This window comes from Indicator indicator, chromosome 6 (genome assembly GCF_027791375.1).
Source record: "Indicator indicator isolate 239-I01 chromosome 6, UM_Iind_1.1, whole genome shotgun sequence".
NCBI lineage: Eukaryota > Metazoa > Chordata > Aves > Piciformes > Indicatoridae > Indicator > Indicator indicator.
The window spans coordinates 29,141,297-29,280,417 of NC_072015.1; the positions used below are offsets into that span (position 1 = coordinate 29,141,297).

Genomic DNA, 139,121 nt, shown 5'->3' on the forward strand with positions numbered 1-139,121 from the left:
GAGGAAAAGGACTTGGAAGTGTTGATGAGTGAAGCTGGACACGAGCAGCCAGTGTGAGCTTGCAACCCAGAAGGTCAATGGCAGCCTGGGCTGCATCAAAAGCAGTGTGACCAGCAGATCCAGAGAGGTTATTCTGCCACTTTACTCTGCTCTGGTGAGACCTCACCTGGAGTGCTGCACCCAGCTCTGGAGTCCTCAGTGTAGGAAGGGCATGGACCTGATGGAGTGGGTCCAGAGGAGGGCCACAAAAAGTGATCAGGGGGTTGGAACACCTCTGCTACGAGGACAGGCTAAGGGAGCTGGGGTTGTTCAGCCTGGAGAAGAGGAGGCTCTGGGGAGACCTAATAGCAGCCCTCCAGTACCTGAAAGGGACTACAAAAAGGATGGAGAGAGACTGTTTACAAAGGCCTGCAGTGACAGGACAAGGTGCAATGGCTTCAAACTACAGAAGAGCAAATTTAGATTGAGTATTAGGAACAAGTTCTTTACTATGAGGGTGGTAGAACACTGGAACAGGTTGCCCAGGGAGATGGTTAGGGTCCCATCTCTGGAGATATTCAAGGTGAGGTTTGACAGGGCTCTGGGCAACCTGATATAGGATGCCCCTGCTCAGTGCAGGGGGCTTGGACTTGTTGACCTTTGGAGGTCCCTTCCAACCCAGACCATTCTATGATTCCATGATTCAAGAGCTCCACTGGATTACTTGATCCTTTAGGGTAAGGAAAAGTAATTTTTAAATATTTTTTAAAGGCTTTTTTTTTTTTTGCAGAGAAAATGTCTGATGTTATGGAAGAAAGGGGAAAATATACTTGATTGTCAAGATGAACTATGGTGTTTTTAAGCTTGCCTAACTGTAATTAAAAATTATGGGCTTGTGAACTTTTTTATCTTGTTTACTTACATACAAACAATCCCCCATTTGTTTAAAAAAAAACCCTAATCTGAGATTTGTTTATACCCACTGAAAGCACAAACACCAATGCAGCAACATCAGACCATCCAACAACAATCATGGTTGCTTAATTTGACAGGGTCAAGCTAAAAAATCCCTTGGGCTTGCTTAATAAATAATCAGTCTAAAAGGGGTCGGTAACACTTACCCTGGACTCATCCCAAACTTCAATTTTTCAGAAGCCTTCCAGGCTGGTGAGACATCCTGCATGAAAAACTGACTCTTCTTGGACAAGAATAAGCAACATGGCCTCCTTAATATGAAGAAGTAAATTCTCTGGGTCTCATTTCTGGAACTGTCACCAAACCATTGTATAACTCAGTCAGCAGCACAGAAGGCATTTTTTCAATTAAAGGAGGTTTTCTTCTATCAAAAAATGTGACTTTTGTAAACATAGAGATTTGTGGGGTTTAAGAAATTCCAACTGATTTCTTCTTTTATTTTATGGGGTTGTTTGCTGTTTGGGGGTTTGTTTTGGTTTGGTTTTGGTTTTTGTTTTAATTGAATAAAAAAAGCTTTTCTATTTGCTACTTTAAAATCATGAGAAAACTCCCAGTCCTCTCTCTCCTATCTTCATTTAAGTTCTGCTTTCCACTGGAAAGAAAAAAGCCGTTATGAGAGATAAAAAATATAGTCAATATTTTTAGCTTTCTATACTCAGCTCTGGAAAACCGATTAGGGAATAAAGATGTCAACAAAAAATGTTTAAAAGGCAACCTAAATGAGGCAAATTTGAATAGATAAAGTACTGAACCTAAATCTGGCTCATTTCACATATCAGACATACAATACCCCAGAGCAGAAACAGTCAAACAACAACCCTGGACTCAGCTGTAAGATCCATTTCACCTGTAAGTCCCTGCTGTCCCAGGCTCACGGTTTTCTGCATCCTTCATATCCCATCCCAAGGAATTCGCCCCTTGGGATACCACCTAATACTTAGCCAGTCCATCCTAATGCTCCTGGCATTGGTGTAGGCATTGTCCCCTCATGCTAAAAACTGACTGGATTTAGCAGTTGGTATTTTATATCTCTAGATGCCACTCAGAAGAACCCAGACAATTTTGAGAAGTGGGCCTATGTGAATCTCATGAAGTTCAGCAAAGCCAAATGCAAAATCCCGCACCTGGATCGGGGCAACCTGGGGTATTGATACAGGCTGGAGGATGAAGGGACTGAGATCAGCACTAGGGGACAGACTTGAGAGTGCTGGTAGATTAAAAGCCAGCAATGTCTACTTGCAGCCCAGAAGCCCACTGTATCCTGGGCTGCATCAAAAGTAGCATGAGCAGCAGGTGGACAGAGGCAGTCCTGCCCTTCTACTGAGTGAGATCTCCACCTGCGCCTGAGTTCATCTCTGGCGTCCTCAGCACAGGAGAGACACGGACCTGTTGGAGTGGGGTTAGAGGATCATAAAAATTATATGAGAGCTGGAACCCCTTTGCTGTGAGGATAGGCTGAAAGAGTATGGTTGTTCAGCCAGGAGAAGAGAAGACTCCAGAAAGACCTTCTTGTGGCCTTTCAGCACTTGAAGGAGTCTATAGAAAACATAGAGACAGGCTTTTTAGAAGGGTCTGTTGTGACAGAACAAGGAGTGATGGTTTTAAACTAACAGAGGGAGATTTAGACTAGGTAAAAGGAAGAAATGTTTTACATTGAGGGTGGTGAAACCCTGGCCCAGGTTGTCCAGAGAAGTGGTAGGAGCTCTGTCCTTGGAAGTATTCCAGGTCAGGTTGGACAGGTCTCTGGGCAACCTGATCTAGTTGCAGATGTCCCTGCTGACTGCAGGGGTGTTGGACTAAATGACCCTTTCAACCCAAACCACTCTGTGATTCTAGTATTCTTTTAGTGGAGTAGAGACCTAAAAGTAGACGTAATAGGTCTACACATGGAAGTGGGGTTTCTTTAACATCACTATGCATCCAAATAATTGCACTAGGCTTCCAGTGCTTGCCTTCCTGTCCCTACACTCATGTCCCCTCAACCACTCAGACTAAGCAAAGTACAGAGTTGCTGTTTTTCAGTCTCAGGCCCCCTTCTTTCCCATATGCTTTGTGTTTGGGTTAGGCAACAGGCTAACACTTTAGAGACTGCTTATTAGCATCCATGTGGATGTAATTTAACTGTCTTTTATTCCAGTCATGCTTTTATTTGAAATTTTAAAAGATAGTGGTACAATACTAACTGGAAACAAAGAAGAAAAAAAATCATGCATGATTCCTTTCAGAAAAGACATGCTATACTATGAAATGGTGGGCCACTGTGCAAAATAAATCAGGCTGTTCAAGAATACAAATTAAAAGGAGAACTAATAAATAAATACAAGTATCAGTATCCATAGAAGCATAGAATGGTTTAGGTCAGAAGGGACCTTAGAGATCATCTACTCCAAGCTCCATGCCATGGATAAGGATGCCTCTCAACTAGACTTGCTGGTCCAAGCCTCATCCAACATGGCCTTAAATATCCCCAGAGTGGAGGCATCCACAACCTCCCTGGGCAGTCTATTCCAGAGTCTCACCACCCTTGTACTGAAGAACTTCTTCCTAAGATCCAGCCTAAACCTACTCCCTCAGCTTAAAACCATTCCCTCTTGTTCTATCACTGGATAGGACATGAGGAAATGTGCTGTGTAGAAAACACAGAGAAAGTTTAGATTCCATTGTGTTATTGCATGTGTTTGTGTTCTTGAATAATCTGATATATACAGTCATGAAATCATAGAATTTGGTTTGAATGGACCTTTGAGATGATCAAGTCCAACCATTATCTAACTCTACCAAGTCTGGTGTTAAACCATGTCCCTCAGCATTACATCTCTGTGTCTTTTAAACACCTCCAGGGATGAGGATTCAACCACCTCCCTGAGGAGCCTGTTCTAGTGTATGGTAATCCAATATATAGAGGCTGGTCCATACCTGTGTCTGGAAGACATGCCTCTGCGTTAACAACCCCACTAGGTGGAAGGAACTGGTGAATCCATGCTGCTGTTCAAGCTGTAGGTAAGTGGCACTTAAGCACTGAATTAAATTAAATGACATTAAAACATGCTCTTAATAACCTTAATGACTTAATAACCTCAAACATTATCAGACACATGGAGGATACTGTTTATTTTCATATGTGCACTTCATAGGTCAGGCAGCTAAATTAATTTGGACCAAGGTCTTTGTTAAGACCCTTCTTTGTTAAGACCCTTCTTTGTTAAGTGTAAGGACCATGATTTTTATGTTGAATGAAGCAAGATCCCATATTCACACAGTTTATTTCTGAGGAAATCTCACATATTTGTAAGCATTACTGGTTCCTTTCTGGAAGCTCCTAACGTTATGCATAACTTCATCAGTTTCTGGCATAACCATTTTTGACATCACACATATTTGAGCATGCAGCACACACACATGGAGCCTTTGCAGAGCCCAGCATCAGCTGCATTCTCATGGAAGGATGGATTTGCCTTTAATTACAGGGCTTTTGGGCTGCAGGGAGAACAGTGTGCTACGTGATGGTGGAAGGAGCAAAGCTATGTCTACCTGCATGGGACAAGTAGTTCCACCTAGGAACCCTTCTAGGGTATCCCTGGGACCAGGACTAACTTGTTCTTATGGTAGGACTGGGAAGTTCAGTACAGTGTTCCCAAAGATGGGATCTGTAATTTAAAATATAGGTGTTGAAAGAACAAGATGGATTTTCTGCTTTTGGATGTTTGTTCCCATCTGGGAGAGCAGCTGCTTCATGTGGCCAGCACAAGCTCCTCTGTGGCCACTTGCCGAGCAGAGAAGTATCTGCCCAAAATATCACTGAATCATAAATGCTTTGGGTCAGAAGGGACATTTAGAGGTCAACTAGTCCAACCCCCCTGCAGTTATCAGGGACATCTTCAACTAGATCAGCTTGCTCAGAACCTACTCCAATCTGACCTGGAATGGTTTCACCTCTCTGTGCAACAGAGACTAAGAGGGGATCTTCTCAACAGATCAATATCTAAAGGGTGGAGGTCAAGAGGGTGAGGCCAAACTCTTTTCAGTGGTGTCCAGCAGGATACAAGGGCCAACAGACACAAACTGGAGCACAGGAGACTCTATCTGAACATGAAGAAAAGCTTCTTTCCTGTGAGGTTGCTAGAGCACTGGGACAGGCGGCCCAGAGAGGTTGTGGAGTCTCCTCTAAAGAGATTCCAAACCCACATAGACATTGTGAGTCTGAGCAACCTGGTGTGGGTCACTCTGCTTTAGCAGAGGGGTTGAATTAGATGATCCCCAGAGGTCCCTTCCAATCCAAAGCATTCTGTGACTCTGTGATTATGGTGTAACATGAAGTGATGTGATTTCCAGAGGAGAAGCAGATGTCCATCCACTGTGCTACTCAATCACTGATGATCAGTACATCAGGCAGTCAATCCGCATCAGCAGGAGTAAGAGAGTAGGGTAATTACAAAGTGTTTTTCCCTGACAGATCATAAAGTTACTATCCCAGATGGGAAAATATATCTTCTGCTCACCAGAAAATAGAAGTGAACAGAATCGTGAATGGTTTCCATCTGAGAAGCAACAATGTCTTGTAGATAAAAGAGTGCTGTGCATCTCAGAAAGCTGGGTAAAAAAGACCTGACTGGAAGCCCTGGAATAGATCACGTAGATTACTTTTTTAAATACTCACTAATTTTGGAGGCATCAGTTTGTTTAATGAATGTTTTTTTAAAGATGCATAGTTCTGTTGTACACCAAAAGTGTGGTCAAGTCCTGGAAGAGGCTGCTCAGAGAAACTGTAGAGTCAGCATCCCTGAAGGGATTTAAAAGCCATGTAGATGTGGTGCTGAGAGATGTGGTTTAGAGGTGGACATGGCAGTGCAGAGTTAAAGGTTGGACTTGATGGTCTGAAAGGTTTTTTCCAACCAAAATAATTCTATGATTCTAAGGACTCTGATCACCTCAGGCCTCCTCAATAGGTTGACAGAGGGCATTTTCTGAGAAGCAAGTTGAACTTAAAAAAAAATAGTGAAAAATTAATCATTTCTTTCTGAAGTCTTTGAAAAACATTTCACCATATGGTAGGGAGTCGACTAAACAGCTCAGAAAATTACAAGCCAGTGAAAAGAACAGATTACCATGGTGAATATTATGCAAACTTAATGACTTCAATTCAGGAGAAGTATTTGCTGAAGTTCAACAGATCCTCTAGCTTCAGTTTCTGAATGTATGTGATGAGGCTTGAGTTGAAATTATAATAAAATCTTATGTAGGCTCATGCTCATTGAATGCAGATACAGCCTGCAAGAATTCCTTACAATGCCAGGGCCTTTCCAAACAGATGGTTTATTTTAGTTTTACAAAACCAAGCTGTTTAATCTTGTGACACCATCTACAGTTTAGACATGAAAGGATTTGGCATCAATACATATATATGTGTGCATGTATGTGTGTATGTATATGTATACATATATGCAAACACATATATGAACAGACACATAGTTAAGACACAGCTTAAGTATTTTAACACTAATATTCATCTGCAGAAGAGAAATGTCAACATGAGAATGTAATGTAGTCGGTGTGGTAAACTGTACTCTATTCTGTTTAGTGTTTCTTCAGCTGCAACTGTTCACCAAGGGTTCTCCAGCAGCAGATAAATATTTCTTCAACAAAAGCTTATGAATTTTTTCTTGCTAGTGTAGCCCTCTAAGTGTTAACTGTCGCCATAGCTCAGGGGTGTTACTTCCCTATATCATTATAATAAAATATTTTTTGCCTGTGAGTGGTTTGAATTGTGTCTGCTCTGTCCAAGTGTCTTAGCCTGCTTAGTTAAACCATGATTTCTCCAACTTCAAGTGATTGAGCTATTAATTAAAAGCATTCTGGTACAAAAGAGGTCTGGCACAACCAAAAGTTCCTTGGTGTTACCATCACAGAGCAAAAAAAGCCCCTGAGCTCTTAGAACATAAAGTCAAGGTATGAAAAGAGTGGAGGCACAAAAGCAGAGGACCAAGAACGGCTCCTTCAACTCTTAAAGTCTGTGTGGCATTGCAGCAACACAGGAAAAATTCCTTGGAACTTAGAGTACAGAAATGAGCCTCCACTCCTACTCTTATCATTCATAGCTTCTTGGAGGCAAGATGCAAATCAGGTCTTAAAACTTAGGGCTTGGAAAATCATAGAATCACAGGATCATAGAATCAATAAGGTTGGAAAACATCTTTGAGATTGTCAAATCCAACCATTAATCTAACACTGCCACGTTCACCACTAAACCATATCCCTCAGCACCATATCTACGTGGTCTTTGAACACTTCCAGGGATGGTGATTCCACCACTTTTCTGGACAGCCTGTTCCAATGCTTAACCACTCTTTCATGGAAGAAATTTTCCTAACATCTAGCCTAAACCATCCTTGGTGCAAATTGAGGTCATTTCTTCTCATCCCATCACTTGTTACTACGGAGAAGAGACTGACTCCCACCTTTCTACAACTTCCTTTCAGGTAACTGTGAAGAGCAAGAAGGTCAGACTCCTGTTTTCCAGACTAAGCAAGCCCAGTTCCCTCACCTGCTCCTCATAAGACTTTTGTTCTAGACCCTTCAACAGCTTTGCTGCTCTTCTCTGACATGCTCCAGTACCTCAGTGTCCTTTGTGTAGTGAGGGCCCCAAAACTAAATGCAAGGTATGGCCTCAACAAGGCTGAAGACGGTGAGAAAGTCACTGCCCTAGTCCTGCTCATCAGGACTATTGCTGATACAGGCCACGATGCTGTTGATCTTCTTGGCCACCTGGGCACACACTGGCACATATTCAGCCTGCTGCCAACCAACTTCCCCAGGTCCTTTTCTGCTGGGCAGCTTTCCAGCCACTCTTCCTCTATGATCACTCAGAACCATTTCAGGCCCAAACCAGCAAAGAAACATAAAAGTAAGTTAAAGAAACCCAGCTGTTCACTTAACATAAAGGATTAAAATGCTTACATTGTTTTATTCAATGTTTTTACAGACAATTTTTCCTTCCTTGTCAGACATGACAGATTTTAAACAAAGCTCATCACAACTCATGCTCTGTCCTGAACCACTGCCACTTCTCCTCCTACAGAAATGAATGGTTTTAGCTTCTGAATACCCAGCCAAATACCAATACAGCAAATATTGAGGACAGGACCTCCTTTCTGTTGCAAACAAACACCCCAAGTATATTTTTCTGCAGTTCCACTGTATTAGGCACGATCAAAAATTTCTGCGACAGCCTCAGGGAACATCTCCTCCTATCCTTTTAGTGGGAATGAACCTCCTTCTCTACTTGCAAATTATTTTAGAAGCATTTAATTTGTGGTAATTTAAATTTTTCAAGAGTGCAGCTTTCAAAGAGACATTCTGAAAAGTTTTGCAAGAAATAAGTATGCCTCTGAGATTTATGATGCAGCCAGGGCCCACAGAAATTAAATGAGATAACCAGCATAATGCTGGTTCATGGCTGAGCTAGTGCTGGAACTTGAGAGTCTTGCTTCTCAGTTCTCTGATCTTAGATTGTATGGATTTGAAAAGATAGACATCTTGGGCTCCCAGAGGAAAGGGCTGCAGACGAAATAAATCACTGTCAGAAGTGGGTGAGATTCTACTGAAGTCCTGCCAGGGGTGAGTTGAGCAATTCATCTTCAAAGGACTTCATTGCACCTTATCTCCAGGAAGATATTAATGATATTAATGGCACCTTTACGCAATGTAAGTTTCAACATGCAAATTGTCTTTGTTAAGACATTTCTTTTCGTTGTTTGCACTTGCTTTCAGGCCCAACCATAAAGGATTTGTCACTAGCCCTACAACCTATCCCACTTCTGTTGAAACCAGAGCTGAAACTCCCACTGACTGCAGCAAAAAACTACTGAACTGTCTAAACCTGGAGAAAAACTCCAGCAACATGCTTGAAAATGGAAAAAGCACATGAAGTGCTAAATGTTTCATCATCATCAGATCTGGTTAAAAATAGGTTAATTGCTGTCCTTTATTTAAGGACTGCCCTGCACTTCTCTGTCCTTGGGATACAAGTTATCTCACCTATCATGCCATAAAGTATACCCAGTGCTTACATCTAGGGTGTTTTAACCAGTGAATAAGGAATACAGAGATCTCCAGACCAAAGTTCTGTACTGTGAAGATTCCCAAAACCAAGTATAAGCAAATAAAAGACAGTTTGGGGAGCTCATAAATAGCTACAGGCTCAGGTTAGACTGGAACAAGATAAGTAATAACAGTTTGGTAATGGTCTACCATAAAAGCATGTGAGCAATTAAACAGCACTTCTCTCATGTTCTTGATTTCCCAGTCTTGGTGTTCAAGGGAGAAGTCTGCGAGTGGTGGAGCATGTTGAAGAGGGCTCTTTACACCCAGTCTTCTTTACAGCTCTTCTCTGGGCTGAGAGAGTTGGGGTTGTTCAGTTTGGAGAAGAGTAGCCTCTGAGGAGACCTTATTGTGGCCTTCCAGTATCTGAAGGGGGCCTACAAGAAAGCTGGGGAGGGACTTTTTAGGGTGTCAGGTGGTGATAGGACTAGGGGGAATGGATCCAAGCTAGAGGAGGGAAGATTTAGATTAGGCATTAGGGAGAAGTTCTTAACCTTAAGGGTGGTGAGACACTGGAACAAGTTGCCCAGGGAGGTGGTAGAAGCCCCATGCCTGGAGGTTTTTAAGGCCAGGCTGGATGTGGCTGCTTGGGCCTCTGTGCCCACCATAGAAAACTGAAAATCCATGATGCATATCTGGTATGAAGTGAAGAATTTGTGTGAGCTTCACCCCTTCCTTTTCCTTACAAGCAGCTCCACTCACCGCAGGCATCTTGATCCCACTTGACATACAACAATCATAGAATCATAGAGCAGTTTGGTTTGAAAGGAATCTTTAAAGTTCATCTAGTCAAACCACTCTGCACTGAGCACGGACTTCTGCAACTGAGGCAGATGTTCAGAGCCTTGTCCAGATTGACCTGAAATGGTTCCCGAGGTGGGACTTCCCCCACCTCTCTGGGCAACCTGGATCAGTCTTTCACCACTCACAGTGCAAAAAAAGTCTTCCTTCTCTCTAGTCTAAATCTCCCTCTTTTAGTTTAAAGCTATTACCCTTTGTCGTGTCACAATAGGCCCTGATAAAAAGTCTGTCCTCATCTTTTCTATAGGCTCCTTTAAGTACTGAAAAACCACAAGAAGGTTTCCTTAGAGCCTTTTCCCAGCTGAACAACCCCAACTCTCTCAACCTATCCTCACAGCAGAGGAGTTCCAGCCCCCAGATCATTTTTGTGGTGTACTCTGGTCCATATCTGGCTCCTACAGGTCCATGTCTGTCTTGTGTTCTTCACATGATGGGAAGGGAAACTACCTCTATGTTTGACACAAGTTAAATAAAACTTTAACTAGAACAAGTGATTAAAATAGAGGAGAGGAGGTATAAGGTATCTTCTGGACACTAAGACCACAAGACTGCTCAAGTGCTGCTGTCTGTAATATACAATGATTCAAAAGGGTGCAGAGCAGCTCTCTGATACTCTGGGAGGTTAGCCTCACTATCTATTTTCTAGATCCTAAATAGCACCAGCCCCACAAAACACAGAGATGCCTTACACCACCCCAGCTGTTGTACTCCTAGTTCTGGTACCAAGTACAGATATAAGAGAGGAAATAAATGAACCAGAATTCATCTGCTTGGTGTCTTTCCTTTCCTTCTTTCTTTCTTTTTGTTTTTATTTCCTACAGCTGTAATTCATCCACTGCTCCAAGAAACTCAAAGCTTCTCTCCAAGAGGCTGCTGGTAATATTTTCTCAGCAGATAAGCAGTTTTCCCTACAGAACCTGGCAGCTTTTGAGTAGCCTAGAGAACACCTTACAGCTGCAGACGGAATTGCCTGTGAAGATTGCAGTTTAATTCAGACACTGGCTGGCTGGCTGTGCACGGACTTGAAGAGCATGTGCTTGGATAATGCACTATGTAGAGGTTGCAAAGACTTTATGAATATAGAAAAGAGATATCTTTTATACATACATGCATACTGTACAGGTACATACATCACCTACACAAATGTATGTATATAACCTGCATTTTTACATTGGTAAATAGATGGAAATGATGGAAGGAATTTGAACCTTACTGCAGTTGATTGGAAATATCCTGAGATGAGGCATATACAAGCTGCCCTGTATAGATCATGGAGTTTCCCACCTTGAAGATATTCAAAAGCCACCTGGACATGTTTTGGGGGAACTGGCTTTGGGTGGGTCTGCTTGAGCAGGAGGACTGGATCGGATGACTTCCATAAGTGTCAACAATTCTGTGTTATTCTTTATTTAAAACCATACTAATGTCATTCTCCCCACGAGTGAACTAAGAGTTACAGTTCATACTGTACATGCATTGCTTTGGTCCATGAAGTTATTCTACTTTTTCCCCACTGTTTGGAAAACTGAGGCTCTGAGAAACGAAGTGATTTGCATTGAGTTTTCTTATTGAGCCAGAGAAGAGACTTGCCCCTAAACTCCATTCCACCTCAGAACTAGAAATGAATTCCTTTAGACTTCTTATTGATTTATTTTTTCCCTCCTCCTTATTTTCAAACTATGTGGGAAAATAATGGAATTTTGGAGCCAATTTTGCCTATCATTGTTTGAAAGTGCATGGAAGTGATATCCTCCTGCTGAAGAATGCTGGTTTGTCAGCTCTGGGAAGGTGCTTTGACAGAACACACTTGTGCTTAAACATAGAAGTGGTTTTGAGAGCAAGGACTCTGAGTCTAAAATTCAGTGACTCTTTTGAACAAGACTAATCTTTGCAATGAACAAGTCAAAAAACCCTACATATGCTTGAGAGATCTACAGCTCCAAGACTATACACGCAATTTGAGATCAAGATTGAAAGTGGCTGCTGTAATACCATTCCGAGATATAACCAACCTTAGCATGAGAACAAGAATGGACTTGAGCTGGCCGAAGGGCTACTACAAAAGCCTGGGGGAACTCTGAGACAGGGTCATGCTTTCAGCTTCTGTTTGGCCATTTGTGTGTCTAAGATGTGTTACAAAAGACCCACCACCAAACACAAACACTGAAAAAGAATGAAAATTTCCCATATTCTCCCTCAAGGTCCACCCAGTCCAGCTGACCACTCAGGTAAGCTATGGGCGGAAGAGCAGAAGAGCTTCCTCCTTTGCTTTCTGAGAAGCATCTTTTTCTTCAACAGGGCTTCCTGGAATAGGTTCAGTTTACCACTCTTTGTCCCCTGCTGCAGAAGCTTGCCAAGTGGAAAGGAGACCATAGGTAGTGCTTTACAAGGTATGAAAATCTCATCCTTTTTACTTCTTTAGGAGAATAATTTCACATTACTCATACCCAAAATTAATTAGTCTTGAAAGTTAAGGCTGATATTTGTTTTTGGAAGGGTGGGAAGTGGCTTGTTTCTTAAAACTGAGATGCTAAGATGGGAACAAGAAAGCTGGGGAGGGAGTTTTTCTAACGGCTTTTAGTGATAGGATGAGAGGGAATAGATTGAAGCTTGAGGAGGGCAGATTTAAACTGAAGATGAGGAAGAAATTTTTTACAATGGGAGTGATGAGACACTGGAACAGGCTGCCCAGAGAGGTTGTGGATGTCCCCTCCCTGGAGGTGTTCATCACCAGGTTGGACGAGGCCTTGAACAACCTGGTCTAGGGGAAGGTGTCCCTGCCCATGGCAGCAGGGTTGGAACCAGATGATCTTGTAGGTCCCTTCCAACCCAAACCATTCTATGAATCTATGAATCTATTTCCCCAAGGATGTTATTAACTCAGAGAAGAATTGGCCCTGAAGGGCCAAAAGAAGAAACTAAAGAAACTAAGACAGTAGCTCCCAGGTGCGTTAGCTGCTACTTGAGGCTCTCACACAAGCTTGGCAGGTCATGCTCACCCATTTTCCAGTTTGGAAATGAAACCTGCTTCTTTGGATAGTTTATTAAACATTTCCAGAACTTCCATTTTCTCTGAGAAATTACTCAAAATCAAAAAAGTTTCATTTCACTGAGGAAATACAAGCAGCAATTAACAACCTTGTACATGCTTTTAAATTTTTCTAGGAGTATTCTTTGTCTTCAGAGATGGAAAAAGTCATTACTCCAACTGGGTGCACAGCACCACAGAGCAAGAAAATGTATGAAGGGCATTTTTGGATCACATTTTCAGTCTGCTGGCTTGGCTGTGTGGAGTGGTTTGAGTCATGACATCACCATAGCATGAAACAACATTTATGAAGGCATCCTTGTGGTATTTGAGTGTCATGAATGAATGAAGTCAACAGCTGCAGTGAAGGCTAGGGTGGCTGCTCATATGCTGGATGATTCTAAACACCTTTGCCCTCTGTTTGTCCTGCTTCCAGATGAATGCTGTCAGTATACAACAAGCTTACTCTTCCAGTTGATGTTTCCTGCAGCCTCATCCAGGGCCTAATCTGGCCCTCTCTAGTCACCAACAAGACCCCCAACAAGCTCACTGGGATTTGGACCCTGGAACTCTGATTGCAGCAACAACACCATGAAATCCTCTGTGCTCATAGTAAAGTAAGTCTACACAGAGAAGTTCCTCTTTGGCTCTAAGCAATCAAATCATAAGCACATTTTAAATACCAGAAACAAGTGGAGGAACAAGGAGAGAATTTATTTTATGGAAAGCCATTTGCTTTGTTTGAGTTCTTTACATCCCTCTTTGATTTCTTTGTCTGGGAGGGCCCAAGTTCCACAGGGTCTACTCTTTGTGTTGTTTTACACCTTTATTCCCACCTACTTTACAAATTCCTCTAGGAAAACTGAAAAAGTAACTTCAGATTACAGCCACTACATTTTTATTCTGTTTTTGAGAAACCAGCAAGTTTAGTCTAGCAGATGCACTCTGTGTGTGTGCCTGCATGTCTCTGCCTGTAGCTGAAAAACACAGAGAGAAAAGAACCTATCTGGAAAATGGCCACAAGAACTTCATTTTTATCATGGAGTCATAGAATGATTTGGGTTGGAAGGGACCTTTAGAGGTCATCTAGTCTAATGCCCCTGAAGTGAGCAGGGATATCTTCAACTAGAGCAGGTTGCGTTTTACTACGTTTGGTCTGTATTTTCTATGTTTATTACCAGGTAGCAGACTTCCAACATGTGTATTGTGCCTTAGATGACTAAAATAACTTCATTTGCAAAATGTACTTCTCAAACTTGTTATCCACCCAAACAAGGAATATGTTAGAAGAAGAAAGAGCAATAAAGGATAGACCTCTGTGGCAACCTGCACTATCTCACAGACACAGTTTGCAAGGGAGCACTACCACAGGTACATGCTTGAGAAACTAAACCCAGATTCAGCACCCCATAAAATAATCATAAAATTCAATTGGCTTTGTTAAGGATCTGCCAGGGGAAGGTGAAATATTCTACTCAAATTAGGACCTGAATGTCAAGAATATTTTGCTAAAGGCTCTCTCTGTTATTTTTTAAAAGAAAGAATAAGACTAAAACCCAGCAGCTTAAACACCTTATTATAAAATATAAAAATGGCAGAGGTAGGGACTGATAAACCCTGCTATACCCCATAAACTACAGCATTTTCAGCCCAAATTGAAGGGAGAAGCAAACCAATTGCCACAGTTTAACTTCTCCCTCAAAGAGCTGAAGCCAAAAGAAGAAGTCCAGTAGTGCACATCTCTGTGTATCAGACAGACTCCAGGCCTTGCCTTGTGGATTCCAACTCAACCAGAACTCAAAATCTTCACTTATTTTGATGACTTTGTCATGGACAATTCACAAATGGAAATCTGACCTTTGATTCTTTGTGAGTTAGTCATTCCACTCCTTTGCAACAAATCTTTAGGTCACTCTCCTTTGACTTATTCAAGAGCACATATCGTCTTTTTCAAAACACAATGTAGCCATTAGCAAATCATCGTTGTGGCATTGCCAAAGCATTACTGAGTCAAAGAGCACTGCCCCATCCCATTCTTCTCCAGAGCATAAGGTGTCCCACACACTTGCTGCCTCCATTCTTTCCCACCCTCTCCCTCTTTTATGTATCTTTCACCACTAGATTGGCACTGGCAGCCAGCCAACCCGCCGGCACTTCAGCTAGACAACTGCAATGCTGATATGCCTGGATCTTTGAAGTGTCACACAACAAGTCCAACAAGTTCATTTTCTTCCTATTTTAATACTTTTTATAGAGAGCTCCAGCCACAAAATGCATTTCCCATCAGCCAAAAGGCTCCTTGCTGTGCATACTTCTGCTGATGACTTCCTTTTCGAAAGGTTTTAACCCCAAATAATATTTTTGAGACTATAGCTGAGAGGTGCCCTTATAAATTGTTTTCCATTACACCTAAATTAGGTATATCCCCTGCCTTAGAAGCTCAAGTTCAAAAAGTCATGGTTGGGTTGGTTAATATAGTTTTTAATGAGCACTGATGTGACATGCTGCTTAGATCAAAGTGCAGAGAGCTGTTAGTTGTCACTGCTTCCCATTACAGCCCATTCTGAACTGGGGCACAGTAATGAAACAAGTAGGACTGGGCATATAACAGTTGCAACTGATGATCTTAAAGATCTCTTCCAACCCCAAAGATTCTGTGATTCTATACCTTGTTAAAAGAAAAAAACTTGATTGCGCATCATTCTGAAAAACAAAACAAAACAAACAAACAAACCAACCAACCCCAAAAACATACCCTTAAAACAACTCAGAATTTAAAAGACAAGGAAAACTCAAAATCTGTGTTTGTTTTGGAAGGTACTCCTGTGTCTGAACCCACTGGATATTGATTTAATCCTGAAGCTGTGCTGATAGTAAATCACAAGTAGATCCTCATTTACCAAGTTGGCCAATGGAACAATAGAGTCACTGCCCTTTTCTCTTAGGAAAAGCTGTTAATGATGCTGGCATGGGGGGTGGGGGGTGTAGTCACTTCCCAAAGGAAGAAACAGTGACATTCTGGGAGCATTGACTTTTAGGATAAATTACTTTATGCAGACTATCCTCTGTCACCACTTTTTGCAGATAATTTATTTGCTCAACCTGTCTATGGTTGTGTCTAGAAAAAAAAAGCCTCTCCTTTTGGATGTTGCCCCTTCTAAACAATTTTAAACTAAAAGAGGGGAGATTAAGGCTAGAGAGAAGGAAGAATTTTTTCACACTGAAAGTGGTGGAATACACAGTTTGCTCAGAAAGGTGATAGATGCCCCATCCCTGAAAACATTCCAGGTCAGGTTGCAGATGTCCTTGATCAGTGCAGGGAGGTAGAACTAGATGATCTTTGAAGGTCCCTTTCAACCCAAAAGTACCTTCTGAACATGCTCCTTTTGATGCAGCTCAGGATACAGTTGGCTTTCTGGGCTGTGAATGTACATTGTTGGCTCGTGTCCTGCTTTACACCCACCAGTGCCTTCTCCACAGGGCTGCTCTCAATCCTTTCATCCCATGGCCTGTATTGGCACTGGGGATTGTCCTGACACATGTGCAAGTCCTGACATTTTTCCCTCAGTTAGTCATGGAAACAGTCAAGTGGATGCAGAAGGCTTCTCAATTTGTTGAAATGCTCTGTGTCTAGGGCAGGAATCACTTCCCTTCACACCCGCTTCTGTGGCAACCACAGGACTGGGTTGAAGATGAGCAAGCAATGTTGGTTAAGGCTATTTTTTCAGCCTTAACCAGCATTACTTGCTCATGTGCAGGGACACCTCTTTCTTGAGGGATGTTGCTTTTCTCTGCACATCTCCCTCCAGGTCACTGAGAGGATACATAACCACTAAAGGCTTGGACAGGCCGCCACCAAGTGCCCTGGAAACCACCGTTTCCGGCTTTAAAATCATTCTCTTGTGAAGGCACAAGCATAACCCTAAGAATCCAGGGTGCTGGAACTCTAATTCTGACTCACCACTTGTTTCTATCTCAGTTTCCTCCCTATATAAGTAAGGAAGATTAAATTTATTCTTCTTTCTCGAGGGAGTTGGAAGGAATCATCATTGTTTATATTTCTTATCAAGCATGCAGCGTGTAAACACTTCAGCTCAGTTAAGCTGTTAAAAACTCAGTGCTGCTGATTTTCTAAAAATTTCCCCCAATTTGATACACATTCTTTGCCATGAGGCCCTACAGCTGAGCCCACGAGTCCAAACAGAAACTAGAAAACATGACAGCATCATCCAAGGACATTACAAACAAAAGCTTTGTGCTTAAACTCAGGCACACGAGTCACTCACATGTACAATATTAAGTTCATGCATGTTTGCATGACCAGGCCCTACTAAAAAGCGAAACTAATCAGCAACAGATATGAGGAAAAATGTGCAGGAGAGCAGCTCCAAAGAAGGCAAAATTGACATTTTTAGCTTTTTAAATGTCTGATTTACATGGAAAGCCACAACCACAGAAAGGTTCTTTTTCAAGGCAAGGCCACACATCAACCTTCTTCCTCTCCAGATTATAGGTGCAGTGGTGAGGACTCATTTTGCACCCATTGGGATGTGGGATTCAGGCATCAGGAGCCACTCTCCCTGAAGCTGAGAACTGACCATCTCCACATGCTTTCCCACGCCTCCTCCAGCCCCCCACAGGCACACAGAATCACAGAATCATGGAACCATAGAATGTTTTGGGTTGGAAGGTACTTTTAAAGGTCAGCTAGCCCAACCTCCCTGCAGTGAGCAGGGACATCTTCAACTAGATCAGGTTGCTCAGAGCCCCCTCCTGTGCTTCTAAGCCCCTGAATCAGAAAACAGTGATTTTAAGTCAGATCTCTGTAAACAACTAAATCATTATGTTTTGGATGTGCTTGCACAGTCATTTCTACCGAATCTCTTCTACCCACTGTAGGGATTTGAGACAACTAAGCCACATGAATGTGACTCCGAACCCAATGGGTCGGATGCTCAGATGAAAGGTGGGAAACCTGCAGTTAAGTTGGTTTTAAGTTATAGAATCATAGGCTGGTTTCGGTTGAAAGGGACCTTTAAAGGTTATCTAGTTCACAACTCCCCTTCAGTGAGCGGGGACATCTTCAACTAGATCAGGTTACTCAGAACACCAAGCAACCTGACTTGGAATGTCTCCAGGGATGGGGCTTTCTACCACCTCTCTGGGAGACCTGTCCCAGTGTTTTACCACCCTCAGCGTAGAAAATTAGTCCCTTCTCTCTAGTCTAAATCTCCGTCTTTTAGTTTAAAGCCATCAACCGCTGTCCCGTCACAGCAGCGCCCCACCCACCGCCGGGCCGCACGGAACGCGGGGGGCTGCCCAGCTGCCCCTTCACAGTTCGGTCCTCGCCGTCTCCCGCCCCCTCCAACCCCGCCGAGGGTCCCGCCAGGCCCCGGGCGCCCCTTCCACCGCCGTGGGAGCGGTGTCCTGCGGGGGCCACCCCCTCCTCCCCGCCCTGGGACGAGTCCCCACCTCCCGACCCCTCCTCCTCCTCCTGCTTCAAGGAGAAATATGAAGCGGAGCCGCCGCTGCGCTCCGCGGAGACAGCGAGGGACAGAGCGTCGGCGGCGGAGCGGACACTCTCGGGGAGTGACGGAACCGGAGCGGGGTGGAGTGCGAGCCAGGAGCTCCGAGGAGCGGGAACAGGCCCCCGGAGGGTGCCCATCGGTCCCCGGACCCCGCCAGCCGCCTGCTCCCCAGCGCCGGGCCGTGGGCTGCCCGCGGCGGCGCTGAGGCGCGGGCGGCGCGGCGGGAAGTGGCGGCGGCGGCGGCGGCCGCGGCCGGAGCAAAGGAGCCGGGGAAGGAGCCTTGTGAGGGGGAGAAATGTCCGCCCCGTACAGCAGCCTCATGAAATTCCTGTTCCCAGCCCTGCTGTTGCATGGTGAGTGCGGGGAAGGGGCAGGGTGGGCTGCCCCGGGGTGTTCCTAGCTCGCCGGGTGACTTGTGAGGGCAACTTATCGCCGGGTGACTTGTGAGGGCAGCCCATGGCCGGGTGACTTGTGAGGGCAGCTCATCGCCGCGGTCGTGAGGAGAGGGGTGCGGGCGGGTGCGGTGCGTCCCGACTGCTCGCGCTTGGGGGTTACGGCAGAGGGAAGGTGTGCGTGGATGCCGGAGCGGACAGACCTTGTTCTCTCTGCCTGAGCCCCTTCGTTAGCTGCACCCCTTTACAAAACCCCTGCTCACCGTGTGGAGTGCGGCGTGGAGTGGGTGAAGTCAGGCAGAAAGTGCCCAACTCCAAAGTTTGCGTCGGCAGCTTTATGTTCGTAGAATCATAGAGTACCAGGTTGGAAGGGACCTCAGGGATCATCTGGTCCAGCTTTCCTTGGGAAAGATGATCCAGCGCCCTGTCCAACTGAATCTTGAAGTGTCTAGTGTTCTATTCCGCTCCAACCTTTCTTGGAAGAGGTCTAGATATGATGGCCCATCACCCTGTCCAGCCGAATCTTAAACTGTCTTGCACTCTTGTAGCTACTTGGATGGAGTAGTCAGTTTGGGCGCCTCACACAAAGATGCTTTACTCACCTCTGGGTGAAGGGATGGCCTTACCAAACTCCAGGGAGCTTGGCCGAGGTCCTGCAGGACCCACAGTTCCCCTGTGGGCAAAGAGGAGGATTTTGCCGTGGAGGTGTTACTGGGAAGAGTCAGCGGCAATGCGTACCAGCACCAGGTGCTGTACCCAACTCAAAATGTCCTGCTGCAGAGCGCGGAGGACCTCGGTGTTACACGCAGTCCTGCTTTGAAACGCTCTCAGCTTAGCCCTGGATTGACGCTTCTCTGAAAGTGCAAAGTAGGCAGAATTTAAGTGGGGGGAAAAAACAGCAGATTTAAACTTAAACTTACAAGTTCGGCTTGTAAATCTATATTTAGACACTTAAACAGATAACCTATCTTTTCAGAAAGCCAATGTTCTTCAAGAGCAACTTCTGAAAAAGGAGGGGTTTTAATGATCTGCTTAGGTATGTCCAACATTTGGCAGCCAGATTTGAAAGCTCTGGATGAGAGATATAGTTCTGAAAGGGTGACTCAACCTACTCCCTTACAGCATTGTTTCGGAAGAGGGTTCCTAATTCTGAAGTGCTTTGTAGCATCCAGCCCACTTCAGTGAAGTTTCTTAGGACCCAGTCTTGGTTGTAAAAAGAGGAATTTTTCTTCACAATGCAAGGGACCTGCGTGGCTTCAGTGTGAGATCTGTGCTGGGATTTCGGAGCTTCTCCTGGGGTTGGTTTTGTGCGGCAGGGATTGGCTCTCTCTCTGTTTGTACAAGTTCTAAGCACACAGAGGGTATTTAATTAATAAAGAGCACGGGCTTCTGATTGGGTATTTAATCAATAATAAAGAGCATGGACTTCTGATTGTGTACTTTGTTTTGAGTAAAGAAGGAGCAGGAGACCCCATTTCCCAGCAGGGGGGTTCGTACCCTTCTCACAAGCTTAGCTATGAGATCCGGAGAGTGCCGGAATGTGTTTAACTGAGCCAGACCTGCCAGGACGCCAGAGGTGTTCTTTAAAGCTCTATGATCTGAGATGTGAAAGTCGAAATGGGAGGTTTGAAGTTAGAGGGTAAAGAGAGAAGGTGTAATTACAGGGTTGGAGTCCCCGGCTCATCTGCTTGGAATTACAGAGCAGAGCTGAACCCTGGCTGGAGCAGGAAACAGATCAGGGCCAGGGATCAGATCAAAACAGCAGCTGCCAAAAGAGGGTGAAGGACGAAAGTCATCTATTTGTTCCATCTGCAGCTATATATCACTGAATAACATAAAGCTAAGTTGTTGCAGAAAGATGTAACTCAGTGCCTTGCATGTAGAGAGTCGTAGAGGTGCACAAATTGGATCTGAGCTGCAAGTGCTGGGAAACTACTGCCCTCTTACAAACTTTAAAGTGAGATCAGGGGCATATCATGCACTGAAACGTAGCCTGAATGTAGTTACTCTCTTAGCTTTAACTTGGCTTAGAGCTCTTCCTTCTGTGCCATGGAGTCAATAGGAACATCCTTTGGTCAGCAGCTGGCCCAGATTGGTGATTTGTAAAAATCTGCAATCCCATGGGATTGCAGTGTTAAGCCTCTTTACAGCACATCATGTTTTCTTTTTATATTTCTATTGCATGCAGCAATTAAAGGGTTAAAAGTGAGGGAGTGTGGGTGGGTGGTTGAGGATTTTTGGGCTTAAAGGTTTAAAACACAAGTTAAAATGCCCTGTAAGGCAAAAGCTTCTTCTTTCACTGCATTAAGAAATGCCTGCTTTAAGATAACTCAATTGAAGTTTGGCTGAAAACTTGTCTTCATTTATCAAAATTAAACCTGTTAAAAAAAAAAAAAAAGAAGAGGAAAGAAAAACCAAAACCCAAACCAACAAAAACTGAAAGGTTTGCAGCTGGAAGTTGTCCATTATCACTGTTTTCTTTGCTTAGACAAAAAAACCACAGAAGTTTCAGATGTCAAATGCTAAGATCATTCAGCTCCAGAAAACCTCGTTAATAAAAGCTGCGTTCAAGTGGATTCAAAACAGATCTGGCTAATTTCTTCTGCTGATATAAACTTTAAATACAGATACTAAGAAGAAGCTTTAGCTTATTTTCTGATTGTGTAATGAGTTAGAAACTCTATAACAATTTGTTGAACAGCAAATAGGACTAATAAAGGTGAGGAAGACAGGACTGGGCTTTTCAGAGCAAAACAGTTTATGCTTTTAAAAGTTGTCTGGCAATATTGCTTGAATTAGTTACTCAGAAGTGATTTCTTTCAAAACTTCTCCAGGAAAATAAGAAGTAAATGTATCAGGGGATAGAAATACTCAGATTCATAAAATGGACAAATATTGTGTTCCATGCGCAAGGAGTGAGTGATCTGTTCCCTCAGTAAGTGATCTGACCCCTCACTGATCTGCTCCCTCAGCCCCCTCTTTCCCTCTTTATTGTCCTCAGGAAGACAACAAAAAGGGAAAGAGGGGTCTGATGGAGAGTGGGATTACATGTAGTGAGCTGGTTCAGTGTTGTCTTTACTCAGACACAAGTCCTGTCACCACTGGGGGCAGTTCCACCTGAATCAGTCCTGGTGCCGAAGTGTGGGTGGAGGACAGGGCAGAGGTCTGCAAACTGTGGCAGATGTCTCTGACAGTTGACAGTAAGCAGATGTTTCCTTCAGAGAGGGCAAGATCAAACTACCATTGACATTGAACTGAACTTATAGCCCAGTGTTGCACCAAGTGGCAGAGTTCCTGCTGCCCTGAAGGGAGATGAGTTTTAACCCTTTGGATCTTCATAAAACATAGAATCATAGAATGTTTTGGGATGAAAGGGAACTTTAAAGGTCAATCCCCTTGCAGTGAGGAGGGACATCTGCAATGAAATCAGGTTGCTCAGAGCCCTGTCCAACATCACCTTGAATGTTTTCAGGGATGGGGCATCTACCACCTCTCTGGGCAACCTGTACCTGTATTCCACCACCCTCAGTGTGAAAAATGTCTTCCTTCTCTCTAGTCTAAATCTCCCTGTTTTAGTTTAAAATCATCACCCCTTGTCCTGTCACAACAGGTCCTCCTAAAAAGTCTGTTCCCATCTTACCCATTGGTTCAGTACTGAAAGGCCACAATAAAGTCTTGCTGGAGCCTTCTCCAAGCTGAGCTACCCAAACTCTCTCAAACCCTTCTTCATAGCAGAGGGGTTCCAGCCTTCACATCATTTTTGTGGTCTCCTCTAGACCTGCTCCAACAGGTCCATGTCTTTGCCTGTGCTGAGAACCCCAAAGCTAGACCCAGCAGGTCAGTCTCATCAGAGCTGAGGTCTCACCAGTCCCCTCACTTGACCTGCTGGCCACACTCCATAAAGAAGCCCATGCTCTGGGCAGTAGCATTTCACTTCACATGGGTAGCAGCAGTCATCCTGAACTTCAACTTAGCAGATGTTATTGGCTGTGTAACTGCTTGGCACATGGTTCTCTGACCTCCTCAAGGATGAGGCATTGAGTAAGGACCAAGCTGTAGGATAACAGAGAATCTCAATACTGGACCAAACTCCTTGGAGAAGCTTCTTTTTAGCTGCCCCATGTAAGCATACTTTAGATCTCTCTTCAGGATGTTCTCTCTTTTGAAAGCTGGACCTGGAAAGGTTGTGTGCACAAGTAAGGCAACAGATCCATGTGAAAGGAAATCATTGTCCTGTCTGCTTCCAGGGCCATAAAACCAGCTTTCCTTTCCCAACCTTTTTGTTTGTAGTAGCTAATTTAGGTCCCAATCCTGCAAGGACTCTTTGAAGTTTCAAGTGCAGGGAAAACATTGGTAAACACAGCCTGTGGCTTGGTAACAGGACATTATATTCTCCATGGCAATTACGTAAGCTCGAGCTGTAGCTCAAAGCTTGTCATGGGCATTATCTCACACTATCCCACATCAAGAAAGAGGGCAATCCAAACATCTATTTATTTAATTGTGCAGGGCGACTGCCCAGATAAGGAGAGCTATAAACTTAAGCCAGCCAATTATTCTTTATCTGCTGCAAGGTTTTTCAAGTTTCGGGCACGTTCTGACTTGCAAAGAGTTTGCAGCAGAAATAAAGCACAAATGTTAAAAGTGTTTCCATCAAACCATATTTTGAGCTTGTGCAATCAGTCAAGGTTAGGGTTTTTTTTTTCATCATAAAATTGTACACTTCTGTGCTTTTTGTTATATAAATGAAAGAAAAATTGATGTAGTTCCTGCTGAGCAACCTTAGTCTAAATCCAGGTTGGAATCCTACTTTTAGGTAGCATTTATTCTCCCATTTGGCAAAAGGTGATCTCTGGAGAGCAGCTGTGTGGAGAAAGACCTGGGACTCCTGGTGTAAAAGTTTATCATGAGCCATCAGTGTGCCCTTGTGTCCAAGAAGGACAATAGTATCCTGGGGTGCTTTGAGAGATTGAGGCCAGCAGGTCGAGGGAGGTTCTTCTTCCCCTCTGCTTTGCCCTAGTGAGGCTACATTTGGACTGCTGTGTCCATTCTGGGATCCCAAGTTCGAGAGAGACAAGGAACTGCTGGAGAGAGTCCAGTGGAGGCTACAAAGATGACAAGGTGACTGGAGCATCCCTCTGATCCCTGTTCCAGGGCTTGGCAATTCTTTTGGGGGAGAAATGTTCCATAATATGCAACCTAAACCTTCTCTGGCACAACTTGAGGCCTTTCCTTCTTGTCCTATCCCTTGTTAGTTGGAAAAAGAGACTAACCTGGCTACAACATCCTTTCAGTTAATTGTAGAGAGCAAGAAAGTCTCCCCTCACACCCCCCCCTTTTCTTCAGGGCAAACAACCCCAGTTCCCTCAGCCTCTCCTCACAAGACCTGTGCTCTAGACCCTTTACCAGCTTCATTGCTCTTCTTTGGACACTCCTCAGCAGCTCCATGTCTTGTAGTGAGGGATCCAGAACCCAACACAGTGCTCAAGGTGTGGCCTCACCAGTGCTGAGTCCAGGGGATGATCCCTGTCCTACTCCTGCTGGTCACACTATTGCTGATCTAAGCTAGGCTGCTGCTGGCTTTTTGGCCACCTGGTCATGCTGCTGGCTGATATTCAGCCAGCTTGCAGGTTTTATTCTAGCATCCCGTGTGGGTTTTTTTTGTTTGTTTGTTTATGGGTTGTTTGGGTTGTCTTTTTTTTTGTTTTTTTTTTGTTTTTTTTTTTTGTAGCAATGTTGGCAGAGAGCTTTGCCACAGCCACTTTTGAAACACTGTTGAGTACCTGGCTGCCAACAGATTGTCCTTTCAAGATTTGTATTTTACTTGCAGCTATGTGCAGAAATCTTTGAAGCACTTGAAAGTAACCTATCTTAACAATTATTTATATCTTGAAGGGTTGTTCCCACATCAGATACAGGGTTATAGGTGAACCTGAGAGCCTCAGGTCCTTTGTTTGTAGTGGCAGCTGTGCTGACCTCCACTTGCCCACCCAGATGGATGTTGCATGTGCTCCTGTAAAGTGTGATCTGTAGGACGTGGGCTGGGATCCCCAGCCAGATGTAGCACCTCTTATTCTATTTTCAATTAGTTCAGTGCTAAAGCTGTGATCTATACTGTTAGGGCTTGGTCATGAAAGAGAAGTTGGGTATCAACTCATCAGAAAATGAATTTGGTTTGCTTTGTTTTTCTAGCTGGCATTTCAGATGGAATTTTCCTTTTCCTTTTGAACTTGCTCCTTTGCATAATGAGCCACCATGGGGTGGGTGATACAATCCTATGACCTTTGGTTGTAATGTAACGAATGTGAACATCAACCAGAAGCTTTACAGAATTGTTGCTATGAGTCTCATGTGAAGACTGGGTCTTGTTTGGAGTCTGTCACACTTTTGAGTAATAGCATGGTGGATTTTTTTTTTTTTTTGTCTTTGCAAGGGGGGTCAGATTCCTTCATAACAGAAAAATTCAAAAGTCAGTCAGAGAGAGTCTAAGATACTCTCTGTTGAGTCCAATATGCTTAGACAGGGTGTCTCAGAGGTATTGAAACATTCCATCTGTTTTTGCTGTAGAGAACAGCAGACTTGGATCTCCTTGAATGAAAGTAGTGGCTCCAACTATGCTGCAACTGTATCTAGGCTCCAAAGTGGACTTTTGCAGAGCCAGGAAGTTCTTTTCCCAGCTTCACGAGAGCACATTTTAACCTTGAGCCTTTCAGTGATGTCTCAGTTAACATGGTCAAGTAGACTTTTTTAAATCAGAATCATAGAATCATTTTGGTTGGAAGAGAACTTTAAGATCACCAAGTCCAAACTCAATGACATCATCCCTGCAGGAGGGAACATACAGAATGATAGAGATTAGAAGGGATCTCTGGAGAACATCTAGCCCAACCCCACTGCCAGAGCAGGTTCACATAGAGCAGGTTGCTCAGGACACCATTGAGGTGCGTTTTGAATGACTCCAGAGACAGAAACTCCACCATCTCCCTGGGCACCTAGTTGTGCACTGCCAAAGGTGGAGCAGGGGGACACTGTGCTGGTTCTGAACACCTAGTGGAATCCAAAAAAGGAAGGAAAAGCACAGGAAGATTGTGTTCAGTTTACAGCCCTGTGTGGGAAGCATATCACTGGTCTTGGTCTTTGATCTTCAGATGGGACAAGGGGAAGTTATGGCTCCTTTTTATGGTAGGCATATGTACAGCCATATGTTAGTAAACACAAAGGCATTGAGATGATTACTTGGTAAGGAAGAAGCCTGTGCTAAATTATTTCATTGCCTCAGCAACACAAATGTAGGTGAAGTTCCCATCATTGCTGTTTAATTTTACACCATATTCTTGTGTTACGTGACGCTGCACGTCAGTGTTTACAGCCCTTCCTCCGTATCTGCAGCCTTCAGTATATGCTCATGCCTGCCTGCCTTGATTACCTAAACTTGGTTTTGCCCTCATTTGCCATAGCTGGGTGGGCAGAGTCACAAAGAAAAAGGATTGTTTAGGTTCGAAAAGACCTTTGAGATCGTTGAGTCCAACCAAGGAGAGATTTCTTTCCTTTGATGGTGACAGAGCACTGGAGCAGGCTACCTGGAAAGGTTGTGGAGTCTCCTTCACTGGAGAGATTCCAAACCTGACTGGACAGGATCCTGTGCAACCTACGTTAGGTGGCTGTGCTTTAGCAGAGGGGTTAGACTACATGATCTCCAGAGATCCCTTCCAACTCCTACCATTCTGGGGTTATATTAACCCTGCACTGCCAAGCCCACCATTAAATGACGTCCCCAAGCACTACATCTACATGTCTGTTCAATCCCTTCATTGATGGTGATTCCACCACTGCCCTGATCAGTCTGTTCCCAGCCTTGACAACCCTTTTGGTGAAGACATTTTTCCCTGATGTCCAACCTAAACTTCTTTTGATCTGTACCTCTTCACAGATACAGACCTCTGAGGCCATCAATTCCAATCTTTCTTCCATCCAGTGATGACAGTTCATAGTTTTCAAGCTGCTAACAAACTACACCCATGTGACAGGGAGAACTGGGACTCAGTTGCTGTTGAGCTATATCAAAGAGAAGACACTCTATAATACCACATCAAGTTTGACTCCTTCTTAAAACCCTCATCTTTTCATTATTTCCTTCAGGGAATAATTGGGAATGTATCATGTGGTTACTGCATTTTCTCCTTTGATATCTGCACATACAAGATGGTATCCTCCCACTGAGGAATTTTTGCTTGGAGAAATGCAATGCCCAAGTATGTTTAAATGAATAAATCTTTCATTTTTTTTAAGTGCATCTGTATTCATGAATCATATGACATGAGCTGGGCAAAATACAATTGCTTGAAAGCCAGTGGTATGATAAACATGCCTTGGAATTAGTCACTTGAACCATTTCAAAGCCTCATCCTGATGGCAGATTTCAAACTCTTAACAACTTCAAAAAGAGATGGAAATTTTCAAAGGCTTTTTCAGTGTGAGATAATTTGTTTGAAGGAGGCATCCCAGCAGAGTTGTTTCTGTTGACAGTTAGTAGTGATGGCTACAGCTTCTACTGGGTTACCTTGCAGGAGGTGTCACTTCTGACCCAAAAGCTGCTCTTAGCCCATGGATAGGAGCATTCACTGTTTCAAAACGAGGTGCTGAAGTAGTGTGGGCTGTTTAGTGTGTGGAGAAGGGTGTCAGAAGACAAGCTCTCAGTTCCTAACTATGACACGTAGAATCCTAGAAAGATTTGGGTTGGAAGGACCTTTAAAGGTCATCTAGTCCAACCCCCCCTGCAGTGAGCAGCGACATCTTTCAACTAGATCAGGTAGCTAAGATTTGTGATGACAAAAATCAAACCACTGGTAAGGTTGTCTGTGCCTGGCTGAACTTGTTCTCTTGGTGGTGTGAAGGCCCTGTGATATCTGCTCCATACTCACAATGGTTCAGATAAACTAAAAAAGCTCAAGTTTTTGAGAATGTCAAGTGCTGATCCAAGTGATGTGGGCTGCAGACACAGCCCAGAGCTGTACACAAAGCAGTTGACCCTATCCTGCCTCTCTAAAAACAGTGCATCACCCTACCATGGCCCTAACATTTCTGGCTGCAGAACAGGAGTTGTTTGGATCTAAGTCTAGCCAACAATGTAGAAATACCTGAAAAGTCTTAATGTGCAGAAAGGGAGAAGTATTGACCCTTTGAAAGTCAGGTTCCTTTAAGGGCATCTCAGACAACATGCTCAAATATCAAAGCTTCTCTACTGTTTATTACCCTTTAGAAAGTGAGCCTGTAAATTCTCACCCACACTGAAGAGTTTTTTTGTAACCTGCAACAAAGCTACCAGATTTTCCAGTAAAGACTCTGAGGTTGTTTTTCATGGATCTCAGTATCTGTAGATCATTCAGTGCTCAGCACTCTTTACATTCCCTCTTTTATTTTAAAAGCATCACCTCTTGTCCTGTCACAACAGGCCCTGCTAAGATGATTGTGCCCATCTTTCTTAGAGGCCCCCTTTAAGTACTGAAATGCCATGAGAAGGTTTCCCAGGATGCTGCACTAAGCATCTCAGCACAGTGTAGGGTTGTAACATGCATTGGTGAACCCCAGCAGCCTGGTTCTTGAGCAGGTCAGCCAAAAGCACACCAGAAAAGGTGAAGGTGAATCCCGGACTCCGCTCCTGGAAGCACATGTTAGTGAGACATCCCTCTCCTGAGACAGCCACCCTGACTTCCCAGTCACACCGTCAGCCCTCTACCCCACCACATATTAACTTTCCAGCCTGCTGCTTCTTAAATTCCTTCTGGTAAAGTAATACCATTTCCAGCCCATTATGTAAGGTTCGTGTTTGTCACCTCCTAACCTCTAGATGTATTTTTTTTCCTTTGATCTATGTTTTCCAGCATATCTTGAGAACAGGCTGTGCCTAAAAGGGTGAAGACACGTTCCTTCTGAAGCTACATCTTCATTTTGTCCAACTAATACCATGTAGAGAGAGCACTGGTGATGGGGGGTTGGATGTATACCGTACTAGAAGCCAAAATTACAGAGTGATGGAGATAAAAGTAGCTTTGGATGTTCCTCTTCGCTTTTAAAATAAAAATAGCCAAATCTCCCTTTAATTGAGCACCTCAGTCATCACAGAGGCTTCCTGTGTGCAGAGTCTCTGCTTTGAGTATCTGTTTTCCCTTGGATTTAAGGAGTAGTCTCTATTTGCAAGTTTATTATAGAAGCATTCAAATTAGAGGTGAGCTGAAACCTCAAAGGTTATGCCCAGATCTGGATGCAGCTTTCTTAAGGTTTCAAGGTCCGTGTTTTTGATTGTCCTGACCAGAGATTACAGAGGTGTCTGTAAAATTCAGGTTCAGAGCCACAGCTCCTGGGTACGGAAATGCCACACTTTGGTTCAAGCCCTTTTCCTGAGTGTATTTCATAGACTACCAGACTGGTTTGGGTTGGGAGGGACATTTAAAGGTCATTTAGTTCAACTCACATGTAGTCAGCTGGGACATAGGCAACTAGAGCAAGTTGCTCAGAGCCCCAAACAACCTGACCTGGAATGGTTCCAGGGATGAGGCTTCTACCAGGTTCTCTGGGGAACCTGGGCCAGGGTTTCACCACCCTCAGCATAAAACACTACTTACTTCTGTCCAGTGTGAATCTTCCTCTTTTAGTTTAAAACTATCACCCCTTGTCCTGTCTCAACAGGCCCTGCTAAAAAGTCTTCCTGTCTTTTTTGCAGGTCCCTTTAAGTACTGAAAGGCCACAAGAAGGTCTCACTGGAGCCTTCTTGTGTCCAGGCTGAACAACCTCAGCTCTCTCTGCCTGTTCTCATAGAGAAGGGTTCCAGCCCTCAGATCATTTTTACGGTCTCCTGTGGACCTGCTTCAGCAGGCCCATGTCTTTCATGTGCCAAGGACTCCAGAGCTGGACCCAGCACTGCAAGTGGGGTCTCACCAGAGTGGAGTAGAGGGGCAGAATCCCCCCTCATATTTTGTGAAGCAAATTTATTTAGTGGATATTGGTGGGATGACAGAGTGGAAGAGGTTCTCATATTTATTCCCTCACTACAAGAAAGTCATTGAGGTGCTGAAGCAGGTCTGGAGAAGGGCAACAAAGCTGGAGAAAGGTCTACAAAACAGGTCTTACGGGGAGCAGCTGAGGGATCTGAGGTTGTTTAGCCTGGAGACAAGGGGGCTGTAGTGAGGTGGGGGTCTTTTCTCCCTAGTAACAAGTAATAAGACAAGAGTAAATAGCCTCAAGTTGCACCAGGGGGGGTTTAGGTTTGGTATTAGAAGAAACTTCTTCGCTCAAAGGGTTCTCAAACACTGCAACAGGCTTCCCAGGGAGGTGGTTGAATCCCCATCCCTGGAGGTGTTTGAAAGATGCAGAGATGTGGTGCTAAGGGACATGGTTTAGCACTAGACTGAGAAAGATGATGGTTGGAATTGATATCTTAAAGGTCTTTTCCAACCAAAATGATTCTATGACTGTTTTTTTCAGGTGAGAAAAGAAAATGTAGGCTGGACTTTCCCAGACACATAACAACACAAACAAGTGTCATTCAATACAAGATGTTCATAACCTTCTTTATCGTGTTGAAGCCCTTCTTACGAAGCAGAGTCTCATGATAATTTAACCTTTGCCTTTTACAGGGCTGGGAGAAGGTTCTGCCCTTCTTCACCCAGACAGCAGGTCCCACCCTCGGTCCTTGGAGAAGAGTGCATGGAGGGCTTTCAAGGAGTCACAGTGTCACCATATGCTGAAACACCTTCACAATGGAGCCCGCATCACTGTGCAGATGCCTCCCAATATTGAGGGTCACTGGGTCTCTACTGGGTAAGGAAAGAGAAAACAAGATGCTCAAGTAATCTCTGTGGAAGAGAAGAGGGGAATGAAGAATAGGTATGATTCTAAAGGACATTGGTTTAGCACCAAACTTGGTGGAGTTAGATACTGTTTACAAAGGCCTGTAGTGATAGGATGAGGGGCATTGGTTTCAAAGTAGAGAAGAGTAGATTTAGATTGGATGCTAGGAACAGGTTCTTTACCATGAGGGTAGTGGAACACTGGAACAGCTTGCCCAGGGAGGTGGTTGAGGCCCCTTCCCTGGAGATATTCAAGGTGAGGCTTGACAGGGCTCTGGGCAGCCTGATCTAGTTGAAGATGCCCCTGCTGACTGCAGAGGGGGTTGGACTACGTGACCTTTGGAGGTCCCTTCCAACCCAGACCATTCTGTGATTCTATGATCAAAAATGGTTCTATGATTCTGTGAAGCAGAGAGGTAAGAATGAATATTCCCCACCTTGAACAGTACTGGAAATAGTTTTCTTTAATATGGTGATGCTCTAAATTCAAGGTGCTTTCTATATGTCTGCATAAAAGGAGAAGGAGCAGCAGTATGTACATTAAGAAAGCATGCTGTAAAGCTGTCTTGATGAATCAATTTATAGCCTGGATTTTAAACAGCATGCTGTGAAATATCTTTAAATCTCTCTCTGAATAGGAAGGATCCCAACAAGTTGCCAAAATGGATGCTTATCCAAACAGAACCTTGTCCTGTCTTTGACTCCACGCATCAGACTCATTGAATAGGTCCTTGTTTTTACAGCCTGTGTCTAGCACAGGTTTTATTAGCAAAAAGAAAGAAATGAAGAAGCAGTATTTCTGACCCTCTCTCTACACGATGAGTTGTAATTCAGAGAGTATTCATGCCCTCTTTGTCTCAGCAGGCAGTACTCACAGGCTTATTAAAAGTGACTTGGAGCAGGAAACACTTCAGGGGGCTGTTTAACAGAAGGGAGAGTATTTACCTTAAGCAGTATATATATGACAAAGGGGACAAGTTTGAAGGCTTTCTATAGGAAGTGGAATTTAACTGCCATTTACATCTTCAGAAAAAATAACAACAAAACAACCACCACCAACAACAAAAAACCCCAAACAACGAAACCCCCCAAAAACCAAAACAAAACCAAAAAAGAAACAAAACCAAAACAACAACTAAGTTTTGTACACTATAGGTTGGGGACTGATCTGGTGGAGAGAGCTGAAAGGGAAAATGACCTGGGGGTCCTAGCTGATGGAAGGTTGACCATGAGCCAGCAATGTGCTCTTGTGGCCAAGAAGGCCAATGGCATCCTGGGGTGTATTAGAAGGGTTGTGGTCAATAGGTTGAGAGAGGTTCTCCTCCTCCTCTACTCTGCCCTGGTGAGGACACAGCTGGAGTATTGTATCCAGTTCTGGGCACCTCAGTTCAAGAAGAACCTTAGGGAACTGTTTGAGAGAGTCCAGCGCAGAGCCACAAGGATGATAAAGGGAGTGGAACATCTCCCTTGTGAGGAAAGGCTGAGGGAGCTGGGGCTCTTTGGCTTGGAGAAGAGGAGACTAAAAGGTGACCTGAAAGTGCTGAGAGGATGGAGCCAGGCTCTGCTCAGTGATGCCCAATGACAGAACAAGGGGCAATAGGTGGAAGTTGAGGCATAGAAAGTTTCATGGAAACATGAGGAAACATTTTTTCACTGTGAGGGTCATGGAACACTGGAACAGGCTGCCCAGGGGAGTTGTGGAGTCTCCCTCTCTGGAGATATTCAAGACCTGCTTGGATGTGTTCCTGTGTGACCTGCTGTAGGTGATCCTGCTCTGGCAGGGAGGTTGGACTAGATGATCTCCAGAGGCCTCTTCCAGCCCCTAACATTCTGTGATTCTGTAAAAAACCAAACAAAACCCACAAAAAATACTCCAAAATCTAAATATTGCATGGTCCAAATTCACACCAGGTAGAATTTTGGCATTAACTGCCACCCCTGTTGAAAATCTGATCGGAAGAGCTGAGGGCATTAGGAAGAATTCTTTCCCTGAATGAGTAATCAAGCACTGGAATAGGCTTCCCAGGGAGGTGGTGGAGTCACCATCCCTGGATGTGTTCAAAGGTCATTTAGATGTGACTCTTAGTGATGGTTTAGTGGTGAACTTGGTAGAGGAGGGATAATGGTTGGACATGATGATCTCAAGGGTCTTTTCCAACCTGAATGATTCTATGATTCTGTGACACAGGCCAGAGCTGGTGGAGCTCCACTGAGAAGCTTCTACAGCAGCACAAAAGTCAGTTTGTACTTTTCTCTGGATGTTTGGCATTTCACTTTCTAGTGATATCATCTCTTTTGCTAAATATGCCACACAAAAGGGAAGACTGGATGTTTAATAAGCTGCTGCTTTTTTTTTTTTTTTCTGAGAGGAATTGAGTCACATGGTGGTCCCTATACAAAAAGATAAAGCAAAACATGGCTCAAAACTGTATAAGCCTACAAAGATAAAGCCCTTAGATATGATCACCATGAAGCAATATACTAATCCCTGCATAGCAGCAGAAGAAATCATTGGTTAACTGGCAGCCTACAGATGCCTGGTTCCCATTTGCTCCTGTCCATGCTAGAGGGATATTAGTACCCAAGTGTCTCTGTTGGACCTGTGGGGGCTTCACAGAATCACAGAATCATCTGGGCTGGAAGGGACCTCGAAAGATAATCTAGTCTGAGCTCCCTGCACTGAGCAGAGACACCCTCAACTCGATCAGGTCACCCAGAGCCCTGTCAAGCCTCACCTCATGTATCTCCAGGGATGGGGCCTCAATCACCTCTCTGGGCAACCTGTTCCAGTGCTCTGCCACCCTCATTGTATAGAACTTTTTCCTAACATCCAATCTAAATCTACTCTTTTCTAATTTCAGACCACTTCCCCTCATCCGGTCACTGCAGGCCTTTGTAAACAGACCCTCTGCAGCCTTCTTGCAGGCCCCCTTTCAGGTACTGCAAGGTGGCAGTTAGGTGTCCCTGGACCCTCCTCTTCTCCAGGCTGAACAACCCCAGCTCCCTCAGTCTGCCTTCACAGCAGAGGTGCTCCAACCCCCTGATCATTTTTGTGGCCTTCCTCTGGACCAGTTCCATCAGGTCCCTGTCCAGAGCTGGACACAGTACTCCAGGTGAGGTCTCCCCAGAGCAGAGTAAAGTGGCAGCATCACCTCTCTGGATCTGCTGGCAACGCTGCTTTTAATGCAGCCCAGGCTGCCATTGGCCTTCTGTGCTGCAAGCTCACACTGCTGCTCATGTCCAGCTTCTTGTCCATCAGCACCCCTGAGGCCTTTTCCTCAGGGCTGCTTTCTGTCCCCTCCTCCCCCAGCCTGTATTGAGAGTGCTATTCTGACCTCACGGCTCGGTCTCGTCACCTGTGGCATACTTGAAATGAGTAAAAAGGCTAAAAAGTCCTTCCTGTCTCTTTCTGTTTTCCCACAGCTGTGAAGTCAGAGCAGGCCCAGAGTTCATCACCAGATCTTACAGGTTCTACCACAACAACACATTTAAGGCCTATCAGTTTTATTATGGTGGCAATCGCTGCACCAACCCCATCTACACCTTAGTCATCCGTGGCAAGATACGGCTCCGCCAGGCGTCCTGGATCATCCGAGGGGGCACCGAGGCCGACTACCAGCTACGCAGCATCCAGATCATCTGCCACAACGAAGCAATAGCCAAGACATTAAGTGAGCTGGTGAACCATACCTGTCCTGGATTTGTACCAGAGGACAGTCCCTGGGAGCAGGACGTGAGCTACGATTTGCTGAGAGAAGATAATGGCTGCGAATGCACCAAAGCTCTCAATTTTGCCATGCACGAACTCCAGCTGATCCGTGTGGAGAAACAGTACCTGCACCACAACTTAGACCACCTGGTGGAGGAGCTGTTTCTTGGAGACATTCACACTGATGCTACTCAGAGGAGGTACTATCGACCCTCGAGTTACCAACCTCCTCTTCAAAATGCCAAAGTAAGTGTGTGTCTGTCTGATCTCTGTATAAGATACCAGTGAGAAATCCCACGTTAGTTATAGGGTCACAGGATGTTAGGGGTTGGAAGGGACCTCTGGAGATCCTTGAGTCCAACCCCCCTGCCAGAGCAGGACCATAGAATCTAGCGCAGGTCACACAGGAATGCACCCAGATAGGTCTTGAAAGTCTCCAGAGAAGGAGACTTCACAACCTCTCTGGACAGCCTGTTCCAGTGCTCTGTGACCCTCACAGTGAAGAAGTTCCTCCTCAAGTTGAGGTGGAACCTCCTGTGCTGTAGTTTCTATACATTGCCCCTTGTCCTATCAGAGGGTGCAACTGAGAAGAATCTGTCCCCTCCTTCTTGACACCCAGCCCTCAGATATTTGTAAACGTTTATTAAATCCCCTCTCAGTCTTCTGGTCTCCAGACTAAACAGCCCCAGGGCTCTCAGGCTCTCCTCATAGGACAGTGCTCCAGTCCCTCAATCATCCTTGCAGTCCTCTGTTGGACTTTCTCCAGCAGATCCCTGTCCCTCCTGAACTGGAGAGCCCAAAACTGGATGCAATACTCCAGGTGTGGTCTCACCAGGGCAGAGTAGAGGGGCAGGAGAACCTCCCTCGATCTGCTGGACACACTCCTCTTAAGGCACCCCAGGATACCATTGACCCTCTTGACCAGAAGGGCATATTGCTGACCCATGCAGAACTTGTCACCCACTAGGACTCCCAGGTCCTTCTCCACAGGGCTGCTCTCTAGCAGATCACCTCCTAAGCTGTACTGGTGCAGTTTATTATTTCTTTCCACATGCAGGACTCTGCACTTACCCTTGTTGAACCTAATTAGGTTCCTCTCTGCCCAGCTCTCCAGTCTGTCCAAAAACCCCAAAAAATTAATCTTTGCATCAGCTGCCATGAAAGAGTCCTTTGGTTGTAGCTAGCCATGAAGTTCTCTATACCAACAGGTTCTGAACTTGTCCATCTGTCCTAGTGTTTGCCAAATGTAGGAAGAATAGTAGCAGAGACACTTTTTTTTTCTTCTTCTTCAAAGTCCAAGCAAACATGCCACTGAAAGGTTACAACCCTTCTTCTTTGAACTCTTTTCCTTTTCTAATTGTTGCTCCACAGGGACCCAGCTGAAAATGAGTTGAAATGCTAAATTGAGTTTAAAACTACAAGTCACAGCCTCCTCTGGAAACTGGACACCTTGAATAAATAGAAACCTTAAATCAACTTGTTTTTTTAAGGTTCCTACAGTCATACCAGGAGGTTGGGGAGGCCAGGAAATTGCCTCTGAAGTGAATCAGGTGTATTGTGTGGAATCTTTCATTTCAGGCTTTCTTCATTTCCTTTTTTTTGTTTGTTTTTGTTTCAAACTTATAAAGGCCTGCCTAAAATAAGCTAAGAGGGTTCACATTTTGAGTTAAATTTATAGTTCAGCCTCTATATATAAGAAAGTTCCACCCAACTCAAGAGTTTACACAGCCTGTAAGTTGGATGTGGTAGTCACATTCATTACTTCTGTGGTTGAGATGAATGGTAATTAAAAGCAAATGATTGCTGGCTATGTTAGGAATGCCAAAGCCACATGATCAGGACTTTAAACAAATAGAATTGGACCTTCTCCAGATCCCTGCAGTGATTTTCACCACAGGATGGTAAATCAAAAGGGTTGTCCAAAAAAAAAGAAAACCAGACAGCTTTATGCTGAGCTACAAATCTGAATGAACTCACAGATTACTGTATCTCAAGTGTTCATATAAAATCAGGGATCTTTTAAATGTATTTCATAAGTCATCTCTTAAGGCCTTATGAATTCTCTTAGATAAGAGCATACCTCAAACAAATTCCTCCTGTGAAATAAATACATGGAAGTTCCTGGGTGGAGCTGATGAACAGGTCACTGAAGAGGTTGATCCTAGCATTCCTCTAGATATTGAGAGCAATGTGCTCTTGTGGCCAATGGTATCCTGGGGTGTATAAGAAGGGCTGTGCTTAGTAGGTCAAGAGAGGTTCTCCTCCCCCTCTACTCTGCCCTGGTGAGGCCACATCTCAAATATTGTGTCCAGTTCTGGACCTCTCAGTTCAAGAAGGACCTCAGGGAACTGCTTGGGAGAGTCCAGTGTAGAGCTATAAGGATGCTGAAGGGAGTGGAACATCTCCCTTATGAGGAAAGGCTGAGGGAGCTGGGGCTCTTTAGCTTGGAGGAGACTAAAGGGTGACCTCATTCATGTTGATAAATATGTAAAGGGTGAGTGCCAAGAGGATGGAGCCAGGCTCTGCTCAGTGATTCCCAATGACAGGACAAGGGGCAATGGGTGGAAGTTGAAGCATAGGAAGTTCCATGGAAACATGAGGAAAAAATTCTTCACTGTGAGGGTGACAGAGTACTGGAACAGGCTGCCCAGGAGGGTTGTGGAGTCTCCTTCTCTGGAGACTTTCAAAACCCACCTGGATGCATTCCTGTGTGGCCTGCCCTAGGTGATCCTGCTTTTGACAGGGGTGATACCCATTGGTACTTGCTGATGAACATCTTAGATGTCTATTGATGTTGTGAGTTTATCAAGATGTTCGAGTTGTTGCATGTGGAGCTTCTTTAGCCAGCATGAGGGAGCATATGGGTGGTAAGGGCTGGATGAGGGAACTGCTTGACCATCATCGTGCACATTATGCAAGATGTCTCCTATTAGGACAACACCAAGGAGCTGGGTACTTGGTCATAAAATCCCACCTTAATTACTAATGCCTCGTAGCATGATAGAAGGCTTGAAGGAAGCATTCATTCACGCTGCAGGAGGCCAGAACATGTTTTTGGAGATATCTGCTCCAAAAATGACAGGAAATGTGTACCACAGCAATACTGGGAGGCTTATTTCACATGTGACTGCATCAGCAATAGAACTTTGTAAACAAAGAACTCTTTGTGCTCTTTTATCATCTGAGAGAGTAAGGGGAAATATCAGAGCAGGGCTGTGATGACCAGTCCTTCCAGTTAGAGCTTTATTTAGGAATGAGGCTGGAGTGGTCTGGGACAGCACAAGAACCCTAAACTGTCTGGAACATCAAAAGAAGCCTAAGCTGTGCTAGAATAGCCTTTCTTCTGCTTTTGCCATGCTCTGACATTTGCTGGCCATGCACTTCCGGTAAAACATTTTTCCCTTGAAAACACAATTCCAATGGATTGGTTCTCTGTAGCAAGTTGGGAGCTGACCTCCAACAGGACCTGGCATTTGCAGCTGATCCACATTCCACGTATGGAGACTGGTGGTTGGGCTCTCCTTTAGCCAGGAGGTCAAAGAACAAAGTGCACAAAGACCTCTACTACAAGAGGGAAGACAGAGACTAGAGAGAAGGCAGACATTTTGTTATGATGAAGATAGTCAAACATTGCCATAGGTTGCCCAGAGAAGTGGTAGATGCCCCATGCCTGGAAACATTCCAAGTCTGGTTGGACAGGGATCCGAGCAACTTGATCTAGTTCAAAAACTGTGTAGACATGGCACTTCAGGACATTGTTTAATGGCCATGGTGGTGTTAGGTCAATAGTTGGACTCAATGATTTTAGAGGTCTTTTTAAACTGCAACAATTCTATGATTCTATATTCCTGCTTAGTGTGGGGGTTGGACTAGATGACCTTCAAAGGTCTCTTCCAACCCAAACCAGTCTGTGATTCTATGAAAGATTTGTGTGCTCTTTGTAACTCAGTGACTCTTGAGTTACAGTGCTCTGTACTTGAGGAGGTCCCAGGGAAACATGAGCATAAGTTAATACGTAGATGAGAAAATCTGCAAAACTTTACCTCAACCAAAAAGTGTGATTTTGGAGAACAGAACCCCTTTGCCAGAGCAGTGCCACTAGACTTCTAGATGAAACCTACACTAGAAGGGTTTCTTTTGTACGTTATTACTTGCAAATAACTCTTGGTTAGGGAAATGGTGAGGGGCAGTGAAGAAAGAATATTCAAAGAATGTTCAAATAGGTTAATTCCGAGTTTATGAACAACAGTGCAGTGATACCCTCCAGAGATAAGCAAACAACTTCTAGCTAATGCTGGTCCTTGCTATTCCTCAGCAGCACTGTTGGCTGTGGCTTCTTTGAAGATGCTTAGTGCCTACATTAGGGCTAGACACGGGCTGAAGCACGAGGCTGCTTCTCATCTCTGTGTGAGCCTTCAAGAGCTCAGAGTTACTTTTAAAACCCCCTTTGATGATTTAGCTACCACTGTCTGTTCTACCACTGCACCAACAGCCTGTCCAAACACAAATAAAGTACCAGATATCAAAATCATAGAACAGAATCATGGAATCATAGAATGGTCTGAGCTGGAAGGGATCTCCAAAGGTCATCTAGTCCAAACCCCTCTGCATTAAGCAGGGACATCTCCAACTAGATCAGGTTGCCCAGAGCCCTGTCAAGCCCCACTTTGCATATCTCCAGGGATGGGGCCCCAACCACCTCCCTGGACAACCTGTTCCAGTGCTGAACCACCCTCATAGTAAAGAACATATTCCTAACATTCAATCTAAATCTGCTCTTTTCGAGTTTGAAGCCAAAATCAATGATTTAGCCTAGCAAAATCCTTCAGATCAACTCAACAAACCCATCTAAATTAGTAACACCTTCCTTGGTTTGGACATATAACCACAGTTGCTTTATCTTCTGTAAGAGGGAAAAACTTGCTGATAATACTGCTCCATGGTTCAGAAGGATGGATTAGTTTTTAAAGCTGTAAGAAACACATATGGCAGCTTTATTTTGGAATATTCTCTTCCTGAAGATGGGCATTCAAGCAGTCCCTTCAGGTTTTCTAGGATATTTTTCTTGTTGATCCTTCCCAAAATATTCATAGATTCATAGAATGTTTTAGGTTGAAAGGAAACTCAAAGATCATCTAGTTCCAACCTCTCTGTCATGGGCAGGAAGACCCTCCACCAGACCAGGTTGTTCAAGGCCTCATCCAACCTGGCCTTGAACACCACCAGGGAGGGGGCATCCACCACCCCCATAAATTATAGAGTCACAGACTGGTAGGGATTGGAAAGGATCTCTGGAGATCATCCAGTCCAACCCACATGCTAAAACAGGGTCACCCACAGCAGGTTTCCCAGGATCACAATGTTGAGGTGGGTTTGGAATGTCTCCAGAGAAGGTGACTCCACAACCTCTCTGGGCAGCCTGCTTCAGGGTTCTGTCATCCTTGAAGGAAATAAGTTTTTCCCCATGCCTTGTTAGTATCACTTCAATGGGACAGATGGCATGCAGCCACCTTCATCTGAGCAAAGGGGCAGTGTTCTCCTTGTTCTTGACTTTTGCCCAGACTGGAGTCGTTTATGTGAAAGAAGAGCAAGCAGAAGACTTCAGCATTTCATGTTGGTTGTGTTTTTCACACACGTGTATTTCAGTTTCATGCAAGGTTGTGCAACAGAAGGACATCGTAGATCAGACAGTTGTGTAATGGTGGTGCCTTCAGATTCTTTCACTATCTTTCCTTTCATGGGAGCAGTTAATAAAAACCATTCCTCAGTATCTTAAAATATACTGTATGTGTTTGCAGATAAATCTGAGCATATCTCCACCCTCCTTCCTGATTGCAGCTTCTCTGTTCCCCACCAAAAGCAATCCCAAACTGACAACCCTGCAAAAGAGTTACCACTCTCTCCAGCATTTCACTTGCTTCAGGATTTTTTAATTAAAGCTTTAAATCTTTGTTATTCTTCACCCCCCTTGGCAGGCTGAGTTACAGCCGTGTCAGCCGTGCTCGTCAACTCCCCAGAGCCAGCTGAAGGCACGTCAGCCAGCTCGGCTTCGTATGATGAGCTCATGGAAAGCCTGCAAATTATCACTTTTGTGGTGGAGAGAGATTGTGGCCATTTGTTAAAGTGTTGTCCTGCTCTAAAGTTATCTGCAGTGGTGGAGGAGTGGAGCTTGGTGCTACATTGAACAAGTCATAAAGTGTCCTTTCGGTGGCTTCGGCTCCTTGGCAAAGTGGGCAATATGATGAGTCTAGTTGGAGGCCTGGATCTAATGGAGGCCCTCAGGGGTCAGTACTGGGACCAGTGCTGTCCTATATATTCATCAGTGACCTGGATGAGGGCACAGAGAACACTGTCATCAAGTTTGCTGATGACACAAAACTGGGTGGAGTTGCTGACACACCAGAGGGCTGTGCTGTCATTCAGTGAGACTTGGACAGGCTGGAGAGTCGGGCAGGGAGAAATTAAATGAAACCAAACAAAACCAAGTGTAGAGTCTTGCATCTGGGAAAGAACAACTCCATGGATCAGTATTGCAGACTGATCTGCTAGAGAGCAGTGAAGGAGAAAAGGAACTGGAGGTCCGAGTGGATGGAAGGTTGACCATGAGCCAGCAATGTGCTCTTGTGGCCAAGAAGGCCAATGGCATCCTGGGGAGTATTAGAAGGGCTGTGGTCAGTAGGTCGAGAGAGGTTCTCCTCCCCCACTACTCTGCCCTGGTGAGGCCACATCTCAGACATTGTGTCCAGTTCTGGGTCCCTCAGTTCAAGAAGGACCTCAGGGAACTGTTTGAGAGAATCCAATGTAGAGCTGCAAGGATGCTGAGGGGAGTGGAACATCTCCTTTATGAGGAAAGGCTGAGGGAGCTGGGGCTCTTTAGCTTGGAGGAGACTAAAGGGTGACCTCATTCATGTTGATAAATATGTAAAGGGTGAGTGCCAAGAGGATGGAGCCAGGCTCTGCTCAGTGATTCCCAATGACAGGACAAGGGGCAATGGGTGGAAGTTGAAGCACAGGAAGTTCCATGGAAACATGAGGTGGAATTTTTTCACTGTGAAGGTGATGGAACACTGGAACAGGCTGCCCAGGGGAGTTGTGGAGTCTCCCTCTCTGGAGATATTCAAAATCTGCCTGGATGTGTTCCTGTGTGACTTGCTCTAAGTGATCCTGCTCTGGCAGAGGGGTTGGACTGGACGATCTTTCAAGGTCCCTTCCAACCCCTAACACTCTGTGAAAGCCATCCAGCATTTTTTGTTGAGTTGGAAGCATTTCCCTGAACTGATGCTCAAGGGTTGGTTTCCATCTAGGATCACCCAATTACTAACACTAAAACTTGGCCTCTGGTTTTCTTGGGTAGTGAGATTGAAAGCAGCCTGATTAAACGTGTCTCCTTCCATTCCCATTTGGCCATGCCCATGACACAAGGCATTCAGGTGGGTGTGAGAGATCACTGCTAAGCATGGCTTTTCTTTCTCTTCTTCTTGAAATCTTGGAACATTTCCAGAGAAGAGCAACAAGACTGAGAGGTTTGGAGAGTAGAGGAGTGGCTGTGGGAACTGGAAGTTTAGTTTGGAGAAGAGAAGCTGAAGGGAGATCTTATTGCTTTCTACAACTACCTGAAAGGAGGTGAGAGTGAGGCTGGTGTTGGTCTCTTCTTCCTAGTTACCAGCGATAGGACAAGAGGAACTGGACTTAAGTTGTGCCAGGGGAGGTTTAGGTTGGATATTAGGAAAAAATTCTTTCCTGAAAGAGTGGTGAGGTGTTGGAACAGGCTGTCCAGGGAGGTGGTGGAGACACCATCCCTGGAGATGTTCAAGAAGTGTGTAGATGTGGTGTTTCAGGATATAGTTTAGTGGTCATGGTAGTTGAGTTACTGTTGGACTTGATGATCTTAAAGGTCTTTTCCAACCTTGATGATTCTGATTCTTCGGTGATTTCCCTCATGGTAATGTGTGCATTCACATGGCAGGGCTTTCCTATCTCAACTTTTATGACTGTAGAACTCTGCAAAACCCTGGACCACTGGTTAGGTCTGTACTGCACACATAGTTCAAGCCTGAACCCATGCTTGAGAAAATCCAGTGCCTGGTCCCTCACCACACATCTGCCTGCAATGGGGATGTGCAACATGTGTGCAACATGCCAGACCCAGCCACTGCTACATGGCCCATCCCATGACATTGCATAAACAATGGGGTGCATCAAGAAAGGTGTGTTCAGGTCGAGGAAGGTTCTTCTTCCCCTCTACTCTGCCCTGGTGAGACCACACCTGGAGTATTGTGTCCAGATTTGGGCTGTCCAATTCAAGAGAGACAGGGATCTGGAAGAGAGAGTCCAACGGATAGCCACAAGGATGATTAGGGGACTTGAGCATCTCCCCTGTGAAGAGACACTGAGAGACCTGGGGCTGTTTAGTCTGGAGAAGACTGAGAGAGGATCTGACCAGTGTCTATAAATATCTGAGAGGTGGGTGTCAAGTGGATGAGGCCAAGCTCTTTTCAGTGGTGCACAGTAATAAGAGAAGGAACAATGGCTTCAAGCTTGAACATAGAAGATTTCACCTCAACATGAGGAGAAACTTCATTACAGTGAGGGTGACAGAGCACTGGAACAGGCTGCCCAGAGAGGTTGTGGAGTCTCCTTCTCTGGAAACTTTCAAAACCCACCTGGATGCATTCCTGTGTGGCCTGCCCCAGATGATCCTGCTTTGGCAGGGGGGTTGGACCTGATGATCTCTGGAGGTCCCTTCCAGCCTCTAACATTCTGTGATTCTGTAATGTCAGACAAGCTGGCCATAGGATCCATATGAAAATGGAAGCCCTTGTTATAAGAGAAACCTGACCTTGGAGTCAAGGTCAGGTTGGAGAGAGCTCTGAGCAACCTGATCTAGTTGGAGATGTCTCTGCTGACTGCAGGCGGGTTGGGCTAGATGTTCTTTAAAGATCCCCTCCAACCCAAACCATTCTATGTGATTCTATATGGAGATATCACATAATTCTATATAATTTCCAAAACACTTTGGGAAATTGCTGTGCAATTTTAAAGACCCTGCAGGTGCAAAACAATCTAATTAGAAAACTAATTGGGTTCACCACTTCTCAGAATTGTCTACTTCTTTTCCTTAGCCCGGGTGAGCTCTGAACTGCAGTGGTCCCACATCTGCCCCAACACCAGGATTTCTGTAACAGGAGCTGTCGTAGTTTTGCATAATTTAGATTTACTACACACCACAACGTTCTATGCCTTTGTCTTCTTAATGTGTCTGGTCTGCTAAATACCAGCTATTTGCAACTATAAAAGGGGACAGAGAGAGCCTGTCAGAAAACTATCAATACCCCAAAATCCTCTGTATTTTTTCCCTCATTTTGTGAAAAGAAACATTTGCTTTTCAGAGAAAAAAATGGAATACCAGAAAATAAAATTTTGCTTTCTGTCTCGTTTGTTGCAGACTGTATCACAGAATCACAGAATGGTGGGGGTTGGAAGGCACCTCTGGAGATCATCTAGTCCAACCCCCATCCTAAATCAGGGTCACCCGGAGCAGGTTGCCCAGGATCACAATGTCCAGGCAGGTTTGGAACCTCTCCAGAGAAGGAGACTCCACAACCTCTCTGGGCAGCCTGTTCCAGTGCCTTGGCACCCTTACAGCAAAGAAGTTTTTCCTCCTGTTCAGATGGAACCTGCTTGGCTTATGCCCATTGGAAGGTGGAAGTTTCTGTATTCCAATTTGTGCCCATTGCCCCTTGTCCTGTCACTGGGCACCACTGAAAAGAGTCTGACCCTATCCTCTTGACACCCACCCTTTAGATATTTACAAGCCTAAATACCTTCTAGCAAGACCCCAAGCATTAAACCCACGGCATTGTACTCCTCAGATAATCAGAGGAGATGTTCATCCTGTCCACTGCTGCTTTTATTGCTCTTCAGTTTATGTCATGCCCAAATGAGGTTTTTATTAGAGTATTTAATAGCGTTTGGATTCAAATGTCCTTTGCCTCCATCCCCTGTTTTCTTTGAATGTCTGTTTCCAGAAAATAATCTTTCCCTGAGACAAATGGAAAGGGAGTGATTTGCAAAGCCTCAGCTTCAGTAATTAAGAGCCAAAAGAATCCAACCTAAAAAAAGGCAAGAGCAAAAGATAAAGTCCTTGTTAAACATAAATAATCATAGAATGGGTTGGGTTGGAAGGGACCTTCAAGATCAGCTAGTTCCAAGCCTCATTTTTACTCCATTATTTGTTTATTACTCCATGATTAAAGCAAATTGCCTCATAACAAAACTAAATCTTCCCCTTGGATAAAAATTGTACCTAGGGAGTTTACACAGGACCACAGAGGTCACAGAGCCAGATGAACTACAGACAGCTCAAAAATCTCTATGTGAAGTTTTGCAGTGACTTAACCTGGATCTTCCTTTAGTTTGCCCAAGGAGTCATAGACTCATAGAATGTCTGGGGTTGGAAGTCATCTGCACTGAGCAGGGACATCTGCAACTAGAGCAGGTTGCTCAGAGCCCCAGACAACCTGACCTGGAATGTTTCACAGAATCACAGAATGTTAGGGGTTGGAAGGGATCTCGTCTAGTCCAATCCCCCTGCCAGAGCAGGACCACCCAGCACCACATCTACTCAGCTTTTAAATCCCTCCAGGGATGGGGACTCCACCACTGCCCTTGCAGCATGTTGCAGGGCTTGACAGCCTTTTGGGGGAAGAAATTTTTCCTTATGTCCAATTTAAACCTCCCTGGCACAACTTGAGGCACTTTGCTCTTGCCCTAATAGTTGAAAGGAATCCTGATAGACACCAGCATCTAAACCATTGAACTGCAAAGTTCATTTCAGAGAAATGCAGATGAGGGAATCATCTCTTAGCTGCTGGCCTGATGTGCAGTCTTATGCCTACAAAACCTGGATAGAGTCATGTTGTAAAGTTCTGGAACGGGGAACTGTTCAGGGAAGTGGTGGAGTCCCCATCCCTAGAAGGATTGAAAAGCTGTGTAGATGTGGTGCTGAGGGACATGGTTGAGTGGTGACCTGGCAGTGCTGGGTTCACAGCTGGACTGAATGGATCCCAAAGCCCACTTCCAACCCTGACAATTCTGTGATTCCAATCAAAACGATTCTATGATTCTACATTTCAGGTGCTTGGGAGGGGGAGGGCCTGCAAGAAGACATGAAAGAGCTAAGGAACAGCACAACATATCCCTTACAACACAACATAACATACCCCTTAAAACACAACATATCCCTTACAACGTGGAGCCGGTGTCACTTCAGCATGGAGCAGCCAGCCTGATTCATTGTCCTGTCACAGCTAGTGCCTAACAGGGGTTCCTCTCTGCTTCATTCCAGAACCACGACCGCACGTGCATCGCCTGCAGGATCATCTACAGGTCAGACGAGCACCACCCTCCCATCTTGCCCCCCAAGGCAGACCTGACCATCGGGCTGCACGGCGAGTGGGTGAGCCAGCGCTGCGAGGTGCGGCCAGAGGTGCTCTTCCTCACCCGCCACTTCATCTTCCACGACAACAACAACACCTGGGAGGGTCACTACTACCACTACTCCGACCCCATCTGCAAGCACCCCACCTTCACCATCTACGCCAAGGGGCGCTACAGCCGGGGAGTGCACTCGGCCAAAGTGATGGGCGGCACCGAGTTTGTCTTCAAAGGTAGAGTGCTTCACAGCCCTGGGGCAGGGATGGAGGGGCCACGCAGTTATGGACCAGAGCAGGGCTCACTCCTCGTGATTTGACAGCTGATGACTTTCTTCTGTCCTTTCCTGGAGTTAGACATTTGGTGGGAAGATTACAGGGGTTGCGTGAATGCTCAGCAAAGCTGTACAGCTGTACTATATTGCACACCACCAAAGCAATCAATGCTGCATCCAGTTCTGGTGCCCCCATCATAAGAAGGGCACTGAGCTGTTGGAGCGAGTCCAGAGGAGGGCCACAAAGATGACCTAAGGGCTGGAGTACGTCTGCTATGAGGACAGGCTGAGGGAGCTGGGATTGTTTGATCTAGGGAAGACAAGACTCTGGGGGGGACCTTGCAGCTGCCTTCCAATACCTGAAAGGAGCCTACAGGAAGACTGGAGAGGGACTTTTCATAACAGTGTCTAGCAAAAGGACAAGGGGGAATGGTTTTAAGCTGAGAGAAAGCAGTGTTAGACTGGATCTTAGGAAGAAGTTCTTCAGTATGAGGGTCGTGAGAGTCTGGAACAGGCTGCTCAGGGGGATTCCTCCTCCCTGGATGGGGTTCAAGGTCAGATTGGACCAGGCCTTGAGCAGCTGAGTCTAGTCGTGAGGCATCCCTGCCCATGACAGGGAGGTTAGAATAGATGATCTCCAAGGCTCCTTCCAACCTAAGCCATTCTATGAATACTTATTTGAGTCAGGGATCTTTAACAGCACAAGAAAACAAGAGATCACATCACTAAGGCTTGGAGTCCAGTGGACAGACTTCAAGCATCTAAGCAAAGTGTCTAAGATCTGTATCCTAGGGCTCCTTCAGCAGGGAGACAAAAGCATCTTCAGAAGGCATTTCAGGGTCATAAATGGTATAAATAATTTTCTGGTGGAGACAGGTAAAGCAGTGTGGTGGCTTGACCCAGGCTGGACTGAGCTGCCCACCAAAGCCACCTTGTCACGTCCCTCCTCAGCTGGACAGAGATGAGAAAATACAAGGCAGGCTCCTGGGTGGAGACAAGGGCAGGGAGATCACTCAGCAATTAACCATCATGGGCTAAGAAGACTCAGCTTGGGGAAATTAGTTTAGGTTATTACCAATCAAATCAGAGAAGGGGAAGGAGAAATAACTAAATCTAGAAACACCTCTCCACCCTTCCCTTCTTCCTGGGCTCAATTTCACTCCCAATTCCTCTGCCTCCTCTCCCTGAGTTGTACAGGGGGATGGGGAATAGGTTTGCGGTCAGTTCATCACACATTGTCTCTGCTGCTCATTCCTTCTCAGCAGGGAGGCCTCCTCACACTCTTCTCCAACAGGAGGCACAGGCTGCAGGGGAATTTCTGCTCTGACACCTTTTCCCCATCCTTCATCACTGACCTGGTGTCTGCAGAGTTGTTTCTCTCACATAGGTAACATAGGAAGATAACACAGCTGTGGTGCTTTCCAGATCTTCCAATTGGAACTAATGATTTCATTAGCTTTGTGGGGGAACAGATGTTTAAAATGATGATAAATGCTTTATAAACAGCCCTGCTTATGGATGGATACAGATGGCAATAAAACATGAGCTGAGTTTTATTGCTTCCTCTTTTATCTGTCCTCTCACATAACCAGTCAGGCTTTATCTGTAAAGAATTGTCTGGGATTGATGAAGAGAGGAGGGGAGAGGGAGAGGGGACTTTGGGGAGATCTAGTAGCTGGAAAGGGACTGTTTAGAAAGGCCTCTAGTGATAGGACAAAGGGCAATGGTTTGAAGTTAGAGAATAGATTTATACTGGACATTATGAGCAAGTTCATTTCCCATGAGGGTAGTGGAACACTGCAACAGGTTGCCCAGGGAGGTGATTGAGGCCAAACCCCTGGAAATACTCAAGGTCAGGCTCAACAAGTTTCTGGGCTATTCTCTAGTGGAGAGCGTCCCTGCTCACTGCAGGGAGGTCAGACTAGATGACCTTTGGAGGTCCCTTCCAGCCCAAGCTGTTCTATGATTCTGTGAAAAGCTCTGGTTAATCTTGGCTAAGATATGTAGCCATCAGGTTTTCTTCAGAGGAGTAGCGTGTTGTGTGTGAGAAGCAGTTATGTCAGAGGTGCAACTTGATGTAACCAGATTTGCTGGTCACACCTGTGATGCGAAAAACTGTTTTAAAAATGGCCAGCCAATCCTGATTGGACAGGGTGTGTGCCAATCCATGTGTTGTCTTAGCTTTTCTTTATAGAATCAGAGAACCATTTTGGTTGGAAAATATCTTTAAGAGCATCGAGTCCAACCATTCTCTTAACTCTACTAATTCTGGTGCTAAACCATGTCCCTCAGCATCATATCACTGCATCTTTCAAACACCTCTAGGAATGGGGATTCAACCACCTCACCATGGAGAGCCTGTTCCAGCATTTGAGAGCCCTTTCAGTGAAAAAATATCTTCTAATACCCAACCTAAACCTCCCCTGTTACAACTTGAGGCCATTTCCTCTTGTCTTATGACTTGTTACTTGGGAGAAGAGACCAAGCCCCATCTTGCTCTACAACCTCCTTTCAGGGAGTTGTAGAAAGTGAGAAGGTCTCCCCTGAGCCTCCTTTGCTCCAGACTAAACAACTCCAGTTCCCTCAGCTGCTCCTCATCAGGACTGTCTTCCAGACCAGTTGTTTCTGCCTCTCTGCTGACACCTCCTCTCTTCCTCTCTCGCAGTAAACCACATGAAGGTCACCCCCATGGATATCTCCACTGCCTCGCTGCTCAACGTCTTCAACGGGAACGAGTGTGGGGCCCAGGGCTCGTGGCAGGTGGGGGTTCAGCAGGACGTGACCCACACCAACGGCTGCATGGCGCTGGGCATCCGCCTGCCGCACACCGAGTACGAGATCTTCAAGATGGAGCAGGACGCCCACGGCAGGTACCTGCTCTACAACGGCCAGAGACCCAGCGACGGCTCCAGCCCCGACCGGCCCGAGAAGAGAGCCACCTCCTACCAGATGCCTTTGATTCAATGTGCTTCATCAGTACCCAGACCTGAAGAGTCACCAGAGGAGAATAAAATCAGGCTGTACAGCAGTGGGGCGCCAGAAGAGCAGCCCAGCAGCCCGGCCCTTGCTGTGCTGCTGTTGGTTTGTACTGTGTCATATTGGGATGTTCTCAGATAGAAATGAGCACACAAAAAACCCCACAAAACCAAACCCACCTTAATTTTTCATGACTACAGAGCCAAGGATTCCACCAGGCTGGGGGTTGTTTTTCTTCTCCAAGAAAGGGACATTTATTTTCTTGATGCACTTGAATGCCTGAGAACTGTTGTTCTGTTCCTTACTTCTCCCCACTCCCCCTTCTTCTCCTTGAATCCCAAATGGCACTCGTTTGATGTTTGTGCTTTGAACTTCATCCAGTCTGATCCCTGGCCTGACATGACTGCACAAAAGTAATTGCACTTTAGGACTGCAGAGATTTTTTTATTTTTGGGTGGGGAGAGGGAGGGAGTCCCCTTTTATGGTTATTTGATAACTGCTGGGGTGAATGTTATGATCCTGCTTCCATCTCTTACCACTGTGGTACTCTTCTCCCTCATGTTCCTGTTTCTCATCTGAATTTAGCTCTGGGGAAGGGCTCAGTGTCATGCCTGTGCCAGGAGAGTAGCTTCCCCCTTCTGACTTCATAGCCCTGATGCGTAGAGAAGGAAATCCACAAAGATTTGTCTTGGCATAATCTCAACAAGAAGAAACAGCAAATCAACAGCCCTCTCCGTTCAGATAGCGCTGAGTGGGCTGATCCTGATAATTAAAAAAATACTCAAAGTAATTGGAGCTCTTTTTACAATCATTAAGTTGTAAAAATAACCAATGGCGGCAGCTCTTATTCTATTTCCATAGCTTTGAGGCTTCCCTTTTTATCCAGGGAGTAGTTACAACCAAGCCCCCTCCAAGCTAGGCAGTTTTTCTGCCTGTTGTGCACAGCGCAGCTGAGCTGCTGATACAAGGCTGCAGGGTCTCCTTCTGCTTCCACATTCCTGAGACCTTCCACACTCCCCATGTGGAGTAAGATGCATCAAGTGTAAGGTCGTAGCATTTCTTCATCAGTATCAATAGCTTCTAGCTGCCCAGTCGAGTACTGTGTGAGAAAAAGCCTCTAATTTTCAGCATTGTAGGGAAAATATGTCTAGAAGGAAGGTGTTCCAGCTCCCCACTCTGTGCTGTCTGCTGTAGCAAAGGGCTTCTATGAAAACTTAAGTGTGGACCTTGCTAGCAAAACCAGAGCAAAAAGCCACTTTAGCAGCAAATGGCTATGCTCAGCTTCCCCCTCCTCAAAATCCATGTCTTCTCAGAGCTGGAACAAAATTGGTACACCTGGGTTTTGAGACAGCAGGAAGAAGGGGAGAAGGAACAGCTATAAACTGAATGCCAGGTCAGATCACATTTCTCTCCTCAAGACAGATGAAAAGTCACAGAAAACTCATTAAGAGTCAAGAGCTTAGAGAGGGTCAGTAATGACCAGAGAAAGTGTTTCTCCAGCCATCTGATACCAGATTCTCCTTCAGCCTGCTGCAAGGAGCTGAAAGCCAAGTCACCAGGATGAATCAAACCCTGTGAACAGCTGCTCTGAACATCAGTTCTTGATGGTTTATCTGCACCACACAACCACACCTATGTGAAAAGTCAGTTCGGGATCAGACATCAGGAGCACAGTTTTAACAAGAGAGTCAAGAAGGAGACATGATGCCACTGAAAGGCATCTAGGAACTAGGATGGAGTTTGGTTTTCTCCAGCTGGACTTAAGTTTCATATTCAGCATATTTCCAACTTGACTTCCTGAGCTATTGCAGTCAAACAAGTCCCTTAAATACCACCTTGGCTTCTGACTTCTGTTTTAGATCTCACAGCAGGAGAGAATTCATCTTAATTTTTATTTATGACAGTGATGTTCCCTAGATCACACCAGACAAGCTTCCTCCACCAGCATTAGCCACTCCAACATGAGATGGTCCTGTCTCTGGAAAGATATCAATAGGCAAAAGTTGTTGGACCCTTTTCTTTCTCTATGCAAGTGCCAAACACCTGAAACCTGCACATGGTTGCAATGCAGAAACTGAAGCAGAGAGCAAAGGAGCTGCTCCACAGCTTTGGAGCCATCAGGTTACTTGTGGTTTGTGGCCTCTCTCTTAAGTAAGTTGCCCAACATCAAATGTGACAGCAGTTTCAAGAGAAAGATCTGTCAAGTTCTCACCTCTAAAAAGCACATTCATGCCTTGACTCCTCTGAACCACAGACACAAAGGCCTAGTTTCTCCAAGGCTTGGAGTTAGGTTCAATGCAAAGTGTACACAGTGGCCAAGAGATGCATTTTGTTTTTCCCTTATCACTTTGAGGTAGTTAAAGAAGGAGTATTTAGAAAAGGCTTCTCAGAATGCCTTACAAATCTGACTGGGGACACCTCCAGTTTCTTTGTAGTGCTGACGACAAGTGGTATTGTATGATCTGGGTCCTCAGCAGGTGCTACACCAGCTTCCCTCCCTGTGCCTACATACTGTTACTTCATTTTTCTATTGGCCCATACAAGTCAAGTTGGACAAAGATAGAAGTCAGTCTCTGGGATGCTTCATTTATTTGCCAAGCCACATTGTCTGCAAGACTTGTCCTAGGTTTACAGGCACATCACTAGAAGCTAAGCTGCCTTCATCTTTCAGTGTCACCACCACACTAAATCGGCTGCTGCACAGCACCGTCCTCATTAGTCACCCAAAAGAGTCCATGCAGTTTGTTTCTCCAACCTGACCTCATGTGCTGGCAGTCCTGGTTGCTGAAGAAGTTCAGCTGCAAGTGGTTTAGCAGTGGAAGACCTAGAAACTGAGTGGTTTGTCCCATAGTGAAATGCAGAAGCCTTACAAAAAAACGAAGCTATGAACATTGGTGTCTTCAGGAACTGCCAATGTTGCCAGGACAGGAGAAAGGTTTCCCTCAGTAATATCCTACTCAAGGAAATATCTGGCAGAAGAAATGGAAACCTGAAGAAGTTCACAGAATCACACAGTGGTAAGGGTTGGAAGGGATCTCTGAAGATCATCTAGTCCAACCCCCTTGCCAAAGCAGGGTCACTCACAGCAGGCTGCCCAGGATCACAACGTCCAGGTGGGTTTTGAAATCTCTCTAGAGAAGGAGACTCCACAACCTCTCTGGGCAGCTTGCTCCAGTGCTCTGGCACCCTCAATGGAAAGAAGTTTTTTCCTTATGTTCAGGTGGAAATTCTTGTGTTTAGGTGGAAGTTCTTGAGCAAATTGTTTTCACAGGTTCTATTTAAGAAATAGGACAAAAGGGATCAGAAAAAGGAATTCAAACCAAGTGCTCTTGCTGTGTTTCTATCCCGTTTACACATTGTGCCTGCTGCCCTGGGGTAGAATGTCATTTCTATGAACAGAAGTCTGTATTTTGGAGATATAAATGTCTGTCTTGCTTGAGTTGGAGTGTGCTTGCTTAAAGAGTACAGGATTTAAAAAGAAACAAATCTGGTTTATTTTTGTAAACTTACAGGAAGAGATTTTTTCTTTTTTTTTTTTTTTTTTTCTCAGCTATGTTCCAGATTAAACTGCCAGGGAAGTTTAAGCACTTGTTAAACTACTAATTGAAATAAAGGAAAAAAAAAAAAAGCCTAACTGAAAAAAAAAAAGCAGTATTTTTTTTGCCCTTCTATGATGTTTTGTTGACTTCTTACCTGTAAAAAATGATCACTGCCTCAGAAAGCAATACCCCAAAATACCTCTGCTGAGTAACTTGTGCACACACCCCCCTCCCCTAATTTCTTACAGAATCACAGAATTAACCAGGTTAGAAAAGGCCTTCAAGATCAAGTCCAACCTGTCACCCAATACCTTCTAATCAACTAAACCATGGCACTAAGTGCCTCATGCAGTCTTGTTTTAAATACTTCCAGGGATGGTGACTCAACCACCTCCCTGGGCAGCACATTCCAATGGCCAATCACCCTTTCTGTGAAGAATTTCTTCCTAACATCCAGCCTAAACCTCCACTGGAACAGCCTGAGACTGACTCTTGTTCTGTCACTGGTTGCCTGGGAGAAGAGACCAACCCCCACCTGGCTACAACTTCCCTTCAGGTAGTTGTAGACAGCAACTCCTCTTCTCCAGGCTAAACAGTCCCAGCTCCCTCAGCTGCTCCTCATAGGGCTTGTGCTCCAAACTCCTCACCAGCTTTGTTGACCTTCTCTGGACATGTTCAAGCATCTCAACATCTTCCTTAAACTGAGGGGCCCAGAACTGGACACAGTTCACACCAGAAAACTGGTTGGTTTTTGCTTTGTTTTTTTCTCTTCTCTTGAGAACACATCACTGGGAACAGCTCTGACGGATAGTGCTGGGATAATTTGGGTTTCACAGTACATCTTCAGGCTGTCTGAATAAACTAGGGGCTGGAAGTGCCCAGGGAGTAATGATGGTGTTGGCTTGCAAGGAGAGTGCCGCAAAGCAGCTGCGTTGGGACAGAGGGTGTGGTTCAACACAAACCAAGGGGGACCTTATACGTAAAATAGAAGCAAACCAACAGTATTACTGCTCTGCTCTTCCATCCCACCTGCTTTAAGGGCCACCACCTGGGTGAGGAAGCAAGGAGGGATTAGGAAGGACCCTTCAAAAGGAAGTGAAAGATAGAATGGAAGCAAGCCACAGGGTATGAAAAGCTCAGTGCTGTGAGGTTTCACTCCTGCCTCACTTATGCACAGAAAAACAGGTGAAATGCAGTCAGACTTCCACCACCACCCCCCAAAGCTTTGGAGATGACCAGTTTCTGAGTTTTCAGCAGTGACTCAGCAGATCCCTGTAAGATGAGCTGGGTTTTCAGGAAGCATGCCCTAAATTACAAGGTACTCCGAGTGCAATAACCACAGGCTCTTAAGAAGTGGCCTCCCTTCCACACAAAGCACTGGGTAGGGATGAATCCAGGCTTAAATAGATTCTACATGGCATAATTTACTCACTCTTGACACAACAGGGAAGGTTGGGCAATAAAAACCAGCACCACTCATTCTAGATTTTACTGGTGATTTTCCCTCTTACTACAGGTATTTGCCAAGATTTTTTTTCCCCATTCTAGTCTCCTCCTCTGCTGCAGTCACTGCTGATTTTCCTCTTTGCTGCCAGCAATAAAAAATAAGATTAAGAAACAAAATTTCCACTCCACTGCTGAATCACAGAATGTTAGGGGTTGGAAGGGACCTCCAGAAATCATCAGGTCCAAGCCTCCTGCCAAAAGAGGATCACCTAGGGCAGGCCACACAGGAACATGTCCAGGTGGGTTTTGAAAGTCTCCAGAGAAGAAGACTCCACAACCTCTCTTGGCAGCCTCTTCCAGGACTCCATCACCCTCACCATAAAGAAATGTCTCCTCATGTTGAGGTGGAAGCTCCTATGTTCTAGGTTGTACCTGTTGTTCCTTGTCTGGAACACCACCAAAAAGAGCCTGGCATCTTTATCCTGACAGCCACCCCTCGGATATTTATAGACATTAATAACATCCCCTCTCAGCCTTTTCAAGACTAAACAACCCCACGTCTCTCAGTTTTTCTTCACAGCAGAGATGTTCAAGTCCCACAATCATCCTTGTAGCTCTCTGGGGCTCTTTCCAGCAGATCCCCGTCTCTCTTGAACGGGGGAGCCCAAAACTGGATGCAGTATTCCAGGTGTGGTCTCACCAGGGCAGACTAGAGGGGGAGGAGAACCAGGTGAGGACAGATACACCTGTGAGCGATCAAACCATGAGTACCCTCAACAGCTAAAGAAACAGTACTACTGAACTGTCATCAAACACCTTCTCCCCATCTCTTCTTCGCCCCAGTCTGCAGCAGGGTATAGGACCAGTCCATCCGATGGGTTCTAGCTGTGGTGGTACCAAGCCCCAAAGAGAGTAATTAGAACCATAGGTTCAGATAAGGAGATACCTTTAAGATGATCAAGTCCAATCATTAACCCAGCACCACAAAACCACAGCCCTCATCACCACAACTACACATATTTTAAATACCTCCACCACTTCCCTGGGCAGCTTGTTCCAGGGCTTGACAACCCTCCAGGGAAAAAATGTTTCCTAAAATTTAACCTAAACCTCCCCCGGTGCAACTTGAGGCCATTTCCTCTTATCCTATCACTTGTTACATGGAAGAGACCAACACCCACCTTGCTCCAACCTGCTTTCAGGGGGTTATGGAGAGTGACAGGGCTGCAAAGATGGTGAAGGGAGAGGAGCATCTCTTTCACAGGAGAGGCTGAGAGATCTGGGGCTGCTTAGCCCAGACAAGATCAGATAAAGAGGAAATCTTCTCAATGATGGTCATATCTAAAAGGTAGGGGTCAAAAGGGTGGGGCCTGACTCTTTTCAGCACTGCCCAGCAACAGAACCAGGGGTAACAGGCAAAAACTGGAACCCAGGAGGTTCCCTCTGAACAAGAGGAAAAAATTTATTTCATGTGAGGGTGCTGGAGCACTGGGAGAGGCTGCCCAGAGAGTTTGTGGAGTCTTCTTCCCTGGAGAGATTCCAAACCTGCCTGAAGATTGTGATCCTGGGCAACCTGCTGTGTGTGACCCTGCTTTGGCATGGGGGTTGGACTGGATGATCTCCAGGTCCCTTTCAACCCCTACTGTTCTATGATTCTGTGCTAAAGTCTCCCCTCAGCCTCCTTTTCTCCAGACTAAAGCACCCCAGTTTCCTCAGCTGCTTCCCCCAAGACCCATTCTCCAGACCTTTCACCACCTTCATTGCCCTTCTCTGGACACCCTCCAGCACCTCGATGTCCTTCTTGGAGTGAGGAGCCCAAAACTGAACCCAGTATTCGAGGTGCAGCCTTACCAGTGATGAGTACAACGGGACAAGGCAGGTAACTTCTGTGTGTCTTCCATTAATCGGAACTGTCCGTGACCAGCTCCTCCGCATGGATCCCAGCATGGATCTCCCACGGGATCCACCGTGGGGCGGTGACTGGGGCGCAGGGACCGGCGGCAGGAGGCCGGGGAGACGTTGCCATCTGGTGGCTACAATCTGCTCAGCAGCCACTTTCCCGCCAGTTTGCCCCCCAAAACAAGGGGAGTAGAGGGCGAGGAAACCAAAACCAGCGAGTTTAAAGGTCAGTCCCCTTTATGGAGACCAGGAAGCGGCAGCAGCTGAGCCGAGGCCAGGCGTGCTCGGTCTGATTACAGCTATTAATTTAAACCACTTGAGACGGTCAGAGTAGTAAAGATGGGGCAGAGGAGTGCAAGAGTGACATCTTTCAACCTCCCTCTCTCATGAAATACAGGGAGGATCAGCAGATCCTGGGTAACCAGAAGACACATCTTAATCCTGAAGCCAGTTTCTCCACTGTACAGCCCATGGGTTTTTGCACCCAGACAATAAAACCTACACACAGCTTGGTGACATTTACAAATCTTCCCTAAGGATCAAACCAACACTGTAATTTCATTCCACGTGTTCTCTCCTCACCACTGTCCATGTGAGCGAGAAAGAGAAAAGGACTCACAGGAGCCACACTCAGAGGAGATCTGAAGTTACGTTTTCAAGAGTTAAAAAACACCAAAACAAAGCTTTGCACACACCCCACACCCCAAGCCAGCACTGCAGCCCCTCCTGTGTGCCCAGCACCATACAATAGGGACAAAGCTTTGTGAACCTACATGATGTGCACTAAAGGTATTTTTTCCCACATTCCTTAAAGGATACTGGAGTAACGAGATGTAAATACACCATTCTTCACTACTTCATCCATGGAATTATCACTATTTTTAATGAGGAATACCACACATTCGCTAAAACTGATCCAAGAGCTACATAGACTGTCAAACACACTCTACATGCTAAAAAATACTACTGATTTTTGACAGATGTTTCAAATCTGATATTATTATTATTGACTGACTCTAGGAGCAACTGCTTTAGCTTCCATGATTCCAACCAGGAATAGGAGATAACTATCTCCTGTAAGTGGCAGGATGAGGGAAAGGCTTTAAGCTTGAGAAGGGCAGGTTTAGACTGGATATTAGGAAGAAATTATTTACAGTGAGGGTGGCGAGACACTGGAATAGGTTGCCCAGGAAGGTTATGGATGCTCCTTCCCTGGAGGTGTTCAAGGCCAAACTGGATGAAGCCTTGAGCAACCTGGTCTGGTGGAATGTGTCCCTACTCATGGCAGGGGGGTTGGAGTAGGTATCTCTGAGGTCCCTTCCATCCTAAGCCATTCTATGATTCTACAATCTTGAGTCAGCATCCTCCTGCTTCTCTTTGAAGGTCTCACATCAACACCCACCAAGGTTCAGAGTGCAGTTAGTGGGTTGGTTGGACAAGACAGCTTGGCAAGGTTTGGCAAGAAGTAAGGAAGTGTTTCTGCACCCAAAAATAGCAGGAGCAGCTAAAGTAGGAAAGTGGGTTAGAAGTGACTGAAGCAATCACAAATGTATGACACAAGGTAAAGTCTTGTAGTAACCCAGTTCCACCCTAAACCAGTTTGCATGTTGGCACATCAGCACCTCAGAAAGCTTTGTGATCCCAGATCAGACACAAACATGAACATACACAGACACCTACAGAGGTTTTGCATAACACTCTTCTTACACCTGCCCATGGGGAATTTACGTTTGCATGGCTCACCTCACCTGAGCAGAGCGCTGGAGGACTTGGGTCACACATTGCTTTGTCCCTGCTGCACTCCCAGAGCAGAAGCCAAGGAGATCAGGAGGTCCCTGTACATCTACCACTGGTTAAGTTGCTGAAAGTGTTTATTTTTGATGAGATGCTTCATTTCTACACCTCTAGTTCCACAAATGCAACTTCTACATACCTCTAGAAGTGGACTTAGAATACAACCATTTGCTTTTTATTTCTTAGAATCACTGGTCTTAGAGCAGCTTTCAGCTCAGTTTCAGTTGCTCTGAACATCAGACTCCTTCTCCCACCTGTTGGTTGTCACAGAGTCATTAGCATTTCTGATGTACCTGAGCAGAGCAGGTCAAAGTGCAGATATTTTATGGATATAAGCTGGAACAGAGGATGTTCCACCTCAGCATGAGAAGAAACTTCTTTACTGTGAAGGTACCAGAACAGGTTGCCCAGAGATGTTGTGGAGTCTCCTTCTCTGGAGAGACTCCAAACCCACCCAGACACGTTCCTGTGTGGCCTGCCCTAGGTGATCCTGCTTTGGAAGGTGGGTTGGACTCAATGATCTTTTGAGGTCCCTTCCAACCCCTACCATTCTCTGATTTTATGCCTATGTGCAGGTTTGTGTTTCTTCCAACTTGCAGCATTTCTCACCCCATCATTCAGTAGTTTTCCTGCATCACCTCCTTCTTGGGCACTTCAAGCTCTGTTCCCACCCCACACACCCTGCATGAGCTTAGTCCTGTGACAGCTGTTTTTCCCCCACCATGCCTGGAGCTAACGTGCTCCTAACACACTTCTCTCACCCACATGTTGACAAGTGCTGGGCTACCTCCAGCGTGCTTGATCTTTGCCCAAGCTGGCAGCCTGGCAAGCACACCAGCACTAACTGGTCCAACAGCAGCAAGCAGGACAGGGATCTTTCCAGCTCACTGTGCCAGCTTGCCCTGGATGGGAGCACTAATTTAAATGTCTTTCATCTCCGCTCTAATTTCTCTGTAATTGGAGGTACTTGGTATCTGCAAAACATCAACCTATCAAACACAGCTTCTATTAGATTTCAAACCCACACAGGGAGTAGTGCAAAGATGCAGTCACCACATAAACTTTGTCTCTTTAAGGAGTTCAGGTTTTCCACAACCAAACTGACCTTCCTTTGGCATTGTAAGCTGGTTCCTGTGGAGGCAGGATGAAAAGGTAATTTCACCTCATCAGGAGAGCAATCTGTTCTGATTTTCTTGAAGCTGGGACCTGAAATGAGATGCCTAAGGGCTAAACCATTTCCAAGGTATTGCACAGGAAAGCGAAGTCTGAAGGCAGTGCCATCAAATTGAAAGCTGCATTGGAAATCGGATGTTAGAGAGCCCTGGGCATGAACACAGTGAAAGTCCTTCTGTTTCTGAGACTGGTCACCCTGTTTGAGGCTTTACACCATGAGGATGGAGAGAAATTCCCACTCCTGGTGAAGGCCACAGTAGATTTCAGCATACCTGGGGCGAAGGCAGCACACACAGACCTTTCTAACAGCCCAGCTCTCCTGAGAAGACAAAGCCACCAACAAAGCCTCCTCTGAAGGAGTTCATCTGGCTGTTCACATGACCTGTCTCTGCCTACCAGTACCCCTTCTCTTGACACTGATCACTCCTGAGATGTGGAACAGGTGTCTCCTGTTTATCCTGTTGGATTTTTCAATGAACCTCAGGTGGTTAAGGCATCAAGACAAATGAGCCACCATGTGAGCTCCAAGCTTCTATGAACCGCTCCATCACCAAAGCTGCACTCCTTCAGACCTCTGATTACAGCTCAGGGCTCTCTCTTGCTTTGACTAAGGGTTCAAGTTTTGTTTCCTGCAGACTCTCCTCCTAAGCCTTTCCAACACATGGTGCTATCAACTAGACTGTCCTACATAGTCATAGATTAGTTTGAGTTGGAAGGGACTTTAAAGATCATCTAGTTCAACCCCTCTGCCACAGGGAGGGACACCTCTTACAAGACCAGGCTGCCCAAGGCCCCACCCAACCTGGCTTTGAACACTTCCAGGATTGGAGCCTCCACAACTCTGGGCAACCTCTTCCAGTGCCTCACCACCCTCATGGTGAAGAATTTCTTGCAAATGTCTAATCTCAATGATCTAAACTGATGCCTGTCAACCATTAAGAAACAGAGCACCATCTTTATATAGAAGACCATACAATCATGGAATACTTTGGGTTGTAGAATCACAGAATCAGTCAGGGTTGGAAGGGACCACAAGGATCATCTAGTTCCAACCCCCCCTGCCATGGGCAGGGACACCTCACACTAGATGAGGCTGGCCAAAGCCTCATCCAGCCTGTCCCAACTCCCCTGCAGTCAGCAGGGACATCTGCAACTAGAGCAGATTGCTCACAGCCCCATCCAAGCTGACCTGGAATGGTTCTAGGGATGGGGCTTCCCCCACCTCTCTGAACAACCTGGGACAGTGTCTCACTGTGGGAAACATTTCTTCATTCTCTCTAGTCTAAACCTCCTCTCTTTTAGTTTAAAACCATCACCCCTTGTCCTGTCAGAGAAGGCCTTGCTCAAAAGATAATTATTAGATTCTCATTAATGTTCCTCAAAACAGCCCTCATATCTCTGCAGCCTGGAAAGCAGCAACAACAGAAAAGCATTTAGGAATTCAGAGTGAAAACATGGCAGTAGATTTAACCTCTGTAAGAGGCTGCTCTTGCTGGAGCACCTTCCCTTGCAGGAGTCCAAACCCAATTAGGCTTTAATAGAAGAAGTGCTTGGCTCTTCTGAAGAAGCATTTCCTTCAAACGTCAGAGCCTGGCTGTCTGTGTAATTTGTGTTTGGACGATCAAAGCAGTGATGGAAAAATGTTTAGCCACTCCCGTGGGTAGAATAAAGAGACAGCACCAGAAGCAGTGGAGTCATAGAGATTCACAACTGTTTTCTTTCACTTGAGAAGTACAAACAGCACCGGCTCCACAGAAGGTTCTCCTGGTGCACAGATACACTTTTATCTTTCAAGACGGCAAATAAAACATGCCCAAATGTTTAGCATCCTTTAGTTTTCCTATTTTCATTTTTCCCCCCGACCTCTACTCTCTTCAGCACAGCTCAGGCATTTTTACAAAGGCATGTAGGTGATAGAATGAGTGGTGGTGGCTTCAAACTGAAGAAGCTGGATTGAGATTAGACATTTGCAACAAATTCTTCCCCCTGAAGGTGATGAGGCACAGGAACAGGCTGCCCAGAGAAGCTGTGGAGGCTCCAAGGCTGGAAGTGTTCAAAGGCATGTTGGATGGGGCTTTGAGCAGTGTGGCCCTGTAATAGGTGTCTGTGCTCATAGCAGGTAAGGTGGAACTAGACGATCTTTAAGGTCCACTCCAACCCGAATCATTCTGTGATTCTAATCCCCAACAGCAAAATCCTGTTCAACACCTCTCTACCAACCCTGTTTTCTGCCTGCCCAGCACTCAGCTCCAGTAGCAGACAAGTCAACAGACAGGTCTTTAAGAAGATGCTTTAGAAGTCCATGAATGATTTCCAAGCAGCATTTCAGAAATCCAACCAAAAAAACCCTACTTGGACAAGGTTCAGGAAAGGCTTGATGAGAAACAGGATGGAGTGTGCTAGAGAACAGAGGCTGTGCCTGAACCAGCCCTTCCTGATCATGCGTCCCCACACCTGTGCTTCAGATTCCCCACCTCTAAAGCCAGGATAAGCAATGCAGGCTGAGGCACTCACAATGATTGCTATTTATTACCCACTCTGACAGCAGCCTAGCCACTGATGACCAATGCCATCACCTACACACCTGAACCTGTACTAGCTAGAACTTTCAAGAATATTCTGAAATAATTATTCCCAGATTATGAGACCCCATGTGCAGTCCTGTGTCCAGCTCTGGAGTCCTCAGCACAGGAGAGACACGGACCTGTTGGTGTGCAGCCAGAGGCCACAAAGTAATGCAAGGGCTGGAACCCGTCTGCTGTGAGTACAGGTTCAGAGAGTTGGGGTTGTTCAGCCTGGAGAAGGCTCCAGGAAGAACTTTTTGGGGACTTTCAGTACTTAAAGGGACCTATAAGAAAGCTGGGGACAGACCTTTTAGCAGGGCTTGTTGTGACAGGAGGGTTATGGTTTTAAACTAAGAGAAGGAGATTTAGACTAGAGAGAATGAAGAAATGTTTTCCACTGAGGGTGGTGAGACACTGTCCCAGGTTGCCCAGAATGGTGGGGGAAGCCCCATCCCTAGAACCATTCCAGGTCAGCTTGGATGAGGCTGTGAGCAACCTGCTCTAGCTACACATTTCCCTGCTGACTGCAGGGGAGGTTGAACTAGATGAACTTTAAAGGTCCTTTCCAACCCAAACCATTCCATTGACTGCAGAACTTGGATGAGAAGCAAACTAACTTAAAAAACAAACAAAAAAAAAGCAACAAACCAGAACTCACAAGGTGGTGGTTTAGTTTTTCTTATGCACAGGTTTAAAATAATTATTTCAGTAACTCTTAATTATTTTTAATTAATTTTCAATCTACTTCAAACACCTGAGCTGCAACAGCTGTGTGTCTCACACCTCTGTGTCTGGATACTCTCTAACAACCTTTACATATTTTCTAAAGAAGAGGGAGGGGAAGAGCAGAGTTTCAGCACCAGCAGCCATAGAAGCAGCTGCTATAGAAACAAGAGATTCAACATCCCAGCATTACAGACTTGGTAAAGTTAGAGAATGGTTGGACTCAAATGATCTTTAAGGTGTTTTCCAACAAAAACGATTCTATGATTCTATGGTGAGGTACTTATGCCATGATTTAATTAAAATGTGACTGCTAGAGGACGAACTAATTGATTTAATCCAGAGCAGTTCCCAGATCCAGTTCACCACGCAAACACATAAACCCTTGTCCTAGCAGGACCATAAAAATGGTCAGAGGGCTTGAACATCTCTCCCGCAAAGACAGGCTGAGAGAATTGGGGTTGTTCAGCCAGAAGAGAACACTCCAGGGAGACCTTTTTGTGGCCTTCCAGTACCGGAAGGGAGCCTACAAGAAAACTGGAAAGGGACTGTTTACAAAGGTATGCCGCACTAGGAGAAGAGACAAAGGTTTTAAACTAGAGAAGGGATTTAGGTTGGACATTAGGAAGAGGCTCTTCACTATGACGATGGTGAAACACTGGAACAGGTTTGCCCAGTGAGGTGGTGGAGGCCCTATCCCTGAAGACATTCAAAGTCAGGCTTGATAGGTTTCTGAGCAACTTGATATAGTTTAAGATGTCCCTGTTTATCATAGGAGGGGTTGCACTAACAACCTCTGGAAGTCTCTGCCAACCAAGTGCAATCATAGAATGGTCTGGGTTGGAAGGGACCTCCAAAGGTCATCTAGTCCAACACACTCTGCAGTAAGCAGGGGCATCCTCAACTACATCAGGTTGCCCAGAGCCCTGTTGAGCCTCACCTTGAATATTGCAGGGGATGGGGCCTGCACAACCGCCCTGGGCAACCTGTGATTCAGACGAGGCGCAGGCACTGACCTTATGGCCTAGCAGCAATGAGTCAGCCAAATAAAGAATCAGTTGTTTTGCTTTTGCACAAGACCTCATTTCCATGCAACCGTTTGTCCCTTAAAGGGCGAATAAAGATGGTGACACCATGGCTACCTCTTGCTTTTGGAGCCCTGCTAGAATCAGCAGTTCTTAAGCATAAGAAACCTGTGTTCAGAAAGAACACATCACACAAAGTTTGATCAGATACTTGGTTACATTGAGGGTCCCTGGAAGAGAAATTGACAGGAAATAAAGAAATTGATCTAATTTAATCCTCATTAGTTTCAGTGCTTCCTACAGGAGCTTGAACCTTCATGAAAATTGGATCCTGTATACCTTCCGCCTCCTGTCCAATATTTATATATGCCACCAGACCAAGCTGCCACAGAAACTCAAAATAAGCAATGCCAGAGCTCCCTGGCTGCAGTGGTCAGTACCACACAGGGATCTGCCCCTCAGGAGACACAGGAACTAGCACAGAAAGCAAAGCAGTATGCGTACAAAGATGAGCTACAGTTTCCAATCCCAACTGCAAGCACGAAGAGCAAGGCAGTGCAATAGTACAGTAGCTGTTGCTTGAGGTTGCTGTGTAACTGTGGAGCTTTCATTCCATCTTTTGCCACAGATTGAAGCAAGTCACTTCAAGCACAAACACCTGGGGACTCCAAACAAGAGAACTCTTTGTCATGACGATTATAAATCCCCACAACCCATCAGCATACCCAGCTTTGCCTGCTCTTCACTCCAGCGCTGAACCTTCATGCTCTTTGCCAGCAGTACCCAGAAGCAGGCCAGTGAGGTGGACACCTATTAGGACTTTACAGAACGGAGGGAAAGTCAGGGAGAGGTTCCAAAATAAAAAGAACACTTACCACATTTTTAATGGTTTATTAACACTTCAATTTTTAATATGTTTGAAGAAGGCCTGAAAGATAAATTTTGCTTATTGGCTTTGTCTTTTCCTCTTTGGCAAAACGTCACCTTCCACCTCCTCCCTCTACCCTACCTTCTCCCAAGAGGATAATGCAGTTCCAAGCTAGCGTTTGGTTGCTGCTTATACGTAAACTTGCTTCAACCATAGCAGCAGAAACATGCAAGCCTGGGCCTTAGTGTTTGTCAACAGCTTTTAAAGAATGTGTAGAAATGCACCAAAATGTTGTACTTTGATATCAAGAATTGTTTCTCCAATGAACTTCATATATATATATATATTTTTATATTTTTAAGTGGGTTAAATTCAGTGCCCAGAATTACCAGAGAAGCTATATCATCTATTTCACTAAGCTTTTTTTCATTTTTCTCCCTGAACCATCATTACTGCTACTACTACTCTTTTTAAAGTGCTATAGTTATTAAAACTTTACTCTTGCCCTTTAAAAAAAAAAAATCATGAGGGCAAGCTGCACAGTGTATTGAACTGAAGTTACACATTAACCCTCACAACAACTTTATGGGCATCACACCACTGGGAGCAGAGGAGAGACTGCATTTCCCCACACTTACGTAAGCAGGCAGAGACAAAGCAAGAAGTTCTAACCAACCATTTCAGGAACAAAGACAAACAATTTAATCCATATTACAGAATTTCACTGAGTACAGTTGATCTCATCCAAAGTGACTCCTGAGAGCAAAAAGAGTTTGGTTGTTTTTCGGGTTTGTTTTTTTTTTTTTTCAGCATTACATTTTATATACAGCTAGGAAGGGTTTACTGGACACCAAGACAGTCTGCTTATACCATTAGTAAGTACACTGGTGATGAGACCACCACACGCTTTTCACTTTGAAGACATTGCTTAAACCATATTTTACCACCACCTATTTGTTAGTTATGAGAAGAGTTATTTCAATCTCTGTTTAGGGTTTATTTTTTTTTTTTTACCTTATTTCTGCCACCAGACATCAAAATGTCAGTCAGCTGCATCAAGCGATGACTCCTTTTCCTGCTCTCCAAGTGCTAGCTACCCTTGGAAACTTCCATATTCTGTGCTATAATGCTTTAACATCTTCCAGAGGATTGATTTCATTTTTTTGTTTTTCCCTTCAACACAGGAATAACTATGCTCTGTCTGAAGCAAACTACATCCTGCACACTATTGCTTTTGTATTTTCCACATAGGAACAGGCTATGAAAGTTTTTGATGTGGCGATGTTCTGTTACCAGGACCAGGGGGTGGGGAAAAAAATACATCAGGAAGATTATTACATCATTCTGAACCAGTGGAAACAAAATAATCAAGATCTCTTAACATGTTGTGGTTTTGGTTTTTTTTCTTCCAGTCACTGGGATGGAAGGAGGCTTGAATGCAGACATTGGAACAAGTAATTGAGAACATCTGTGCTTGCATGCTCAAGTGCAAAGATAAGCAGTGTTTGCATTTTCTTCATCATCTTCCTTGCACACGGGCAAGATGTTACAAAAGAAGTTTATCACCGAGAGCAATGACAGAATGTGATGTAATTGTGAGTTTTCTTCTTCAAAAATCAAACAACAACAGCAAAAAAACACTTGAAATCAAAAGGCAACCAAGATCATGTACATCTTCTCCAGAACATTTTAGTCAGCCACACAAGGTGGCATATACCGAAGTTTAACACTTAGCTGCACCACATCCAGTCAAGCTGCCCAAGACAGCACATGCATTTTGCTTGCAGGAGTATTCCCCCTTTCCACAATTTTTTCAGTTGACAAGTAACCCCGTGGTTTTGATTATTCAGAAGTACAAGGAGTATTTTGCTCCAACGTTGTTTGGTTTTATGACATGCTCAGATGAGGCAAGACATAAGATTAAGTGCAGGGAAGCATTTCAGACCCCCAAACATGGTGTTCTGTAAAACTCAGCTATACATGGCTAAACACAGGTAAATCTGCCAAGAGCTGGATCAAAATTATTTTTGTTTTCAAAAGGTGAGCACAGCTGAGGCTCACTTAGCAAATATCAACTCTTCTGCATCACCAGATTCTCTATGGGTGCCTGAATGGTTCAGCTTGAACTTTGAGTATCTGCCACAATAGAATTATAAACCCTGTAATTTAATATATGTTAATCAGGTAACCCCATGAAGTCAAAGAACTATGTTGACTCTTGGAAGACACCCAGAAGATCCAAAGGTGGAACAGAAGGTTGATTATTATACTCTCACACAATCCAAGCAAGTTGTTAATATATTGAAAACACTTGTATCTGGTACTTGTACCTGCTGGATATCCAAACTAATCTGTCCCAAACCAAGTTCAATAACCATCCTCTCTGTAGCTGAAAGCAGCCAGAAAACATATATTTTCTTTTTTTTAAGCAAATGAAATGGAAACCAATTTTTTTTAAACCCCCAAGCTTCAATTACAACAGTCTAAGCCAGAGACTTAAGCAAATGGACTTCAAAATAGCCACTTGTTACAAGTAGTAAATTACCATGAACAATGAACTTGTTAGGAACCCCTCCTAAAAGTATGACACACACAAACAGGCTATCCAGCAGAAAAATCTGTTAACAATTTTATTTCTTTTGTAATGTTAAATAGTATGGGACATGACTGGAAGGATGAAGAACTCTCAACACCGCCTCACAAGGAATAAGAAAGAAATTCTGCCGTGACATTAGCAAAGTAAAGGAGAAAATTTACACAGTAAGAGGCACCATTTCCCCCAGAATACCTCTCTTGTCATATTCCTGAATGAGTGGGATTAGCAATCTAATAAATCATTTTTTTTTCCAGAGGTAACAGCAACAGATAAAACTTTAAAGGATTATTAAAATAACATTTACAAGACTCTGAACAAATTTCTGAATTCTTATTAAAACCACAGAAAAGAAAAGAACAATTCTTTTGTTTATGAACTTTATCATTAAGGACTGACTGTGCAACTGACACCTGCTATTGATGACAATGTACAATTTTGTCCAGGAGCCAGACAGTTTGTCTTGTCAGATTGTGTTTTCTAACCGTACGAGATCATTAAAGGCAAAGCCTGTAATGATGCTGTACACAAACAAACAAACCAAAAAAAAAAAGAAAAAAAAAGAAATAAATGGCCACTTGGGCCATACTACCAATGAAGTGGTAGGTAAACAAATCTTTTTTCTGGCCAAGAAAAAAAATATAAAATGAGGGAAAGGAAAAAAAAAAAAAAAGAGAGAGGGGGGGAAAAAAAAAAAAAGAGAAAAAAAAATGAAGCCGCATTTTGCATGCTTCTCTCACACATCCTTTCTACAAGATGAACTTCCCTAGAAAGAATCCGATGAAAATGGCTGCAATTACAACCAGAAGTGAAGGAAGAGAATTAGAGCCGTTATCTCTGATGGCCAAAGCCGTGGGGGATCCAGATTTATCCGAGTGCGCTACCTTTCTGAGCCTCAAACCTTCATCCTGAGGTTGGGGGAGGAGGGGAAAAACAGATGAAAGAAACAAGATTTACCAAGACATCTACTTCACAGTTGTAAAAACTGAACTCAAAGGCCAAATTTACTGCTGAACATTTAAATAAAGTTTAAAAGAAAGAAGATCAGACCACACCAAAATATGAACATGGTGAGCCCTAGTATTTCAAATAAGGACAGGTAACCTGGCTGCTCTCCATCCTCTGGTTAAGAAATACTCTGAAATTCTTGCTAGGCACAACAAAGGATCCTGCTTTTACTTACTAATTAGCAGCAATTCCTTACTTTTAAGGAGAAGCCTCTGCTTTGTGCAGTATCTTTCCAAATATCCCCATGTCATCACAATTACAGGTGTGGACAAACATTTTTTTTCATGGTTCTTTAAAGGCTGTCATGGCCAAATCCTCAAATAGCAAAAAGCAAATGGACAGAAAAATCACAAAGCCACAACTTGCCTAGGTACAGGTTACTAAATAGCACCTTTATATCAAGATACTGGCAAGTAGTTCTTGCTTACCCCCTCTGGCCAAACAACTGTTCTTGTTCCCTAACAATTTGTGGTACAGAATGCTACTGCCCCTTTGGATTTCATTGACTTGTTCTTAATAAAAATGACACTTTCATTCAAAGCTATTATGCTATCTCTGATTTAGACTTGAGGTAACCACTACTAATTTGACATCTCTAATTTAGACTTGAAGTAACTGGTACTAATTTGGTATCTCTGATTTAGACTTCAACATAGACCACCATAAATAGCACCTAGACTTGAAGTCATGGCTACTAAATTGGTATGTCTGGATTAAAGTTTAGTAACTGCTACTAATTTGGCATCTCTGGATTAAATTTGAAGTAACTGCTACTAATTTGGCATCTCTGGATTAAATTTACAGTAACTGCTACTAATTTGGCATCTCTGGATTAAATTTACAGTAACTGCTACTAATTTGGTATTTCTGACCTACACTTCACCTAAGACCACCATAAATAGGACCAGTTCATTTAATAAAATTATGTAGCTTCAGTATCTCATCCGTGACCATCACAAAGTCTCAATCACTGAGAAATTCAAAACATAAGGTCAGTAAAATCCTGTTACAACTCAATCCTGACAACCACTAGTAGTTGTAGTTGTCAGAGGTAGTTGTAACTACCTCCTGGAATACACATCTAGCGGCCTAATGACAAGCCAGATCTTTCAATCAAGAGATCGATACAAGCAAGGAAGCAGAACTTACTCTCAGGTGCCGATTTTCATCCGTCAGCTTCATAATCTCTGCTTGAAGTCTTTTGCATTCCTCCATTAGCTTCCTTGTTTCGGTGTCATTAAGTGAAACACTATGTGATTTTGGCATCGGGCCATCCTGCTTAGATGTATTCAGGACTGGGGCGGGTTTGCTTGCATCTATGTCATTCTACAGACATTAAGAAAGGCACAGAGAATTTTACTTACCTAGAGAAAAAAACATGACCTACAGCTTAAAAGTGAAACAATCCAGCAACTCATACAGTGCAATGAAGTTTACAGTGTTTACAGTAATCTGAACAAAACCTTCAGGGGGTTGGAGCACCTCTGCTATGAGAACAGGCTGTGAGAGCTGGGGTTGTTCAGTCTGGAGAAGAGGAGGCTAATATCAGCCTGTCAGTACCCGAAGGGCCTACAAGAAGGATGGAAAGAGACTGTGTACAATGGCCTGTAGTGATAGGACAAGGGACAGTGATTTCAGACTAGAGAAGAATAGATTTAGATTGGATGTTAGGAACAAGTTCTTTACCATGAGAGTAGCGGAACACTGGAACAGGTTGCATGGAGAGGTGGCTGGGGCCCCATCGCTGGAGATACTCAAAGTGAGGCTCGACAGGGTTCTGGGCAACCTGATCTAGTTGAGGATGCCCCTGCTGACTGTAGAGGGGGTTGGATTAGATGACCTTCGGAGGTCCCTTCCAACCCAGACCATTTTAGGATTCTATGATTCTGTTGTCAGTTCAAATATTAGCTCCGTATTAAAAAGCAACCTGATCTAGTTGAAGATGTCACTGCCTGTGGCAGAAGGGCTGGAGCTACTCAATTATACTCACATTGCATCTGAAAAATATCTTTACATGGCACTCCAAAATGCGTATGAAAAAAATGGTTGTAAAGACAGCTACTGGACAGCTGGCAGCCTTTACTGAGACCTTTTATACATGTAAATAATGAGAATTCCAAGTAAAAAATAAAAAAAAAAAAAAAACCATAATGCTGAAGAATTTTGTCATAACTGTCAGTTATGTAGAAGTTTGCAGAATAACTATTATGCCAAATATAAAGCAACACAAACAGACCTTCAGTCTGCATACAATGAAACTGTCATCTCCTACACAACTGGAATAGATTGTGTCTGAAGGTCCAAAAAGAGGTAATTGGGATTTTTTTTTTTCGGTCTGATTATATCTTTATCGATGCCACAAAAACAGCATTTAGGATTCCCAAAGCATGCATTAATTTCTAAGCTTCTCTTTTCTACTTCCTTTTCTAACTCACTTGAGTTAGAAACAGACCTTTTAAAACAAGTTTTTAAAATTCTTTAAAAAAAAAGCATTTAATACTTTAAAAAGCAAGCTCTGTGATTCACTTTTCACTGTATGCAAGACTGAAGAGTCTCTAGTTTTGATCTAGCAGTAAAAAAATGCTGAAATAATTTAATAATAAAAATAATGAAATTATTGGTTTTTGCATTAGTCTCCATTGCTGGAGTTTTTATGGTCCAGTTAGACAGGTTGCTCTGCTTCTGAGAAAAGTTCTGGACCTGATGGTATTTCAACATCCCCTTTTGACCTGGGCTGTTCTCTGGATCCTCAAGAAGTTAATCCTGAACATCCTTCTTGCCTGATTTAATATCAATTCCTACAATCCATTTAATCAATAAATCAAATAAATTTAAAAACTAGTCAGGACAAATATCTGCGAGATCCTAACAGTCAGTGTGTGATAGTTTCTTACTCTTTTCTTACTCACCAGTTTATCGTTTTCATTGGGCATTTCAAACACGCATCTCAACTTGGAATCCATTAATTCATCAGGTTTTGCTTCTTTCCACTAAGACAACAATTAACAGAGTTAATTAAGGTGCCAAACTCATGAAAACATCAAACAGTTCATAAGCTTGCTCCTAGGACTTGCTTCCCACACAGCTGAATGCTGCCCTTACCCTAGCTGCAATCTTCAGACCTGCTTCTGAACAATATTTTCTTGGTTCACTTTGACTACTGCAAAGTAACAAAAACTAGAAACAGTTAAAAGCTAGAAATGGAAACTGAATGCAAGGATGGGTCCAGTGGTTTGTTGGGGACAGGGAGGGGACAATACAGCAGTTCCTTTAACACATAATGAGGAACAAGCACCATCTTGAGTCAATTGTAGAACCAATTTCTAGCCCTTGGTTAAATGTACTCCTTATTTCCCATCTTGGAGACACCAATTTTATACCAAAGACCGAAAGACACCTTTTAGTGACTCTGAATTTAATTCCAGAGTAAATTTCTTCAGTTCTTCATACTCTAGTTTTTTAACCACTTCCTCCATTACTACATAAGACAAATTCCAATTTGAGCCTTTTCCAAAGCTGTTTATCAAAACATTTTAAATTCTAATGTTTACCAATATATTTAAATAACTGTGATATATACTGGATTCTCTCTACTAAGCAGACAACTAACTTTCAAAGCACACATTTCAGGTAGTTGCCTTAAATCTTTAGGCTCAGGAGATTGATCTGAAATTTGCAGCAGTTTATCCAACAATAAATCCTCTGAAGTTACCTTAGAATTACAGGTCTTACAGACCAGAACATCCAAGTTTTTCATAACATCCTTCCTTTCCTTTGTTGTTCTTTCCTTTCAGTGCTTTTAGCTGTACAGTAACTTACAGCTGCAATTACCCATTTTCTGCAAGATCTGTTTCTCAGCACAGAAATACTTGAGCACACTAAGAAAGCAGTTGTTTGAAAGTGGATTTTTATATCCTCAAAGAACTACGCTTCACTTGCCACACATAACAAAGAGCTATGAGAGCTTATTAAGGAAACCAGACCAGTAAGAAGAGAGCTGTTAAGCTTTTAAGACACGTAGCTAAAGTTAACAAAATCTACAAGTTTTCCACTGATTTCAGTGAGGAGTGATGCTGAGTAGTTTTACTCTTCAGATAAGGGGACAGAATATAAACCTGCACAGGTCTAGTGGATTTCAGTGAATTATAAAACCTCACCTTTACCCTTTAATTCCTCTCTCCTTCTCTGCCTCAAGTGAACACTGAACATACCCGTGTAAACTCAGGCACTCCTTAAAATCAATTTCCAGAGACAGAATTCTGTGCATCATTCCCCTCCACCTTAATATACATGTTTATGGGAGGCCACATTCACCCTAAAGGGCATATTCTGACAACGGAAGGCTTCCTTTCCAATGCTGCCAGCTTGTAACATCAGAAACAAGTCTCCTTGTTTCTGAACTACTTAAGTAGCACAAACGTTAGTATGTTCTTTCTCGATCTTTTAACAGATCAGTCCTGCCTAAGAACTGAATCTACAACATTTCTATTAAATCTGAAAACAAATCTATCATTTGTGCTGTGTTTAGCCACTGGTATCTTCTAGAGAGACAAATCTCAGTAGTCCAAATGTTTTATTTAATTATAATCCCATTCAACATTTCAGTTAAACACTTTTCAACCCAAACATACTCATTTCAGACAGCTTCAGGCTTGTTGTCTAAATACACTCTTGATTCCTTCAAACACAATCTGTTTATCCCCTTCAGATTAGCTGCATCTAAGGCAGAATATGTCCTTACTTTGTGAGCTGACCTTACCTTAGGCTATTTCAAAATAACCATTCACTAGGTGAGCTCTGACAACTGAGCCTGTATTTAATGTTAAAACCATTGAATCATGTATGTAAGTCACACTTCTTCAGAGAAAACCCAGTTCTTCTCTGAAGATAAACTGCAAAACCATGGTTCATTCACACTTAAGCCTGATTTGTTAAGGAAAAAAGGATCTACAAGTCATTTTACCCCAGTTTGACTTACCACTGCCTCCATATCTGTAATATTTGGTGGTGCATAGGTTGTTTGTACCATAAACTTGTGTTTACTCTTCTCATTTGGGTCATAGTCAAAAGGCTGCAGCATTACTGTTCAAAAGGAGAAAAAAAACTAAGCATAAACCTGTGATTCTTCAGCTGATCACTGTGACAAGCACACTGTCCACTTTGGATTTGCTTCTCACTGAGCAGACTCTTGAGAGTTAAAAGGCAAAAGGAGTGCTGAAAACAGAGCAGACACGCTGTACCAATAGGTACTGTGAGAAGAAAGAAGTATTTCAGAGTCTGGTATAGCTGACATGATTTTTTTATGCAATTACTGTAGCTAACAGACATTTCAGATACAAGTATGAACAAACAGATGCTGTAAAACAGGAAAAAAAAGATATCTCCAAGCAAACAGCACATGACTTTTCTTTCAAATAAAAATATTTTATGGTTAAGTGAACGTGAAGGTAAAGAATCATAGCAATAATGATACGGGAGGGGAGAAGAAAAAAACCAAAAACAGACACAGAGTATCTCAGTCTGGTAGGGGTTCAGAAAAGACCTCTGGAGATCATACAGTCCACCCCCCCCTACTAAAGCAGGGTCACAAAGAGCAGGTTGGCCAGGATCACATCCAGGTGGGTTTGGAACCTCTCCAGAGAAGCAGACTCCACAACCCCTCTGGACATCCTGGTCCAGTGCTCTGGCACCCTCACAGGAAAGAAGCTACGTCAGAAATACTGATTTAACTAGAAAAGCTCATTGTATGCTCTGAACAATCTCCCCATGTATTCTGAAACAGTTCAGGCTGTAGACTTTGATACTGCTTCAGTGTTCAACAATTCAAGTCTACTTTCCACAGCTCTGAACCTTCAGCGGACCAGGGAAGTGACTGTTCCCTTGTACTCAGCACTGATGAGACCACATCTTGAATACTGAGTTCAGTTTTGGAGCCCTCACTAAAGACAGACATTGAGGTGCTGGATAGGATCCAGAGAATAGCAACGAAGCTGGTGAAGAGTCTAGACACAAAATCTGATGGGGAGCAGCTGCAGAAACTGGGGGTTGCTTAGCCTGGAGAAAAAAAGAGGCTCAAGGGAGACCTTCTCACTCTCCACAACCTCCTGAAAAGGGAGTTGAAGTAAGGTTGGTGTTGGTCTCTTCTCCCATGTAACAAGTGGTAAGAAAAGAAGAAATTGTCTCAAGTTGCACCAGGGGAGGTTTAAGTTGAATAGCAAATGAAATCTCTTCAGTGAAGGTGTTCTCAAACACTGGGACAGCCTCCCCAGGGAAGTGGTTTAATCCCCATCCCTTGAGGTGTTTAAAAGAGGCAGAGATGTGGTATCGAGGGACATGGTTTAGCACCAGACTTGGTAGAGTTAGATAATGGTTGGATTCAATGATCCAAAGCTATTTTCCAACCACAATGATTCTATCGATTCTGTAGTTCAACCTGCTTCCATTCACACAGAGTTAATTCTTCATGGCAGGACTAAACTGCATCAGTTTATAAAATACTAGGTACAGTACCAAAATCACTAATTTGGCCTTTCCAAATTCAATAGTACCTATGAAAAAAGTTATTTTTAAATTGAATTGCCTAACTTTAGCCCTTAAATACTAGCTACAAGTTGCAGGTGTTTGCTACAGGATGGTTATCTTTTTTTGCCCCTTAAATCTTTACAAGCAGCATAACCAAAGGGTAAGTGTATTTCACAAATAAAGCACATAAAGGGATTGTAGCATTTTACAATCTTATTTTCAAACAATTCTATTTGGAAAGGTTTAAAAGTCAGGTTTCCTTAACCATTGGTCTCACCATGGTCTGAAATACAACTGATCACAGTAAAGGTATAGGTAAGAAAGTAATTTAGCCCTAAAAATTGTTCCATCAACAGACTACTGAATAGCATGAGGTACTTCAGTTCCCTAAAGCCAAGGGAATAACCTGAAAGATGGGAAAGACATCTTTCCATTACCAGAGAATTTTTTCACACACTGGCAGGATCCTAGGAGTTAATAGCTTGATGTTCTTTGGCCACTCAGTAACAGCTGAAAATATGATTGAATTGAAAAGCAGCAGAAAAAGACAATCCACAGACTTGAGAGCTCTTCAAGCTCTTCACAGTTTTAAGTAATGATAGAAAAAAATCTCATGAATATTTGAAGACACAGTTTGCAAAATATTCATGGAGTCCCTCAGTAGTCCAGAGATCACTTCAAGGAGAATTGCAACAAATAATTATCAAAGCAAGCCTCTGGATAATAAGCTTAAGTTTTCTACACTGGAGGGCTTCATGTCCATGAAATAAAGGGGTCTGAAAGCCAGGAGAAAGAACAGTAACAGGCGCAAGTTGCAAAGGAAGCTGAGTAGCATGATTTATTCTGAAAGGAAAACTCAAAACCAAACAATAGTCATTAATAAGTTAATAGCATGCAATACATGAGATGACAATAAATTATTAATTTAGGGCATCAAACTAAAGAAAAACATGTCTGAACACATTAGCATTTTTGGAAATTATAGAGAATTTTACTTGGTGATTCACAATCAAATGATAAACAAAATGCCTTTGGACTTCCTTAAAGATTGTTAAATCACATCTCCAGCAATAAATTTAAAAAAATAGCTTGAAGCTGAATCAGCAGAAAGCATTACACATGCTGAAAACATCCAACGTTGCTTTAATAGTTAGTTGTGAGCACAGTTTCAGCCCATGGTATCCTGCAGTGATTTCTCTCTGCACAACAATGTGAGAAATCTATTTTTCATTACATGAAATACGAGTCAGCACTGAAAACATTCAGTGGAGAGATTAAGGAGATAATAAAGCGGGTCACTAGAAAAAATATCTGTGCACTTGGCTTACCAAGTGACCCAGAAGAAATTATATACTTAAAAAAAAAGATGATAAAGCTGATGCTTTGGGGAAGAAAACTTAATTCTGAAAAGCACTGTGGAGTCATTGTCACTGTAACAACTGCACATGAAAGAATCTTGGGGTCTGTGCGGCCAAATAACAGCTTGAAAATCCAGTGCTCCAGAAACAAGGGGTATTAAAGACTCTCTGCTATGCAAACTGAACAGTGCAGCAGCAGCATGCTGTCTTCCTTTATTGGAGAATGTGAAATGTTCTTTACAGCTCCAGTATTCTGGAGCACAAGTCTTATGAGAAGCAGCTGAGAGTGTTTAGCCTGGAGAAAAGAAGGCTCAGGGGACAGCTTCTCACTCTACTGATACCTGAAAAGAAGTTGAAGTGAGGTAGGGGATGGTCTCTTCTCTCAAAAAGTGATAGGACAAGAGGAAGTGACCTCAAGTTGCACCAAAGGAGGTTTAGGTTGGATATTAGAATAAACTTCTTCACTGAAAGGGTTCCCAGAGACTGGAACAAGCTCTCCTGGGAGGTGGTTGAATCCCCATCTCTGGAGGTGTTTGAAAGATGCAGAGATATGGTGCTGAAGGACATGATTCAGCACCAGTCTTGGCAGAGTTAGGTAATGGTTGGACTTGATCTTAAAGGTCTTTTCCAACAAAAACGATTCTAAGATTCTGTTATATAAGCATGAACGTAGTAGTCTGAAGCAAAGGTACTGTTAATATCACAGCCTATTGCCAACCTGCTCTTCCTCCTTTCAGAGATCTGCAGATGAATGTGACGAATGGCAAGTGTGGCTGTATGGAGCATTTTTCATGTATCACTAACTCTATATCAAGCTGGCATTGCAATAATGAAGGGGAATAGTTTTATTTCTTTTTTTTTTTTTTAAATCTTTTTAGAAAGCTGACAGGCTCTAAGAAGAAGCATTAGATTACTTCATGAAAGTCTGACACCTGAAATTACATGGTTTTTCTTTTACCTGAAACAATTACAGATGATCCTGGGTCAATAATTCCACTGTTTGGCCTCACACAGTACCGACGAGGCGCTGTGGTCTTCACTTTGAAGCATACTTTTCTATCTGATGGATTTCGTAGTTTGAGATTTGTAGTTACTACATCTGTAAAGGGACCTGAAAATTAAAAAAAAAAAAAAAAAACCAAGGAGGTGGTTTAAACATGGATGTATCTCTGGAAATCTTTTTACACAGTGCAAGTTACTCTTAAAACTTGATGGCAACAAACTCCTAAAGACAGGTTAAACCATACATCTCTGAAGCACAAATACCATTATACCATTACACACTCCATCACCTTAGCCATAATGATGCACATTACAGTAATAAACAAATAACCACTCAATAGCATGACAGACTCAAGCTGCTGGTGCAAAAAGCTCATAGATACATCTGCTAATTACAACAGATCATTCTTGACATCTTAAATACCTAGAAGATCATTTCAATTAACTAATTTAACTTAACAATTAGATTAGACATTTGGAAGAAATTCTTTCCCATTAGGGTGGTGAGACACTGGAACAAGTTTGCCACAGAAGTTGTGGAGGCTTCAAGCATTGGAACTGTTTAAAGCCAGGGTGGATTGCGCCTTCTCCAACCTGGTCTAGTAGAGGTGTCCCTGCCTGTGGCAGAGAGGTTGGAACTAGATGACCTTTAAGGTCCTTCCAACCCAAACTGTTGTATGATTAATAACTCCTTAAACAATTTAAATACCTATAAGGACATAATGCAAAAATGCATCTTGCTGAATTATTTCTTTAGGACTAGAATATTTTGATCTTCCAGAAAGAAAACACTGTGAGCCTGAAACACAGTAACTACTCTTGAGATTTCAGCTTATGTTGGGTTTCTGAGCTTCTAGAGACTTCACAGAAACAGGCATCAATCTTATCCTTCAAACTCCCATATGAGCTAGAACAACGCCAATTCTCATTAGGGATTTGACTTCTCAGCTCAGTCTCTGCTCAGTAAGGGCACTTTATGAAGTTCAGGACAGGTCTGCACAGACAGTGGCTGCTTCTAGCAGCAAGAATGCTGATGGAGAGAGTTACTGCCAAGGGCTGGGCTGCAGAAAGGATTTGGCTTAGACTTGCTCCTCAGCACACAAAGGGCACTGCCACATCTTGTACTCCACCTTGGGGTGCAGGAAGTTAGAAGTGGCATCTGTGAGGAGGATCGGACAGGACAGGTGAACCTCAACTGACCAACAAGGGATTCCATCCCATGGCCATCAACCTCAGGATCAAGCTGAAGGATCACCAGGGTCAAACCTCTTCAGTGACAGAGTCAGAGGAGGAATCTGTCTGTTCTGCCTTCAGTCTCTATCCATGCATTCCTGAATTCAGTTTCAGAATCCGGCTCCTGAATCTGTTTCCCATCTGCTGCTCAGTCCAGTCCACTGGGACTTTCCCAGTGCCTGCCCACAGCATCAGTCGTGACAGTGACATTATTGCCATCAGTGGTTGGGTGTTGGTTTACATGTCTTTGTATCTATTTAGTTTTATTGTTCTTATTTCCATCCCAGCTGGCTTAGTTTCTCTCCCAGCTAATCAGTCTCTCCCTTATTGCCTTTCTTTTCCCCTTGGGAAGGCAGAAGGCTTCATAGAGAGCCTCTGGCATTCAGTAGCTAGCCCAGCCCTAACCCTTCATAACTGCTAGAAGGCAAGAGAGGTGATACTCTTTTGATGCACCTACTCTAACCGTTCCACAGGAAAGAAGCTGTAGTTGCCATGTTTACATATTCAGTGCAGTGTCTTTGCTGAACTGTTTATGTTAAACCATCAGGACAGGAATTGCCTTTAAGGATGGATCAGACACAAGGTGTAATTTCAATGTCAAGCTGCAGAACCACATTTCCCAACAGAGATCACCTCTGTGGGATGTTGTACAGTAACAGCACAAAGAACAAATGAGGTTCACAGTGTTCTCTGCTGTCTTAAGCTTTGTTACACTTGTGTCATTTGAAAGCAAGACTGAACAGGCACTGAAGGGATGTAAATTAGAAAATAGAATTTCATATGAACATGAAATTTATTCAATAGAATTTAATGCACACTTCCTTCTTTGTTGTTCTTTAAAAACCACACATTACTACAAAATAGTTGTCATCAGTATTGAAAACATGACAAAAAAATAAAAATCAAAACACAATGGAAGTAAAAATCCAGTTTTATGTATGTGAAATTAAGTATTAGTGATATAAACAAGTGGTAAGATACAACAAACCCACTAACTGCACCTGACAAAAGAAGCCAATTCTTTTCTGAATACAGAGGTGTCCAGACTGCTCTTAAAGGAATGAGAGAGACAGGGAGAAATGAAGAGAGGCAGTGAACTGCTGCAGAGTCCAACACCAGCCGCAAAGATGCTGAGGGGACTGGAGCATCACTGTGAGGAGGAAAGGCTGAGTGACCGCAAGCTGTTTAGCCTGGGGAAGAGCAGCCTGAGAGGGGGTGTTCTCAACACTGATCAATAGCTAAAGGGTGGATGTCAAGAGGATGGGGCACTGGAACCAGCCTGCCCAGAGAGGTTGTGGAGTCTCCTTCTCTGGAGAAATTCCAAACCCACCTGAACATTGTGATCCTGTGAAGCCTGCTGTGGGTAACCCTACTTTAGCAGGGAGGTTGGACTGGATGATCTCCAGACAGTCTCTTCCAACCTCCAACCATTCTCTGGTTCTGTAAATGGTACTGGCCACTATCAGACATGACTATACTAGAGTGCTAATTACCCCATCCCTGCCTTTGCTTTTCCAAATCCTTCATTTTGAGATAACATTAAGCAGAGTCTTGACACAGGCACAAGGATAAAAATTAATAAAGAACTAAAATAGGAATTACCAACTACCAAAAGTGGGAGAAAATACACTTGAGCTAACAAGTCAGTGAGACTCTTCTGGGAAAACAGGAACTGGTGTTACTTATCTGAAGCTTCCGTTCTAACCTGTCTTTAGATGGTGAATGAAACAGTTACCCTCTCAATCCAATCAAATTTGACATAGCCCCCAACAGGAAGATCTACACAACTACTTCAAAGTTTCCTGCCACTTGTCTCTTGATGGCTCTTGCAGGATCCACTTGCATTTACTAATAGACTGATCCAAAAATAACTATCACCCACACCACAAGCTAAACTAAACTAAGGCAGATGAATACTCATCCAAGTCTAAGGCCAGCGACACACTCAGAAAAGACCAAATACCTATTTTTTTGAGCTACACAAACATTTTGGAGGAAGTTATTCTGGGAGTTTTGCTAACAACCACTCAGGCAAACAACACCATGAATGTGGCTTTCAAAGTTGTTGGTGGCTTTATTTTTATTGCAGCTTCAAAAAAGCAGAGCTCCTCAGGTTGTCTAATCTTGTCAACTACTATTATTAAGGAAATTCAGCTTACAAAATTAAAAAAAAGGCAGCTCAGTTCAAAGACTCATTTTGAAAGGCACAGTCATGAAGGAAAGGAGCTGTACTATTCCAAAATCACTCATTTCAAGACAAAGCAGCAATGAATTTATGAAGCGATGATAAACTGGGTTTTTTACTAAAGAAGATGCTCTGTTTCTTCTGAGACATTTAAGGTCCCCTCATACCTGCCTTCTCCAAGTGCATAATAATGAAACAGAATTAAATATCTTTATCAAGGTCTAGAGCAACTTTATAACAACTTTACCTTTCACCTGCTTTCTAAAGGCTTCAAAGGAAAAGCAAAAAAGTTGTATAAAGCCTCTCAGGATTCACAACCATCAGATTTCATAAAGAGCTGGTAGCAAACAAAACAAAAAGGCAACAGAATTTCACTGTTTCTGCAGAATGCAGCTATTTTGGTAGTTCAGTAGCATCCCGACAGACAGCACAGATCTGAACACAGACTGTCAGGAGCAGACACAAGGATAGTAAAACAGGGGGAAAAAAAAAATCTCCATTACTATTCAGAGGAGCTGCACAATTTAAATTAGCACAACACAGCTTTCAAACAGAAATCATGTAGCAGCAGGAGAGGATTTTGGAGTTCTTCTTCATATATATCACTGCCCTGGGGGAGCGTGGAAATGAAAAGCAAGCTGGCACTGAGTGCAAAAGCCTAAATCGTGATGGTTCCCTGAGGAAAACAGGAGAAGTGGAAGGAGAGGGAGAACCAGGGAGGAGAAACGTTTTAAGCCATACCACAGACCACACCTAAACAAGAAAAGGAACAGACAAAGATCACAGAATCACAGACTGGTAGGGACATCTGCAGATCACTTAGCCCAACTCCCCGGTAAAGCCAGGTAACCCATAGCAGATTTCCCAGGATCACAATGTTCAAGGTGGGTTTGGAGTTTCTCCAGAGAAGTAAATTCCACAACCTCTCTGGGAAACCTGCTCCAGGGCTTTGACACCCTCATGGGAAAAAAGTTTTTCCCCATTTTCAGATGGAACTTCCTGTGCTCCAGTTTATGCCTGTTGCCCTTTGTTCTCTCACTGGGCAATACTGACAAGAGCAGGCCCCATCCTCTTGACCTCTACCCTTTAGCTACTGATCAGCATTGAGAAGATCCCCTCTCAGGCTGCTCTTCTCCAGGCTAAACAACCCAAGGTCTCTCAGCCCTTCCTCCTCACAGAAATGCTCCATTTCCCTCAGCATCTTTATAGCCTCTGCTGGACTCTCTACAGTAGTTCCCTGTCCCTCTTGACCTGGGGAGCCCAGAACTGCACACAATACTCCAGATGTGGCCTCACCAGGGCAGAGGAAGAGAAGAGCCTCTCTCAACCTGTCAGTCAATGCATGCAGACATACTGCACATGTACCAAGACGAACAAACACATCAAGTTCATGCCAGAAAACACAGAGCTGCACTAGGACTGAATTATGTACTCAAAAAACCGATCTCACTCACTGCCCGCGAGAAGCCCAGGCTGAAGCTGGTTTTCACTTGAGCGCTTAAGCCTCAGACAGGCTCATGTCAAACTGTACCCATTGCACAAAATACCTCATGAGTACTCATCTGCTGTTTCTTGTCCAACACATCCATTGTAAACTGCCTAAGGTTATCATTTATCTATATCTGTACAACTTAAGACAAGGGACTTGTAGATCTGCGCTTGGGTTTTCAGAAGTGGCGGCAATTTAATAAAATCCTCAAGCTATCCTGGTGTGAACTGTGATGTCCAATGACAGAAGATCATTGCTTTATAAACCTGCAATTTCAGTCTAACAACCTCTGGGAGTCACAGCTACTTCAAAAGGGACAGGGAGCTCAGCAGTGTCAATTCAAGATATCGATTACAGCATCTTCCTAGAATAAAAGTTGTGAGAGTGCCAGGTTATTCCAAGTGTTTTGAATGGAGTAATGATAATCCAAAGAGAGATCTTTCCTGGCTTTTTGATTTACAAGGGCCTTAGAAAGCAACCACAGGCACCTGCCTCATCACACTCCAAAATATTAGAGATCTCCAAAAACAAGACATACTGAATTTCTGTCCCAGCAATCTGCTAAGCGTGACATTACGGCTGGGGTTGCCTCTGGCAACTACTCATCTCAGGCTACAGTAACTAGCAAGAAAGAAGAAATGACAGATTCTGCAGAGGCAGTTACACTGCAGAAAAAGTAAATTACTATGTATCACTGGACACCTAGCATCTGTACAGAGATCTTTCTCATCAGTGGAGTCAACTTCTCTTCAGATTCAGGTTTCCTTCAGTTTCTCAGGTCCAAAAGTCACCCTTCCTGGGATGATCAAACAAAGGAAAAAATGGCATGAATATGCTTTTCTAGAGTGGGAAGGAAGAGGTTTGACAAACCTCTGCAGCATGTGGTACCCCTGGGAAAGATGAGAGATCACTGACAGTATCTCTAATTGCTGATAAAATGCCCTAGTTTGAGCTACAACAGAGCTAACTCTATTCAGGGATTTGACTTCTTAGCTCATTCTCTGCTCAGTGACAGCATTTTCTGAAGCCCAGGACATGTTTGCACAGCCAGTGGCTGCTTCCAGCCATGAGAACACCGATGAGGAGAGTTATTGCCAAGGGCTGGGATGCAAAAAGGCTCTGGCTTAGGCCGGCTCCTGTGCAGACCAAGGCCACTGACACATCTTGTGCCCCATATTGGGGTGCCAGAAGTGGCAACTGTGAGGAGGAATGGACAGGACAAGTGAACCTCAACTGACCAACACTGGATTCCATCCCGCAGACATCATCCTCAGGATCAAGCTCAAGGATCACCAGGGTCAAGCCTCTTCTTAAATGGCCAGTTGTCTGAGGAAGACTCTGTCCGTTCTGCCTTACATTCCAATTCATGTAACACCACGCACCAGTACAGACTAGAGGCCGTCCTGCTGGAAAGCAGCTCCACGGAGAAAGACCTTGGAGTTCTTTTGGACAGCAAGTTCTCTGTGGGACACCAATGTGCCCCTGTGGCAAAGAGAGTCAATAGCATCCTGGGGTGCATTAAGAAAACTGTGTCCAGCAGGTCCCGGGAAATTCTCCTCTCCCTTTACACCTGGAATACTGTGTCCAGTTTTGGCTCCCCAGTTCAAGAGAGACAGGGACCTACTGGAAAGAGTCCCACGGAGAGCTATGAGGATGATTGTGGGACATGAACATCTTTCCTATGAAGAGAGACTGAGAGAGCTGGGGCTTGTTTAGTCTGGAGAAGAGAAGGCTGAGAGGGGATCTTATCAATGTCTATAAATATCTGAGGGTAGCTGTCCAGAGGAAGGGGACAGGCTCTTTTCAGTGGTGCCCAGTAACAGGACAAGGAATAATGGATATAAGCTAGAACACAGGAAGTTCCACCTCAAAATGAGGAGAAACTTCTTTACTGTGAGGGGGACAGAGCACTGGAGTAGGCTGCCCAGAGAGATGGTGGAGTCTCTTTTTCTGGAGACTTTCAAGACCTGCCTTGATGTGTTCCTGTGCAGCCTGTCCTAGGTGATCCTGATTTGGCAGGGGTTTGGACTCAATGACCTCTAGAGGTGATTCATGTGCTCTGGAATCCAGTTCCAGAATTTAGCTCCTGAATCTGGTTCCCATCTGCTGCTCAGTCCATCCTGGGACTTCCCCAGTGCCTGCCCACAGCATCAGTGGTGACAGTGACATCAACATCATTGCCATCAGGAGTTGGGTATTGGTTTGCATGTCTCTGTATCTGTTTTGGTTTATTGTTCTTATTTCCATCCCCGTTGATTTAGTTTCTTTCCCAGCCCCTCAGTTTCTCCCTTATTCCCTTTCTCTTTCCTTTGGGAAGGCAGAGGGGTCCACAGAGAGCTTCTGACACTTGTCTAGTGGCCAACCCTGCCCTGACCCTTGACATCAGAACAGAGCAAACAAAGAACTTGGGAGAAGTGGACAGGTTTTGTTAACAAAAGGACCCATTTAAGATTACTAAGGCTGTCATGATGTACACACAGAGCCTGTCACAGAATATCACCTCTACCTAAAACTGGTAAAATTGTCATTTTATTAAATACGTAGAATGTCGGATAATTAGAATGCAGATAAACTGTAGCTGTACAAGAGCCTGAATTACTAAATAACTCCAACAGCCTCTTACATGAAACAGCTTAAGTGTTAAGTTTACTGTCCTCTTCAACTGAAGATGTTGAAGTAGAGCTGTTATAAAATCTAATACCTACAATGACTGCCACAAAGCACTCAGAACTGAAGTTTATTTAACCTGTAAACTGGTACAGTTATATATTCATCCACATTTAAACCCAATATAAGTACACTGTGCCAGTTTGAGGCCAGCCAGAACATCTCTTGCCCTGAAAGAGACAAAAGAATGACACATGCAAAGGGATTGGAGAGTGGTGGAAAGTTTAAATGGAAAAGCAATTGGTGAAACTACAGAAAAACTACACAGCATAGTGGCAAAGAACATCTTAAAGCATACAGAGTCCCTTACATAGTACCCAGAGGCTTCCCAATCATTCCCTCCTCCCACCTGAGGGTCTTCCCAAACCCCCAGGGCTCTTCCTTCCCCCCCCTCCCACTGCTAGGCAAGTCTCAGGCTGGCCACGTCTGAGACTGCCCCCCCCCCCCCCCCCATTCTCCTCCTGGCATTAGGCCTAGTCAGGCCTAAGAAGCCTGAGATACTCCCCCGGCATTACCCGATAAGAGAGGACATCTCCCATGGGAGCAGAGAGGGAAGAAAGAGGAAGAGGATGACTCTGCAGATGGCTTTATAGGGCGCAGGATTTATGGGTAGAAATACGTCGTGTCCTGTGTCCATCCCTATTGGGCGGGCACCCGGGACACCAGAGGTGTATCTCATGCAGCACTGGCAGGGGGCACCCAGCCCAAACTGGCACATACACACAAAAACAAACTCCTTGAAACTAACTTCAAAACTTGTTGGGATTACATATTTTAAGTGGCATACTGTGTCCAGTCAGCTTCTGAGTATCTGGCTATGCCAGTGCTCAGCCACCCTCACATTGGAACAGTGCTTCCTGATGTTCAAAAGGGACCTCTTGTGTTTCAGGCTGTGCCTGTAGTCTCTGGTCCTGTCACTGGGCACCACTGTAGTGGTGGCTCCATCCTCTTTGCACCCTCCCTTCAGGTATTTGTACACAATGGGAAGATTCCCCCTGAATCTGTTGTTCTTCAGGCTGAACTGTCCCTCCTCTCTGCCTTTCCTCATAGAGGAAAGGCTCCAGTCCCTTCATCATCTTTGTTGCCATTCCTGGACTCTTTCCAGTATGTCCATGTCCACCTTGCACTGGGGAACCCACAACCAGATCCAGGTGGGGCCTCACCAGTACTGGGTAGAGGAGAAGGATCATCTGCTGGCAACACTCATTCCAAAGCAGCACAGGATACCACTAGCTTTTGCTTCAAGAGCACATTGCTTGTCCATGGTCAGCTTGGTGTTCACCGTGACCCTTAGGTCGTTTTCTGCAAAGCTGATCTCCAGCTGGTCAGTTCCCATCCTATACTGGTGCCTGGCGGGGGACTGTTCCTGTCCAGATGCAGGACTTTGTACTTCTTGTTGAATTTCACAAGGTTTCTGTCAGCCTATTTCTCCATCTCAGCACCTATGGGTACATCCCATCAGGGCCCATGGACTTACGGATGTCCAGTTTACTTAAGTATTCCCTGACCTGATCATCCTCAACCAAAGAGTACTGGAGGGAGATGTCTAAAATGAAAGACTAGTGGTCTGTACCAAGTCAAAACTACTTTGACTGTCCAATAAAAAAACCTAATCTTAACATACACAAAGCATTTAATTGCTCTAAATAGGATTTTATAGTGCTTCCTGAAAAAAAGCACAAATTATACTGCTGACAACAAAGTAAGAGCAGCGGTATTTCCATAAATTTGTTCTAAGAAATTTATATTCTCTGTGAAAACAACCTGAAGAAAATCACAGAACTGCTGTGATTGGAAGAAACCTTTAAGATCACTAAGTCCAACCGTTAACCCAGCAGTGCCAAATCACCACTAAACCATGTCCCTCAGCATCACATCTACATGTCTTTCCAATCCCTTCAGGGATGGTGATTCTACCACTTCCCTGGGCAACCTGTTCCAGGACTTGACAATGCTTTTGGGGAAGAAATTTTTCCTAATGTTCAACCTAAACTTCCCCCGGCACAACATGAGTCCATTTCCTCTCATCTTGTTGCTTGTTACCTGGGAGAAGAGATCAACCACCTTGTTCCAACCACCTTTCAGGGAGGTGTAGAGAGCAAGGTCTCCTTTCAGCCTCCTTTTCTTCAGGCTAAACACCCTCAGTTCCCTCACCCACCCTAGACCCTTTGCCAGCTTTGCTGCCCTCTAGCACCTCAATGTCCTTCCTGTAGCAAGGGGCCCAAAACTGAACCCACTATTTGAGGTGTGGCCTCACCAGCGCTTAGTGCAGGGTGACAATCACTTCCCTTGTCCTGCTAGCCACACTATTGCTGATACAGGCCACGATGCTGTTGGCATTCTTGGCCACCTGGGCACACTGCTGGCTTATATTCAGCTGGCTATTGACCAAATCCCTACAATGTATTGCCAAGGAACATAATTCCTTCCTCTGGAAATAACCAAACCCATAACCATTCAAACACCTTTGCCTGGAAGAAAAATAGACTCTAACAAATCACTTATGTTAAAATTATTCATAGTCTATGAAGCATAACAGCTTTGGTTTCATGGATTAATACTTCAACTTTATAGCTCTGAATGGTCAGGAAAAAACAGTGGATGGAAGCACAAGATTAATAATACCCACAAATAACCATGGCTCTCGGGCAGATATCTGTGCATTAGAACAATAAAACAGAGTCTTTTGTTTCTTATTCTACCCTGGCACTCGAGAAACAGTTATTAGTTTTATTATCAACCTGTATGGAAATGTCGGAATGCAAAAAAGGCTTTAGAGGCAAGCAGCCACAGCTCCTGAAGTCTGATTCTAGGCTAGCATCAGATTTCGACATCAGATTCTATCTTGAGCTCCCCACAGTGACATGCTGTCAGCATGCATGATGGTGATGTATCTGTCAAAGATTTTTTCCTTCTAAGAAATGTTCAGTGCCCATTTCTTCAAACCTGAAATACCTCAACTTCCTCTTTTAAAATGGCACAGGGCCTACATATGACTATAACACCTATATATAGTTATACAGCCCTATATATGGCTATACAGCTTATCAGAGGTGCCTGTGCAGATGCTGGCACACATGCTTCCATAGGGGCTGGTGTAAGGATCCTTGAATCATAAAATAGTTTGTGTTGGAAGTGTCCTTAAAAATCATTTAGTTCCAGCCTCACTGGCATGGGCAAGGAATGACATGTCCTACTAGGCCAGATTGCTCAAAGTCCCATCCAGCCTGGCTTTGAACAGTTCAAGGGATGGACATCTACCACCTCTCTAGACAATCTGTGCTGGCATTTCACCACCCTCACAGAAGGGCTTCCTCCTTGCATCTAATCTGAATTTACCCTTTTACAGTTTAAAGTCATCATCCCTTGTCCTATCACTCCAGCTTTCTTGTAGGACTCCCTTGGGTACTGAACAGCTGCTGTAAGGTCTCTCAGGAGCCTTCTTTCTCCAAGCTGAACAACCCCAACTCTCCTAATAAGCAGAGACATTACACCCCCCTTATTTTTGTTGCCTCCTCTGGGTTTGCCCCTGCAGGACCACGTCCTTCTTATACTGGGGGCTCTAGAGCTGAACACAGCAACCCCACATGGGATCTTGAGAGTGGAAGACACAGAATCCTCTCCCTCAGCTGCTGCCAGCTTTATTTGGTTACATTATCTTGCTGAACTCAGAGTATAGTAAAATTGGTAGCTCCTAATTCTACTAGGACAAATCCTTAAGAATCCCATGATAAAGTATTTTTCATCCCAAAGCACTCTCACTATTGAGCTAACAAGAGCAGCAAAAAATATTTTACTACTAAACATGAGCATTTAAAACAGCAAATTATCCCTGAAGCCCTGAAAGAACTAAGTAATATGTACAAGCAATCTTTCAGTAGAGATGCTGTATTAACAACTTAATACAGTGTTACAAACTCTCCCTGCTGGTGCAACTATTCTCTTCACTGACATAATGTAGGATAATTAATTAATCAGGTAATTACAGAGGCTCCTAAATTCCAAAAATACCATCAGATTTGAAAAACAGAACTAAAAAAAAAAAAATAACAAAAAACACAAACTTCTCCCTTTTTCCTTTTAAATTTGTACTGTATTTTAACCTGCTCTAGCTTACAACATATTTTAGTGATGCTGAGAAGCCCAGATCTGCTGTCTAAAATATTCATATATTCAGCTGCTTAAAATATGTCTGCACCCTCAAGTGTGGAATTTCCAACTGGATACACCTTTCTGATCTGAATTGCAACATTGCAGACACTCTTCCTGCTCTAGAGCAGTAATCAGAATACTTGTAATCATCTCAGAGGACAGCTGTAGTAGCATGTAGAAAAATCAAGTCTATCCACAGAGAACCTGATGGAAAGCTGTGGCCCAGCACTGTTCTCAGTGTGCTCTGAGAACTGGGTATCAGAGGCCAGATTCAGACATCAAATAGAGCACCAGATCTCCCCAAAAACAGAATCTTGGACTGGTTTTGGTTGAAAGGGACCTGTAAAGATAATCTAGTTCAATCCCCCTGCAGTCAACAGGGTTTCTTCAACTAGGGCAGGCTGATCAGAGTCCCATCCAACCTGACCTGGAACGCTTCCAGGGATGGGGCTTCTACCACCTCTCTGGGCAATCCATGCAGTGTCCCCCTGTCCTCAGTAGTATACATTTCTTCCCTATCCAGTATAAATCACCCACTTTTAGTTTAAAACCATCAGCCTTTGTCCTGTCACAACAGGCCCCACCAAAAAGACCACTCCTACTTTCCTTATGGGCACTCCTCCCTGTATAACTTGCCCCTATCTATAAGTCAGTCATCCAAATCCCTGTTCCCAGAACTCTACTCCTCACATTGTCAGACCACCCATCCCCAACACTCCTTCCCCTAGGCCAACCCTCAATATCTCAATCATCATCGTCCTCTCAACCTTAGGCCAAACCACCCTTCCTACACCAGTATCCAGACACTATCAAACTTCACCTTTCCTGAGAACTTCAGATAGACCCCTCCAAATCTCCTCATTATTCCCCACCCAAGCGTTGCCACTCAGACAGGATCTCAAAACATTTCCTTACTACTTTCACATCACCATGGGGAGCTCTGTTACACAGCTAAGAGACATTTTTGCTCTCTACAACTACCTGAAAGGAGGCTGTAGCCAAGTAGGGGTCAGCCTCTTTTCCCAGGTAACAAATGATAAGATGAGAGGAAAAGGCCTCAAGTTGTAACAAAGGAGGTTTTACATTTGACATTAGGAAAAATTTCTGCTCTGATTCTGTATATGACCAATTTAGAATTATTTTTGCCTGCTTAAGTTTTGGAAGGTTGGTTCAGACTGACACTATTCATATTTGAAATTCAACTGGTTTCTAATGATCTCAATACATTCACAACCACGGGATGCCAATTCATTTTTGTACCAGTCCTACCCTTTAGCCTATGCAGCTTTTCTTTTCCCAGTGCTTACCTCTTCCGATCTATTTATAGACAGCAATCAGATCCCCTTTCAGTCTTCCTTTTGCCAAGACAAACAAGGCAAGCTATTCTACTTCATTTATGTTAATAACCTTTCCTTTGCAACATTCCCATTTGGCTTCATTTTCTCTAGGTGTTGCCAGGGACGCATTCAGATAAAGCTTCATTAACGCCACCTTGCCATTAATACTTCCCTCACTACAAAACCAGACTCACATTTGTCTCCTCTCCACTAATGTTTTTCCACTAATCTTTTTTTACCTGCAACTTCATTATTAGTTTTTCAGGTTCCTGGGTATTACATAATCAACATTCAGATCATGGACAAATCCTCCTTAAAAGCTGTGCTAAGGCACGTGAAGAACAAGGATTTGAGACAGCCAACACAGCTTCACCAAGGGCAAGTCTTGCCTGACTAACCTAGTTGCCTTCTACGACAGAGTGGACAAGGAAAGAACTATGAATATCACATACCTGAACTTCTGTAACGCCTTTGATACAATCCTCCACAACATCCTCTCCAAAGGAGCTACAGATTTAATGAATGGACTGTTAGATCAACAAGGAATGGGCTGCCTCAATGTCCAAGTGGAAACCAATGACAATTGGTGTTCCTCAAGGATGCATACTGAGACTAATACTATTCAATGTCTTCATCAGTGACACAGAAGACTTGAGTGCACCCTCAGCAAGTTTGCAGATGACATTAAGCTGAGTCACGCAGTCAACACACTTGGAGGAATGAGATGTCACCCAGAGGGACTTGAGCAGGCTTAAGAGATGGGCCCATGAGAGTGGGCCAAGTGGAAGGTCCTGCACACAGGGTGGGGTAATCCCCAATATCAGTATAGGCTGGAGAATGAAGAGATTGAGAACAGCCCTGAGAAGAAGGACTTGGGGTTACTGGTGGGTGAAAAGCTGGACACAAGCCATCAATGTGCACTCACAGCTCAGAAGCCAATTGTGTCCTAGGCTGCATCCAAAGCAGCATGGCCAGAAAATCGAGGGAGTGGATTGTTCCCCTCTAGTCCATTCTAAATAGAGATCTCACCTGGAGTACTGTGTCCAAGTCTGGGACTCCCAGTACACAGTCATTGAACTGTTGAAGAGTCCAGGAGGTCACAAAAATGGTCAGATGGCTGGAACACCTCTCCTGAAGGACAGGCTGAAGAGTTGGAATTACTCAACCTAACAAGAGAAGGCTCCAGGGAGACCTTATTGCAGCCTTTCAATATATAAAGGGGGATTGTAAGAAAGACGAAGACTCTTTATCAGGGACTGTAGTGAGAAGACAAAAGGCAATGGAACTAAACTGAAAGAGGGTAGATTTAGACTGGACATAAAAAAGACATTTTATATGATGAGGGTGATAAGACACTGGCACAGGTTGGTCAGAGCAGCTGTGGATGACCCATGCCTGGAAGCATTCAAAATCAGGTTGGACAGAGCTCTGAGCAACTTCATCTAGTGAAAGATGTCCCTGTGTTCATAGGAGGAGATTTAGACCAGGTGATTTTTAAAAGTCCCTTCCAACCCAAACCATTCAGTGACTCTATGAAAAAATGGAATGATGTCCAGTAAATCTAGTGGTAAGATCTGATATCACCTGGGGGATGAGACACAGATAGAGAAGAGGTCTCAGATCAGGCTGGCACATTCATGCTCTATTTTATACCACATCCCATTTACCTCCACAGCTTTAATTATTATTTCCTCTAAAGATTTGCATACTGTCTAGGTCAGACCTTTTCAAGCACTCAAGTGTTAAATTAAGAATTGCCCCATCTGAGACCAAATTCAGAGAAACACAGGAGGCAAAAACTTTGGTGTGACTATTTTTTAAAAATTCAGATAAAAAATTATTTTTCCATTGGGAGGTTGGGTTTTTTCCCCTTATTGATGTTATTAAACATCAAACACCTGAAGTCCTACATCAGGACAATATTTAGCAAATGACATCTCAAAACCTTCTTCATGTTAAAATAAACTGAAAATATTTTTCAGTTACATAACTATATACTCCTAAATGCTTTCGCATTATAAAATGAAATATGACATCAGCACTGCCAAAGAATTTACAGCACCATGAAATAATTGTATACAACACAAAACCCCACTAAATGGCAAGAGAAGTTAGAGGCCCAGATCATTACACACCAGATAAAGCCTTACTACCTTAAGATAAATAAAGTTACTAAAATTCTAGTGTATGTTTCTGCATTTTCTTCTTCAACAGTCAAAGAACCATAGAACCTCACAGGCTGGAAAATACCTCCAGGAGTATCGAGTTGTCATTAATCCAACACTGTCAAGTCCACCAATAAATTATGACCCTCTTGTGCCACATCTACACATTTTTTGAATGCATCCAAGGACCGATTCCGTAACTTCTCTGGGCAGCCTGTTCCAGGGTTTGACAACCCTTTCATTAAAGAAACTTTTCTTAACATTCAATCTAAACCTCCCCTGGTGCAACTTGAGGTCATTTCCTCTTGTTCTGTCACTTGTTACTTGGGAGACTAACACCTCCACCTTGCTACAATCTCCTTTCAGGGAGTTGTAAAGAGCAAGAAGGTCTCCCCTGAGCTTCCTTTCCTCCATGCTAAACAACCCCAGTTTCCTCAGCTGCTCCTCATCAGACCTGTTCTCAAGACTCTTCACCAGCTTCATTGCCTTTCTCTGGACATACTCCAGCACCTCAATGACCTCCTTGTAGTAAGGGGCTGTGGCAGTTTAGGCTGGGTGCCTCCTGTTGCTGCCACATAAGCTACACCTTCGGTGTCCCAAGTGTCCACCCAATAAGGTGGACATAGGAAATGGCGTATTTCTACCCATAAATCCTGCACCCTATAAAGCCATCTGCAAAGTCATTCTCTTCCTCTTTCTTCCCTCTCTGCTCCCGTGGGAGATGCTCTCTTGTCGGCTAACGGTGGGGGAGTATCTCAAGGCCTCTTAGGCCTGTCTAGGCCTAATGCCAGGAGGAGAAAGGAGGGGGGGGCAGTCTCAGACCTGGCCAGCCTGAGACTCACCTAGCAGTGGGGGGGGAAGAAAGAGCCCTGGGGGTTTGGGTATACCCTCAGGTGGGACAAGGGAAGAATTGGGAAGTCTTTGGGTATTATGTGAGAGGTTCTGTATGCTTTGGGATATCCTTGGCACCATGCTTTGTAGTTTTGGTAGTTTCACCAATTGCTTTTCCATTTAAACTTTCCATCACTCTCCAATCCGTTTGTGTGAGTGTCATTCTTTTGTCCCTCTCGGGGCAAGAGAGGATCTGTCAGGCCTCAAACCAGCATAGGGGCCCAAAACTGAACCCAATATTCAAGGTGTGGCTTCACCAGGTCCAAGTACAGGGACATGATCACCTCCCTAATGCTGCTTGCCACTCTATTGCTGATACAGGCCAGGATGCTATTGGGCTTCTTAGCCATCCAGGTACACGCTGGCTCATGCTTGTCCAGCTGTCAACCAGCACCCATATGTCCTTTTCCACAACAAAATACCACAACAGAAATTAACTTAGTAGTTACTTTGCTAAGCTGTTTGTTTAGCTTAAAAAAAAAAATATATATATATATAATTAGCTTAAACACTCTTATCTGACTCACCTGACAATAAACCCACTGAAATTTGACAACTTTCACACTAGAAAATGAAGTACTTATCTAAATAGTCATTTTGTCTGTTTTTTTAATTGTTGTTATTTTGTTTGGTTGGGGTTTTGTGTTGTTTTGTTGGGGGTTTTTGGTTTTTTTGGTTGTTTTTTCTAGACACAGCAGCTTCTCCCAACTTTAAGACTTGTAAGCTGAGCATGTCATAATCCTTTAATGACTGATGGTCACAAAGGTCCGGTAAACAAACATCTCCCGAAGACAACGTTGGTCACAAAGTAAAACATTTAAACCACAGCGAAGCCAAAACAGGAACAATTTACAATACCACAATGGACAGTAGGTGCACTAAATATTCAGATCTATTAACTGAGGCATAAAACAGATCCTCTTATTCATGATAAGCTTCGACTTCTCAGCTTGGTCTTGAACAATGGTGCAGTGTTCGGGTGCAATACAATGTTTCTCACAATAATGATGTATTTCACTGATCCAGAACACTTACTTGGGCTGCCAACCAGCAGAAGGAGTGGGCACTTTATATTCATTACAGCGTAAAGGTGCAGCTTTTATACCAATGACTACGCCACAAGTACAAGATGGTGAGGTGTGGATAGTGTTTCTCTGTTAGTGAAGATGCAAAGTTAAGTGAGTCCTACAAATTGCAGGTGAAGAATACAACTTCCAAACCTTCCCTGATGTATATACTTCTGTCACACAGAAAAATCTTCCATTATTGAATCTTGAAACAAACAGCAACCTAGATTTGCCAAAATATAATCTAACATCTACATATGTTTGGCTGCACAGATCAATAAAACTTTTTTTTTTTGTCAGTTTTAAATGCAGTCTAACATCATGGTGGAGGCAGAATCACAGAATGGTTTGGGTTGGAAGGACCCTCTTGAGACAATTTAGTCCAACAACCCTGCTAAAGCACAGCAAGTTGTTGAAGATTGCAATGTCCAGGTGGGTTTGGAATCTTTGTCCAGAGAAGTAGGCTCCGCAATCTCTCTGGGCAACCTCAACCAGGGCTTCAGCATCCTCACAGCAAAGAAGCTCTTCCTCATATTCAGGTGGAACTTTCCATGTTTCAATTTATGCCCACTTCCCCTTGGCCCATCTGAAAACAGGTGGAAAGTTTGACATAATCAAGATACACAGAAATAAGATCACATCTGAGGACTTCAAACCCTGCCGACACTAAAAGATATCCCAGGCCAATTCTGGCAACAGACCTTGAGGGCAGAGGATGCATTTAACACTGAGCTATTTTTACCTTTAAATTCCTCCTTCTCCATTTGCAGCAACACACAGACAGTGGCTGTCAATGTTACCAATGGCAGAGTAACGATTGCAAAATAATCTACAAAAATATCTCTGGCTCATTTCAAAGGTTGTTGAAATCTGCACTTCAGAATGAGCCATAATACTTCAGTGAAGTACCTCCACCTCATGTGGAAAGAGTCAGTTGAACTCTTGTTGATACCTGGTTTTATCCACTAATAATTCCAAATTATGAATTGTATTAATAATCAGAAACTAAACATCTTCTGTTACACTGACCTCTCCCAGTAATTCAAACAGTCAAAGGGAACATTTATTGCACATAACATGCTCAAAAATTTCATCTCCTTACTTGCTGACTTATTTCTAGCTTAAAAGTAATAAAAAAGGAAAATTGTGCCTTGTTATTTTGGGAGGTTTGCAAAGGTAACCTAGGTGAATTGTAAGTGAATCAATGAAGGATTTCAATTTAGAATATTCAGACATTTTTATAACTATTTAGTTTAGATATTAGGAAGAAATTCTTCCCCATGAGGGTGGTGAGGCTCTGGAACAGGTTGCCCAGAGAAATTGCGGAGGCTCCAAACCTGGAAGTGTTCAAAGCCAGGTTGGATGGAGCCTTAAGCACCTGGTCCAGTAGGAGGTGTCCCTGCCCATGGAAGGGAGGTTGGAATTAGATGATCTTTTAAGGCCCAAGCCTTAAACCCAAGCCATTCTATGATTCTACTACGAGTCAGACACCTCTGAATCACAGGAAACTCAAATTCTGAAGACTCTGAACTAATTTTCCAAGGCTCATCAGATCAACTAGGACTGAGTTTCAGATAGGTGCGGCAGAAGCACGTCTTAGGAGTGATTTAAAGATTTTCAAAGTGTTTTAGAAAAGGACTATGATCATCCATTACTAACTTCAATACGCTTTCCTTACAACTGCAAAACTGGCTTCTTGGGCTTAAGGAATACAGAAGAAATCTTTGACATACAAACTTAAAACTACAATGATTCACAAGTCACATGACAAAGATCCCAACAAGAAGCAAAATACACTCCAACTTGCAAATTAGTTGCTTTTAAGTGTCTCGCATTTCAGTTCTTCCTATGCAGTCCTAAACAAACCAAACCAACTTCAGATTTGAGAAGCTAAACTTAATATATTTGATTAAAATGCAGAAGAAAGCTGACCTACCAGAGTGATACAGCTGAAGACCTGGCTACAAGAACCAGGAGGCAAATTCTCAATGCTGCATATGGAATCTCTGAAATGTATGAGACTATTTTTGCTGATTGAGTAAAGCAGACAAAAAAATTAAAAGACTGTTTCACCAGGCAATGGTGAATTTAAAGCATTTACAATAACTCCAAGGTAAGTCCTATATACTTTAAATCATTGCTTCCATAGGGGCACAGCAACACATTTCACTGTTACCCTAAAGGTCAGCAAATCAACAAAAAAAAAAAAAAAATCAACTAAACTCTTTCTCCACTTCAGATGTTTAGATTTAAACTGGATCTCTCCTCATAGGATTGTTTAGGCTGGAAAAGACCTTTAAGACCATCCGGTCGAACCATTAATCTAACACTACCAAGTCTACCACTAAATCATGTTCCCCAGCACCATGTCCACACAACTTTTCAATCCCTCCAGGAACAGTGACTTCACCAATTTCCTGGGTAGCCCGGGCCTGGGCTTGGGCTTGACAACCCTTTTGGGGAAGAGATTTTTCCTGATGTCCAACCTAAATGTCCCCTAGCACAACTTGAGGCCATTTCCTCTTGTCCTATCACTTGTTACTAGGGAGAAGAGACCAACATCCACCTCACTAGCATCTCCATTCAGGGAGCTGTAGAGAGTGAGAAGGTCTCCCCTTAATTCCTTTTCCCCAGGCTAAACAACCCCAGTTCCCTCAGCCACTCCTCAGATTATTTGTTCTCATCACCCTTCTTTGGACCCACTCCAGCAGTTCAGTGTCCTTCTTGGAGGAGCCCAAAACCTAATACAGTATTTAGGGTGTGGCCTCACCAGGAATGAGTACAGGTGTATGATTACCTCTCTCGGCACTGATAGAGGCCAGTGTGTTACACATACATCAACAGTATTACATCAATAATCATAATGGATAATTGACCTGATAAAATAACTTTAATTACGTATCTTCAGTGCAGCTGATTATTTTTTTAAACAAAGGTGTATGATTTTCCTGCAATGTTATATTTAGCCTGAGTCACGCATTCTGTTCCAAACGAGTTACTCTTCACAGAATCACAGAATGTTAGGGTTGGAAGGGACCTCAAAAGATCATCTAATTCAACTTCCTGCCAGAGCAGGATCACCTAGGGGAGGTCATACAGGAGCGCATCCAGCTGTGTTTTGAATGACTCCAGTGAAGAAGACTCCACAACCTCTCTGGGCACTCTGCTCCAGTGTTCTGTCACACTCACAGTGAACTCAGAACTCCCTTCTTCCTTCATTGTATTTCCCTCTATTGTATCCCTCAATGCAGTAGTTTAGAACTGAATTATCTGTTGGCCTACAAACCTTTTTAAACACCTCATTATACTAAGGAGTTCGAAAATATTGAGGGTGCACTCAATGCTCTCTCAACAGCAGCTCTTTCTGTAGTATATTACTGCAATAATACAGTAACAGTGAGTGCTTTCCATGGAGTATTAAGACTGCAGTCTCATTATGCTTCTGATTTTGTTTCTGCTTAGTCTGCGCTACAGCAGCCTTCCTAATATATGCATTAGCCTGAAACCAAAATTTATGCCTAAAGAATACACATTTCATGCTCTAAGTACATAAACACACAGCACAGTAAAGATCCCTGACTGACAACGGCTTCACACAGAGAGAATTTCTAATCTAGTATTTAGTCTATATTCTGCGTATCAACATTTTGTTTCCTATCACATAAACAAGGCTTAACTTCCAGCTTGGAGACAGCTCAACATCTGAAAGCTTTGAATTAGACACAGTAGCTTTTTAACTAACTAACTAACAAATAAATAAATAAATGTGTTTTTCTCCAACCTGTTCTTACAGCAAGAATTTGGCGTACTGAAATCCATGTGCTGCCAGATATGGCAGCACTTTAACCATACAAAACAGAAGTGAAAAAGATAAGTTCCTGCTCTATCTTTTTGTCTATGAATGTGCAATTTACAAAACTGAAGCTCTCAAGAAATTAAAATGTGTGGTCAGAGAGATTTGGGGGTTTAATTCATTTGCTGGATCAAGTATAGTTTGTTATAAGTTTGCCTGAAAGCCAGCCAAAGGTATTTTGGAAGAATACAATGTTCTTCTCTAATATAAACATTAATTGCTCTAGTTGTCCACTTAGAAGATTTTTTTTTTTTTTGCAACATAGTAAATTCCACTCCCTCCCTCTACAAAACGAGTCAACTAAAAATGGAAAATAGAAACGTTTAGAGGATTAGGCAAGTACATGTGCAGACACAGGTCACAAAATTTAAAGCATATATTCAGTAACATTAACAGCTTTTAAAAAAAAATATTGCTGGTTTCTAAATCTGAAATTCTCAGATTCTCCTCAATGCCCCTTATGTGTATAAAATATAATCATAGGATACTACCAAAAACTACTTACTCTACCATGCTTTTCTTTCTGCACTCACCCTTCAAAGATCGCTCATCTTTAAAAAGCCTTTCTTTTCACAACTATGCAATTTATCAGGACAGGAAAAAATCTACGACATGCTAACGGCACCAACTGGGACCTCTTTTGACAGGGACATATCATGCCGGTCATAGTCATGCGGTTGGCAAGCAACACCCAACGCACAGAAACTTCCCAAATGCACACATTCCTTTCCTTCATTCCCAAGAAAGGAGTGTACTGGCTGTTTACGTACCCAGAAGCTGACTACAACATGACAACTTGGAAGAAAAGGGCGAGCAGTCATTTCCAAGGCCAAACCGGCCAAACTGCACCGGGGAGAGGGTGCTGGGTGATGGTGCAAAACCGCACCAGACCCCAAGGGGACGGCGGCGAGGGACAGGGCCGGGCTCTGACAAGGGCCTGCAGCCAGCCCTCAGGGAGCGGGAGAAGGTACAGGCCAGACTGGTGCAGCCTCCTGAAGCGAGTTTTTCCCTCCCCGCTTCAATCGCCCACTTCGGGGCCTCTCCTACCCGCTACAGCCCGAGGGACACGTCACGGAGACCAACTCGGCGGCTACGCAGAGCCCCGCAGTCACAGAATGACAGCAGAGTGATTCCCCGCGTCTCCAGACCGGGCCCCGTTCCCTCTTTGGGCCCCGCTACTACAGGACCGGGCCTCTCAGGCTGAGCGGTGACACGGCAGCGACCGTCCCAACATACGAAGGGGACAGGCCAGGGGCGGACGGGCGCAGCAGAGAGAAGCGGCTTGCCCCCGAGCGCCGCTCCCGGCAGAACGGGCGGCAGGCGGCCACCCGCCGGTGCCGCGGACACGCTGTCGAGTCCCCACGGGATCCCAAGATGGCGGCGAGCGAACCCGTTCGCCGGCTCAGCGGCGCCACCCCCCCAGCCCCCACCGGACTCGAGCGGGCACGGACAGGCACCGCAGCCCGGTGGAAGGAGCTAGGGAGAAGGGGAACAAAGAGACGACTGGAGGCGGCCCAGCACCAAGGCGAAAGGGGACACCCCTCCGGGCAGAGGCGTCCCGCTGCCCCTCTCCTCCCCCGCCGCCCGGCTCCCCCCCTCACCTTTGAATTTGAGGTCGGTGGGCGGATCAAGAACCAGGATCTGCTCGTGCTTTGCCAGAGCCCCGGCGGCCGCCATCTCGCTCGCTCGCTCGCTCCGGCGGGAGAAGGACTGGGGGGGGGGGGGTGCGGGGAGGAGGAGCGGGAGGACGGGCGGCGGTGTCGCTCCCTCAAGGCGGGCGGGCGAACGGGCGGCAGTGACTCCACTGCCGGCGGGCCGAGAGGGCGGCACTACCTCCTGCCGCTGCGCGCGCTGCCGCCGCCCTCCCCTCTCAAAGGCCGGCCGGTAACACCGCCCCTCCGCAGGCACCACAGTGGTGGAGGAGGCCCTCCCAACGCATGCGCCTCTTAGGCTTCCCACACACCTCCGGCCTTCGACCGCCAGCGGCTGAACCGGGACGACCTCTCCTCACCAGACCTGGTTCTCGCAACCATCTTCCCATGCAGAGGATCAGGAAGGAACGGCCCTCCCACCTCTGAAAGACCCACAGGCGGCCGCGGGTAGAGGTGGCGATCGCCGGGAGGGCAAAGGCACCGGAGGCTCGAGGCTGTGGGCAGCGGAGGGAAACTACTACTCCCGAAGTGCTGAGCGGCGGGCGCGGGGCATGCCGAGAGTTGAAGTCTTTGGCGGGAAGCTGAGGCGGATTCCCCCTCCGGACTTCTCGACGGCCCCGTGGCCCTTCCGTCGAAACTGAAGAAGGGAGAGTGAGCCTAGGTGCTAGGTACCTGAGAGGACAACTGGGCAGCAGTCGAATTCCCCATGGCTGCTGGTGGATCTGGCATGGGGGTAGGCTGTTCGTGAGTGTGGCTTGAGGCATTGGGGCCATGAGGTCACTGGGCTCCTGGCTGCTGTAGAATAATAGAATCAAGATCTTTTCAGTTGGAAAACACCTTGCAGAGCATCGAGTCCAACCATTAGCTAACTCTACCAAGTCTGGTGCTAAAACACATCTCTCAGCACCACATCTTTGCATCTTTAAAACACCTCCAAAGGATGGAGATTCAACCACCTTCCAGGGGAGCCCGTTCCAGTTGTTTAAGAAGCCTTTCAGTGAAGAAGGTTCTTCTAATATCCAACCTGAATCTTATCTGGTACAATTTGTGGCTATTTCCTCTCACTCTGTCACTTCTTACTAGAAAGAAGAGACCAACCCCCCACCTCCCTCCAACCTCCGTTCAGGGAGTAGTAGAGAGCAAGAAGGTCTCCCTTCAGCCTCCTTTCCTGCAGGCTGAACAATCCCAGTTCCCTCAGCGACTCTTCAAAAGAACTGTTCTCCAGACCCTTCACCAGCTTTATTGCCCTTCTCTGGACTGGCTCTTATCGCACACACAAGGCAGGACAGCTGTGGCCCACTCTACAGGCAGCTCTACCATCCTGTAAAGCAGCACACGGGCACTGAGGTAGGTGGGATTAGCTTTCAAACAGGCCTGGAAAATGACCAAAAACTCTGGAGTAGGTTAATTGTACTTAGGTGAAAGCTTAGGACCAATAACAGGGAGTTGATGTTGACATCAACTGAGCTCTTGCAAAACCTAAATGAGAAATAAACGTCGTTATTTGTTAGTAGGCAGAAACACGGGGTATTTGCAATCCTTCTCGCTTGTGCTTTTTGTCAGACACAGTGTTGCCACAATAGGCATTTTCATTAATACCATCCTTTGAAGCAGATGGTGCACCTTGGGGTATTTGAACACAAAAGAAACAAACAAAGAAGAAAAAACAGATAGAAAGCCAAATCAATCTGAACCTTGATGATTCCTATGTCCTAATTCTACTTCTGAAGAATCTGTAAGACAGATTAATTTGTATTCATAAAATCATAGAATGATAGAGTTTGGGTTGAAAGAGGCCTTTAAAGCTCATCTAGTCCTCTGCAGCAAGATCAGGTTGCTTAGAGTCCCAAACAACCTGACCAGGAATGGTTCCAGGGATGGGGCTTCTACCACCTCTCTGGGCAACCTGAGCCAGTGTCTCACCACCCTGACCATAAAGTCTTTCTTCCCTTTATCTAGCCTAAATTTTCTCTTTTAGTTTAAAACCATCTCCCCTTGTAATGTCACAACAGGCCCTGATAAAAAGTCTGTCCCCATCTTTCTTCTAGATCCTCTTTAGGTACTGAAAGGCTATGGTAAAGAGCCTTCTCTTTTCCAGGAAGAACAACTACAACTCTCTCAGCCTGTCCTCACAGCAGAGGGGTTCCAGTCCTCACATTGTTTTTGTGGCCTCATTTGGACCTGCTCCAACAGGTCCATGTCTCTCCTGTACTGAGGACTCCACAGCTGGACCCAGCACTGCAGGTGGAGTCTCACCAGGGACTAGAAGTGTAAAAGAATTACAAATCAGAGGTATTTTTGTCTTCTAAATCTGCATAGAGGAAGCATCTTTTGAATTTGTACTCTTACTGTTAATTTTCAACCCCATTGGAAGAAGAAAAGACAAAACAACTTGTGCCATTTAGTATTTTGCAGCAGCTCATCAGGTCTTGGTTTTTTTACAAGCCAAGACCCAGTTCTTGTACATCAGCAGGTCATTAATTTCTGAGAACTGTACACTCTGGCTAAATCTTTGGTGGATTCATGAACAGAAACAGTGAGAGGATAAGACTCCATGTAAACAGAAGAAAAAAAAATACACCAGGACAGACAAAAAACCCCATCTATCTTCCAATTTATCTTCTAGATGCCAAGGGTAAGAATGCATAATCAGAGTAGAACATTGGTTTTGCTAATAAAGCCCAGCAGTAACTTTAAATATTGCCCTGTAAATAAATGATGTAATTTAAAACGCTGGTTTATGTGCATCATAAAATAAGTCTGCAGTAGGAAAACTGCAGCCAGAGTAGCTGCAGACCTCTGGCAGCACTCGGATATATACACCACATGCCTCCACCTATTGAAGCCAGTTCCAATCAGGGGGAACTCCTCTGAAATATTTTTTTCAGGAGCAATTTTCTGCTGTCCGTGTTGGTATCAAAAGCCATATGAATATGTGCAGTTGGCAGGAGAGAAGTGGAGAAAAGTGCTGAAGTATGCAGTCAGTAGGATGACAGGCCTGGAGGAGAGGCAAGCAGCAAAAGTGGATGGTGAAGACTCTGCTGGAGCCAAGGCAAGAGCCTGAATCTAAATTAATCAGAGTGTCTCTGCTGCCAAATGGCCTCAAAACCCTTCCTTCATGGTTTGGGTGAAGGTAGAGCTATTCACCAAAGAAATTGTGTGATCCATACATCTTGTTATCTGAAAAGTTGATCTGAAAAGTAAAGCATTTAACTAATTTCAAACTATTTATTATCAGGAAGTAGTTTTCAAATGGCTTATTTTGTCCCTCTACATGTTCTTAGCATCTATACAGCAGATTGCAAGAGAGGAAAAATATATGTGTTAATGCTTCTGACTTTAATTTCCATCACCTTGTCCTCCAGCCTTGCATGAGGGCTTGCAATGCCTCTGCTGAGGCAAACTGAGAGTTGAGGTTGTTCAGCCTGGAGGAAAGGCTCCAGGGGGATCTTTTTGTGACCTTCCAGTACTTAAAGGGGTCTGTAAGAAAGATAGGGATAATCTTATAAACAAGACCTGTTGCCCTGATAAAGGACAAGGGGTGATGGTTTTAAACTGAAAGAGGAGATTTGGACTAGATAGAAGGTAGAAATTTTTATGCTGAGGGTGGTGAGACACTGGCTCAGGTTCCCCAAAGAGGTAGTAGATGTTCCATTCCTGGAACCATTCCAGGTCAAGTTGTTTGGGCCTCTGAACAACCTGATCTAGTTGAAGATGTACCTTCTCAGTGCAGGGAAATTGGACTAGATGACCTTTGAAGGTCCCTTGCAACCCAAAACACTCCATGATTTCTTGATTCTCTGATTCTACAATCTCTTCTAGAAGGAAATCTGAGGAGAAACAGAAGTTGAGATCTCTCCTTAATATGACAACAGGTCTCTTCTAGAAGGAAATCTGAGGAGAAACAGAAGTTGAGATCTCTCCTTAATATGACAACAGGTCTTGCAGGTCTTCCCTTGCATGGTTTTCAGTGCTCCTTAGGCATGCCTGTGGGATAGATACAACTGACATCAGGGGATGTGCAGGGGTTGGGACAGGACTGAGTTATAACCAGCATGTGGAGAGGTAGTGAGTTAATGACAGGGCACAGCCTCAAGCTGTGGCTTATAGAGGGACAACCACAGCATCACTAAGGGTGGAAGGGGCCCCAGGAGCGCAGTAGTTCAGTTTCCTACTCAAAGCTGAATTCAAGCCAGGTCATGCAGGTCTTTGTCCTGTGGGTCATTCAAGCCTCAGAGGACAGAGCTTTGCCAGCCTCCCCAAGCAGTCCTGATCAGTGCTGGCCAACTCCAATCTATTTCATGTTATAGTAACCGCAAAGTCAGTACACAGACACTGAGCAGGTGCCTTGATGGTAGTCAGGTGTGAAGCTGGTTTTTGAATGTAGTCTTTGTTGTGTTTGAAAACACGGAGGACCTTAATAATGCATTAATCTGTTTTGTCATCTCCCATCTAATGCTTCAATTTCATCCAGACTGATGCTAGGCTTTTCTCTCAAACACCACCTGTGCTGTTATCAGCAATGTCTGGCAACCTTCTCCAGCGTCTGATTCAGTTCATTTGAACACATCATAGCTCAGTTCAGGAATGAAATCTTTGATCTGTTGCAGTCAGTAGCACTCCTCTTAGTGAGATCATGCTGTTGTTTGTAGAAGTGTCTTCACAATATTCTTGCAAAAGGATAACGTTTGCTCAACCTGAGGTCAACATTTGTCCAGTGTGCTGGTAGATCTTAATGTTTTTCATGTTGTGATTTCATAGGATCATTTAGGCTGCAAAAGAGCTTTAAGATCATCAACTCCAACCATTAATCCAATATTGCCAAGACTGGTGCTAAACCATGGCCCTCAGCACCACATCTGCATGTCTTTTAAATCCCTCCAGGGATGGTGATTCAACCACTTCCCTGGGCACTCTGCTCAAAACCCACCTAGCCTCAGTCCTGGGCAACCTGCCCTGGGGGCTGTGTTTTAGCAGAGGGGTTGGACTAGATGTTCTCCAGAAGTCACTTCCAACCCCCACCATTCTGTGATTCTGTGATTTCTGTACCTAGTGACATTACTATAGACAATGCATACTGGATATTCGGGTAGAGAGAAGCCAGTAATGGCATTGTCATAAGTAGCTACAGAGTAAAATTCCATCTCCTTGTCATACTTTGGACCTGATTATGTTCTGCAGAACACAAAAAATGCCCTAGACCATTAACTTATGTAGGAGCAAGACAAAAACAGTATCTTGTCTTTGTGGTTTAAAGCAGCACTTAAAGAACTGAATGATTCCTGAGCCAATTTCATGTGTGCTAAAAGCCATTAGCCCTTTCATAAAGGACAAAGTTATTAAGGAAATGGATTTTTCAGTACTGTTTTCAAGAAGTGCTTGTTGCAGCTCATAGACATTCATGAGGGATGTAATGAGATAATTCAATATACAAAATATGGAATGTGTGTGTGTGTTGCTTGTTGTTTGCTGCTGTTGCATGCACACATGCTTTACTAAAAAGGCCATGGGCAGGGATATTTTCAACTGGATCAGGTTGCTCAGAGCCCCAAACAACCTCACATGGAATGTTGCCAGGACGGGGCTTCAACCACTGCTCTGGGCAACCTGGGCCAGTGTTTCACCACCTTGACCATAGAAAATTTCAGCCTATGTCATCTAAATCTTACCTTTTTTATTTTAAAACCATCACCTCTTGTCCTGTCACAGCAGACCCTGCTAAAAAGTCTGTCCCTATCTTTCCTGTAGGTACCCCTAAAGTACTGAAAAGCTTCAATAAGGTCTGCCAGGTGGAACAACCCCTAATTCTCTCAGCCTGTCCTCACAGCAGAGGTGTTCCAGCCTTTCCATTATTGTTGTGGCCTCCTCTGGCCCCACTCCAACAGTTCTATGTCTCTTCTGTGCTGAAGACTCCAGAGTTGGACCCAGCACTGCAGATGGGGTGTCAATGGAGTGGAGCAGAGGGGCAGAATCCCCTCCCTCCACCTGCTGCCCACAGAGAATACCTGCACTGAACTTTTGTGTTGAGTTTTGGACACTACCCTTCAGGAAAGATGTCAGATAATTGTCAGGGGTTCAGAATGGAGGAACTCTAATGACAGAGATCCAGAAAACAGACTGAAACATGAGAACAGATCGAAATATAGCCTAAGGAAGGTAAGATTGACTCATGTTCATTAACAGTCTTCAAATACATCTAAAGCTATTGCAAAGAGAAAGAAAATGGTCTGCTCTAGTTTACTTTGGGCAGGACAGGAAGTAATGAGCGTAAATAGGAGCCAGAACTGATTCAGAACAGATATGAAGATCTTTTAAGAGTAAGAATAATTAAGATAAAAGATTTCCTGAAAGCACAGTCCTTGGAGTCCTCATTACTGGCCTTTCATAACAGGTTAGACATCTGTTGGGAGATACAAATGCAGCTGATCCTGCCCTGAAATGTGACCTCCCAAGTCCTTTCCTGCCCTAGGAGTCCATCACTGTGCAGACTCCACTGATCATCTGCAGTGGAAATGTCCCTTCCCCAAGGTCTGATCTGTAGCCCGTTAAAACCAGGGGGAATTTTTTCAGGGACTCTAATAAGCATTGGATCAGACCCTAATTGAGTGTCTTATTTGGAACTGTGTGTGGAATTTCGTCCACAATTCTGTTAATGGTTTTTGGAAAGGAGAAGAATCCAACTCCTTTTCCCAGGGCACTTTTGTTTGCAGTGGTTACAAGAGAAAGTAAACATGGGCTGAAGAAACAGCACTAGATCCTTCTAACAACGTGGAGTAGAATTGACTGAAGACACACACAAGGAGAAGATCTACAAGGAAAAACTGGCAAAACAGGGAAGAACATTTTTGACAGCTATTTTTTTATGTCAGTTAAGGAGGGCCAGACACAGACAGCAAAAACAATGTCAACAGCACTTCAAAAGCATATTAGTGTAATGAACGTGAGAATTTTATGTTTGTGTCTGCTGGAAGATCAAATTATCTGCAAGCCTGCAAACAGACAGAACAAAAAGAATCCAGAAATTGCAGAATCATAGAATTGTTTAGACTGGAAAAGACCTTTAAGTTCTTCAAGTCCAGCTGTTATCTAACTCTACCAAATCTGGTGCTAAATCATGTCCCTCAGCACCACATCTCTGTGCCTTTTAAACACCTTCAGGGATGGGGATTCAGTCTCCTTCCTGGGGAGCCTGTTCCAATGTTTGATAAGCTTTTCAGTGAAGATTTTTTTTCTATTATCCAACCTAAACCTCCCCTGGTGCAACTGGATGCTGTCACTTACTACCTGGGAGAAGGGAGCAACACTCACCTCACTCCAAATTCCTTTCATATAGTTGTAGAGAGTGAGAAGGCCTCTCCTCAGCCTCCTTTTCTCCAGACTAAATAACCCCAGTTCCCTCAGCTGCTTCTCACAAGATCTGTTCTCCAGACCCTTCACCAGCTTTCTTAGTCTTCTCTTGCTCCAGCACCTCAGTGTCCCCAGTACACAAGGTGTGATCTCAGCAGTGCTGAGTAGAAGGGGATAATCACTTTCTTGGACCTGCTTGGCTTGTTATTCTGACACAAGCCAGGATGCTGTTGACATTGGCCACCTGGGCACATGGTGGCTCCCAGCCATCGACCAACACCTCCAGATCTTTCTCTACTGAGCAGCTTTCCAGCCACTCCTCCCCAGGTGGTAGCATTACGTGGTCTTGTTTTGACCCAAGTGACCTGACACTTGGACTTGTTGAAACTCACACCATTGGCCTCAGTCCATTGGTCCAGCCTGTCCAGGTCCCTCTGCAGAACCTTCCTACCCTTGGGCAGATCAATACTCCCTCACAGATTAGTGTCATCTGCAGACTTACTGAGGGTGCCCTCGCTCTCCTCATCTCAGTAATTGATAAAGATGCTCAAGAGAACTGGCCCCACTACTGAACCCTGGGGAACACCACTTGTAACCAGCTGCCAACTGGACTTAACTCCAATTAAATGAGAAGACCTGGAGAAATCCAAGCTGTCAGTGGATTTAATTGGGTGTGTAGTGACTGATAAAGAAAGATCACTCCACTGCAGTCTTTTACCCAATAACATAAGGATTTTCCTCCCCTCCCAATGATCAATTCAGTCACAACACTTAAGCCAGCTAAAGCTCTGCCTCTGCAGTTGGATGTTGCTGTGATCTGGAGGAACACTAATATAGAGAAAGTGAAGATGAGCAAAATCCCAGCTCCTGTGGGCACACACAGCCTCTTTGCTTTCACGGGTTGTGTACATCTCCTCCTGGAAATTTTTTCTCTGTTACCAGTGTTGTGGCAGGAAACAGCCAACTGCTCAAAATGCTCCTCTAACAGATGCAGGAAGCTAGGGTTCCTGACATGGGGAACAATACACACGTGCAGGATTGTTGCTCTTGATTAATTCATTATCTCCAGAAGCAAAGACAGAAGGTTTATAGAATCATCTCCCCCACTCTAGTTTGTTTGCTGCAGACCTGTTCTGTGCCTGCACACAATCCTGAGAGATCATGTGTGAAATATTTATTTATTTGCATTCAGGGAAGGAAAAAAGAGAAAAGTCTGCATAATTTTATTGATGGAATCCTTGGCTGCCAAATCCTGAATTATTTAGGGCTTAATTGTCCAAATGATACCCACGAAGAGCTGTTGGATTGCAGTAGGCAATTGAGACGCTGCACAAAACCAGCGGCGTGCCTTTCAGACTGTGTTCTGCTACTTCAATGGATCGTTTTAAAACAGGGATGAAGACTTTTAAGAGGCAAAGCTGGAATACTCAATAGCCGTTTGGAAGTTGCAAGCGGTGAAGCATCCTGCAGAAAGCTCCACGTAGCAAAAAATGACCTGCTCTGGATTAAACCATGCAGGACCTTTCCTCTCCCAGCCTATGCATGCCCATCAGCCAGTGATCTATCATGCTGTGAACAATTCAGTGGTGCCCAGTGATAGGACAAGAAACAATGGATACAAGCTGGAGCGCAGGAGGTTCCACCTCAACATAAGGAGAAACTTTTTTATGGTGAGGGTGATGGAGCACTGGAGCAGGCTGCCCAGAGAGCTTGTAGAGTCTCCTTCTCTGGAGATTTTCAACACCCTCCTGGATGTGTTCCTGTGTGACCTGCCCTAAGTGATGCTGCTTTGGCAGGGGTGTTGGGCTTCATGATCTCCAGAGGTCCCTTGCAACCCCTGCCGTTCTGTGATTGTGTGTGTAATTTCCTGAGGCTCCCCTCTCTGTAGGCAACTCAGTCCCTTCTGCCCTTCTGCAACTCCCAGCTATGCTATGGACACTACACCTCTGTACATGCATCTCTACCTACAACCACGAATACTCATAATTTTCCTCCACCTAGAATTGATACTGTTTGGGATCATCATATGGTAAATATGAACAGCTCCAGCAATTTTTGTCATACTCTTGGCAGCATCTGTCAAGGGTTAGGGCTGGGTCAGCCACCAGATGAGTGATAGATGCTCTCTATGAACCCCTCTGCCTTCCCAAATGGAAGAGAAAGGGAATAAGGGAGAGAGACTGATGGGCTGGGAAAGAAACTAAACCAGCTGGGATGGAAATAAGAACAATAAAATGATACTCATAGAATCATATAATGTTAGGGGTTGGAATGGACCTCTAGTGATCATTGGGTCCAACTCCCGTACCAAAGCAGGATCACCTAGGGCAGGCCACAAAGGAACATGTCCAGGTTGTCTTTGAAAGTCTCTGGAGAAGGAAACTCCACAATCTCTCTGCAGCCTGTTCCAGTGCTCTGTCACCCTCACAGTAAAGAAGCTTCTCATATTGTGGTGGAACTTCCTCTGTTCTAGCTTATATCCATTATTCCTTGTCCTGTTACTGGGCACCACCAAAAAGAGACTGACACCTTCATCCTGACAGCCACCCCTCATTTATTTATAGACATTAATAAGATCCTTTCTCAGCCTTCTCTAGAATAAACAGCCTCAGTTCTCTCAGTCTTTCTTCATAGGAGATATGTTCAAGTCCTGCAATCATGCTTGTAGCTTTCCATTGGACACTCTCCAGAGGATCCCTGTCTCTCTTGAATTGGGGAGCCCAAAACTGGACACACTATTCCAGGTGTGGTCTCACCAGGGCAGAGCAGAGGAGGAGGAGAACTTCCCTAGATCTGCTGGACACACTTACTAATGCACCCCAGGATACCATTTGCCTTAGCCACAATGGCACATTGCTGTTCCATGGATAACTTGCTGTCCACTAGGACTCCCGGTGTTTTTCTCTTTGGAGCTGCTTTCCAGCAGGACCAGATACAAACCAATATCCAACCCAATCCCTGATGGCAATGATGTCACCATTGTCTGTCAGCAGGCACTGGGGAAGTCCCAGACTAGACTCAGTGGCAGACAGAAATCAGATTCAGGAGCTGGATTTTGGAACCGGATTCAGGAACACACAGGTTGGGATTGAAGGCAGAATGGACAGAGTCCTTCTCAGATGACCAGTGAAGAAGAAAGAGAAGAAGAAGAAACAAATTGTTCCTCATGATCCCTCAGCTTTATACCCAATAGGATGCAGGGTCTGAATTGCTGCATAAAACCTTAAGCAGAAAAGACTGACCTGAAAAGTCAAACCACTGAACAGAATTTGTTCTGTCCTATCTCAAACTAGGACAGCATCCAATCCTGAAGATTTAAATGTTTTATTTTCATTGATGGACATTATCTCACACACACCACTTCATTATTCTAATGGAAAAAAAAAATAAATAAAATCCAGCTTTTCAAAGGAGCTTAGCAAAAAACTAGGCTCTCTTAGCCAGAACTAGTCACCAGGTGAATTCAGATCCCCTCACATCAAAGGCAAAAAAAGAAACTGCATTTTGCTCCTGTCAGCTACTCAGAGACAATAGGATTGTGACAGAAACAGCTGAGCTGGATTTGGGCTTCTGCATCATCAAAAAAACTTTTAACCAGGTTAAAGTATTGGATGCTCAATCTTAGGGATGGCTTAGCCAAGGATATCACTCCTCAGGTGATGAAGCTGAGTTTCCCAGTGTGGCATGTCATCTGCAGCAGATCTTAGGAGGCTTGATCTGGGTTGCTTTGATGGACAGCAGTTACAGTGACATCACCTTACCATTTTTCTCCTTTGTATTTATTGAAAAGTGAAACAAGGATTTGTCCCTTAGAGGGCTGAACTAGTTAGAGGTTTCTGAGTGACTCATTTGTGTCACTGACTCAACTCTAACACATTTCTGTTAACAACCCATTATAAAAGGCTGGACAGGATGGGAGGGCTTCTGGCCACATTATGACTGACCTGGCCACATTATGATGATTGACCTGACTTCCAGTTATTTAAGCCTGAATCATAGAATGGTTTGGGTTGAAATAGGTCTTTAGAGAAGTCATCTAGTCCACCCCCTGTTCAGTGAGCAGGGACATATTCAACTGATTGGAGAGTGTAGTGACAAGACAAAGAGTAATGGCTTCAAACTGGAAGAGGCTAAATTTAGATTAGACATTAGGAATAAATTCTTCACCACGAAGGTGATGAGGCACTGGGACAGGCTGCCCCAGAAAAGTTGTGGATTCTCCTGCTCTGGAAAGATTTCAAACACACCTGGACACAATCCTGGGCAGCCTGCTCTAGGTGACCCTGCTTTAACATGGAAGCTCTATGATCTCCAGAGATCCCTTCCATCCCACACCATGCTGTGATTCTGTGAAAATCACGAGTTCCTGAACTCCCATTTCTTGTCTGCAGCTGCCTGGTTTCAAATATACATTGGAATTACCTAACATTCAAGATTTGGCCTATGCCTTTCTTTGAGAAGGAAAGTTCCCAGTGCTGGTTGCAAAGTAGTGGGGAATGCAACACCTTTCCTGAAACATCTCAGGAAGTGGAAATTCTGGCACCATTTCACCAAGCAGAAAGTGATCTTTCTTCAAAAGCAGACCTGTCAGCAGGCAGTCTCAATACCTTCAGGCTCTCCTGCACTACCACAGACATGAGCTGAGTCATCTCACCAAGCAGCTAAGTAACCACTTTCCCAGAGCTTTGGAACCCATGGCTCCCAGACATGCTCACTTTGCTGTCACTGATGTGATATGAAACAGGCTTCTCAGATGGCTCCTCTCCAATTTGGTAGTTGCTTCAGGCCCTATAATTTTTGTATCTGTGTATATCATACAAAGAAAGGTGCAATTTTCTGCCCTGGTCTGCAGGTTTCCCTGGTGTGTGACTCCCAGCGAGACAAGGTGAGGTGTCTGAAAGGCATGCCCAGTGACAGTGATGACTTGATGACTCAAGTCTCCTGGATTTCCTAAGGTATCCATTTCCTCTGGGGAAAAGTGAAACAAAAATCCCTCCATTTTATCTTTCAGTGATGGATCAGCCAGCTTTGGATGCTGCCACTGTGTTATCACAAAGCCTTTATGCTCCCACCAGCAAGTACTTAGGTAGATCCTACATATGCAGTTGTATCAGTCAGTGCCAATCCACTTGCATACGTTTAGAACCTCCTCATCCTTATCATAGACTGGTTTGGGTTGGAAGGGACCCTTAAAGGTCATCTAGTTCAACCTCCCTGCAGTGAGGAGGGACATCTGCAACTAGAGCAGGTTGTTCAGAGCCCCATCCAACCTGACCTGGAATGGTTCCAGGAATGGGGCATCTACGACGTCTCTGGGCAACCTGGGCCAGTGTCTCACCACAGTCAGTGTAAAAAATGTCCATCTTCTCTCTAGTCTAAATCTCCTCTCTTTTGGTTTAAAAGCATCACCCCTTTTCCTGTCACAACAGACCCTGCTAAATAGACTGTCCCCATCTTTCTTACAAGCGTCTTCAAGTACAGAAAGGCCAAAATAAGGTCTCCCATGGAGCCTTCTCTTTTCCAGTCTCCTCTTCCTTACTCTCCTCTGGGACAATCTGCCAAGTTTGTGCAGAGCTACCCATCCTTCCACAACATCATTGAGCCAGGGTAAAGCTTCAGGAAAAGCTAAACTACACAGGCAGGGTGGCTGCCTAAGTGCAGTGGAATGCATTAGCCAAAGCCCTTTGTCCAGGGTTCCAGCTCAGTAACCAGTGTGTCATGGACTACATGAAAGGGAATCATCTGTTAGAGTCAGTGGACTTTGTACTATATAAAGTCAGGCATACCCACAGGTACAGATATGGTATCTTCTCTTACAGGTGGAGTCAAGGCACTTGATGGACTCTTAATCTTGCATTTCCTTACGCTCCTTTTAGCTCAGGTTCTCAGATCACAGCTGTGCCATGAAGACACGTGTAAATGTGCTCTTTGAACGTTTACAATCTGATAGCTTTTTACCCTACATCCAATTTTTCTGTTTCAGACATCACTTTTGTTCCTTATCACCTCTATGGAGTTGTGATTCACCACAATGAGTATCTTCCAGAGTAAGACATCATCATGTTGTTTGCCCCTTCTTTTTACTTCTGATTATTATTTTCCTTCTTCAGAATTTTGTAATGAACACGACATAGAATCCCAATATGCTTTGGTTTGGAAAGCACCTTTGAAGGTCATCTAGTCCAAGCCCCCTGCAGTAAGCAGGGACATCTGCAACTAGATCAGGTTGCTCCAAGCCCCAGCCAACCTGATTTGGAATGGCTCCAGGGATGGGGCTTCTACCACCTCTCTGGGCAGCTGTGTACCAGTGTTTATCCAACCTCAAATTAAAAAACTTTCCCTTTCACTCTAGTCTAAATCTCTTCTCTTTTAGTTTAAAACCATCACCCCTTGCCTTGTCACAACAGGCCCTGCTGAAAAAGTCTGTCCCTATCTTTCTTTTAGGTCCTCTTTAAGTATGAAAGGCCAGAAGGTCTCCTTGGAGATTTCTCTTCTTCAGGCTCAACAACCCCAACTCTCTCAGCCTGTCCTCATAGCAGAGGGGTACCAGCCCTCAGATCATTTTTTGTCCTCCCCTGGCCCCACTCCCACAGGTCCAGGTCTCTCCTATGTTGAGGACTCCAGAGCTGGACCCAGCACTGCAGGTGGGGTTTCAGCAGAGCAGAGCAGGGCAGAGGGGCAGAATCTCCTCTTTCCACCTGCTGCCCACCCCTCTTTGGATGTAGCCAACACATTTCCTTTTCTAGGATCTCTGTCACAGGGAAACAAGCTTATCTGTTGAGAGCCCTTTCCTAGGGCATTATCAATTCTTATTTCCAGCCTATATCAAAAGCCTCCTTCATATTCAAAATTGCCAAGAAGCTGAGTCATCTTCCTTATAAACATCAGCTGCTGAAACTTCTGTCCCTCCTTACTGAGACTACAGGGAGAACCTTTCCTGTGTTGAAGGCTGTGCTGTGGGAGGGGAACTGGTGAGGTGCCAGCAGGTGGTTCAGAGTGCCACCTTGACAGCAAATTATCCCTAAGAACCAGGAATGACCTACAGAGCGTGGTTAAACTCAGAGGACAAAATGTATCTCTGAAGGGAATGGTGCCAGGAAGCTGTTTCAGTCTCATTTGGTTTCCTGACTGTCTCAAGAAAGAGCACAGAGAGTTTAAGTCTTTATTTTGAATGACCCTCCTTCTAAGGGCTCTTGTTAGAATCCTGCTACACATTTGATGCTTTTTTTGGCTAAATATCCACGAAGCAAAATCCTCCTGCATGGCAAGTGATGAACCCAGGCAAGACCATGGTTATGAATTTAGGTTTGCTGATGACTTGGATTTTTTACAGAACTAGAATAGGTCCTGCACCTGGGTGGTGCAATCCCAAGCACAAAATACAGGCTGGGCAGAGAATGGATAGACAGCAGTGCTGAGGAGAAGCAGTTGGGGGTGCTGGTGGGTGAATAGCTGGATATGAGCTGGTAATGTGTGCTCACAGCCCAGAAAAAAACATGTCCTGGGCTGCATCCCCAACAGCGTGGGCAGCAGTCCTAAGACAAGAAGGACATGGACTGTTAAGAGTGGGTCCAGAGGAGGGCATGAAAATTATCAGAGAGCTGGAGCACCTCTCCTGTTCAGACAGTTCTGCCCTTCTGCTCTGCTCTGCTCTGCTGAGACTCCACCTGCAGTGCTGGGTCCAGCTCTGGTGTCCACAGCACAGGAGAGACATGGACCTGTTGAAGCTGGACCAGGGGAGGCCACAAAAATTATCCAAGGACTAGAACCCCTTTGCTGTGAAGACAGGCTGAGAGACTTGGGCTTACTCATCCTGGAGAAGAGAAGGCTCCAGGGAGACCTTAGAGCAGCCTTCCAGTATTTGAAGGGGGCTACAGGAGAACTGAAGAGGGACTTTTTACAAAGGCATGGACTGGCAGGGCAAGGGGTAATGGCTACAAACTGGAAGAAGCTCCATTTAGATTAGACATTTAGATTCTTCCCTGCGAGGGTGGTAAGACACTGGAACAGGTTGCCCAGAGAAGCTGTGGAGGCTCCAAGCCTGGAATTGTTCAGTGCCAGATTGGACAGGGCCTTGAGCAATCTGATCTAGTGGAAGGTATCCCTGCCCATGGCAGGGTGCTTGGAACTAAATGATCTTTAAGGTCCCTTCCAACCCAGTGACTCTATGAATACTTGTGAAGGGATTTTGAAATGCACTACAGCACCCAAGCTGCATCTTTTGTGTTAAACCTCTGAAAACTCACAACAGAGATTAGTCAGCAAAGCAGCTGGATTCTTTGAGATGACAAGAAGCAGGGATTTCTTTTATGAGGTGTTCAACCTACTTTTCAACCCTGTTAAACAAGTGAAGAGAAACTGTTACTATCCTCTGACTCATTTTTTATATAAATCTTCTGACTTAAATGCTGTTGCTTGGCCCCCCACCCCCAGTCCTATTAGATCGGTAAATAGGAAGGGTTTTGATGTTTGTTTTCTTCAGTGGTATCTCTGAGACATGCAGCTGACTTCCATATTGATTGGTACTTGTCAATATGTCATCAGAAGCATAGGGATTGTCTCTCTTAGTCCATAACAGATCATTCCCTACTGTACTCCCTGCAGGGGAAAAGGATTTGAGTCATTAGGTGTTTATCTTCTTATTTAAACATATCATGGAGGGAGCAGGAACAGCACTGACTAGGTGAAAGAAACATGAATTAAATGAACTTTGAGGAAAGGCATTTTTGTTTTCTAACAGTCCCAGAGTGTGGCAATCAGAAAGGTTGAGTGTTTCATCATAAATAAGGTCTGTCTCAAAGAACCTTTGATAGTTGATGGCTTCTCAGGGAAGGTTTGAGAAAGCACGGGCAGTGCTTTTCAAAGAAAGCCTTTCTTCTTTTTTTTTTGTATTTTAAATACCACAGGGAGTCTCAGGGATAAAAAAAAGGAATCCTTACCACACTGATAAATCACAGAATCATGCACTCATTTCAGTTGGAGAAGTCCTTTAAGATCATTATCTAATGCTACCACATCTGGTGCTCAACCATGCCCCTCAGCACCACATCTCTGCATCTTTTAAACACCTCCATGCATTGTGATTCAGCCACCTCCCTGGAGAGCTTGTTCCAGTGTTTGAGAACCCTTTCAGTGAAGAAATTTTTCCTAATATCCAAACCAAACATCCCCTGGCCAGTTGCTCTCACTTCTTACTAAGGAGACAAGACCAACCCTTGCTCCACTACAACCTCCTTTCAAATCTTTAATACCTCACCAAAAGCCTCCAAATCCTCTTCCACCCTAGTGCTGGATTTTCATAATGACATCATATTAAAACCTGTTAATTGGTGTGACAACTATTATGCAAGTTAGAACAGGTCTCTTACATTTCAAGTTTTGCCAGGGCACTGCCTTCAGGTTTTCACAACTGCATTACAAAACTATTTCAGTAACACTTTGACACTGTGTCTGTTGAAAGAGAGATGATGATGAACACTAATACCATGAGCTTCTCCCTGTGTTCCTAAAAGCTACACAGCAGTGATAGATGATGATGCAAATTAATCTGCATAGAAACAGCATTGGAGGTAACAGAAACACAGACATTGTGCAATCAGGACTCTTCTTCGTTGAAAGAGAAGGAACCCATCTGAAATTATATTTTTCAGACATGGTAAAGGCTGGATCTTGCTACATTACTATTACTGGTGAGGCAACATCTCATCAGTACTGGATACAGTTTTGGGCTCCTCACTACAAGAAGGATGTGGAGGTGCTGGAGTGAGCCCACAGAAAGGCAATGAAGCTGGTGGCAGGTCTAGAGTACAAGTCTGGTGAGGAGAGACTGAGGGAAATGAGGTTCTTTAGCCTGGGTAAAGGGAGATTAAGGGGAGACCTTCTCACTTTCTACAGCTACCTGAAAGGAGGTTAGGGTGAGGTGGGGATCAGTCTCTGCTCACTGGGAACAAGTGACACGATGAGAGAAAATGGCCTCTAGTTGCACCAGGGGAAATTTGGGTTGGACCTAAGGAAAAATTTCTTCTCCCAGGGAGTTAAGCCCTGGCACAGGCTGCCTAGGGCAGAGGTGGAGTCCCCATCCTTGGAGGGATTTAAAAGTCTTTTAGATGTGATGCTGAGGGACATGGTTTAGTGGTGGACTTAGTAGTGCTGGGTTAATGGTTGGACTCGAGGACGTTGGATGTCTTTTCCAACCTTAATGATTCTGTGATTCTATGATCATCCTGTGTCTTAACCTTCTCATCTTAGCCTGCTAAATGCAGTCAACCATTGACTGTACAGTTTCTACTGAAGCCTTATTTTTGGACACCATTTGTATCAAGCAACGAATTTACCCCTGGTCCAGCTGTTAACAACCAAATGTAATCAAAAGTGGATCTTAATCATAGAATCATGGACTGGTTTGGGTTGGAAGGGACCTTTAAGGTCATCTAGTCCAAGTCCCCTGCAATAAGCAGGGACATCTTCAACTAGAACAGGTTGCTCAGAGCCCCAGCCAATCCGACCTGATGTTTCCAGCGATGGCGCTTCTGCCACTTCTCTGGGTAACATGGTCTACTTTTTTACCACACTGACCATAAAAAAAATTCATCCTATCTAGTATAAATCTCCCCTCTTTTAGTTTTAAACCATCACCCCTTGTCCTGTCACAACAGGCCCTGCTAAAAACTTTTCATCTTTCATCTAGGCTCCCTTTAAGGCCACACTGTTATTAGTGGTCAAGAAGCCCACTGCACACCAACACTGATACTGGGTCCTTAGAGGGTCACCAGCACCAGTTAACAGAGGTGTTTGTTACAAACTGTTGTAGCTAGGCTCTCCTCTCATGAGTGTTTTAATGTTTTTTAAGAACATTAGTCTGTAGCCTTGTGGAAAGCAACATCAAGTGAAGAAAAAAAATAAAAAGGAAGAATAATCCTGCAGCTTAGCATTGTCCTTTGAAGCATTTCACAAACCCGGTTGAAGCCTGAACACTTCTGCAAGATTAGGTGAGGGGGTGGAGGTATGCAGTAGCTAGACTATTGCATCAGCTGTCCTGATTTCAAAACAATGCTGAGGAGATCACAGCAGGGTGTCCCGTGGTGCTCTTTGCAGAAGGACTGAAGCTGCAGCTGTGAAGATCTTGAAGGCCAAAATGCCAAATGCTTTTCCTCAAGTACCCCCAAGACACAACCTGCAGCCTTCAAAAGGGAAGCAGAGGATGTTTGTTTTCCAGCTGATTGTTCAGCTCCCGTCGCTGCTAAATTCAACTCGAAACCAACCTAAAGCACTAAAAGAACATGCTTCCAAGCCATGTAAAACCTTCCATGGAGTAATCCATCAAGGGGCACAACCCTCTTTCAGATAAAAATCAGCCTTGACTTCTGATTTTCCAGTGTAAGAATGAAGAGGGGCTTACTTAGGCTCTCCTTGAATTCCCGTTTAACGCTGTGCACCTGGGTTCATTTTTATTTACATGGAGATAAGAGATCTCATCTTTTCAATACTGTCTTCAAGCAGTAACTGAACTTCTCTTTGAAATAATGGTTTTTCCTTGCCAAGATTAATGGTGTTCTGTGCTGTTACTGTGCTTCTCCTGTATTGGTGTGCATTAAATTTATCATGGTAGTTCAAAAACCCTGATTCCAAAAACCTATTTGTCCTTAAAATACCCCCAGCCTCTGTTCATAATCCCTGTCTGTGTGGTAACAGCTTTGTAAATATGAGACAGTGCAAAAAAACATCTGGTCAGTTGAAAGGCTTCATGAAACAACAGCATGAAGAGGTACAGAATCATAGAATTGTTTTGATTGGAAGAGACCTTTAAGATCAAGTCCATTAACCCAGCAGTGCCAAGTCCACCACTAAACCATGTCCCTCAGCATCACATCTACACAGCTTTTAAACCCACCCAGGGATGGGGACTTCACCACTTCCATGGGCAGCCTATTCCAGGGCTTGACAAACTTGTGTGGGAAGCAATTATTCCTAATGTCCAACCTAAACCTCCCCTGATACCACTTGATGTTGTTACTTGGGAGAAAAGACCAAAAACTCCCTCCCCTCCTTGCCCCAGTCTCCTCTCAAGGAGTTATACAGAGTGAAGTCTCCCCTCAGCCTCCTTTTCTCTAAACTAAACAATTCCAGTTCCCTCAGGTGCTCCTCACAAGACCTGTTCTCCAGACCCTTCACCAGCTTCATTGCCCTTCTCTGGACATGCTCCAGCACTTCAGTGTCCTTCTTGTAGTGATGGGCCCAAAACTGAAGCCAGTATTTGAGGTGAGGCCTGAAATGAAACACTGCATCCTTCTTACGAGAGTGTTAACTTTTTAAAGGAAATTTTAATTCTTAACTTCTAAAGACAACTTCTAGAGACAGAAAGTAGGAAAAGAAATTCAAATGTAGCACGAGAATATAAACATACAGAAGAGAAAGGATCTCATGAGCCATACTGGTCACGGTTGCTACTCAAAGCAAATGGTAACCAACAGCTCACTTTCTGCTGACAGCCACTATTTTGGACAGGTGCACTCTGCACTGGGTTAAGAACTGGCTGGAGGGCTGGGCCCAGAGAGTGGTGGTGAATGGTGCCACATCCAGCTGGCAGCCTGTCACTAGTGGTGTCCCCCAGGGATCAGTGCTGGGCCCCATCCTGTTCACTGTCTTTACTGATGATCTGAACGAGGGGATTGAGTCCATCATCAGTAAGTTTTCAGATGACACCAAGTTGGGAGCAGGTGTCCATCTGTTAGAAGGTAGAAGGGGTCTGCAGAGGGACCTTGCCAGTCTGGACAGATGGGCAGAGTCCAAGAGCATGAGATTTAACATATCTAAGTGCCGAGTTCTACACTTCGGCCACAACAACCCCATGCAGCGCTACAGGCTGGGGACAGAGTGGCTGGAGAGCAGCCAGGTGGAAAGGGACCTGGGGATACTATTTGACAGTAGGCTGAACATGAGCCAGCAGTGTGCCCAGGTGGCCAAGAAGGCCAGTGGCATCCTGGCCTGTATCAGGAATAGTGTGGACATCAGGACTAGGGAAGTCATTCTGCCCCTGTACTTAGCACTGGTTAGACCACACCTTGAGTACTGTGTCCAGTTCTGGGCCCCTCAGTTTAAGAAAGATGTTGACTTGCTTGAACATGTCCAGAGAAGGTCAGCAAAGCTGGTGAGGGGTCTGGAGCACAAGTCCTATGAAGAGCAGCTAAAGGAGCTGGGGTTGTTTAGCCTGAAGAAGAGGAGGCTCAGGGGTGACCTTGTTTTTGTCTACAACTCCCTGAAGGGAGGTTGTAGCCAGGTGGGGGTTGGTCTCTTCTCCCAGGCAACCAGCATCTGAACAAAAGGACACAGTCTCAAGCTGTGCAGGGGGAAGTTTAGGCTTGATCTTAGAAAGAAGTTCTTCACAGAAAGAGTGATTGGCCATTGGAATGGGCTGCCCAGGGAGGTGGTGGGGTCAGCATCCCTGGAGGTGTTTAAGAAAAGATTGGATGAGGCACTTAGTGCCATGGTCTAGTTGATTAGATAGGGTTGGGTGAGTGGTTGGACTTGGTGATCTTGGAGGTCTCTTCCCACCTGGTTGATTCTGTGATTCCAAATTTCCAAACCATTCAGGTAGCTCTCTTTCCATCAAATAAAAAAGGGATTCTCAGATAAACTTTTGGTTTAAACTGCAGGATCCCCCAGGAACACTGAAAGACCAGCCACAACACACATTTCCAAGCAGCATTTAAATCCCAGGTAAGTCACCCACAGCCTTCACACAGCCCTCTTCCCACAGCAAATGATGTGGGAAACCTATTTTGTTCTGAATCATAGAATCATAGAATCATAGAATGGTTTGGGTTGGAAGGGACCTCTAAAGGTCATCTAGTCCAACCCCCTCTGCAGTCAGCAGGGGCATCCTCAACTAGATCAGGTTGCCCAGAACCCTGTCAAGCTTCACCTTGAATATCTCCATGAATGGGGCCTCAACTACCTCTGTGGGCAATCTGCTCCAATGTTCCACAACCCTCATAGTAAAGAACTTGTTCCTAACATCCATCCTTAATCTAGTCTTCTCTAATTTGAAGCCATTGCCCCTTGTCTTATCACTACAGCCTGCTTTATTGAAATCAGAGACATCCTCAAATTAGAGGTATTTAAAACATTTATTAGGGTTAATCATTGTAACACAATGATTAACACATTGAAACACAAAACCTACATCTAAGGCAAAAAACCCACCAAAACACCCCAAGCCCCACATTATTAGGTATGATACAATTAGTATGTAAACTAGAAAGTATTAACAGATGAGAGCATCCCATATATGAAGCAAGTAGGTCCAGCCTAGTTAAAGCACTTATATAAAACTACTTCCTTTATCATCATCTTTTTAAACCAGTTCCTGACCAGCCAGAAAATCAAGTCACCCTCAATTAGTTGCTCACAGCCTTGAGTGCAAACAAGCTCCACCAAACATCCCCAGCACTGCAGCCAGTGCCTCAGGTCTGCTGCCAGCTCTCTTGAGAAACAAACCAGTCTTGGATAAACCCAGAACTAACTGGCCAGCCTCAAACTGCAGCATTATTTATTATTATTAATATTATTATCATTGTTATTAAAGCAGATCAGCTTACAGAGTCAGGTGCTCCTCACAGTCATTTAGGTTTTCATCAGCCCTTAACTACCAAGATGAATTCTAGTCGCTACTGAAAGTTTTCACTCTGAGATGGGGGTGGTTTTTTGGTATGTTTATGAAGGGGAAATGACACTTTCCAAGCAACAAAAAGAAGCAGAAATAATTGAGTTTGCATTTGAAAATCACAGGTTCTTAATTCCCTGACTTGAAGAAACAAAGCTGCTCTTACAGCTTTCAGGAAGAGCAGAAAGACAACATCATTGTTGAAGGCAAGCTTCAGAGAAGGTCTTCAGAGGAAATCTAAGCTGCTCTGCACACTGGGCCCTTATTTCTTCACCTGTGACTTCAGAGTTCCTGAGCTTCAGAGTTTCTCCAGAGCCCACCAGAACTCAGATCTCAAGAACTTACACAACCAAAATCCTTGCTCATTTAAATACCTTCCTTGATGACAAGGTGATTTAGGTTTGGCACACCAAAATGCAAAAATACCTTTGAGACTACTTAGGCAGCATTTGAATTTTAAAGTCTGCCACAGATCCATGTTACTACTTCCAGTTTTAAACTGTTTTAACATATAAAGCTGAGATGCTTCACACAGAGCTCAATGGTGGCCTGCTCCACAAATTCAGAGTCACAGAATGCTTTAGGTTGGAAAGGACCTCTAAAAGTCGTCTAGAACAACACCCTTGCAGGGAGCATCTTCAGCTAGATCAGATTGCTGCTAGATCAGGTTCCTAAAAATGTATTTGGAAAGAAGCATTCTGGTGGGATTTACTGGATTCCAGCCTTTAATCCCCAATCCTATTGTGCTCTCTTAAGCTGGTTTTGTGCAGAAACATCATTACTCCAACTTGAAGACTTCTTGGAGTGCAGTGATGAGACCATGAGGAGCAGGGCACTGTGGCACCCTCTTTTAGAAACTAAGTGGTATCTTTGAGCAGACACCTTTGGTCTGGGGCACAGGTTTGGTGGACATCTGCTAAGTAGTGGAGGTTACACTGGTGGTGATGCTCTTTGGGCAGTTTCAGTAATCAAGGAAACCTACACCCTGGGAAGGCAATTGACTCAGGCAAAGTCTCATCCCCTGGAGAAGATTCTAAACTGACCTGCACATTGCTATCCTAGGCAACCAGCTCTGGGTGCCCCTGCTTTAGCAGAGGGGTTGGACTAGATGATCTCCATAGGCCCCTTCCAACCCTCACCAGTCCATGATTTAGGCAAGCATAGTGTCTGCAACTTCTTTCTGGAGCAGACTGGAACTGCACAGGGTCCAGCAGCCTCCTTCATGCCAACTCCTTCTTTCACATGCACAGCACCTCCAGACACAGATTTTGACTTTCAGCCTGTAAAAACTGCCCTCACTCATCATTTGGATCCATTTCTTTTTCTGGTTAGCAAATTCAGTCCATTTCTTTATCACAATTACTGAAAATATGAGATGAAGCTACAGATTTAGAAAAATACTGAACCAGGTGGCAGAGAAACCCTAAGTCAAAGTACAGGTTTTGTGAAGTTGTTTTCACCCTATTATTACAGAGAAAAATCTAAAAACATGCCCAATCTACTTGTCACTGTAAGAAGTTTTGGCTGCAAATCTAAATTTAATATGTAAAATGTTATTTTATTTAAAAAAAAAACCAAAACAACAGTCACTGGTTTAAACAGAGACTCAGAGCACTTTGAGGTTGTCAATCTGACAGGATAGTAGAGAGGATTTTCCACCTAGGTTTTGCAAAATCCCTTTGAAGCAAAGTCTTCTACTTCTAGTCCTTGTGTTATTGCTCATGGGAAATGTTAAAATTGCTGCTTTCAAGATAAGGAGCCATGCCACTGAGATCACAAAAGCCCTTTCTCAGTGAAAACAAAGAGCAAATGGTGCTGGTTTTCAAGTGGGGTCATCAGCACCTACTACCAGCACGAGGACTACTATGTGGCTTCAGCTTATGAAGTTTGATGGATACATTCTTTTCGTCTCCATCAGGAGAGAGGGGTGGAACTCGCTGACCTGAAACAAGAAGAGGAGAGAGACTTCAGCTTTCTCTCATGTAGGAACAACAGCAGCAGGTAACTGATTCAGCTTGCACAAGAATGACATCTAGAATCACAGAATCATAGAATCATAAATGGTCTGGGTTGGAAGGGACCTCCAAAGGTCATCTAGTCCAAACCCCCTCTGCAGTAAGCAGGAGCATCCTAAACTAGATCAGGCTGCCCAGAGCCCTGTCAAGCCTCACTTTGAATATCTCCCCAGATGGGGCCCCAACCACTTCCTCGGGCAACCTGTTCCAGTGTTGAACCACCCTCATAGCAAAAAACCTGTTCCTAACATCCAGTCTAAATTTGCTCTTCTCTAATTTCAACCCATTGCCCCTTGTCCTATCACCACAGGCCTTTGTAAACAGTCTCCATCCTTCTTGTAGTCCCCTTCAGGTACTAGAAGGGTGCTATTAGGTCTCCCTAGAGCATTCTCTTCTCCAGGCTGAACAATCCCAGCTCCCTCAGCCTCTCCTTGTAGCAGAGGTGGTCCAATGCCCAATCATGTTCATGGCCCTGCTGTGGGCCAGCTCCATCAGGTCCATGTCCTTACTATATTGAGGGCTCCAGACCTGGACACAGCACTCCAGGTGAGGTCTCACCAGAGCAGAGTAGAGTGGTGGAACCTCATGGTGCTTATTTAAGGCACTTGTGTCTGTACTAATGTGCCCGGCATTTAGTCCTTGTACCGCTGAAGCCCGTAACTAAACCAGGTCTAAACCAGAAGTGATTGTCTATACTCAGCATTGGTGAGGCCACACCTTGAGTCCTGGGTTTAGTTTTGGAGCCCTCACTACAAGAGAGACATTGAGGTGCTGGATTGTGTCCAAAGAAGGGCAGTGAAGCTGGTGAAAGGTCTAGAGAACAGGTCTGGTGAGGAGTGGCTGAGGGAACTGGGGTTGTTTAGCTTGGAGAAAAGGAGGCTGAGGGCAGGAGACCTTCTTGCTCTCTACACCTACCTGAAAGGGACATGGTTTAGTACCACAGCTGACAACGATCGTAAAGGTCTTCTCCAACCAAAATGATGCTATGATAAACACAAGCTGCCTGTACTTGAATAAGAAAACAAAATCTGTTCTTGTCAGTTCATCCCTCCCTCCTTTGAGGGGTACCCAGATCTTTCCAGCTGACATCTTTCATTTCTTAACACCATCCCCTCCTCTCCAAACTCTCCTGACTTTTTAATCACACAATGTGCTTGGTAATTAGAACTGTAGATGGAAAACCAAGATCCTCCCAGGTTCAATCGGTTTCTGGTGTGGGCCTGGCTTTTACATTAAACCCACGGTGTGAGACCTCCACCAGTATCTTGCAGAGCTCACAGTTATGGTCTGACACTTCCCCCTTACCTTGTGAACTTCATGACAAAGCTTTCTGCAGAGGAATCTTCTTTCTATTAGTTACTCCTGGTTTTACTATCACCCGTGTTGAATAACAAGAGTTAAAGTATTTAATCTTTGTTTGTTATATGCCACTTTAAGAGAGCACAAAGTTTCTGTGAACCAACTATCTGAATCCAGGTGGATTTTACAGTTCAGACTTCCCATCCTTCGCTGCTCTCTCTTCTGAACTGTTCCAGGAATTATGTATCTATGCTGATGCCTGAGTCCTACAAATCACTTGGAGGAGTGCTTGTGGGAGGGTCACGCAAAAGCATTCAGGTAAAATCCAATCCCAGTGAAATGAAACAGCAAAACTCATCTGTAAAACTTACCCTGAAATTCCCTTTGCTCAAGCCCATCAAAATGTGACCTCTCTTACTCAGCCAGTCCTGAACAGGGATGTTCTGCAACCAAAGTGTGACTTTTGAAGCAGGTAATCTTAGGTGCTTGTACAACTGAATGGGAGGAGGAAAATTCCTCACATTGCTAAGATACAGATACTCTGTTTGGTCCAACAAAGTGATAAATGGGTATCATCTTGAGGGCTGAAGAACATCTAAGCACATTACAATGCTGCACTCCGCCGAGGTCACTAAAAATCAACTTCACACCCTGCTTGCATTCTGGACTTTGTGTTTGTGAGTGCCCTTCCAGAGACAAGAAGGATGGGTGGTTATAGACACAGCTGTCACATGCGTTACTTCTGTTGGCTTAGTTGGGAGACAAAGAGAATCCACCAATCCATAAAACTCTAGGGAATATGAAGAGCACAGGACCTGTGAGAGGCTTTCCAAGAAGGTATCCCTGTGGTTGCAGAGACCTGCAGAGAACTTCTGCATTATAGAATCATAGAATCACAGCAATGGTGGGGGTTAGAAGGGACATCTGCACATCATCTAGTCCAACAACCCTGATAAAACAGGGTCACCCCGAGCAGGCTGCCCAAGATCACTACATCCAAGGAGGGTGGAGTCTCTCCAGATAAGGAGACTCTACAACCTCTCTGGGCAGCCTGCTCCAGGGTTCTGGCACCCTTACAGCAAAGAAGTTTTTCCTTATGTTCAGATAGAACTTCTGAGTTCCATTTTGTGCCTGTTACCCTTTCTCTTGCTGCTGGGCAGCACTGAAGAGTCTGGCCCCATCCTCTTGACACCCACTCCTTAGATATTGGTAAACATTGAGAAGATCCCGTGTCGGGCTACTCTTCTCCAGGCTAAACAGTCCCAGGTCTCTCAGCCTTTCCTCCTCACAGAAATGCTCCATCCCCTCAGCATCCTTGTGGCAGTCTGTTGGACTCTCTCTAGTATTCCTGTCTCTCTTGAACTGGGGATCCCAGAACTGGACTCAGTATTCCAGATGTGTCCTCAGTAGGGCAGAGTAGGAGGGGAGGAGATCCTACCTCAACCTGCTGGCCACACTCTTCTTCATGCACCCTAGGAAACCATTTGCCTTCTTGGCCACAGAACACTGCTGGCTTGTGGTGAACTTCTTGTCCAACAGCACTCCTAGGCCTTTCTCCACAGAGCTGCTTTCCAGCAGGTGAGCCCCTAACCTCTGGCGTTCCATGGGGTTATTCCTCCCCAGGTGCAGGACCCTACACTTGCCCTTGTTGAACTTCATGAGGTTCCCCTCTGCCCATCTTGCCAGCCTGTCCAGGTCTCACTGAATGGCAGCACAGCCTGACGGGGTGTCACCACTCCTCCCAGGCTGGTATTTTGCATTAGGTACCTCTCAAGTGTTTTCAACTCAGCCCCAGCCAAAACCAAACCCTGTTGATCTGACTCAGAGCACAACACAGATAAAAACACCAGGACCTAGAGACAGAGTTTCTGTAACTTACCATTAACCAAATACTCTCTACACATCTGGTTCTTCTAACATCAAGTTTGGAAGAGGAGAGCTTCTAAGCTTTAGAAGCCTGCAGTAAACAATTTTGTTACCTCTATTCCTTTTCATTCAGTGTTTCATATACCTCATGAGTGCTAAGTCCTGAGGTACCCTTGGGGTGTGTGCAGAGAAGCAGGAGAACTCCCTGGAGCAAAACCATTTGCAGGCTTCAAGGTCAGCCAGCACTTTGTCCAGTTCAGAGCAGGACACAATGTATGTCATTAAGAATCACCTTGATTTATTCCACTTCTCAAAATGATAAAACCCAAGCAGATAACAACTATAAATAATAAAGAGGAGGGGAAAAAATATCTCTAGCCATAATATTTGCTGATTAGTTACTGTGCCCTTTGAACTAGGAACAGTTTGTCATTAACTAGTTTTGTTTGCTGCTGTTTGGATACCATCACACTACCTCCTTGACTTCAATACAAAGAAATAAACCTTTAAACAGGATAAAATCTTCTCAAGTCTGAGAATTTTAGTTTTTTTTCTTTTCACTAGAGGACTTTGCCCTCCCTTATTATTTCTCGTATTACCAGATTTAATAAACCACCAAGTTAAATCATTCTAGTTTTGGAAAAAAGACTTATCCTTGCCAAAGGAGCTTTTATCATCTGATGCATAGTGGACAAGAGTAATGTTGGAGCACAAAACTCAGCCTAACACCTGAGAAGCTCTTGGAGCAGAAATCTCAGCCTAATACCGGAGAATAAGCTTTTGGAACACAAAACTCAGTCTAACACCTGAGAAGAAGTTCCTGGAACACAAAATTCAGTCTAACACCTGAGAAGAAGTTCTTGGAGCTCAAAACCGAGTCTAACACCTGAAGACAAACTGCACAGCAAATGACAGAGTGATTTTTCACCAAGGGCCTGGGGAAGTGAATAAAAATAAGCCTTCAGAAATCTGTTTGACCGATGGTTTCTCCCTGGGCCTCCTTGACAGTGGGTGGTGTAACAGAAAAAGGTTCAAGCAGCAGCAGCAGCTGAAGGCTGAGCAGTGAAATGCTGAGCCTGCATCACCACATCCTGCTTTGAAACCACCTCAATCAGTGTTGCTACCTAAAAGCACCACGATCATCTCATCTTGTCATTCAGCTTGGGACAAATACGGCGTCAATATTGCTGACATCAACTCAAATACAGCTGGCACTGAGCTGAGCTCACCAGAGGTCATAAACTGAATTCATTTTAGAAAGTATATGCTCACCTTTCATTGGTGTGTGTGGTCTCTGTTCCAGAGCAAGAAAAACCACCCCTGCAAGAGCTAACCAACAGCATTGCTCACTGATGCTTTCTCTCATGCAGATGGTGTCAGAAAGGAGCTCTGACACCCAGCCCTGCAATGCTCCTGAAGAAATAAAAAAGTTAAGGCAATTCCTTTTCAAACCAAAGACCAACTCAAAAGGTCCATGGGAGATTGAATTCATCCATTGCTTAACTGAAAGACCACAAACCAGATCACAAATACAGTCTTGTCTCCATTTTGGGGAGCAGGCACAGCCACCCTGCTTGCCAAAGGTCACTAGCAGCACATAGAATCATAGAATAGTTTGGGTTGGAAGGGACCTTTAAAGGTCATTTTGTCCAACTTCCCTGTAGTCAGTAGAGACATCTGGAACTAGACCAGGTTGCTCAGAGCCCCAGACAGCCTGACCTGGAATGTTGCCAGGGATAGGGGGGCAACCTGCATCAGTGTTTCACCACCCTCACTGCAAGGAAAACTTCTTCCTTCTCTCTAGTCTAAATCTCTTTTTTTTTAGTTTAAAAACCATCATCCCTTGTCCTGTCACAACAGGCCCTCCTAAAAAGCCTCTCCCCATCTTTCCTGTACGCCTCCTTTGAGTAATGGAAGGCCAAAGAAGATCTCCCCATGACCTTCTCATCTTAGGATCCCAGATGAAATAATCAATCACACAGAGAAAACCAGCTGCACATACATTTCTCTGAAAACTCTGCAGTTGAGCTGCATGAAGGACTTAGGGACACACTGACACAGAGAGAGACATCACACATGGTTTTTCCATTGCTGATGTTTCTATAGAGTGAGCTCTGTTGACTGCAATTCAAAGATTAGATTACTCAATTAAATATCTGATTATATATTTTGGGTTCATTTCACTAATGCTTAGTGAAAATTTCCTGGATTTTGTGCAACAAAATTGTTTGTAGCCATGCAGCTCTACACATTCCTGAAGAGGTCTTGGTGTTCTCCTTGATCTCAGTCCAGTAAACACACCATGGTGTGTAAAATAATGTGTCACAAGAGGTTGCTGAAATGTAGGGTCACAGAAATCGACATGGTTCCTAAGCGAACCACCCAGGTTAGCAGGTGGGAAGCACTAAATCAATCCCATCTCCTCCTTTCTGCCATTTTTGAGTTGGGCTGAGGCAATCTAGGATGAAGGTCAGAGTCTTCTCCAAAGCCTGGTAGAGTTCCAACTCCTGCCATTGAACGTGAGACTTGTGAAGGTATAGAGATTAATAGCACTCTGGGAGCTGCAGTTCTGAGAGTGCCAGAGGCAGAGATTTGGAAATGAGAGGGTGGGAAAAGAAGTGAACAAAATGGGAAGGGAGAAAAATGAAAAGTGGATCAGGGATGCAGGAGAGAGAGCAGAGACTGGGTGACAGCTCTGATAGCACAACTTGAAGAAAGGCAGAGGGGGTTGCTCTGCTGCAGCTGGAAGCAGGGTGATGCATCACCGCTCTGATGAAATCTGCTTTCTTTGTTCCCTTTTGAATGTGATGTTACAAGCTGTGATAGACATTAGCTCCACAAAATCAGGCTTGGAGCTGAGCTTTTTGGGTTTGTTTGGTTGTGTTTTTCTAACATGAAACAAGTGTGGTCACTGACCTGTAGAAGGCTGCCTGACAGCTGCTGCAGCTCAGGTGAGTTTTTCTCATGACTCACCTGAGAAAATCACAGAATACAGAATAGTTTTGGTTGGAAGAGACCTTTAAGATCACTGACTCCAACTGTAAACCCAACACTGCCAGGTCACTACTAAACTATGTCCTTCAGCACTACATCTACACAGCTTTTAAATAGCTCCAGGGGTGGTGACTCCACCACTTGCCTGGGCAGCCGGTTCCAGGGCTCGACAACCCTTTAAGTGAAGAAACTTTTCCTAATATCTGACCTAAATCTCCCCTGGTGCAACTTCAGGCCATTTCCTCTCATCCTATTGCTTGTTCCTTGGGAGAAGAGACCGACCCCTGACTCCAGCCTCCTTTCAGGTAGTTGTAGAAGGTGAGAACGTTTCCCCTGAGCCTCCAGGCTAAACAACTTCAGTTCCCTCAGCTGCTCCTCATAAACTTCTCACAGAATTACAGAATCACAATGGCTGGGGTAGGAAAGAACCTTAAAGATCATCTAGTTCCAACTATGCCATGGGCAGGGACATCTCCTACTAGACCAAGTTACTCAAACCCCAACCAACTTGGCTCTGAACACTTCTGTGGGCAACCTGATATTAATAAAGTTCACCATGATATTAATAAAGACTTTCTTCTTAATATCTAATATAGATCTACTCTCTTCCAGTTTCAAACTGTTACACTTCATCCGACCACTACATTCCCTGATAGTCTCTTTCACCTTTGCTGTAGGCCCCCAAGGCCTAAGTAGTGGTAGAACAGCTAAAAACGGTCAGAACCTCCTCCTAAAATTGCTAGGTAAGCCCCTGCAAAGCACTGCTCTCCATAAACCTCACTAATCGCAGAATCACAGAATCATTCAGGTTAGAAAAGACCCTTGGGATAATCAAGTCCAACCATCAACCCTACTCTACAAAGTTCACCTCTGAACCATATCCCTAAACACCACATCCAAACAACCATCTATGAAGACACAGCAGAAGGCAGCAGTCACTTCTTACCCAACAGTTCTGGAACTTGCATACAAGACTTTCTGCACCTGCAGGACTAGGGACAGTCACTCTGCTTATCTCCCCAAAGCCTCTGAAACCAGTTTCACTGGTGTTCTAGAAGTTCCTCACGACTCTCACATGGGTTATAAATCTTGGCCCACCACTTGTTTTCCAATTTCTTCTCTCTCATACTTGTGGTGAAGGAGGATCTCCCCAACAGACAGAGCTGATCTGCTGTTTGCTTCGTGCTGTAAGTTTTGAGGGAAGGTGAGACATAGCTAAGTTGCAATTAAATACTCCTAGTTGCATTTCTAACAGCATCTCCACACAACAGAATAAAGCCCTTTATTTTTTCAAAGCAAAAGCACAGCTTCCTGACACTGAAGTTCTTGCTAGGAGAAGGAACAATACAACTAAATTTTACTCATTTAATTGAAATCTGCAAGAAATAAAAAAGAAAGAAAGAAAGATTTAAATCTTACATGCATCAAAGTAAACAAAGTAATTCCTACTGACTTTAATTACTAGGAGATTCAAACTCGATTTGACGTCCTGCTGTAATTAACTTTAGATTGGTTTGGTTTATTTATTAGTTTGTGTTGAAGAACTCTCCTCTGGTTGCAGAGAAATCCAAGACCTCACAAGTGGAAAGTAAGAGTAGTTGAAAAGCCACTAAGTTTGAGAATCATAGAATCATTAAGGTTGGAAAAGACCTTTAAGATCATAATTTCCAACCATTAACCTAACACTGTCAAGTCACTACTAAAACATGTCCCTTAGTGCCACATCCTACACATTTTTTGAACACTTGTGGGGATGGTGACTCCCCCCTGCCCTGGGCAGCTTGATCCAGGGCTTGAGAACCCATTCAGTGATGACATTTTCCTCATGTCCAACCTAAACCTCCCCTGGTGCAACTTGAGGCCATTTCCTCTTGTCTATCACTTGTTACCTAGGAAGAGAGAATGATTTCCACCTCTTCCAATCTCCTCTCAAGTATTTGTTCAGAGTGAGAAAGCCTCCCCTCAGCCTCCTTTTCTCCAGGCTAAACAACCCCAGCTCCCTCAGCTGCTCCTCACAAGACTTGTGCTCTAGACCCTTCACCAGCTTCATTTTCCTTCTTTGGACACATTCCAACAACTCATTAAATTAAAATTCAAAAGCGAGAGGACAACTAATCATAGAACACAGGGAGTTTGAATAGTAAAGAATATATTCTCAAACGTAAGCCTGGGTAAAGTTTTCCCATTCTTTCAGAGTGTTTTCACAGGTGAACACACCCTACAGGAACTCAGTTAAGAGCTTAAACTACCATAAAAAAAGGGTGAATATGACTTGCTGTGTAACATAAATCTGTTTGCTTTTTGGACAGTGGTAAAACACTGTCCCAGGTTACCCAGAGAAGTGGTAGAAGCCCCATCCCCAGAACCATTCGAGGTCAGGTTGGACAGAGCTCCGATAAACCTGCTCTAGCTGGAGATGCCTGTCCTAGTTTTGAGCCAGGAGCTGCCCAGGGCAAAAGGACAGAAAAGATATTTTACCCCTTCCCAAGGAGTCAAATAAAAATGTTCCACACCGGATTGGAAGTTTAAATGGAAATTCTATTTACAAATATATACAAAAGTTATTCAGCAGGCCAAACTGCCCCCCCACCCCTCAACTAGACCCAGGCCTACCACAGGCTTCACAGGCCCAGCAGTGTAGCTGGAAATTCGCTGCCAGCCAAGGACAAGAGAAAAACCTCTCCCCCACAAAAGATATCAGCATGCACGGCCTGAGATGGAGGGAAGAGAGAGAGAGAGCTTTGGCTGTATGCTCCCTTAAATAGAGAAGTATAGGAAAAGGGAATAGAATAACAGATTACAATATACTGGGACAAACTGCCTGTCCTCCTGGGACTCTCTAGCCTCTGGAGGACTTTTCTTTATGGTTATACTAATTAACTCTTAATTTCCCCCAACCTACAACAATGCCCTTGCTGACTGCAGGGGGTTGGACTAGATGACCTTTAGAGGTCTCTTCCAATCCAATCCAGTCTATGCTTCTATGATTGCTTTTCTTAAAATGTCTTTGATAACCCCCTGCAAAGCAATTCAGAGATATTCACAAATCAGCAGATAACAGGATGAAACCCACCACACTCATTACTCCATCCATGTCCACCTGAGTCAGTGCAAACATCCAATATCCACTGGAAAAGATCCCTTCCTATTCCACAGGCAGACATTTCCCACATTCCTCTCCAGCTTGTCCAGCACACAGCTGGTTAAACTGTAAACTCTCAAGATTGGATTTTTCTCTCTCTCTTTTTTTTTTTTTTTTGATTCCCCCAGTATTTCTAGGAAACAAGTATTTGGGTTACATTTAATATTCAATCCATGAGTTTCTGGCAAGGCATCAGAAAATCAGCAGCTTCATGCATTTCTAACTGAGCATTTACCACATGAAAGGTTGGATCCCAAGAACGAAATGCTCTGCTCTAATTAGGAAGCCACATCTAGGAAGATCATTATCTGGATCCTTAAACATCAGCCTCCCAGTGCTACCATCAGTAAGACCAAGTGTGCTAATAACTCTTTACACCTCTTCCATAGGGTGACTCTGACAATCTTACTTCTCTCTCACTCTTGACAGAAGATGCTGAAATGCTTCAATCTTTGGTTGTACAACAATCTCCAACACTTCACAGAATGGTTTAGATTGGAAAAGACCTCTAAGGGCATCGGGTCCAACTGAATCCAGCACTGCCAAGTCCACCACTAAACCGTGTCCCACAGCACCACATCTACATGGCTTTGAAATCCCTGCAGGGATGATGACTCTACCATTTCCTTGGGCAGGCTGTTTCAGGGCTGGACAACCCGTTTGGGTTGTCCATCATTTAGTTTTCATTTGAGCTCAAGTTTATCTCCTGTTTCACTTGGCTGGGCATTCTCTAGTGGCTTACTTATCCTACCCCTGTTTACCTTTGAACCTGCTGATGCAGAGTGGTGTTAACCTGGGAGATATGGTCTGTCATTTAGGGAGGACAGTGTTTATGTAATCTCTTTCGTATCTGGGCCACCTTCGCACTGAGGTACAGGCAATGCATGGGCTGGGGACAAACAGCTGGGTGTGAACCAGATTTGGAGAAGGTAACTGAGGCTTACCTGAGCTGTCAAATGAACAGGTGTATGAATACTGCCAGGGTGTGATTGCTCCTGAATGACAGCACACTTGGGGCACCTTCTTCAGTCAAGGGAAAACAGACAATTTCAATGGGTGAGCTGCCTTCCAGGGTACAAACAGCGGTCAGTGGACTAAAGGCCAACAACCAAGAAGGGCCAATTCAGACATGGTGTGACCTCCTGCACCAATGTGACTCTAGACACACCTGAGAGGCAGGATGTCATCCAGAGGGATTTGGATAAGGTTGAGAAGTGGGCCTGTGGGAATGTCATGAGGTTCAAGAATGCCAAGTGCAGGGTCCTTAATATGGGTAAGGGCAACTCATGATACCAGTCCAGGCCAGGTGATAAAGGAACTGAGAGTAGCTGTGTGAAGCACTTGGGGGTGCTGGTCGGTGAAAAGCTGGACATGAGCTGGCAATGTGCACTCACAGCCCAGAAGCCAACGTGTCCTGGGCTGCATCCCCAGTAGCATGGGCAGCAGGTGGAGGGAGGGGATTCTGCCCCTATGCTCCTCTCTGCTAAGGCCTCACCTGCAGTGCTGGGTCCAGCTCTGGAGCTCCCAGCACAAGAATGATGTGGAACTGTTAGAGTGGGTCCAGAGGAAACCACAGAAATGATGGGAGAGCTGGAATCTCTCTGCTGTGAGGCTAGGCTGAGAGTTGGGATTGTTCAGCCTGGAGAAGAGAAGGCTCCAGGGAGACCTTCTTATGGCCTTTCCATACTTAAAGAGGACCTAAAAGAAAGATGGGGGCAGACTTTTTTAGCATGACCTGTTGTGACAGGATAAGGGATGATGGTTTTAAACTAAAAGAGGAAGAGTTAGACTAGAGAGAAGGAAGAAATTTTTTTCACTGAGGGTGGTGAGACACTGGCTCAGGTTGCTCAAAAAGGTGGTAGATGCCCCGTCCTTGGAACCATTCCAGGTCACATTGGATGGGACTCTGAACAACCTGCTCTACTTGAAGATGTCCCTACTCACTGCAGGGAGGTTGGACTATCTGACCTTTAAAGGTCCCTCCCAACCCAACCCACTCTGTGATACAATTCTACACTGTGCTGCTGCTGTATAAAGCACTCCTGACATTCTTGGTGCTGCTAAAGTATAAAGCGGTGACAAGGAGCTGCTGTGCCTAGGATCCTTCTAAGGCTGGGGATAAAAAATTAATAACATTCGATCCTATAGACACTCAGCTTTTAAAAGAGAACTGCTGCAACACATGAAAAGCCACCCTCAGCTTAAGCCCTTTTTACACCAAAATCCTTTCCAGAAAGACCCTGGGGAAAATGTAGCCCAAGTGGGGAATATGCAACTACTAAAAATATTATTTTCTTGTTTCCAGAGAAATGTAACAGCCATGTGATATTTCACAATCAAAACAAGCCTTCACTCAGGCACTGCTAAATGTAACCAGGTTAAGCGTGGTGGCTTTCCATCTGAAATCCCAGGGGTCCCACAGCCAGCCAGGAGCTACAGCCCATTCCACAGAGCAGTTTAATGTCTCTAGTGTGGAGAAGTCTGTCTGTCCTGACTGTTGTGCTCAGTCTTAACCTCAGCTTTATTCACAGAATGGCTTGGGTTGGAAGAGACCTTAAAGATCATCTAGTTCCAACCACCCTGTCATGGGCAGGGACACCTCCTAATAGACCAGGTTGCTCAAGGCCTTATCCAACCTATCTTTGAACACCTCCAGGCTTGGAGGCTCCACAGCTTCTCTGGGCAACCTGCTTCAGTGCCTCACCACCCTCCTGGGGAAGAATTTCTCCCTAATGTTTAATCTAAATGGAGCTTCTTCCAGTCGGAAGCCATTACCTCTCACCCTCTCACTCCATGTCTTTGTAAAAAGTCCATCTCCAGCTGTCCTGTAGCACCCTTCAAACACTGGAAGGCTGCTCTAAGGTCTCGCTGGAGCCTTCTCTTCTCCAGGCTGAACAATCCCAGCTCTCTCAGCCTGTCTTCACAGGAGAGGTGCTCATCTTCATGGCCTCCTTTGGACCTGCTCTAACAGTTTCATGTCCTTCCTGTCTTGGGGGCCCAAAAGCTGGACATGGTATTCCAGGTGTCTCAGCTGAGGAGAGTTGCCCTATCTTCAAAAAAATCAGAAACTTTGATTGATTCTTATCTTTCACATCTTTTCTTTTCTGGAGAAGAATTAAGGACAGCAGATTTCTGCTAAGATTGTGTTCTGAAGATGCTCAAATCCTCAGAGAAACTTACTTAAAAAAGAAAAAAATCTTGAAGAAGCAGTGTGATGTAACAACCTCAGAAACAAAGTGATCTATCTAGAATCTGTCATTTTCCCCAGATCTATCTGGTTGTCAGCAAAACATCCCAGTTCCCCTTTTATTTTCTGCCTTCTTTGTATCATTATGTTGAGTAATTTTTTTCCCATTATACTGTTTCATTCCCTTCACAACATTTTCCCTGAGAAAGAGACAGTTGTTAGATACCTTAAAAAGAAAAAATTACTATGTTCAAATGCTCCTGGGAAGTGAAGGGCATAAGCATGCAGGAGGTAAAGTTTTTAGCTCTGTTAAAATGTAGTTTACACTATATCAGATATTGATTTCAAGAAGGCTTTTAATGGGAAAATTCTTCACCTATGTTGGAATACCCTTCAAAATCCAGCCTGGAAAAGAGGCAACAGGTAGAGTCTACCCACAAGATCCAAGGCAAACAGAAGTTGCTGCCCTTCTAGAGCAGCACAAAGAGAAGGGTGTGAACTCTCAGGCAGCATGATAGCCAAACTTAAGTTGTAGAATGACTTCTAGGGTACCCCACAAATAAAACTGGTCACCAGGGTAGGAGATGTGGCCACAGAGGGACTTTGTAGGCTGGAAAGGCAGAAATGCTGCCACGGGACTTGGGCACAGGCAGATTCTTTTGTAATTGTACAAAGATGAAGTGATATAAAATATAGCAGAGCATCCCAGCATGGTGGGGGTTGGAAGGGACCTTCTGGAGATGATCTAGTCCAGCCCCCTGTTAAAGCAGGGTCACCCACAGCAGGTTGTACAGGATCACAATGTCCAGGTAGGTTTGGAATCTCTCCAGAGAACCTCTCTAGGCAGCTTGGTCCAGGTCTCTGTCACCCTCACAGCAAAGAAGTTTTTCCTCCTGTTTTGATGGAACTTCCTGTGTTGCAATTTGTGCATGTTGCCTCTTGTCCTGTTGCTGGGCGTTACTGAAAAGAGTCTGGCCCCATCCTGCCCAGGTGGCCCTGGGCAGCCTCATCTACTTGAAGGTGTCCCTGCTCACTGCAGAGAAGTTGGATAAGATGACCTATGAGGGTCCTTTCCAACCCAATGCAATCTGTGAATCTCTGAATCTTCTTGATGCTCACCCTTTAGATATTGATCAGCATGGAGAAGATTCCCTCTCAGGCTGCTCTTCTCCAGGCTAAACAGCCCCAGGTCTCTCAGCCTTTCCTCCTCAGAGATGCTCCAGTCCCCTCAGCATCTTTGTAGCCTCCACTGGACTCTCTCCAGCAGTTCCCTGTCTTTCTTAAACTGGGGATCCCAGAACTGGACTCAGTATTCCAGATGTGTCCTCAGTAGGGCAGAGTAGGAGGGGAGGAGATCCTCCCTCAACCTGCTGGCCATACTCTTCTTCATGCACTACAGGACACCATTTGCCTTCTTGGCTATGAGGACACATTCCTGGCTCATGGTGAACTTGCCCACCAGCACTCCCAGGTCCTACTCTGTAGAGCTCCTTCTCAGCAGGTCAACCCCTCACCTGCCCTGGTGCAGGGGCTTATTCCTCCCCAAGTGCAGGACTCCACACTCAGGAAGTTACCCACACCTTCACAATTATACTAATTAATCCTCCTGCTGATAAAGCATTTTCACCTGGTTTCCACCATATTTCTATGCACACCAACTACCAACTCTCTGCTTTCTCTGTGCTGAGCACTTCATAAGGTCAAGACAACATCCAGGGAGACCAAATATTTCTATATATAGAACTAATTGCCTGTGGAATTAAGTGCACTTGCCTGAGTATCTAGTTCAGCCTAAACTCAATTTAGCTGATTTTCCCTGTCCATCATACCCATTATTAGGGGCAGTGCACACTGCCAGCTGCAGCACTGCCTGGTAGAGACAGAAAATAATTAACTAATTACGTAGTGAGGAGGAGGTCCTCCTCCAGAATGTTCACAACAATCCGACACAGACAATCAAGGAAACCATCGGTAGGAAGAACTGATTCCTCCACAAAGCCATCTCACATTCTTCTCCTTGGTTAAAGGAGGCAAAAGAAAGGTAACATACTCTAGGAACCAGTTCAAATACAGTCCATGAAGGGAAGGAAGGGGGAATGGGGAAGGGAGAAGAGAGAAGGAAGAAGGGAAGGGGAAAGGGAAGCAGAAAGGGAAATAGAAATGGAAAGAGAAGAGGAAAGGGAAAGGGAAAGGGAAAAGGAAAGAGAAAGGGAAAGGGAAGGGGAAAAATGAAAAGACAAGGCCTTAGGGAAACAAATTCATGGACATGCTGTCTCCTAGGCTTCTGCTCCCCAAAAAACACGATTCAGGGAGAGGAGGAACCACCATTAGTGAAAGAGGACCACATCATGGAGCTCTTAAGAAAACTCAATCCATACAACCCTGAGGATGCAGAGGGAGGAAACCAATGTCACTGCAAGGCCCTTTTTTATCATCCCTCTCATTTCTGAAAGGATGTGGAGAATGTGAGAGGTCCCCTATGACTAAAGAAAGGTGACTGTTAGATGTCTTCCAATAGGGTAAGTTGGGATGGTACTGCCTAGATAGGCAGATTGGCAGCTATGTGAAAAATGGGCTGGATGATCAAAGACCAGTCGTGATTAGTATGTACCTACCATAGGCCAGTTACAAGTGCAGAACCTTGCCTAGTGTCTTTTATCACTGTCCTGAAGGAGGCAAAAATAGTCATGAACTTCAGCCTTCATATGATGCCCAACTCAGAGGAGCATTCAAAACCCTTGAGGGCAAGTCTACTGTTTGACAGCCTAAGGCTGGAGGGAGGAATGGGACAACAGGAGCCTTATGTGGTTCAGAAAGGACAAATGTCAAGCCCTGCTTGTGGGGAGGAGGAGCCCCTGACTATGAGAACAGACTGGGTGCCTGGGAAGCAGCTGTGCCAAAAGGACCTGAGGGCAGCAAGTTGAGCATGAGTCAGCAGTGTGCCCTGGCAGTGAAGAGCGAAGATGCAGAGCAAAGAGCCAAAGATCATTCAAACAAGAGCTACATCTTTCGCTGATAAGCACAGAATCACAGAATATGTCTGGTTGGAAGAGACCTCAGAAATCATCCAGTCCAACCCTCGACCCCAGCACTGAAGGGTCAACACTAAACCATATCTCTAAGCACCAGGTCCACACACTGCTTGAATGCCCCCAGGGATGGTGCCTCCACCACTGCCGTGGGCAGACCATTCCAATGTTTGAGAACCCTTTCAGTGAAGAAATATTTCCTAACATCCAGCCTGAACCTCCCCTGGTGTAGCATGCAACCATTTCCGCTAGTCCTGTCACTTGCCACCAAGGAGAAGAGGCTGCTCCCTCCTCACTCCAACAGGTAGTTGTAGAGAGTGATGAGGTCTCCCTTCAG

General features: G+C 44.4%; 2 protein-coding genes across 2 annotated transcripts; one reads left to right on the plus strand and one right to left on the minus strand.

Annotated features, from left to right (window-relative positions):
• Positions 1-30,352: 30,352 nt before the first annotated feature.
• Positions 30,353-49,179, plus strand: APCDD1 (APC down-regulated 1). Its single transcript, XM_054381603.1, is given in 6 exon segments — positions 30,353-30,388; positions 30,390-30,425; positions 30,427-30,617; positions 34,070-34,601; positions 45,703-46,024; positions 48,728-49,179. Coding segments are annotated over 6 exon segments (1,569 nt in total).
• An 18,195-nt stretch (positions 49,180-67,374) lies between these two features.
• VAPA (VAMP associated protein A) lies at positions 67,375-99,268 on the minus strand. The gene is made up of 6 exons (XM_054381688.1): positions 99,193-99,268; positions 76,509-76,661; positions 72,649-72,752; positions 70,580-70,660; positions 68,820-68,996; positions 67,375-67,570 (listed from the first exon to the last, which is right to left on the minus strand). The coding sequence occupies exons 1-6, from the start codon at positions 99,266-99,268 to the stop codon at positions 67,412-67,414; spliced, it is 750 nt and encodes a 249-aa protein (XP_054237663.1). The 3' UTR covers positions 67,375-67,411.
• Positions 99,269-139,121: the final 39,853 nt, after the last annotated feature.

Excerpts from the sequence above, each read along its gene's own strand:
- VAPA (XM_054381688.1), bottom strand. The coding sequence starts at position 99,268 with ATGGCGGCCGCCGGGGCTCTGGCAAAGCACGAGCAGATCCTGGTTCTT. Across the intron at positions 70,661-72,648 it reads TTACAGATATGGAGGCAGTG|TGGAAAGAAGCAAAACCTGA; the intron begins GTAAGTCAAACT and ends TTGTTGTCTTAG. Across the intron at positions 67,571-68,819 it reads ATGAAAATCGGCACCTGAGA|GATGAAGGTTTGAGGCTCAG; the intron begins GTAAGTTCTGCT and ends CCCCAACCTCAG.